Source organism: Hylobates moloch, unplaced genomic scaffold (genome assembly GCF_009828535.3).
Source record: "Hylobates moloch isolate HMO894 unplaced genomic scaffold, HMol_V3 SCAFFOLD_6, whole genome shotgun sequence".
NCBI lineage: Eukaryota > Metazoa > Chordata > Mammalia > Primates > Hylobatidae > Hylobates > Hylobates moloch.
The window spans coordinates 32,710,844-32,832,169 of NW_026652281.1; the positions used below are offsets into that span (position 1 = coordinate 32,710,844).

Sequence of the window (121,326 nt, forward strand, 5' to 3'; positions counted from 1 at the left end):
TCTCAGGTTTGCTCACTCATATACTACGCATTCATAAGCTTTCCAGCTTCAAAAATTTTGTAGCTATTATCACCTGTCTGATTCTTTTTGTCCATTTGGGTCTATGTCATTTAACACAAATTCTTTACTGTCAGTTTAGTGTGGTTTGAAAAAGCACAAATGTGAATGTGTTTAATAATGTACATTCAACCAGAAGTTTATGCCTTGTTACTTTTCAAAATATCAGAAAGTTTAAAAGCTAATATACCTTATTGTGTATTGCCCATGAATAAACATTGTGAGAGATGGACAATAGGAATATTAAAGAGCTCACTCTCCCTCTTGCCCATTTTGCTATTGGCTCCTTGCTGTTTCTCAAACGTCCCAAGCACGCCCCTGCCTCTGGGCCCTGCCATCTGCTAGTTGCTATGTGGATTTACTCTTGCTCCACAATTTCCCATGATGCCTTCCTTACCTCCTTCAGGTTTTTGTTCAAATGTTACTTCATCAGAGATGCCTCCTCCTACCTATTCTATAAATCATAGCAACAGCCCAGCTCCTACCCCCTAACCCTACTACTCCCTATCTTTTACCCAGGTTTACTTTTATCCATAGCACTTATCACCTCCTGACATATCATATATTTATTGTTTCACCCCACATGAATTTATGTTCCAGCAGAATCTAGTTTGTTCCCTGCTCTATCCTAGTACCCAGAACAATGCCTGGCACATAGCTAATGCTAAGTATTTGCTGCAGGAAAGAAAAGAGGGAGAGAGAGGAGATGAGAGAATGGAAGGGGAGGAAGGATGGTTGGTTATTGGGGCATTGTATTTGATAGAATATAATGGGAGATAAAACACACTTTTGACTGTTTCTTGAAGTTAAAGTACGGTCGGGCCCAGAGGTTTCCCTAATTTTGGCATATCCTAACCAAATCAACACTCAACCTTCCCATAATTTGTTTCCCCAAAAACAAAGAGAAAAGGAAAAGGGTGGGGTGGTGGTGAGGGGAGGGGGTACTGCTAGGCACTCTGTGTTACTGATATTGCTCCATAAAGACACGGATGGCCGGGCGCGGTGGCTCACGCCTGTAATCCCAGCACTTTGGGAGGCTGAAGCAGGCGGATCACAAGGTCAGGAGATCAAGACCATCCTGGCTAACATGGTGGAACCCCATCTCTACTAAAAATACAAAAAATTAGCTGGGCGTGGTGGTGTGTGCCTGTAGTCCCAGCTACTCAGGAGGCTGAGGCAGGAAAATGGCATGAACCCAGGAGGCAGAGCTTGCAGTGAGCCGAGATTGCGCTGCGCACTGCACTCCAGCCTGGGCGACACAGCGAGACTCCATCTCAAAAAAAAAAAAAAAAAAAAAAGACAGGGACTTGGGGGCGCACAGTAAACACTTATTAAACATTGTCAAATGACTAAAGACCAGGAACCTCCTGAAATGCTCTACTTTGCATAACCTTTCTCTAGGACTTTTTCTCATCTCTGAGCTGATGGAAATCCCAATAATCACAGATTAAATTTCCTGCTACCCTAACACGCTGGAGAGCTTAGAGACAGACTAATTTTATTTAGAAAAAAATAAAGTAACTTTTCTTATATCTTAGGGTTGTTGGAGTAAAATTCATACATGTTGCAAGTCTATGGAAGTGTTTCAAAGAGAACATTTGAGGAAGGAGAACTAGAACTGTAAGGAAAACCTTAGTCTAACTGGAAAAGTAACCTCACTCACAGTTCATGGAAGACCAAATAAAATGTAGGCCAATTATAAGAAACTAGAATATGTGAGTGTTAGGACTTAACATTAGTTTAACTTTAGGATGAAACAGACAAGTACAGCCCCAAGGGTTTTTGTATTCAAAATCAATTAGGTATTTGCTGAAATTATTTTTTACCATCTGGGCAAGAAGGAACAAGAGGCAAGGCTTAAAGCTATTTGTATAAAAAAGATTTTACATTTTCTCAATAACATTTTAGAAAGATTGTCGCCCCCCACTCCAGATCTCATCTTGCGCAATATGCCTAAGATACACTGCTCTTGATTTGTGAAATAATTGAGTTTCAGAATAATTTGCTGAGTTTCTGAATATTAAGAACATGAGTATAAAATAAATCGACATTAACAGCTGCTTAATAGTGATAAAATATACTTTTATTTACTTTGTTGAGTCAGAGGGTTGTAAAAAAAATTATTGCTAAAGTAGGTATCAGGCAAACAGAAAGGTGCTTTAGAAGTCCATTTACCTTGGAGTTTATTTAAACTAAGAGAAAAAAGTCATAATGTTTTCATGCAATACATACTTGGTTCTTTAAATAACAATTGTGTGACAAATAGCAGAAGGAATTAAGGAATGCTGCACTTGTGATCCATACAAAACACCAACATTTTAGGTTGTACATAATTAGAGAAATATCTGAAACACTTTTTAAAACACCATAGTAGCCAATACATAGAGGCATGCCGTAGGTGGGCACAGGAAGGCAGTTTAGAAAAGAAAAAAAAAATCACACAGGACTACTCAATTTCTTTAAAATCACTGAGCAAGAAAAGCAACATTGAACTTTCATACTGATTTTACACAACTTCTATACAGTACCTTGACTTAAATCCAAGAGCAAAAGTTAAGACTCTCCTCCTCTATTTTTGGTAAACAACTGCATGGTAAACTTAGATGACTCTTCCCCCTGGATTTTACCTGGGAGTGGCCTTTTTACATTTTTATTTAAAAGAGGGCAGGTTTGGCACTTTTATACTGATGTCACCAATGTTAATATTTCTTGGGATCTCAGGAAGATTCATATTCTTTACAGCTGATACAGCACGGGCTGGAGCTCCCGCTAAGCCAGCCTGTATACAGAAGCAAATAAAAGAAAAAGAAAATGTACAACTCAGGTGTAGCTCATCATAAAACACTTACAATGGAAGACAATGATAAAAGATTTTCATATAACAAGCTTAGGGACCAGATGGTAGTTTGAATTTGTATGGAATGGTTACTTTGAAATACTAATCTATAAAGAGAAAACAGTGACACATTAAAAAATACAGTGAACACATGCGATGATAACAATGTAAAGATTTAAATACAAATTAATGTGCACTACCACTACCACATAATATTCACATAAAACCTAAATCTTCACCTATATCTTGATTTAACTGACATATAGCATGAAGCATGATTTACATTAGTTTCCTTATTAAATATCTCTTGCAATGATTGTGATAGATTTTCTTTTGCTTTTAAAATGGCATTTATTATCAATATGTGCTGTGAAATAAAAATTGTAAGTAATAGATCACGCTTGTTTAATTTCTTTACTTTGGGATAAACCCTTAAAACATTTTAAAACAATAAAATTAGTTTTTTAAATTGTGAGGGCTCTTTTAAACTTTTCTAAGAAAGTTCTAGAACATTAAAAAAATAGGCTTTTAAGTAAAGCCTCAATCCAAAGAATATAGTTCTGCCTAAAGATGAAACTACATGAAGAGGATCATTCCAACCCTTTGATGCATTAGTAAAAATATAATGATTAAAAATGTTTTGTCATATAGCATAGATTCAGGAACATATATTCAGCTTACAGTTTACAAATTTAGAGAAAGAAAAGCATAAATGCAAGAGGTAGTAAATATAAATAAATGAATTCTAAAATTTCCAGTAAGTACCACTACTGCATAATATTTGGCTTTCCTATTAGTAGGAACATTTGTAATTTGTGAAATAATTTTAAAAGAAAATATGCTTACAAATAAAAGAAAAATGCATATATATCATTTTTCTCACCTACATTAACAGCCTTCATATTCGAGGTTTAATTTATATACCAATTACATTTCATTACTTTTTATTCAGGCTATGTAATAAAGCAAAGTCAACAAAGACATCTGAGTTCAGTGGCATCATTTTGTACAAAAATAGACGACAAAAACGAATCTTCCACTTTGATTAGATTATATAAGGCAATGTCCATAAAATTAGAAACACTAGCTTTAAGGTCCCTTTTCATAATTTTAGTTTTCTTTTCTTATGTAATCCTACCTTTGTTAATTAAAATAAAAATAATAATAAAGCTGTTACCTGAGAAAAATCTTGACTGATACAAAATAGGCCAGTGTAAACTATTTGCTAAATAAAGGATACAAACATTGTTAAGCAATGAAATAAAAGCCATGGATTATCAATTCAGAATTGGAAATAATAGAAAAATTAGTAGAATAGTATTAATAATAAGTATATTCTACACAGGCAATGAAAAGGGTGATACAAATGAATAACTCCATACCCAATTAAATATTGAATAGGGCTGGAGAATTTTTATAATTTAATGGATATTAGTTATTTTTGATGTACAACTAAAAATGTGATTGACCTCTATACTTATACCTACCTGAAGCAATGAAGTTTTTGTTCTCCCCCCTTCCTTCCTGCTCCCCCAGAGATGTTGGAGATACAACTAAATAATAATAAAGGCAGCATGTATAATATCTGAAAGGGTCTTTAATTTGATCATTTCAAGTTAAAGGTCTAGCTACGAAAATTTACAGTGGGTTGGGATCAAAGAAGAATCCAATTCAAAGAGGTTTATCATCTTTTGGCTTTCTTTTACCAGGAAGTATGTTGTCTACTAAGGAAGAAAAATTTACAAAATTGCAGACATCCTGGAGGTAGTATCATTTTTTAGACAGGAGGATTTTGTAATTTTTCCAGTTAAAAGACCAATTGGCCACTATTTTTACTTTGGAATTTCCATAAAGAAGACAAATGAAAAACTGACTATAGAAAAGTATTGACAAAATATTTGAGTATAAATATTTTAAAGGCGTGAATTATTAAGGGATTTTATTGCGAGAGAAACTGTATGTGCGTGTGTGTGTATCTGCGTATTTTATTGGACACTATGGTTTACACTTATAAATAGTAAACATAATGTTTTCAGTATTAAATGTACATGAAGCTCTCTTTTCCATAATATCCTGTACCATGAACAGCTAAACTAGAGCAAAAAATAAAAAAATAAAAAAAATTTAAAAACGCATCCTGTTAAATTTCATTAGATTGAGTTGTATCTTTGTGACCAAAGATGGTGTCGACTGTTGGCTGCTAACGAGAATACATAAAGTCAATATAGCAAATGATTTAAATAGCATATTTGTGCTTAATATGTAAAACCAAAAGAAGTTTCTAAGTACAACAAACTACAATTCTTCTAAACATAAGCAGCAAGCCATAGACATGCAAAAGATGGGAACTATTCAGAACACGCAAATGAATTAGGAGAATCAAATTATTTCTCAAGCATGTTCAATACTTTTGTGTAGTATGCCATGAATTTAAATGGTAGGAAAATTTAAAATTGTAATATGTACTTTAAGTTTTAATTAAACTAACGTTTTAAAAAGAAATCATATTATGCAAAATATAAAATGTGAGAAAATATGATAAGGACAATTGATCAATAGATGTTTAAACCAGCTAGCAATGTTTATAAATAAAGATTTAGGGCTAAAAAAAAAAGACTTTATGTCACTCAGTCAACACCAGAACGGCTATAAAACAAATTTCATTTTCAGACATTCATGAAAGTGATGCCTGAAACATTTTTATTAAAACATAAAATGCAAAGTAACTTTCCATTAGGGAATCAGTTTGCTGACACGGAGGTATGAAGTAATTTTCATCTTGGTTAAGATTTTTTTTTCCAGTAAGATACATTCAAAGCAACAAAATAACTTTTACTAACACTTAACTTTTCAATGCTAAAACTTACAGAAATTGTTTACTTGACTTGTTAGCAGTACAGTAGTCCCCCCTTACCTGCAATTTCGCTTTCCACGGTTTTATTTACCCGTGGTTAACTGTAGTCTGAAAATAGGTGTGTACAGTACAATACTGTGATAGAGAAAGGCCTCAATCACATAACCCCTCCCCCCTCCCTTTTTTTTTTTTTTTTTTTTTTTTGAGACAGGGTCTCACTCTGTCACCCAGGGTGGAGTGAGTGATGCAATCATGGCTCACTGCAGCCTCGAACTCCTGGGCTCAAGTGATCTTCCCATCTGTCTCCTGAATAGTTAGAACTACAGGTGTGTCCCACCATGCCTAGCTAATGTAAAAAATATACACTTGTAGAGACGGGGTCTCACTGTGTTGCCCAGACTGGCTCAAATTCCTGGCCTCAAGTGAGTCTTCTGCCTTGGCCTCTCAAAGTGTTGGTATTATAGGTGTGAGCCAGTGCGCATGGCCTCACATGGCTTTTATTGCATTATACTGTTATAACTGTTCTCTTTTATTATTAGTTGTTAATCTCTTACTGTGCCTATTTTATAAATTAATTTTTATCGTATGTATATATGTATAGGAAAAAACATAGCATATATAAGGTTCAGTAGTATCCACAGTTTCAGGCATCCACTGGGGGTTTTGGAATGTACCCAACACAGGTAAGGGGGGATTACTGTAAATACATTTTTAAACGTAAAAGTAAGATATTTCTGACAGTAAAACATAGTTCTTGAAGATTTAAGATTATATAGTTGACACATAGCAGAAATAAAAAGAATGAAATTCTACTGGAGAAATAACTTGTTTCCATCTATGTTATACTTGAGCACCACCATGGCAGGTAAAACTGCAGCGACTACACCAATAAAAGCAAATATATGAATCCAAAGCAGTTAAGAATATGAACTGGATGAAAGAATGAAGTACAGTATATAAAAGAATGATCATGTTTTCTCTCCCATGAGATTAAATAAATTAACAGAATTAAGAGAAAGAAAACAAAATGAAGTCTGCAAGTATACCAAAATGAGGCCAAACAGATAAAGACTTATACAGACATACTCTTGGAAATTTCAAGCACTTGAATCACAAAGATAGTAATGGATGGATATGATTTGTTTTTGATTTTGTTTTTAAATTGCCAGACCCAAAAATAAACAAAATATGTGCAAGCAAAACTGAAAAAGCAGCATTACTAAAATATATTTCAAAAACCCTGAAAGCTCCCTTTTCCTCATGCAATAAACAATCAACTTTCTTGAAGGGAAAAGGAAAGTAATATAGTAATCTTGTTATTTATTTCATCTAAGACATAAAATACCATCCTACCATCTTAAAATATCTTTTTTTTTTCAAGTTTGAAATACAGCATAATAAGATGGTAGTTGGAACAATTTGTACATATTAAAACCTTTACCCACCCTTCCTGCTGGAAGTTGCTATATGCACATTCATAATTTTGACCTAACAGCAATGTGAAAGAACACCAACATTAATAAACACAATATTAAATGGTTTCAGACTCAAAATCATTAACAAAATAATGGCAGATTTTGAAAGCATGTTTTTGAGCAAAAAAGAAAATGTCAATAGTTTAAAAAATTTCTCAATATGAGGTAGAATAACTTTTAATCTAGGGGTATATAATAGGCTTGTTCTTTGTTTTAATGGCAGTGCTTTAATACTGCAATTATAAACATTTAGATAAGCTCATGACAATTCTCTAGTGAGCAATAACTATGGTGTTTTACAGTTTTAACAAAATTAGAATGTTCAAAAATTTAAAAAACCTTCCAAATTATTAGTCATTTTGTACGGATTATCTTCAATTATAGCTTTAATTTCAAACATAGGACTTGCCTGCATGAAAAAAAGAGAGCAGACTAATGACTTTCATGGATTTATTATTACTAGTTTTGACCATTACAAGTGACCTCAAGGGTTCTCACCATAATTTTGTAGAAGTACAAGACAAATGTGTACGTCAAGGTAGAGAGGCAGAACCAACTCATGAGCTGACCTTCCAACATCAGTATCTTAGAGCCACTTTTCTTATTCTCTCCTCTTTGAAAACAGAAACTTGAAACTGGCAATAATTTTGACCAATGGTGAGTATGAGACTACTATGTATTCTCTACACTAGGGACAAAATAACATGGATAGAGGGACCAGAAATGGTACCCCAGTTTTGTGATATAGCCCACAATCTCAAAATAAGATACTATAAAGCCACCTGTATGCTGTTACTTCTCAAATACATGCAGAGAGTAAGTAAAAATTTAGTGGCTAAAAGGCAATGCTTTGTGATATCATCACAATCATCAATTCTCAGTGATGTTTTTCTAATTAGTAAGTGCATAATCTAACTTCATAAGTTTACACATTTTTTCCTCCATAGGACTCAATAAATTACTTTTATTTTGAATTTTTTTCTTTTTTTTTGAGACAGAGTCTCGCTCTGTCGCCCAGGCTGGAGTGCAGTAGCGCGATCTCGGCACACTGCAAGCTCCGCCTCCCAGGTTCACGCCATTCTCCTGCCTCAGCCTCTCCGAGTAGCTGGGACTACAGGCGCCCGTCACCACGCCCGGCTAATTTTTTTTGTATTTTTAGTAGAGACGGGGTTTCACCGTGGTCTCGATCTCCTGACCTCGTGATCCGCCCACCTCGGCCTCCCAAAGTGCTGGGATTACAAGCGTGAGCCACCGCGCCCGGCCGTATTTTGAAGTTTTCAATCAGAGACCTTATAAACATTTCTTTTGCTTACATGGTTTTACACAAAAGAGTTAGTTGCTCATCACCACGTACATGGAACTTTTAAAAAAGTAATTCACATAGTTAATTTATGGTGTGAAAAAACGTACAGGAAATATCAGAAGAAAAATTAGTTTTGTAAAACTAGAGGTCTATTAAAAACATTTCCAATATATGCCAATACGCTTTGCAAAAATATTCAGGGTTTTTTATTCAATACTAAAACATTAATATATTTTTATTGATTCTGATTATGACATGTTTGGATGTCAGAAGGTTTGCTACAATGAAAACCCATTGTATTTTGGTCAATATATTTAATTCCATTTTTTGAGCATTCAAGTTTGAAATACAGTCAAGTTTTATAAGATTTCTGATCTTATTTTCTGATCTAATATGCACCTGCAGGTCAAAACTGTAAAAGCAATTCTGTTAAGACTTTGGAACTGAAAACCATTTGAGGGGAAAAAGTACTATTTAACAGTCACTATTCTAAGCCTTCACTGCTTCCCATTTTGTATGCAAAACTCTGAAGGTTCAGCTTTTGGTTTTTAAATTCACAGCTTCCAAAACCCAGCAGGCAATTTTATGTTAGAATCCTAATTTAGAGATGGAAAAAAAAACAAATCTGTGAGAGTTAAATTAAGATTGGTTCTGCTATATAATGCTCAAAATAAATTTTACATTTTTATATACAAAGTAAATTGTCATTTCTGCAAATGCAATTTGTCAGTTAGATGACAATGTTTAAAAAAAATTTAAACTTTCCTTTTACAATGCAGGCAGACAAAACAGAACAAACATGACATCAATGATATACTAGTAAAATACACTAAGTCCAATAAAAGATGAAGAAACTACAAGGAGAAACTAGAATGGAAAATAGGCTACAGGGACTATATGGGTTTATTAACACAAAGAATTTTTGAGTCTGGCCTAAATAATTAATTGCCTTTGACATCATTTTGCTTTCCCTTTGTTATAGTACATATTTCTCAAAGTCAGCAATACCTTGTCTACCTGTCCTGTCTGGGAGACTGAAAGATAAAGGTCTGTAAGAGAGAAGAATGGAAAGAGCTAGAAAGATCAGGATGTTCGGAAAAAAAAGAGGACTGACTTTCAAAAAGTAGTGACTAAATTCAGACCCATTTACCCATCTTAAGAATAACATGAAATACATAAAAGCTAACAGATCTCCCCAACCCCACCCCTCTACCTCCACCCCCAGGGAGTCCTTTTATCCTTAGGCAGGTTCCTGAGTGCCTCTCATACTTCCCCCGAATCCCATCAACCTCCCAGCTTAAACCCTCCTCTCCCAATATTCCAATGTTATAGTAAACCATTTTTCTATCAAAACAGAATAGATGGAAATACATTCAGAGTATATCTTTGCTTCTCTCTTTCAGGATCTGGGAGAGCTTTGCTTCTACCTGTCTAGGTATTGGGAATTAAACTGGTTCACTTTTTTCCATTACCAGAAATGTACTAACTTTAGACCAACACAATAAAAGCTTTGATTTCTGACAAAGGCCCCTAGATAAATGCATGTTATGTTTAAAAAGCTGTGTCTTAATTATACCCAGACTGATTTTTAAATATAAATGATGTTCCTAAGATATTACTTAAATGATTTTTTTTTTTTGAGACGGAGTCTCGCTCTGCCACCCAGGCTGGAGTGCAGTGGCGCAATCTCAGCTCACTGCAAGCTCCGCCTCCCGGGTTCACGCCATTCTCCTGCCTCAGCCTCTCCGAGTAGCTGGGACTACAGGCGCCCGCCACCACGCCCGGCTAATTTTTTTTTTTTTGTATTTTTAGTAGAGACGGGGTTTCACCGTGGTCTCGATCTCCTGACCTCGTGATCCGCCCGCCTCGGCCTCCCAAAGTGCTGGGATTACAAGCGTGAGCCACCGTGCCCAGCCACTTAAATGATTTTTAAAAATACTGATAACCAGTTCTTTTCATCAATCATGACATTCTCGATTTTAAACAAGTCTTTTTTTGTGTGTTTGTTTTTGAGACGGAGTCTTACTCTGTCACCCAGGCTGGAGCGCAGTGGTGCAATCTTGGCTCACTGCAACCTCCGCCTCCCAGATTCAGGCGATTCTTGCGCCTCAGGCTCCAGAGCAACTAGGATTACAGGCAAGTGCCACCATGCCTGGATAATTTTTTTGTATTTTTAGTAGAGACGGTATTTCACCGTATTTGCCAGGCTGGTCTCAAACTCCTGACCAAAGGTGAGCAGATCACCTGGGTGATCCCAAAGTGCTGGGATTACAGGCATGAGCCACTGCGCCCAGCCAAACAAGTCTTTAAGTTTGTGCTTATATAATAAATTTTAACTGAAATTTAGTAAGAAGATTAGTAAAAGTTTATACTTTGCTTTCAAGTAATTTTGTTTCATTCTGCAGAGTAGTATCTCCGGTAAATTTAACCAACTGAAGTAACATGGACACGAAACATATGAAAGCTTTTGACATTTCAATGTGTCTGGAATAAAGCTAGAAGCGTTTCAAACATACTTAAAATATACAAAAGCTATGAAAAATTAGTCTTCATAATTTTCAGTGCTGTTTTAAAAAGATGATCAGGACTAAATGGCCTCACTTTGACTTGAAATCCGATTTCATAACTAAAATATTAGCAGATGTTACATGTATAGAAAATATATAATTTTGTAGTTTATCCCCAATCAGACTTAAAACATACTTTCTTGTAAAAGACAAAAAAAGAGAAACTAATTTGGTACCAGATAACAATTATGTATGATGCAAGATGATCAGGGAATGAATAATAGAAGTAATCACCAGTATTCTAAACTATTTTAAATAGCATTATTTCTGTGAATAGATTTTAAGTTATAGTATTCTTATAACTATTTCCATTGAAATGTAAATTATGCATTTTGCTGCTCTTTATAGATAAGAAAAAATTGCCTCATTAACGAAGTTTTATTCAACAATCAAAAAGCAAATACCCATTATGCAATAATTACAGGTCCTTCATGACTTTTGTCAATATAGCACATTAACCCATTTATGCCGGAGGTTGTCAACTTTTTTTTGTGAAAAATCAGACCTTGGGGATGACCTTGAGCAGTAGGATATAAATAACTCCCACAAGCTTAGCATTCCAATAATGGAACACCAGGCATAAATGTGTTAAGTTGCAGAAGAAAAAGAAGGACCACCACCAATGAAAAGGACTTAACTACCTGGAAAGGTGAAAATTCCAGACAACTGGTCAATATTTTTTACAGATGATTATACAGAATTCACAAATTACTAGATATTCATTATACCAGTTATTAAAGGACTGCATCACTGTTTGTCCCTTGGCATTTAAAATCTATAACCATACAGTTTTGCAAAGCAATGTTTAACAAATGACACACATTTTAAGTTCTTTTAAAACTTTAAAAGCAATAGCTCAGGGTTTATAATAATCTTTTCTTTACTAAATAATATACTGCAAGTCAGTTATATTAAATTAAATTATGAGTCTTTTTCCTTGTCCTAAAACAAAGTTTTGTGTATTAACCTAATTTATGTTTTCTACTTTCAAAAGCCAATATTTTAAAAATTGGCTATAGGACAAACAAAACATATAGTTAGTCAAGATAATCTTAGCTCTAAATCACCATTATAAACTTCTCCTTTGGGAAACCAACAGGAATGGGAAATTGACATAAAGAAAAATGCAAGACTATTTTAAATTTAAAACAGAACATTGGAAAATGTTTTATAAGCTTCAACTGTTTCTAGATTTGAGGTTTATTCTTCATCCTGTGTTTTCTTCAATTAAAATGGACACAGAATTGAGTTAAACTGATCCTTTAAAATGCCAACAAGGTAAAATTTTTCAGAACTCACCTGTTGTAAATTAATGCCAGTGTATTTTTAATACCTTGATGCTTTCATAGTAATATTTACTTTAAATCAACGAAACATCTGAGCTTAACACTAATAATTATAAAAATAAAGTTTGTTTTTTCCAATCTGAGTTATGACTGCAAATACCAAATGTAAGAGTATCCTCAAACAAGTTGGGTGGTGAATGAGATATTAAAATTATTGATCTTTCTTTTTTTTTTTTTTTTGAGATGAAGTTTTACTCTGTTGCCCAGGAGTGCAGTGACGTGATCTCAGCTCACTGCAACCTCCGCCTCTGGGGTTCAAGTGATTCTTGTGCCTCAGCCTCCCGAGTAGCTGGGATTACAGGTGCGCTCTACGTGCCCAGCTAATTTATTTATTTTTATTTTTATGTTTTTAGTACAGACGGGGTTTCACCATGTTAGCCAGGCTAGTCTCGAACTCCTGACCTCAAGTGATAAAACTATTGATCTTTCTAAACCTCTGCTAGGGTAATAACCAAAATAATGTGAACCCGTGTGGCTCAGCTATAGCACATGCTACTGATATTCAGACTCGTGCTTGAGGGAAGAGACACTAAAATTCTGAAGTAGGGTTTTATACAATGCTAAAGTGCTGGTTGTTCCTCATTTATCCAATCTAAGGTTGAATCTAACAGCAGAAAGCTAGCTAAGTATAACAAACCGATCTTATAGAATACAATAAAGACCATGGATATATATGTACTAATGTCTAAAATATGTGACTTAACTAACTTGTCAGTGAAATCTTAGGGAAAGATCTAGAATTAAAAGATTAAGGTATTGAATTTCTTTTTTGAATGTGAACTCAAACATGCTAGGCATTTATTAGTAACTTGAAACATTACTTACTTCCTTGTAAGAATTCCATTTCCTGTCCTTTCCCTTTCCAGAAGTAGTTTTGTAAAACAAAATTTATATATCTTTAAAATATTAGATTTCCTTGATAATTACTGACTGAAGTTTTACAAAGCAAATATTAGATTCCATTATTCAGATAATTCTTTTAAGCAATAAGATTTGGAATTGTGCTTATTACCCAAGGCAGCTATGACCGTGGCTAAAAGAAGAATACACGAAGCTGTTTGGTAGATAATAGTCACAGAACCTTTAGCATACTAACATGTGTATATTCCATTTTTTAAAAACTGAATAAGCATAACGGCTGAACCTAAAGGGTGATACTGAAGGACAAACAGTGAAAACTACAAATCATGCGTAATCTGTCATCATGCTTAGAACCTTCCTTAACTACAGCATTTTCCATTCTTACCTCAGATTTTTCCAGCTTATTTTGTGCATCAATTTGTGTAACAATCTCATTCATATTTGTCTCCAATACCATTCCCCCCATCACCATTTCTGCAAGAATATTGTGAACCTAAAGGGAATAAAAGAATATATACCCATAAAGAAAATTCACTAAAAAGAAGTTTCATGATCCACTTTTTGTTTCAAATACCACTTTGTCTATGTTAAAAGTATGAGCGGTAAAAACAACTTGGAGTAAGGGCTCATAATCCACTTTCATCACTACTGTGAAGCCCTAGGCAGTTATATAACCTCCTTAAGTCTGAGCTGAATGGGCTATAAAACAAAAACAATAGTACTACCTTCATAGGATGGTTGAAAGGAATAAACAAGGTAATCCAACGCAGTACTCAAAACAAAGTAAATGATTAGTAAACATTAACTACCATTATTATTATTATGTGAAGTTTAATACTAAAATATGATTTATAAGGGCCTTTTATGCCAGATTCTTAGCCAACAATAATTAAGTTGTTATTTTACACTCATGGTACTTAATGAAGCAATGTAGTACAGTACTTCTAACAGGCTCTAGATTGGAAAAAGGTAGAATTTTTTAAATTGTGGGTACTTTAACAGTGCTTTTACCCCCAAATCCTCTACACATGTAATATTCAGATTTCTTCTAATAAATACATCTTACAATGACTAAAAATGATTTCTTCCATTGGGGAGTAAAAATGTAACTTCATGTCTTTTCATAAGGTATTACTGGATCAAAAAATCAACAGTTCAGAGCTGAATTACATTTCACAGAGGAATCTACTCTGCTATAATTTTTTTAAAATAATGTGGTAAGGTTAGAAACGGAGACTCCAAAATTAGATAAGTATGAATACTGACTCTACCACTTATTACTTGTAGCCCTTGAGCAGTTACTTCAGCTCTCTGAGTCTGTTACCTTATTTACGAGAGACAGAAATAATATAGGCACCTCCTAGGATTACCATAACAATTAAACAAATAACTTATGTTAAGTGCTTAGCATAGAACCACTAGGTATTATAAGGTAATTTTTTTTCAAGAAACTCTTTTTAGGAGTTAAATATATATTACTCAATTTAAATTTCTTTGTAAGATTTCATGCAAATTTATTCATAATTTTAAAAACATCCCTGGAGGCTGGGTATGGTGGCTCACACCTGTAATCCCAACACTTTGGGAGGACGAAGTGGACAGATCACTGGCAATATGGCAAAACCCTGTCTTTACAAAAAATGCAGAAAATTAGCCAGGCATAGTGCCTCACGTCTGTACTTCCAGCTACTCGGGAGGCTGACCCAGGAGGACTGCCTGAGCCCGGGAAGTGGAGGGTGCAGTGAGCTGAAATCACACTACTGCACTTTAGCCTGGGCAACAAACTGAGACCCTGTCTCAAAAAAAAAAAAAAAAAAAAAAAGAGTCATCATTATTTACTGTTTTTCACTTTGGAAACATGGACACCTCATGCACAAATTTGGAAGACAAAATTTATATAAATTAATTTTCCTAGCCAACCAAACCAAACCAGACAGCACAGTGTTTTGAAAACTACCGTAACTTAAAAAAAAAAAAAAATAGAAGATAGGCAAATGACTAAAAGTTCATACAGAAACTTATGTATGAACAATAGTCCCTATCACACTCTGCATCTGTTATTAGGTCCCTTTATCCAAAGCTAATCAGCCAGCTGTATCTTAGGTATCCTAGAAAACTTGCTGTGCACATACTTGTTATACGTGTGTATATGCATGTCTAATTTACATAGATGAGAATATATTATATACATTAATTTTTGCAGTTCTGCAAGAAAATAAAAGAATTGAAAGAGGCAGGAAAGAATAAAAAATTAAGTTAGGAAAACCATAAAAGAGACTGGTGCCTGATATACATCTGACAGTGATAAATGAAACTGTGTTGGTAAGAGCAAACAAACAAAAATATAAAAATTTAAAACAGTGAATCAACATTAATTATTAGACACATATTTTTATAATGCGATCTCTCACTGATCTCTGTCAGAGAAGCAAGTTGCAAATATGGAAAACGAGAAAGCCAGAAGAAATTCTGTAGTATTGTACTAGATTCTGAGGTATTAAGAAGTGGTCAATGATTTTTAATATACATATCAAGATCTAGAAACAGCTGTGTGTGTATACATACATCTATTTCCCAGCTCAGTTCACTAAGAACCAGGAGTCATGTCACCCCCCAGTAACAATGAGCAAACACAGTGCCCAAATCGCCATTTCTAAACATCATTCTCTACTGAAAGAAGCCAGGGTTCCTTGGAGAAATGGCTGACTTGAGGGCTGGAGCAGAAAATATACAAGATTCTCTCTTCATTGAAAAGGCCAAGAAACAGTGAGCAACTTCATAATTATGAGCACCTCTAGACTGTGGTTACTATATACCATCGTCAACAAAAAGGAATCAGGGCTCCTAGAAAAGAACGGTTGACAACATGTCTGGGACAGGAAATGAATAAAATGAGTTGGGAACATCTAGCTGGACCACAACACAAGACAGCTACCAAAGCCTATGACAGGGGGTGGGTCACGTCAAATGAACTAGCAAAGATAATCTGAAGGGGTTCCCACTGGCCAAAGATGGGCAACTTGAACATAAAAGAAAATAATGTCTGCAACTGATTAAAACAAATCAAATATATTAAAAATTTTACGTCATAGGATACTAAAAAACTTAAATGATCTTTTTTGGTGGATATTAGAAAAGCAACCAGTTATGAAAATTGGTAACTATAAAGAAAAATACTCTAGAATTTATCTGGCCTTTCCTATATAAACTGTGCCTTTTATTTAAACCCATCTTTGCCTTCAGTGAATTATTTCATTCAATGCACTTTTAGTGTATTGAATATTATTTCTACCTTTAATTATACTTTCTCTTTTCTCCCAATATTTGTAAGTTTGATCTAATTTTATTACACTATTCTCTTCCTTTTAAATATGAGACTCTACTGTGCTTATTCTTCCCAATAATAAATATCTCTCCCTCTTAAATGACTTTATTATTATTTATAAAACAAATATCAAGTCTTTCTAGACCACTGAGAGACCTTGTTTTCCTACTAAAATACTTTAATTATTCCTCATTCTTTTTTCTCTCAATTGGATAAGACCCTCCAAGTACTTGTATAATACATGTTAAACGTGTCCTTCAAAATCTCTTATCTTCTTCTTCATGTTTTCTATCTTTCAGTCTTATGCTTTGGGATTATTTCCTACACTTGATCTTCTACCTTTAATTCAAGCCTCAATTGTGACCACCTTCTTTAAACGTTTTCAGTCTGAAAAACTCTTTTCAAGCCCAAGAAGACTTTTCCAAATCTTAAGTACTTTTAAAATCATTTTAAAATTTCAAGTGAGGCCAGGTGGTGGCACACACCTATAATCCCAATGCTTTGGGAGGCCAAGGCAGGAGGATCACTTGAGGCCTGGAGTTCAAGACCAGCCTGGGCAACACAGCAAGACCCCAGCCATACCAAAATAAATAAATTTTAAAATTATAAAATTTCAAGTGTTACTCTATCTTCTCCAGTAGTTCTTTTCCATGGAGTGTAATTTCTGATTGTTCAATCTGTTCATCTCTCTTGTTCAGATGGCAGTGCTTTTTTTCTATTGGCTTACTGTGCTCAGGGCTGGCTTCCAAGATGTTATTAATGGCTAGCTCCTTTATTTGGTGAAACTAAAAGGAGTCTCTCATTCTGTGCCTGTGGTTAAAGACCAGGCTATCCAAATCCTCAAGAGGGACCAGGTTGGAGGAAACCACTCTGCTCTTAAGTCTTCATTCTGTCAGCCTCAAGGGTAGGGAAGACACCTGGGCCTCCAATCAGATCTCTACCCTAATCACTTGTGGAGGCAAGCGGTGGAACGCAGAGAGGAGAACAGAGTATATTAATAGCTGTCATTATCAAAGTCATACATTCTCCAAACCAAGCCCTGCACAGAATCTTTAGCTCTCTCATTTTGCCCTGGATTTTGATGCTTTGTTCCAATAAGGGCAACAACACGGGGCCACCCAATTGGAGCCACACTATACAGGAAATGGGCAGATAACTCAGCAGCTCTCCCAGTAAATCCACAATATAGTGTAAGTAAGAAACAAACTGAATGATTCACATTTTAGGATTTTAGGGGTAATAACCACAGCATACCTTAGCTGTAAGTGACAAAGGGTCTGACTCCATTTTTGATGTTTGTCTGCTCACAGCCTTCAAGTTCTACTAGTCCCCATTTCTCTTCTGCCCCATATCTGGACAAGCTGTTAAGAAGGTCTGGATGCTCCTTCCTTTACACTAGTGGAAAGTTCAGACTACCTAAGACCTGGCCCACATGCAGAAATCCTCACACCCCATCCCCACCACCAAACCACCATAAAACCTAAGCCCCGTGTTGTTCTCTGCTTTCTCCAGAAAGCCTCATTATGTGAGTAATAAACCTTTTCGTATCCTCTTGGGGCACCTGTGACATTGTTAGTCTCTACATCCAAACCAACTGTGAGTAGGGGCGGGTCTGTCCCACTACTTCAGGGTGACTACACTAGCCTATGTGATTGACACAGTTACTAGCACGTAAAGATTTATAAAAAGAAACTGGTAACAACCACAATAAAAGAAAATGTGTGAGAGTGGTTTACAAGTTGGGTAGCTGGCCACATAGAAACTGTTATACTGGAGGCTGGAAAGTTACTGATCCAAGTTTGTAGTGGCAAAATATTTGGTACAATTATCATCTGTGATACCCTGAAAAGCAGATAAATTTACCCAATGAAAACTTTTTTTCTCTCTGACATAGAAACTAACAATGTTCTGGATAGTGGCAGCTTTGTTACCACGGATCCCAAAATGACAGCATGTGGAATACGATAAACACACTGTGTGAATGGGAAATAACCCTTTTTTGTTTTAAGGGGCTAACATTTTCATGTTCACTACTGCAGCATAAATTAGCTCATCCTGACTGATAACAAAAGGGGTATTCTCTACAACTTTCTCTTTTCATCTACTCAGTTGTGACCCAGAAGCAGTCTGAGGGTGGTGTGCAAACCTCCCTATGTCTTGCCTTTAAGAAAATGTGAGCTGTGGCCGGGCATGGTAGCTCACACCTGTAATCCCAGCACTCTGGGAGGCTGAGGCAGGCGGATCACAAGGTCAGGAGATCGAGACCATCCTGGCTAACACCATGAAATCACATCTCTACTAAAAAAATACAAAAAAATTAGCCAAGCGTGGTGGCGGGTGCCTGTAGTCCCAGCTACTGGGGAGGCAGAGGCAGGAGAATGGAGTGAACCTGGGAGCTGGAGCTTGCATTAAGCCACCAAGATCACCACTACACTCCAGCCTGGACAACAGAGCGAGACTCCATCTCAAAAAAAACAAAAAAAAAAACCTGAGCTGAGCCAGTCAGAAGATCCCTACTGCTGGAAGGTCCGGAGCTGCTTAAAAGTTGAAATTTTAAAAATATATATATTTTTTAAGTTGAAAATAATTTTCATCAAAGGGCTGACAGCAAAGTTAGCATTGTCTTGGAGAATAGAAAGGAAACACTTATTTGATCTCTGACTCTTGGTATCCTAAAACTTTTGTCTCCTTGCCTTGAAAAAATAAAACAAGATCTTAGCCCAGAGAAAAGAGAGACAGCTAATTTTGGCAGGTTCTAAAATAGTGATATAGTGTTGTGTAAAATGAACAGGCTAACACAAAATACATATTGTATGATCCCATCTTTATTGTTTTAAAGATGTATTTGTTTAAAGATTATTTGTTTTAAAGATGTAAAATCAAGAACTATACATATTCTAAAATGTTAACACTAGGCAATCTCTAGGATAGGGATGATTTTCACTTATTTTTCTCATCTGTATTTTCTGATTTTTCTAAAATGAATGCATACTAATGAGAAATAGAAGTTTTAAAAACATTTTGTGTCATGTATGGAAGTTGCAGATGAGTACAGCTTAATTTCCTTAAAAACTTTTATTCTCTTTCTCTAGTAAAAAAATATAAGAACCTTACTCTTACCATCACATTTCACAAGAGAGTCCTCAGTTTTCTTAAAAGATGGTAAATGTATTTACATAAGCTAATGGTGACCTCTCAGCAGTCATTTTAAAACACAGCTTTCTAAAAATTTTAATCATGTACCAAAACATAAATTTTTTTCTTTTTTGATACAGGGTCTCACTCTGTCACCCAGGCTGAAGTTCGGTGGCACAATCATTGGCTCACTACGGTCTCAGCCTCCCCAGGCTCAGGTGATCCCCTCTCCTCAGCCTCCCAACCAACTACGACTACAGATGCATAACACCACACCTGGCCAATTTTTGTATTTTTTGTAGAGACCAGGTTTTGCCATGTTGCCCAGGATGGCCTCAAACTCCTGGGCTCAAGCAATCCTCCAGCCTCAGCCTCCCAAAGTGCTGGGATTACAGACATGAGCACCTGCACCTGGTCTTCAAACATAATTTTGAATACTGTGAACCCTAATGACTAAAAATAACAAGCGCCTTTGTAAGTGTGAAAAAGCATTAGACATAGCAATTAGAGAAAAACAGCAGAACACTAAAAACAGACTCATAAAAATATGCTTAAGTACTCTGTCCAAAATGAATTAATTTATAAAATCAAACCACTTGGTAAATGAGAGATATGATCTAGAATATTGGCCAAAGAGAAAAGTATTTTTTTGACATTCACAAATAATGAAATGCATTCCTTGTACTTTGATTGTGATGCTGGTTACATATACTATACACAGTAGATGAAACCTAGTTTTGTAAGCTTAAAACTGTTGACTTTTAACACCTGTAAATTATGCCTCAATAAAGCCAATTTTTAAAAATCACACTGGATTTTCTTTGCTAAAATTTTCAGACTTTTACTCAATAGTTGAATCACTCATAAAGAATCTCTTAGATTATACAAACTTAATACAAAAAAAAATCCGCACATAGTGAAAGTGGAATCTCTTCCTCCTGGGTTCCATATCACAAATATCTACTAATACTGGTAGAAATCTGTCATTCTTTCTCTCACCGTCAGCTTTCAATAAGCCATCAAATCCTATCAATTCTACCTTCTTCCAAACCTAATCTTAGTGTTTTTCCTTCTTTCAAACCTCATCGTGGTGTCTTAGTCATTTCTTTCTGGACTGCTGCAATAAACTCTTAATTGATTTCCGTGTGTTTAATTTCCCAGCCTATCAATCCAATCTCCATAACACAAGAAAAAATCATTCTATCAAAAAAATATACCAACAAAGCAATAATAATGTCAGTAAAAACTTGTTTAAAAACATTAAATTGCCTCACAATAAAGTTCAAAGTCATGGCATTAATGGTTCTTTTAAATTAGGCCTGTTGATCAGTATCAGTCCCTCCTCACAAAAAGGCCTATATTTTATATCTCTGCCAGTAGGACCATCCTCTCCTTTTCTATGTATGAAATACCTACTAATCCCTTAAAAATCCAGTTTAAATGTAATTTCCTCCATTCACAGTCTCCTAGGCAGAGGTAAGTGGTTCAGCTGTGTCCCCATTAACATGCTATACACACTATTATTATTTGTTAATGCCATTGTTTCCACCCTTAGATGTGAACTCCTCTAAGGCAGGATCTGAATCTTCTCCACCAAGCACAAAGCCTGGCTCACAGTAAAATCAGTTTATGAATTGAATAACAAAAGAATAAAAATAGAATTATTGATTAAAGCCATTTTTGCTAGGACAATTATAAGTTAACGTTTTTCTTAAAAAGCTTAGATGTGACAATAGAAATAGTACCTTGTCTACATGGAAAATCAAATCCAGTTCACAGACATTTTCAAAACATTTGTCTAACGTTTCCACAAATACCTATGGAAAAAGAAAAAAGGTTTTGAGAACTGTTTAAATTTATTCAAACCTATTATCTATAAGGAAGGCAATTCTTAATTATGAACTAAAATTTTGTATTATACATTTATCTTTTTCAAACTAAAAATTGTATTAATGCAAAAAAAGTAAAAAAAGAAGAGAGTCCTACCAAGTTTAACTACAGATAAACTACTTTTCAATACGTTAAGTATAGAAAACAAAATAAACTTTTTTTGGAAATGACTAAAACTAGAAAGTCTTAGCACCATTTCTTACAAAAACACTTAAAAATACTCAACTAAGACTCCTTATTTTGATGTGAGGGGGAAGAAAGCTCATTAGGAAATATCTATCAAGAGAGGTGAGGCACAGTCCAAGTCCCTACTGTATCTAATGTAGCCAGTAATTTTTAATTATCAAATCAGCATAAAAGACCACTAAAAACTACTTATGGAAAAAGCACAGACTTTGGAATCAGACTTACCTGGGTTCAAACTCTAAACTGAATAACTTGTATGACCTCGGGTGGAAGAGTCACCTCAGCAGGCTTGTGTTGTTCAAACTCTGCACATTCCCATAAATGGACTGTTTTCAGGACTAGCCCTTGGCCAGCTCCTGAGAACTAAGCTCTGACCTTTCAGAAAGTTGTCTGATTAGAGTGTTTTCATATGCTGGAGGTCTTGGGCCATGCTGTACCAATTTGAGCAGGTACTTCATGTTAATAATGTGATTTATAGTGAATGCCTGCTTTTTCTCCGAGGATCTGAAGCTTAAGTAGCCAAGGTCAGTCATGCAGGCATGACATACCTATGTGACTCACCCCCAGGGTAAACATCCCTGGTTGGGAATACTCTGTACACATTATCACATATTTTGGGGGAAATTAAGCATGTCCTGTGTAACTCCAGGAGAAAGGAACACCTGACAGCTTGCAACTGGAGTCTTCCAGACTTCATCCCATGTGCCTCTGCTGATTTTACTCTGTATCCTTTTCACTATAATAAACCATAGCATGAATATAGGAACTTCTGAGTCCAGTGCATCCTAGTAAATCATTGAGATGATCTTGATGATCCCTGATGCAAACCTTCAAAAATCAATCTCTTAAATTCCACCTTGCATAGTTGTCACTGACTATTCTATTCCCATTTCTATTCTCACCACCCCTTTCAGTGGTAACTTAAGATAAAGGGACCATATAATTTATCATCTGAAATGGGGTAGTATTAAAAGTAAAAAGGAACAGCTATTAATAATAAATTATATAATAGTATGCAACATTATTATAATGTAATAACAGCCTGGAACAACAGCTATAAACCAGGACTATCCCTAGTTTATTGAAATGAATAGTCATCCCACTATTCACAGGTGATCCTATGGGGAAAGGGGTAAAATGTATACAAGAAGCTTCTTGCTATAGTTGCTCCTATGTAGGGCACGTTTCTACATATCCACAATCCAAGGTTCCTTCCCGGCATCAATGTTAGATGGCTAAGTGGACATGTAACTACAGTTCATTCTTGAACAACGTAAGGTTAGGGACTCCAACCCTCCAGGCAGTTGAAAATCCATGCCTAACTTTGACTTCCCCAAATCTACTAATAGTTTACTGTTGATGGAAGTCTTACCAATGACATTAACACATATTTCATATTTCACAAAAAAAGGTGAAATAACGTTTTCATGCCTGCTGGGGTACGACTTCATGAAATTTCCTAAAAATTTCCTTTTCTTGTACAACGGTCTATATGTTGGATCCACTTATCTTGAAGTGGAAAGCAACCACAGCTGCAGATTTCAATCTAAGGTACATATCAAGTGATTCAACTTTTGCTGGTAATATCATGACACTCTCTGCTTCTTGGGGGCACTTCCACCATCACTAGTGGCACTTGGTATAGGAGTTACCGTGGTGTTATTCAAGGATTACGATATTGAGTAAACATGATGAAAAATACACAAGAACCAGAAGATATTACTTTTTGCTCATTGGGAAATTATTAGCAGGACATAGCAATTTAAGCAGATACTCAAAACACTTGACCTCACCACAAGGAGGTGACAACAAAATTATTATACTTAATATATACAGTTAATTTTGTCTAGCTATAATTTAATTTCTGTGGGTATACAATAGGTATATGTATCTGTGGGGTACATGAGATGTTTTGATACAAGCATGCAATGCACAATAATCACTTCAAGGAAAATGGGGTATCCATCCCCTCAAGCATTTATCCTTTGTGTTACAAACAATCCAATTATACATTTTTACTTATTTTTGAATGTACAATTCAATGATTGACTATAATCACCCTATTGAGCTATCAAATAGTAGGTCTTATTCATTCTATTTTTTGTATCCATTAACCATCTCCACAACTATCTCCACCTTTCTCCAACCCCCCACTACCCTTCCAAGTCTCTAGTAACCATCCTTCTACTCTCTATGTCCATGAGTTCAACTGTTTTGATTTTTAGATCCTAAAATTAAGGAGAACATATGATATTTGTCTTTCTGTGTCTGGCTTCTTTCACTTAACATAATGATCTCCAGTTCTATCCATCCATGTTGCTGCAAATGACAATATCATTCTTTTTACTAGTACTCCATTGTGTATATGTACCACATTTTCTTTATCCATTATTCACCTGCTGATGAACACTTAGGTTGCTTCCAAATCTTAGATATTCTAAACAGTGCTGCAACAAATATGGGAGTGCAGGTATCTCTTTGATACACTGATTTCTTTTCTTTTGAATATATACCCAGCAGTGAGCTGGATCCTATGGTAGCTCTATTTCTAGTTTTTTGAGGAACCTCCAAACTGCTCCCCATCGTGGTTGTGCTAATTTATGTTCTCACCAAGTGTACAAGGGTTCCCTTTTCTCCGCATCCTTGCCAGCATTTATTATTGCCTGACTTTGCATATAAGCCATTTTAACTGGGATGAGATGATATCTCACTGCAGTTTTGCTTTACATTTCTCTGATGATCAATGATGTTGAGCACCTTTTCATATGCCTGTTTGGCATTTGTATGTCTTCTTTTGAGAAATGTCTATTCAAATCTTTTGCCCATTTTTTGGTTGAATTATTAGGGCACATGAAAGTCTGAAATCCAGTGGGGGAGTCAAATCTTAAAGCTCCAAAATGATCTCCTTTGACTCCATATCTCACATCCAAGTCACGCTGATGCAAGAGGTGGGCTCCCACAGCCTTGGACAGCTCCAACCCTGTGGCTTTGCAGAGTACAGCGCCTCCCTCCTGGCTGCTTTCACAGGCTGGTGTTGAGCATCTGTGGCTTTTCCAGGAATACAGTGCAAGCTGTCAGTGGATCTATCATTCTGGGGTCTGGAGGATGACGGCCCTCTTCTCATAGCTCCACGAGGCAGTGCCCCAGTACGGACTCTGTGTGGGGGCTCTGACCCCACATTTCCCTTCCACACTGCCCTAGTAGAGGTTCTCCATGAGGGTCCCACCCATCTGTATCCTTTGTAATATTCTTTATAATAAGTGGGTAAATGTGTTCCCCTGAGTTCTGTAAAGTGCTCTGGGAAATTAATCAAACTGAGGAGGGGGGTCATAAGAATCCCAATTTACCATCACTCAATCAAAAGTACAGGTCACAAACTACTACTTGCAACTGGCATCTGAAGTGGGGGTAGCCTTGTGGGACTGTGTCATGGGATCTGATACTATCCCCACGTAGATACTGTCAGCACTGAATTACAGGACACCCAGCAGGAGAACTGCTTGGTGTGTGGGGGACAAACTCCCACACATCTGGTGTCAGATGTATTGTACTGAGTGACTGTGGAAGTAGAGGCAAAAAAAATCTTGTATTTTCCTTTTACAACAGGTCAGCCACAAGTGAGATTTTAGTTTAATTTCTTGGTAGGTAAAACATTAGTATCATTTAGTATCCACCCAAACTTCCAACTTTATCTATTTCTCCTCAAGGCCCTGGTGACATGGTGCCTGAAATGACTTTACTCATTCTATTTCTAACTAATTCAGATACATTTTTCCTCTTTGATACAACAGACTCCTGTTGTGAGGACTGAATGCGGTAATGCCGCTTGAACACAGAGTAAGCAATTAACAAATATTAACTTTTTGGAGCGACTAATAATAGGAGTGAAAAGAGGAAAATTTTCACTGTTAACAGGGCAGCCCTGATGAAATAGCTGGGAAAGTTCTTCTCCTTACTGTTTTGCTTTAGACCCCTATTAATAGGCACATCTGCTTAAAGAAACTAGACAGCCTGGGATGATACCAGAGCTCTGGAAACAACTCAAGTTACTGGCGACATTTCCATTGAGAAAGAAGAAAATATTTACTTTGAAAATAGTCTTTAACTTAGAAATCATTTGAATACTTATTTAGAAAATCATAGTTAAAAGTTATGGAAAATAAAGCCATTTAAGTTCCACCCCCACTTAAGTATTTACTTAAGTGTAACATACACATAGAAAAGTACAAAAATCATAACATGCAACATAAATTTTCTGCATAATCAACACTCAAATCATGTTTTAATGTTACCAGCATTATAGAAGCCTTCACAGAGTCTATCAGTCACTTATCGACCATCAGAGGTAACCAATATCCTACTTCCTAACACTATGAATACATTTTATCTATGGCTGAACCATATTAAAATGAGATCATAGGATATATGCTCTTTTGTGAGTGGCTTCTTCTACTCATTGTTATTTTTTTGTGAGATTTATTTAGGTTATTACATAATACAACGGCTAATCATTCTTAGTTGTGCAGTATGCCATTGAATTAGAATATCACAGTGTGTCCATTCTACTGGTGACATAAATTTGTGTTGTTTCCAGTATGGTACCATTACAATTAGTACTGTTAAGAACATTTCTTACACGTCTTTTAGTGAACATATATATATGTATACACATATCTACTGATTGTATACTTGGAGTAGAACTTGCTAGGTCAAAGAGTCATGTAGGTTAAGCTTTAGTATACAGTGCCAAATAGACTTTCAAAACAATTATACACACTTAGACTTTAAATAGCAGTATATGAGAGTTTCTGTAGTTCTATAGCCTTGTCACCACCTTATGTTATCCATCTTTCAACTTTAACCATACTCAAGGGTGTGTGGTGGTATATGATAGTATTAATTTGTACTTCTCTGATACAAGACTGTGTACCATTTCATCTGTATTACCCATTTAGATATCCATTTTCATAATGCCTGTTCAAGATTTCTGCTCATTTTCTATTGGTCTTTTTATCATTTTTTTTTTTTTTAAGACATGGTTTCACTATGTTGCCCAGGCTGGTCTCAAACTCCTGGGCTCAAGCAATCCTTCCACCTCAGACACCTGAGTAGCTGGGATTACAAGGGTCTATATTTTCTTATTGATGTATAGGAATTCTTTATATAGTCTAGCTACAGTCTTTCGTCATACGTATTACAAATATCTTTGCCAGTTCTGTGGCTTGCCTTTTCATTCTCCTAATAGTGTCCTTGGAAGAACAGAATTTTTCCATTCCAATAAAATCCAATTTTTCAGTTTTCTTCTTTATAGTTAACATTGTTTTATGTCCACTTTAAGGAATCTTGGCTTACAGCAAGGTCAGGAAAGAGATTCACTCAGAAGAAAACAAAACCTTTATTATTTTACTCTTCATGTTTGGACCAAATTTATCTGAAATTGATTTCTATGTATGACGTGGAGTGGTCTTACTTGATTTTAAATCATTAGATTTACTAATCAGAATACAATTTCCAGTATGACTTTATTTTTTCTTTCTTAATTTTTCTAGTTCCATTGATTACCTATATGTTGCAGTCATATTTTTTTAACCATTAGAAGACCATCTTGGTAAAAATGCTGTCTAAATAGTTCCCCTTCACTTACATGTATTTATAAAAGATCAGCAGAACCTACTAAATGTGCAGATTATATTGGGCAAAAAAGAAAAAAAAGTTGGTGATAGCATTAAGTGTGCCTCTGGTAAACTATGGAGTGGTAAAAAATATGGGTTGCCTATAGAGGCAGTACAGTACTGTGTTGAGGATACATGCTTTGAAACCAGGAAGACATACATGGCTTCAAATCCCTGCTCTGTGGCCTCAAGTATCATTTAACTCCTTTAAATCTCAGAACTATAAGATAGAGATAAAACTACCTACTTTTCTGGATTATCATAAAAATTGAGTTAAACAATTTAGATAGACTGCCCAGCATAGTTCCCAAGACCCATTTAATAAATGGCAGCCAGAATTATTTATCTGGCTGTTCAAAATACATGATAATTATAAAATTAAAATAGAAATAGAAAATTATAATTCTGCTGATAAATACTGATATAAAAGGAAGATAACTACATGCCACAACTGCCAAGACACTGTGATTTGTTAACTTAGGAAGAAAAAAGTGCTGCCCACATTTAATCCAGAACAGTATAACATGTAAAAAAATGTGAATACTATAAAAAAAGTACCTGCAGCAAAATGTCGTTATAACTGCATGTTCTTAATTTATGAAAAAAATTCTTAAAATTTAAAGCACTCAGATACTACGTTCAGTTTTAAAAAAATCAAAAAACCTTCTTCAAAAGACTTTCTAATTTTCTTTTGATTTAGCAAAAACTATTTAATATAATCAGAAATCTAGAGCCGTAAGGTCCATTACACACTGATGATCTGTTACATGGACAAGGCCAACAAAAAACAAATAATCGACAATCTGAAGCGAAGAAATTAAGGGAGAAAAATTAGAGTCTTGATGGTTCTAACCATAACAACAATAAAAAAATTGCTGTTGCATTATTATTTCACAAGGAGAAAGTTAAAAGGAGCTAAGACCTAGAAGTGTCATAGTAAATAGCACCCTCTTGTGCTTCAACTTTAAAATGATATAAAGTTTAAAGCCAATTTCAATATAACAGGTATCTAACTACTACTGAGTAGCTACTCAGGTGCCAGGGATATAAAACCAAAGACCTAAACTCTGTCCTCAAGGAATTCAAAAGCTGGTGGGAGAAAAATTACTTCTAATTTACAAAAAGAAGAATATTTTAAATTGTCCTGCATTTTAATTACCTAGTATTCAAAAAATAAATATAAAAATTAAATAGATTCCAAAAAATGCCTCCTCCAAATATAAAGAGTCCTCCTTTCCCATGCTATTCTAGTTATAAAACATGCTTGTGTTTTCTTTATCTTTACATCCAAGCCACAAAGAGTAACCTATATATCCAGGCCACAAAGAGTAACAGGTATCTATTATGTGACAGCTTAGTAGTTAGCACTCAAGAGCACAAACTTTAGCATGTGTATACTCAAATTCTAGCTTTGCCTCTAACTCTGAGATCCAGGGCAAGTTATTTAACACTAAGCCTCAGTTTCTTATCTAGGCATAATAATGGTAACCATATCATAGAGTTGTTTTAGTGATTAAATGAATAAATATAAAAGGCTTAAAACAATGTCTCACAAAAGAAAACACTCAATATACATTAGCTAGTATTATAATACCAAACATACGGAGAAATAAAAATGTACACAAAATAAAATAAAAATACCACAAATTACCCTTAAACAATACCACTTATTTGGCAGACCCCCTTTTGAGTTTCTAAGTCAAAAAAAAATTGGTTTCTGGGTTTAGAAATTTCTGTTAAAATTCAGGAGAAACAGATCCTGCTGTTTTGAATCTACAATAACAAATGAAATAAAAAAGGGTTACACTGACATGTTATAAGATAGGGAAAGTCTTTAGTGTCAAAATAGGAGGCATAAATTTAAGGATACTAATATGCTGAAGCCAAAACATTTTTTTTCATCACCAGCAAGATGTTCTAGAGAGAAACATCTTGGTTTAACTCAAACCAGTAACTAAAAAATACCATTACAAATATTGAATGTACCAACAGAGCTAGGGAAGACAAACTGAACTTAAAATCAGATCATTTACTTTTGAAGAACTATGAATGTAGCCTAGGTACACTCTCCAATATGTACCACTGCATGTACCATTAAGAATCTTTAAAGTATGGTGTTTAAGATATGTAAATAGCACTTGACTCAACATATGACTGCATTCTGGAATGAATTTCTATTAAACCTCACTTGGACACTCACATGCCAGAGATGACAATGTTAGCAAAAACAGTCATTTATTGTGCATTTACTAGGTACCATGCACTTAACACATAATGAACTCTTAATGTCAATATAGAGAAATTAAGAGCTGAAGAAAGGACCATCTATCTTCTATATCATGTCATAATAATTCTGAAAGAGTTTACATTAATGATTCTCTGTGATTTATAGAAAGTTAATGATAATAACAGCTAGCATTTAATTGGTACAGTTGATCTTTGAACAACAGTGGGGTTGGGATGCTGACTCTCCACACAGTTGAAAATCGGCGTACAACTTCTGACTCACTAAAAACCTAACTACTAATGGCCTGCTGATGACCAGAGGCCTTACCGATAACATAAACAGTTGACTAGTACACATTTTTTGTTATATGTATTATATACTGTAATCTTACAATAAAACGAGCTGGAGAAAAAATGTTATTAAGAAAATCATAAGGAAGAGAACATATATTTACTACTCATTTAGTGGAAATGGTTCATCATAAAGATCTTTATCTTTGTCTTCACATTGAGTAGACTAAGGAAGATGAGGCGTTGGTTTTGCTGTCTCAGGGGTGGCAGAGGTGAAGAAGTGGAGGAGGTGGAATGGGAGGCACGAGAGGCAGGTACACTCAGTGTAATCTTTATCTTAAAAAATCTGTGTATAAGTTGACCCACACAGTTCAAACCTGTGTTGTTCAAGAGTCAACTCTACATAGTATTGTGGCATTACCACTGTTCCGACGGCTTTAAGTATATTATTTTATTTGAGCCTTCACAGTAATCCCATAAGGCAACTACTTTTATCATCAACCATTTGCAGAAGAGTAATCTAAAGCAAAAGGTTAACCACTAACACTTAATGGTAGAGTCCTAATTGAAATCTCAAAAATCTAATTCCAGAACCCACATCAACAACAAATAATATATTATTTCTAATGTAGTAAGAAGTGATCATTTAGAAAATATGGAAAACACAGAAAAGTATAAAGCAAAAATTTGAACTGTCCATACTTACAGCACCCACAAAAATCTACTGTTAACAGTTAAAATCTCATTCATAACATCCTTTTAAGTGAAGAAACAGAAAAAGAACTAACTACAAACACAGGCTTTTCACACCATTCTTTAAAGTATTTCATCCGCCTAAATCAAATGATAAAATTTAAGGAGAACAAAATAAATTAACAAAAGTATTCAACACAGTGATGGTTAATATTAGCTGTTAACTTGAGTGAAGGATGCCTAGATAGCTGGTAAAGTATTGTTTCTGGGCGTGTCTTTGAGGGTGTTGCCAGAGGAGACTGACATTTGAGTCAGTGGACTGGGAGAGGAAAACCCGCCCTCTATGTGGGTGGGCACCATCCATCTAGCCATGCCAGCGTGGCTAGAACAAAGCAGGCAAAAGAAGGTTAAATAACCTTGCTTGCTGAGTCTTCTGGCTTTCATCTGTGTCCTAAACTGATTACTTCCTTTGGTTCCTCCTGCCCTAAAACATCAGACTCCAGGTTCTTCAGCCTTTGGACTCTTGGATTTTCACCAGTGGTTTGCCAGGAGACTCTCTGGCCTTTGGCCACAGACTGAAGGCTGCACTGTTGGCTTCCCTGTTTTTGAGGCTTTTGGAATTGGACTGAGCCACTTACTGGCTTCTTTCTTCCCCAGCTTGCAGACGGCCTATTGTAGGACTTTGCCTTGTGATTGTGTGAGCCAATTCTCCCTAATAAACTAACTCCTCTTCATATATACATATATCCTATCAGTTCTGTCTCTCTGGGGAACATTGACTAATACAAATGGAAAGTCATTAATGTGTCTTTGGAACCAGGAGGAAGACACTGAAATATCTCAAGAAAGCAGAAGAAATGGAAATACAACTAACGTAGTAAATTACGTTGGCCATAATGTTAGTGCAGACTTCTGGAAGTAGAAAGAAGTAATAATAGTTAAGTTCATAATATTAAGTCATATGGCTATGATTTCAACCTAGGAAGAACTCTGAGATCAACCATTTTTCTATGTGATAGAATGTCTGTATCAGTGTTCCTATCAGTGTGTTGCAAAGAATCAATCTTGAGATCAGGCCAGGGCCTCTCAACTCAACATATAATAACCTCAGAAACTAGGAAAAAAAAATGGTTGCCTTACTAGTTAAGTGATTTTTTAACCCAGAAAAATTTAAAGTAACAGAAATTATGATGTGAACCTATAATATCAATATTTTCATGTTAAGTTTAGAAAGAATCAGTATAGTTGATATTTAAATACTTAAGCCTTAAAAGATGTGGTATTGTAAGAATACTTAACAGACTAGGCTTTTATAAATCTATGTAAACCTGAATATCCAATTGGAATGGGATTTTTGTTGTTGTTGTTGTTGTTGGAGACGAGGTGTCACCCTGTCGCCCAGGCTGGAGCTCACGGCAACTTCCACTCCCCTCCCCACCTGGGGTTCAAGTGATTCTCCTGCCTCAGCCTCCCAAGTAGCTGGGATTACAGGTGCGCACCATCAAGCCCGGCTAATTTTTTGTATCTTTAGTAGAGACGGGCTTTCACCATTTTGGCCAGGCTGGTCTCAAACTCCTGACCTCGTGATCTGCCTGCCTTTTTAAGCTGAAAAGTAAAGGAAAATTTGCCTACACTGATTAATGTATTAGAATATTTAAGATAACTTAAGAGTCACCATAATATATGAACTTCTAAAAATTAATTTGAGATATTTAAAAATTTGAGAAAGTTTGCCAAAATATGAGCATAAAAATAAAACATATTAAATATATAAATTCAGTTTAAAATACAGGCACTCCTTGCTTTATACAGTACCACGTTAACAGATCTCAGCAACCACTGAACCATGCAAAGTGATAAACATGGTTCCTATAAACATGAATTGTTACCATGGTAATCTGCAAAGCGAGGACTGCTTGTACTATAGGAAATTTAATTCTGTTTCAGTCCCTCCATTTAAGTGACTTAGTTTGATTTGTATGTTGAATTTAGAATTCTAAGAAAGAACCGGGTTTATGAATTTGTAAGGTTAATTAAGTATTATTAAAACTGAAAGTAACCTCTGAATAATTTCTTTCTGTGTACAAAACTACTCCTGAGAACATTTTTTAAAGCTCATATTGATATAAATTGTCAAAACTATATTTAAACCCCCAAGGAAAAGCTGATTTTTAAAATGGTATTTGGCCTAAAAATACATTCTTCTACCTATAGTTGAATATGGTATGATTGATATTTTGAGCAGTGACTTAAAAAGAATAAAAATATTACAAAGGAGGTGGCTGGCAAGATGGCCGAATAGGAACAGATCCGGTCTGCAGTTCCCAGCGAGGTCAACGCAGAAGGCAGGTGATTTCTGCATTTCCAACCGAGGTACCCGGCTCATCTCACTGGGACTGGTGAGACAGTGAGTGTAGCCCACAAAGGGTGAGCAGAAGCAGGGTGGGGGCATCATCTCACCTGGGAAGAGTAAGGGGTTGGGGGAACTCCCTCCTGTAGCCAAGGGAAGCTGTGAGAGACTGTGCTGTGAGGGACGGTGCCACGCGGCCCAGATACTACGCTTTTCCTATGGTCTTTGCAACCTGCAGAACAGGAGATTCCCTCGGGTGCCTACACCACCAGGTCCCTGGGTTTCCAGCACAAAACTGGGCGGCCGTTTGGGCAGACACCGACCTAGCTGCAGGAGTTTTCTGTCATAGCTCAGAGGCACCTGGAACACCAGCAAGACAGAACCGTTCACTCCCCTGGAAAGGGGGCTGAAGCCAGGGAGCCAAGTGGTCTAGCTCGCTCAGTGGATCCCACCCCCATGGAGCCCAGCAAGCTAAGGTCCACTGGCTTAAATATTTGCTGCCAGCACAGCAGTCTGAAGTCAACCTGGGATGCTGGAGCTTAGTCGGGGCAGAGGCGTCTGCCATTACTGAGTCTTGGGTAGGCGGTTTACCCCTCACAGTGTAAACAAAGCCACCTGGAAGTTCAAACTGGGCGGAGCCCACCACAACATGGCAAAGCCACTGTGGCCACACTGCCTCTCTAGATTACTCCTCTCTGAGCAGGGCATCTCTGAAAGAAAGGCAACAGCCCCAGTCAGGGGCTTATACATAAAACTCCCATCTCCCTGGGACAGAGCACCTGGGAGAAGGGGTGGCTGTAGGCGCAGCTTCAGCAGACTTAAACGTTCATGCCTGCCAGCTCTGAAGAGAGCAGTGGATCTCCCAGCATAGTGCTTGAGCTCTCATAGGGACAGACTGCCTCCTCAAGTGGGTCCCCGAACCCGTGCTTCCTGACTGGGAGACACCTCCCAGCACAGGTCAACAGACATCTCACACAGGAGAGCTCTGGCTGGCATCTGGTGGGTGCCCCTCTGGGATGAACCTTCCAGAGGAAGGAACAGGCAGCAATCTTTGCTGTTCTGCAGCCTCCTCTGCTGATACCCAGGCAAACAGGGTCTGGAGTAGACCTCTAGCAAGCTCCAGAAGACCTGCAGCAGAGGGGCCTGTTAGAAAGAAAACTAACAATCAGAAAGGAATAGCATCAACAAGGACAATAAGGATGTCCACACAAAAACCCAATCTGAAGGTCACCAACATCAAAGGCCAAAGGTAGATAAATCCACAAAGATGAGGAAAAACCAGTGCAAAAAGTCTGAAAATTCCAAAAACCAGAATGCCTCTTCTCCTCCAAAGGACCACAATTCCTCAACAGCAAGGGAACAAAACTGGAAGGAGAATGAGTTTGATGAATTGACAGAAGTAGGCTTCAGATGGTGGGTAATAACAAACTCCTCTGAGCTAAAGGAGCATGTTCTAACCCAATGCAAGGAAGCTAAGAACGCTGAAAAAAGGTTAGAGGAATTGCTAACTAGAATAACCAGTTTAGAGAGGAACATAAATGACCTGATGGAGCTGAAAAACACAGCACGAGAACTTCATGAAGCACACACAAGTATCAATAGCCGAATCAATCAAGCAGAGATCAAAGCTCAACTTAATGAAATAAAGCTTGAAGACAAGATTAGAGAAAAAAGAATGAAAAGGAACAAACAATGCCTCCAAGAAATATGACACTACGTGAAAAGACCAAATCTACGTTTGATTGGTGTACCTGAAAGTGACAGAGAGAATGGAGCCAAGCTAGAAAACATTCTTCAGGATATTATCCAGGAGAAATTCCCCAACCTAGCAAGGCAGGCCAACATTCAAATTCAGGAAATACAGAGAACACAAAGCTACTCCTCAATAAAAGCAACCCCAAGACACATAATCGTCAGATTCACCAAGGTTGAAATGAAGGAAAAAATGTTAAGGGTAGCCAGAGAGAAAGGCTTGGTTACCCACAAAGGGAAGCCCATCAGACTAAGAGCAGATCTCTCTGTAGAAACCCTTCTGGCTTGTAAGCCAGAAGACAGTGGAGGCCAAAATTCAACATTCTTAAAGAATTTTCAACCCAGCATTTCATATCCAGCCAAGCTAAGCTTCATAAGTGAAGGAGAAATAAAACCCTTTATAGACAAGCAAATGCTGAGGGATCTTGTCACCACCAGGCCTGCCTTACAAGAGCTCCTGAAGGAAGCACTAAATATGGAAAACAAAAACCGGTACCAGCCATTGCAAAAACATACTAAATTGTAAAGACCATCGACACTATGAAGAAACTGAGTCAACTAACGGGCAAAATAACCAGCTAGCACCATAATGACAGGATCAAATTCACACAAAACAATATTAACCTTAAAAGGCTAAATACCCTAATTAAAAGACACAGACGGGCAAACTGGATAAACGGTCAAGACCCATCAGTGTGCTGTATTCAGAAGACCCTTTCACGTGCAAAGACACACACAGGCTCAAAATAATGGGATGGAGGAATATTTACCAAGAAAATGGAAAGCAAAAAAAAAAAAAAAAAGCAGGGGTTGCAAACCTTGTCTCCGATATAACAGACTTTAAACCAACAAAGATCCAAAAACACGAAGAAGGGCATTACATAATGGTAAATCAACGCAACAAGAAGAGCTAGCTTTCCTAAATATATATGCAGCCAATACAGGAGCACCCAGATTCATAAAGCAAGTTCTTAGAAACATAAAGAGATTTAGACTCCCACATAATAATAGTGGGAGACTTTAACACCCCACTGTCAATATTAGATTAACAAGACAGAAAATTAACAAGGATATTCAGGACTTGAACTCAGCTGTGGACCAAGTGGACCTAATAGACATCTACAGAATTCTCCACCCCAAATCAACAGAATATACATTCTTCCCGGCACCATATCGCACTTATTCTAAAATTGACCACATAATTGGAAGTAAATTACTCCCCAGCAAATACAAAAGAACAGAAATCATAATGAACAGACTCTCAGACCACAATGCTATCAAATTAGAACTCAGGATTAAGAAACTCACTCAAAACCGTACAACTACATGGAAACTGAACAACCTGCTCCAGAGTGACTACTGGGTAAATAACGAAATTAAGGTAGAAATAAATGAGTTCTTTGAAACCAATGAGAACAAAGATACAATGTACCAGAATCTCTGGGAGACAGCTAAAGCAGTGTTTCAGTGGAAATTTATAGCACTAAAATCCCCACAGGAGAAAGCGGGAAAGATCTAAAATTGACTCCCTAACATCATAATTAAAAGAACTAGAGAAGCAACAGCAAACAAATTCAAAAGCTAGCAGAAGACAAGAAATAACTAAGATCAGAGCAGAACTGAAGGAGACAGAGACACAAAAAACCCTTCAAAAAAATCACTGACTCCAGGAGGTGGTTTTTTGAAAAGACTAACAAAATAGATAGACCACTAGCCAGACTAATAAAGAAGAAAAGAGAGTAATCAAATAGACACAATAAAAAATTATAAAGGGGATACCACTACTGATCCCACAGAAATACAAACTGCCATCAGATAATACTATAAACACCTCTATGCAAATAAACTAGAAAATCTAGAAGAAATGGACAGATTCCTGAACACACACACCCTCCCAAGACTTAAACCAGGAAGAAGTCGAATCTCTGAACCAGACCAATAACAAGTTCTGAAATTGAGGCAGTAATTAATAGCCTACCAACCAAAAAAAGCCCAGGACCAGACAGATTGACAGCCGAATTCTACCAGAGGTACAAAGAGGAGATGGTATCATTCCTTCTGAAACTATTCCGATCAATGGAAAAAGAGGGACTCCTCCCTAACTGACTTTCTGAGGCCATCATCATCCTGATATGATACCAGAGCCTGACAGACACACAAGAAAAAAAGAGAATTTTAGGCCAATATTCCTGATGAACATTGATGCGAAAATCCTCAATAAAATACTGGCAAACCAAATCCAGCAGCACATCAAAAAGCTTATCCACCACAATCAAGTCGGCTTCATCCCTGGGATGCAAGGCTGGTTTAACATACGCAAATCAGTAAACGTAATCCATCACATAAACAGAACCAGTGACAAAAACCACGATTATTTCAACAGATGCAGAAAAGGCCTTTGATAAAATTCAACACCCCTTCATACTAAAAACTCTCAATAAACTACGTATAGATGGAACATATCTCAAAATAATAAGAGCTATTTATGACAAAACCACAGCCAATATCATACTGAATGGGCAAAAGCTGGAAACATTCCGTTTGAAAACCGGCACAAGACAAGGATGCCCTCTCTCACCACTCCTACTCAACACAGTATTGGAAGTTCTGGCCAGGGCAATCAGGCAGGAGAAAGAAATAAAGGGTATTCAAATAGGAAGAGAGAAAGTCAAACTGTCTCTGTTTGCAGATGACATGATTGTATATTTAGAAAACCCCATAGTCTCAGCCCAAAATCTCCTGAAGCTGATAAGTAACTTCAGCAAAGTCTCAGGATACAAAACCAATGTGCAAAAGTCACAAGCATTCCTATACACCAATAACAGACAAACAGAGCCAAATCATGAGTGAACTCCCATTCACAATTGCTACAAAGAGAATCAAATACCTAAGAATACAACTTACAAGGGATGTGAAGGGCCTCTTCAAGGAGAATTACAAACTACTGCTGAAGGAAATAAGAGAGAACACAAACAAATGGAAAAACATTCCATGCTCATGGAAAGGAAGAATCAATATCGTGAAAATGGCCATACTGTTCAACGTAATTTGTAGATTCAATGCTATCCCCATCAAGCTACCATTGACTTTCTTCACAGAATTAGAAAAAAGTACTTTAAACTTCAGATGGAACCAAAAAAGAGCCTGTAGAGCCAAGACAATCCTAAACAAAAAGAATAAAGCTGGAGGCATCATGATACCTGACTTCAAACTATACTATAAGGCTAGAGTAACCCAAACAGCATGGTACTGGTGCCAAAACTGGTGCCATACACACCAATGGAACAGGACAGAGGCCTCAGAAATAATGCCACACATCTACAACCATCTGATCTTTGGCAAATCTGACAAAAACAAGAAATGGCAAAAAGATCCCTGTTTAATAAATGGTGTTGGGAAAACTGGCTAGCCCTATGCAAAAAACTGAAACTGGACCCCTTCCTTACGCCTCATACAAAAATTAACTCAAGATGGATTAAAGAGTTAAACGTAAGACCCAAAACCATAAAAACCCTAGAAGAAAACCTAGGCAATACCATTCAGGACACAGGCACGGGCAAAGACTTCATGACTAAAACACCAAAAGCAATGGCAACAAAAGCCAAAATTGACAAATGGGATCTAATTAAACTAAAGAGTTTCTGCACAGCAAAAGAAACTATCATCAGAGTAAACAGAGAACCTACAGAATGGGAGAAAACTTCTGCAATCTATCCATCTGACAAAGGGCTAATATCCAGAATCTACAAGGAACTTAAACAAATTTACAAGGTAAAAGCAAACAATCCCAACAAAAAGTGGGCAAAGGATATAAACAGAAACTTCTCAAAAGAAGACATTTATGTGGTCAACACATATGAAGAAAACCTCATTATCACTGGTCATTATAGAAATGCAAATCAAAACCACAATGAGACACCATCTCACTCCAGTCAGAATGGCGATCATTAAAAAGGAAACAACAGATGCTGGCGAGGATGTGAAGAAATAGGAACGCTTTTACACTGTTGGTGGGAGTGTAAATTAGTTCAACCACTGTGGAAGACAGTGTGGTGATTCCTCAAGGATCTAGAACCAGAAATACCATTTGACCTAGCAATCCCATTACTGGGTATAAGTCATTCTAAAGGATTATAAATCATTCTACTATAAAGACACATGCACACATATGTTTACTGCAGGACTGTTCACAATAGCAAAGACTTGGAACCAACCTAAATGCCCATCAATGATAGAGTGGATAAAGAAAATGTGGCACACATACACCACGGAATACTATGCAGCCATAAAAAGGATGAGTTCATGTCCTTTACAGGGACATGGATGAAGCTGGAAACCATCATTCTCAGCAAACGAACACAGGAACAGAAAACCAAACACTGCATGTTCTCATTCATAAGTGGGAGCTGCACAATGAAAACACATGGACACAGGGAGGGGAACATCACACACCGGGACTTGTCAGAGGGTGGAGGGCTAGGGGAGGGATAGCATTAGAAGATAATGCTATCCTACATCTACCTAATGTAGATGACGGGTTGATGGGTGCAGCAAACCACCATGGCACGTGTATACCTATGTAACAAACCTGCACCTTCTACACATGTATCCCAGAACTTAAAGTATAAAAAAAAAAAAAAAAATATATATATATATATATATATATATTACAAAGCTTTTCCTCACAGGAGAATTTCAACTATTAAATATTGAAGGCATGATAGAAAAAAACCCCACCATTTGGTAAACACCACAAATATTAATAATTCTTTTAGGTAAGAATGATCAATAGATATTAAGATGAATTAACAAATATATGATTAGAAAAAGTATATTTATATAGTCTCAAATATTCCCCATAAAATACTAGCACCATGGGAAAATGAAACTTTATGTGCATAAACCTGTTGGACTCGACCTTAACCAAGTGATCATCACAAATATCACAAGTAGTGGAACAAATGGACATCATATACCTCTTGATATGATGCACTATGGACATAACATCATTTCTGTGGTATTCTTGCCAAAAATGCACAATCTAAATCATTAAGAAGTATCCAACAACCCAAATTGGGGAATAGCAAAATAACTGGCTAGTACTCGTCAAAAGGATCAGTATATGAAAGACATGAATGAAAGACAAAGTTAATGAATTGTTACACAGTAAAGGAGATTAAGAAGACATGACAGCTAAATGGAAAGTGTGAATTACATCCAGAATGAGAAAAAGGACATTAATGGGACAAGTGGCAAATTGTAAACAGGCCTACAGATTATATAGTAATGTATCAATGTTAATTTCTTGGGTTAATAGCTGTACTGTGGTTAATGTTAAATTTGGGGAGTCTCTCCACCATGTCCAATTCCTTCCTGAAAACCAATCATTCTACATTAGGACATGATGAATTTACCTTAAATCAAAGAAAAAGACCAACATAACCTGAGTTTTTCTCTTAAACCTACATTGAAGGGAAGAAAATAAATTTTAAGTCACTTCCAGCTCCAAAATTCTGACTTTAATCACTTGAGTTCTAAACTACTTCCTTCACTACTGTGAAGTAACTAAGAAAAGCGTGTCTACTATATTCTAGACCATTTGCTGGTCGTGTTTATATAAATTACTTCTAATTCTTACAACAATGCTGGTGAGATAAGTATGAATATCAGCACTTAAAAAAAGAAAACTGGCGACAGATGAGGTTAAGCAATTGCCTAAAGTTGTGTAACTGTTAGGTGACAGAGCCAAGATTCAAATCCATACTACCTGACTCTAACACCCTGACACTCTAAACTTGACACCATGATGCCTCCTAAAAGAAGTGCTAAGACATCAATGAAACATGTAAATTAGAAAAGCAGTTATCATCAAATCTGATACCAGGATTTGTCAAAAATAAATAGCAATGTAAATAACTGAGAATTATTGTATTTGCAATTGCTGGAAATTAGACTTCTCAAGTATGAAAATAACACAGGAAAATAATTTTAGGAATCCTGCACAACCCTAACAATCTGACCCAAACTATTTTTTAAAAAACTGGGGGTTGCCCAAAAATACATGAGAAACAAATCCTATTGAAAACAGAAAGTTTTAAATAACCTGGTAATACAGTATAATGTAGGAGGCAGAATTTTCCTAAAATGATCCTGGGCATTCACTTGAGTGCCTGGAAAATAAGCTCACTAAGCCAGGGATCCCTCTTGCTCCAGCAGGAGGAACTGAACCAGAAACTCATCTTCCTCTGGGACCAGGAGTTAGTTCATCTCCAACAGGAGAGTTGCAAATTCCCACAATTTCCAACTGCTGGACAGTTGGTTTTCCCAGGCAATTTTAAAAAACAGGTGGTACCCAAAACTGCATAGCCCAAGGCTTAAACAGTGTATCTGTCACCCCACCACCAAGTGTGCTTTCAGGCCTACCATCATGATAGATGAGAACGATAATTGGGTGGGCCTTCATCCGCACACCACTGTATATTCAGTTGGTCAGCAGTACCTACCTTACCATCATTTGCTAGGTGATGCTGGGAAGATCAGAGACCTTTCTTCACTTAAGTATTCTTGGCTTATAAATTTCCCTAATGAAGACTATTTCTTATCACATAAATGTGTCGTATAAAATTCATTCTGAGCCATCAAACAACATATAGGATAAAAAGATTCACAAATGCTTCTAACAATGAGAAAGTCAGATTAAAAAAAACATACTTACTTAATTCAGTTTGTGTACTAACAAAATAATATTTTATATGCCTTTCTTACAAATACATGCTTTAATGATGTTAGCTAAAAACCACTGACATGTTAACATGATTAACATTTAGTCATGGGTTTCACATGAAATATCTTTTTTTAATGCTCACACCTACTCTGTGAAATGGTGTTATTATTATTATCCCTGCTTTGTGGATGAGGAAAGTTAGGGTCAAAGAGGTTACAAAACTTGCCCAAAATTACATAACTAGTATATGGCAGAGCTAAATGGTTTTAACCACTACAAGATAATAGATAGCTTTAATTCACAGGTCTTTCTAACAACCTCACGTCTGTAGGCAACATGTTGAAATAAGCATACTTTACAGTTAAAAAAAAAATTAAGGTCTATAAAGAATAAATAACTTGCTCAATATCATACTAAATTAGCATTCACAGCCACGAAAAAAACAATTCCTCAAAAGGTAGTTTAACAGTACTGTGATAATAACAAATACTATATATGGAGCTCCAGTTTAAATATACATTCTAACAACATGGTCAGAATGTATCTTTCTAAACCTAAAGAAAAGTTTAGCTGTTAGTTCTCAATTTTGTTGTTTTTTTATCTAGCTACAACTGAATAAGACAGATGCTCTGATTACTGTTACATGTGGTACAGAAAACTGTAACAGAAATTTGGAATTATCCAGTGAATTTATATGCCTCCATTATCAGCTTCGCATAATAAACTAATTAAGGACAATACGACTGCTTATAAATAACTTAACCCAACATTAATATTTAATAAACTTCTATTCTCATCCTGTAAATATTTTAACACTTCCAATAATAATTTGCTACAACAGAAAGGACTCCTTAAAAAGCTAGCTATTAACTCTAGCATATATGGCATACATAGCACTTAATATCACACTAAAATGGTATATATCAATAAAAAAAAGTCCACCCCTTTTTTCCAAACTTACAAGGAATTTTTAAAAAGAAACAAAAGAAAACAAAAACTGATCATTCGTTTGGGTAGCTGGCGTAAATTCTGTGGACTACTGATGTAAATTCAGTACTGGTGGAATAGTGGTGTAAATTCCCTACCGAATTTACTAATAATGCCTTCTCCCAGATTTTATACAAGACACAAAATCATATTTGGGACAACATACGCATACCTTAGAGACACTAACTCTCTGCATTAAAATATATGCTTCCAGTTGTATGGATGGTATCACTGTAATATTTAAAATATCAAAATTATAAGCATAGGTTTAATAGTTACATGTTGAGTTTTCTTGATCTGTTCTCTAAAAGAATATGCAAGACCAAGAGGTTTTGATGTAAACTCTCTTGGTTTATAATTTTCCACTTCTAGTTTTTACATTAAAATTGCCTTTCTCAAAACTAGAGGATGAACAAATTAAGAAAATCAGTTCTCTCTGAATAGCTATTTGATGAAAGAGAAGCAGGAACAATAAGCTACGCACTTCCATCTTTGTTTACTCAACTGATGTTTTTAAAGCGACTGACTCATGTATGCTCAGTACAGTCCCTCTTCAGTATTTGATGAACTGTGGTAACTGAAGGGGAAAGATCACAACCACAGAACTTCCAACATGTTCCTGGTAGTGACAGACATAGTACCTATAAGTACAGAAATCTTCTTTTTTGTGACACAATACATCAGCATGTGGTAACTCAGGGGTATTGTAAAAACAGCTCTAGCCTACTTTAGTAATCGGAAAATGACAAAGTCCTCCTGAAATCCTTTCTTCTGTATGTTATCTAATATCAAAACAAATAATCAACGTGCGAAGCATGGATAAAAAATTTTGCAAAACACAAAAGATAGTTTCCACTTTCCATGAGTACATGACAGAATTTACTTTGGATATGATATATTAATAGCATGTTTGTTCTTTGAAAACTCCCTATCTAATCCCCTTTGGAGATAGAACTACTTTCTCATAAGAAGATCAACAACAGCATCGAAATAATAATCAATGGTGATGACTTAATCTCAGGACGCAAGCATAAAATACTTCTGATTTACCTCTAGGAAAAGACACATTTGCTTTGGTCTTTCTTAATAGCAGTATTTCTCTTCAGTAAGAGACTATATTTGAAATGGTATACTTTCTCCTGTTTTTCTTCCTATAATTCTAGTGGCTAGGCTCAGGTAAATAAAAACAGTGTTTTGGAACATAGTGTGCATGTCTACCACTCTCTTCAGTCATGGGTAACAGAGAAATAGAAAGCACAGTTCTATATTAATTTTTTTTCTGTAAAAATATAATGCTCTCTTGACATAATGATAAAATGAATTAACTACTCCCCTAGGTAGGATAAACCAAGGAATGTAAGAATAAACAAAGTTACAAGGCAATGCAATATATAGTCCTGATCAACCCTTCAATGTCATCAAAAGTAAGATTTGGCTTCTTTTTCTTTACTAGAAAAGCCTTGAGAAAGCAAAACATAACTTAGCAGTGTTTCTCAAGTAGGCCCCAGGAGGAAAGTGAACATATACCCAACGGATCTCGGGGCACCTTTACCTCAAGCTCAAAATTTCTTTCAAGTCTCCACTTAGAGCTTTAAATATCATGAAAAATTTGTATTCTACCTCATAATATATACATGTTTACGTTCATTTCCTCACTGCCGCCAATCTTCAAAACAAAGAAAAAACATATACCAGGAATATGTGCCATGATTACCTTGTGGTTTCATTTAACTTCGACACCCAGCTCCTCCCAAAAACCCAGTTTAAGAATTACAGATTTAAGAGTAGCATGGCATACAAATAGATCAAATTATCATTTATCTCCTTTTTAATTTTATTAACAATGTTTTTATTTCTATTTTTTTGAGACACAGTCTCACTCTGTTACCTGGGCTGGAGTGAGCGGCACAATCTCAGCTCACTACAAGCCATCCTCCCTGGCTCCCGCCTCAGCCTCCCGAGTGATTGGGACTACAGGTGCAGAACAGCATACCTGGCTAATTTTTGTAGAGATGGGGTTGCCCAGGCTGGTCTCGAACTCCTGGGCTCAAGTGATCTGCTCAGCTCAGCCTTCCAAGTGCTAGGATTACAGGTGTGAACTACCACAGCTGGCCACAATGTTTTTATTTTTAAAGCCTTAGCCACAGTACTGAGAATTTGTTACCTAAGTTGTCTGCTTGGGTTAATTTCTTGTCTATTCTGTAACACCAACTAGAGCTCAAACCATGCCACCTTCTTGCTAACTTCAAAAGCCAATTTTATCTGTGCACTGGGAAGCAAGGTGCTAGAAGTGCTAGATATTTTAGGAGAGAGGAGACTGTATGAGTAGTCATCTAGAGGTATGGGAGAGTAAATGGACCGGGGAAACAGACAATGATTCTTGGGTAGCATAAAGGACTCACTGAGCTAAGGGATCATTAATTTAAAGTGAGACTGGTAAATATAGTTTTTTTTTTTTTTTCCTCTAGGTATGTTCAGATGTATGGGTGTGGGCAAGGAGTTCAGTGTACACAAGGCTATATCACTATCATGACTATGAAATTTAAGCTGGATAAGGAAAGTAAGACATCAGTAAAATCAGAGTGAAAAAAATGATACATTTCTAAAACTGAGGGTTACAATAGGTCTAAAGACTTCAAAACTGTGAAATTGAGATTATGGAGGGGTTACAGTTTAGACAAGGATAAAATCTAGAAATGGGTACATAGTGAGAGGGAGTGGAGGGGAAAATTTATTGGAAGAGAGGAGTTTCAGACTTTGAAGACACCAGGGTATTGGGAGAATTATACATATGAACAATGGAATCACCAAGAATTACAAAACAAGCAGTACTGGAATGAATGCCAGTGAACCAAGAACCAAAATCTATTAGGAGACAATTTTACATGGATCTTGTGTTTCCACACATATTGTGAGCAGAGGTATTGACTGTCTTTGTTCTGGGCTTTTTAAGCATGCTTGTATATCAAACAGCCCTGGAAAATAGACAGTGTCTTCTTCCACAGCAAAGGATAGGTTTCCTTACACTCTTGGAAGAGACAGTCTCTTCCTTCCAAACAAGGGCAGACATGCTTAGTATCCATTATAAAAGATTCCAGTTCCCTAAGCTTGGCGTTCCTCATCTGTCATTTAACCCACTGTGTGTGCAGGTATCATCTGGACCTCTTCATATCACCCCTTGGGAATTAGAAAATTCGTGCAAGCAAATGCTGTCACTTTAGCTAATGTTTTTGCTATTAGTAATAAGGTCCTTTGTCTCTGGCCCAGAAATCTCCTGCCTTCTGCCAGCATCCATGAAATTATGGCAGGTTAACTTCTTAGTTTGCAAGTAGAGCAAATCTCGGACCCTTCACAATTCTGAACAAAATCTCCAATGAATGACAGATGGAGATGAGTGATGACTATAACTAAATGGATAGAAGGTGGTATAGTCTGATAAGATAAAATTTGGAGGTGTTTGAGAAGAAAGAATGGTCTGGAAAATGCAATGAGAAGCTAAGAGTATACCTCCAGGCTCAAAGACAGAAAACAAGCAGGAGAGAAAATGGCCACTACTTGAAAGGGTTGCAGGTAGTATCATCAGGGAAGCAAGATTTAATTTAGAGCAAAATGTAAAGTAATATTAACAGAAGAGGCTGAAGATAAAAAGAAATTTGCTGATGACTGACCTTGAGTTCCAGGGACATTATGAAAGATTTTCAGGAGACAGGGAGAGGTGGGTTTTAGGGTTAGTTTTGGATACGTGTGTTAAGAAACCCATGAGTCTTGAGCTCCTTGTTGTAACTTACATGAGCAAGATAAAACGTCATGATTAAACTAGTTATGACAGTTTTAATCAGATCAAATGTTTGCTTGTTTCTATGTCCTCTGACCTCTTTAACCAACACAGTATCTATCATGAAATGCTTTATTTCTTACTAACATCATTTTAGAAAATTTAGAATATATGTTTTTAAAAACTTAAGTGTCAAACTGTTATTTAAGATAGTAAGAAGCAAGTGTTAACTTACTTGAATTAGATCTAAAATGCCAAGTTCGCTTTCTGAAGAGTCCACACAGAAGACAAAATATAACGTTGCGTAATGTCTATAAATCAGTTTGTTGTCAGATCCTCCAATTAATCTAAATGACAAAAAAATTGTAATGTTATTGGAAACAAAATGCAAATCATTTTCATTAGCTCAAGCAAACTGATAATTTGTTTAAAAACCACTTGTCAAACGAAAGGTGACATTCGATGGCAAAGCATTTAAGTGAACTTATTCAGAGACTAGGTAAACTAAGATGGCTGTTTTCTTCAGAAATATCAAGTAAAAGAAGCCAGTGCTTAATTTCAGTTCATTCATTCATTCATTAAACTGTTCTCTGAGTAACTACTATGTGCCAAGCACTGGTAGTGGGGAAGGAGCAACAAACACACACATCAGAACATCATCAGATAGTGGCAAGTGTTACACTGAGAATCAAAATACAATGATGATATATTGATGGGTTCCCTACTTCAGGCTGAATATTAAGCAAGAGTGGCATTTAAGCTGAGATCTAATGATAAGGAGTTGGCTTGGAAAAAATTTAGAAAAGAGCATTTCAGGCTAAGGTAGTAAGTAATAAAAGGCCATTTCATCAAGAACAAAGTATGTATGTTCAGGGAAGAGAAAAAAGGCCAGTAGATAAGAAAGGATTAGTAAATGATAAAGTCAGAGAAGTAGGCAGAAATTAGATCATGGGGCATTTGTAAGTGCTTACTAGATTTAACTCCATACGTCACAGTAAGTTACACAGCTTAAGACTGATTATCAACCAGAAAAAAAAGAAGAACGACACTTCTTAAGTTTTGGATAGGTTTACCATCAAGATCTCTTCCAAAATTACATTGTTTTGAAATATAAATGCAAGAAAACTGAGCTAAGATACTAAACTCTTTCATGAAATACTCTTATTTATAATGACTGGAATTTTAGTATTTTAAAAATAGTAATTTAGGAATCATTCCAAACATCTTATATTTTTCTAAATATAGTTTAGCTATTTCATAGTTAAGTTTACAATAATGAATTCACCTTCTTAAAAGACCCCTAAACACTTACATAATTTACAATCAAGGCTATATGTAACCAAAATTAAATTAACATCCATCCCAACAGAATATAGGAAAATGGCATCTTTCCCTCCCTCCCTCCCTCCCTTCCTTCCTTCCTTCGTTCCTTCCTTCGTTCCTTCCTTCCCTCTCTCCCTCCCTTCTCTTTCTCTCTTTCTCTGTCTCTCTGTGTCTCTCTCTCTGTCTCTCTCTTTCTTTCTTTCTGAGACAGAGTTTCACTCTGTCACCCAGGGTGGAGTGCAGTGGTGCTATGTCAGCTCACTGCAGCCTCTGCCTCCTGGCTTCAAGCAATTCTCCTGCCTCAGCCACCAAAGTAGCTGGGATTACAGGTGCACACCACCACACCTGGCTGATTTTTGTACTTTTAGTAGAGATGGGGTTTCACCATGTTGCTCAGGCTGGTCTCGAACTCCTGAGCTCAGGAGATCTGCACGCCTAGGCCTCCCAAAATGCTAGGATTACAGGCGTGAGCCACCGCACCTGGCCAGCATCTATTTCTTACACAGTAAAAATAATACTAAACTTATAAGTTCTGTAGAAACAGCTTCTCAAGGTATATACTACTTCTATGTCTTCTAATAGCAAAAGGAGAAATGATCTTTGACAAGAATAAAAATTTCGTATATGCTAGATACTCTTCTAGAGAAGATGTTTAATTTAAAAATATCTACATGCAATTTAAAGATTCTGAGAGTGTATTTATAGACTATGACTGCAATTGTTCCTTGAAAGAGGCAAAAAGAACACAAATTGGAGGCTTTACTTCATTCTGAATCAGCGATTTAGTGATTATCTTAAAACTTTTGCTTTATTTAAAAGGAAAGCAAACTTCTGAAGAATATAAGTTTCAAAAAGGCCAATAATGCTATTAAAAGCAAGCAAAATATTAATGCGGCAAGTACATACTTTGCCTTTAAAATATAATCTTGGCCGGGCGCGGTGGCTCACGCTTGTAATCCCAGCACTTTGGGAGGCCGAGGCGGGCGGATCACGAGGTCAGGAGATCGAGACCACGACGAAACCCTGTCTCTACTAAAAATAAGAGCCAAGTCACTGCATTCACCTGGTGACAGACACTGTCCCCCCAAAAAAAAAAAAAAAAAATATATATATATATATATAAAAAATAGCTATAGTATAATACTGATAAAAATTCCTGTACAGAATGTAATACATCATATAAAACCACAGGATTGAGAAATCCTGTTAGTCCAAATAACTCATTTTATAGAGGAGAAAACTGAGGCCTGAGAATTTAAGTAACTTGTCCAAGGAAATCAGCTGGTTAGTGACAAAACGAGGATTAAACTAGATGCGAGGTCTCCTCTCTGCTGCGATATTTGCTTTCTATTTTTTGTAAAGTTAAAAAAGAACAGTCACAATTTCAAGCCACAATTTCTAATTCAAATAGCACCCTAGTTAGATGAATCAGGTTCTTCCATGCAGTGCACTGTGCTGGGTGGTAAGTTTCCTAGGAGATAAGAAATCAAGACGCTAGGATGAGAGGAAATGATAGTAATGTCAAAGACAACTAAAGTGAAACACGCACAAGTAAAATTCAAAAACAGAATCAGGTACACTTATCTCAATTATTAAATTAGAAGCCTTGAGTTAACAGCAAAATTTGTAAGTATGTATTGGACATTTAAGGACAGCATGATATAAGCTTTCAGGAAACCCAAGTTAAGTGTTCCACGTGATAAAAAGTAACTTATGACCATAGATTCCCTGTTATCCAGAGTATTTCTCATCCATCATACACAGTAAAATACAGAAAATTCTAAGTTTCTCTGACTGATTTATGTTTGAGAACAAACTGTTTTCATGGAAGCTATTAGTTTAAAAGTATTTATTTGTAATATTTGGCAATATTCTTATTCACTTTAAAAATAGAAAAATTGATTAGCTGAATTAGGTATATTGGAAAAACAGACTTCAGTCTTGTAATAGTAAAATAAAGAATGTAGTCTAATTTTTATGAACATTCACACAAAGGAATACTCTGTAGTCACTAAAAAGAATAAGCTTGTCCTAGATGTGTTTATATGCAAAGCTTTTGAAAATACTGAGAACCAGCAACATGCAAATGAGCATTCCAAGTGTGATCTCATAAATAAAAATTTTAAGGTTGTATGTTAGTCAACACATAAAACATACTTTATATGTTAGTCAATACAAACAATTTTCTAGAAGGATACACAAGAAATTGGGTAGAAGGACTAAGGTTGAGAGATTCTTACTTTACATTTTATACTTCCCTGTAATGTTGGAATTTTTATGATTTAATATATTACCTTTATATAAAATTCCCTTCCGAAATTTTTAAGAGGAAAAAAGATTGCATATCTTTAAAAAATAATTCTTTAAGTTAGATTTATAGCTAACATAGGTGGCAATTAATTCACCTAATCCAATTAATCAAAATTAGAAAACTTTTGCCATAAACTGATTAAACAGTATATATTTTAATCACATAGTCAAAGCTTAGAAATGTCTATGAAATGCTTTACTTACAATCCTCCTTCTAGGAAATTACAAACATTTTCATCTCTCTTAGATACCAAATGGAAAGTCTCCCTGATGATTTGCTGTTGTGTATCTTCACTCTGAGGAAGAATAATTCATATATATTAGGATGGAGTGTAAAGGTTTAATAGCATTTTAAGAATTTTAAAAATCAAAGGTAGTAATATCTGTCTGGGAAATCCATCTAAAAGAGGGGTCCTTGGAGAAGTGACTTAAATTACACCTTACAGAAGCAAAACCCAATATTTTTTGATGAAAAAGAAAAAAAAACCCAATTATTTATATTTACCACTATAATAAAAGTAACATATTTCTAAGTTTCAAAAACCAACAAGAAAAAATATTAGATGAATTACATACACTGGTAAAAGGGAAACTAGATATTAACTAGTCAAAGCTGGTTATCTTACAAATGAGTAAACTGAATCAGAAAGGTAAAGTTATAAATAGTGTAGCTAATCTATATTTGAATGGAGGAAAGAAATAGAACTATGGAGCTTCCAATTAAGTTTAACCTTTACTAAATATAGACTGAGGTAAGAGTCCATCCATCTTACTCATCTTTATATAAGCTGATCTAAAGCCAAGGATTGGGTCAACAAATATTTATTAACCTGGACCAAGCAATTCATATTCCAGTAAGAGTCAGCATCCTGGCTGGGCACAGTGGCTCACGCCTGTAATCCCAGCACTTTGAGAGGCCGAGGCGGGCGGATCACAAGGTCAGGAGATGGAGACCATCCTGGCCAACACGGTGAAACTCCGTCTCTACTAAAAATACAAAAATAGCTGGGTGTGGTGGCGCGTGCCTGTAATCCCAACTACTCGGGAGGCTGAAGCAGGAGAATAGCTTGAACCCAGGAAGCAGAGATTACAGTAAGCTGAGATCGCACCACTGCACTCCAGCCTGGCGACAGAGTGAGATTCCATCTCAAACAAAACAAAACAAGAGTAAGCTTCCTAAACACTGCAATAGAAAACTGAGCAAAATCATGAACACCAGTTTCACGGGAAAGGATGTGAATGGTCCACAAAGAAATGAAAAGATACTAAACCTCAGTAGTAATTAAGTGAAATACAAATTAAAACAACGAGATAGCTCCACATGTACCATATCAGCAAAAGTATAAAAATATGATAGTATAAAATGTTGACAAAGATGTAGAGCCAAAGAAACTCTCATCTCACCATTGGGAGGGTAAACATATAATCACTTGGGGAAATAGTTTTATTAACCAGCACTTTCTCTCCTAGATACTATTCTAAACCATATGAAACCAGTTTTTGAAGATCAAAAACAATTGAGCATTGGCAATTACATAGACAGGTGACCCTTGAACCATGTAGTGGTTAGGGATGCTGATCCCTCATGCATTTGGAAATCTATGTATAAGTTTTGACTCCCCAGAAATGTAACTCCACTACACTTTTTCTCTTAACAATTCTTAAAGTAAGCTAGAGAAAAGAAAATGTTATTAAGAAAATCATAAGAGAAAATATATTTACTATTCATTGAGTGGAAATAGATAATCACAAAGGCTTCCTCTTTGTCTTCATGTTAAGTAGGCTGAAGAAGCGGAGGGCGAGAGGTGTTTGTTTTGTTGTCTTAAGTATGGCAAAGGCAGAAAAGGTGGAGGTAGTGGATGGGGAAGCTGGAGAGGCAGGCACACATGATGTAACTTTATGGAAATACACAGTAATTTCTGTCTGCCGTTTTGCTTTTTCATTTCTCTGAAAATGTTTCTATACAGTACTAATCCTTGTTCCACTGTCTGCTTTAGTTTTAGCATCCATATTACAGAAGGGTCCATGTCATTAAAAGAAGTCAAAGTAGTCTCAAATAACTGGAACTCTTCTGCCAGATTGTCTAATGTCAATTTGTTTTCTGGCGCTGCTTCTTCTAAGTCTTCTTCCTTATCATCTGGCATTGTTAAGAAGCACTCATCTCCATCAAATGTGTTCTGCTAATTACTCTGTTGTGCTAATGCACTCTTAGATTTCTCTGAAACCCTTATCTTGAAACCTTTCATTCTCCCACCTTTTTTGCTACATTCACAATCTCTTCCATGTTTCTTTGATTAGCTCTGTCATAAATCCTGTGAAGTCATGCTCCACATGTAGACACGGTTTTCTTCAGCAGGAATGCACTGTTTCAGGCCTCATGGCCTTCACAGCTTTTTCTCTAACAATGATGACATCTTTAATGATGTAATCGTTCCAGACTTGCATGATATTCTATCAAGATTCTCTTCCACAGTGTTGAAAATCCTTTCCATAAATACCAAGTGTAATGAGCCCTAAAGGTCCTTATGACCCCGATGTTTAGGCTGAATTACAAACTTTGTGACTGGGGGCAAGTTGACCACTTTAATGCCTTTGGTGTTGAACTCATGGGGTTCTTGGATGCCAGGGGGATTGTCCAATATCAAAAAAACTTTAAAAGGCAGTCACTTACTGGCAAGGAATTTCCTAACTTCAGGAACAAAGTATCTATGGACTCAATCCAGAAAACGGGTTCTCATCCACTCCTTCTTATAGAACCAAGAGACTAGCAGCTGGTGTTTATCTTTTCCCTTCAAGGCTCAGGGATTAGCAGCTTTATAAAGACAGTCCTCATCATAAACCTGAGTGCATTTGCACAAAACAGTAGAGTTAGCCTATCCCTTCCAACTTTAAATCCTGGTGCTTGTTCCTCTTCCTTACTAAAAAATATCTTTTGTGGTAGATTTTTTTTTTTTTCCAGAATAAGGCACTTTCATCTGCATTAAAAACCTGTTCAGGCAGACATCTTTTCTCTGCAATGGTTTTCTTAATGGTGCCTGGGAACTCGTCTGCTACCTCTTGGTCAGCAACAGCTGGCTTCTCCTGTCATCTTGACATTTTTAAAGTCAAACCTCTTTCTATAAGCATCAAGCCATCCTTTGCTGGCATTAAATTTTCTAGCTTTAGATCCTTTACCTTCCTTATGCTTTATGTTATCATATAATGACTTCACTTTTCTCAAATCATATTCTATAGGTATGCCTTTCTCACAGCATTCCTGTGCCCACATAAGAGCTGGATTTTCAATACGACATAAAAAGGGATTTTGCAAAAGGTGCAAAGTTTTCTCACACACTGGCATAGCTATAGCTACAGATTGATGAATTTTCTTTTTCTTTCTTTTTTTTTTTTTGAAATGGAGTCTCCCTCTGTTGCCCAGGCTGGAGTGCAGCAGTGCAATCTTGGCTCACTGCAACCCACCTCCAGGGTTCAAGCAATTCTCCTGCCTCAGCCTCCCGAGTAGATGGGATTACAGGTTCCCAACACCATGCCCAGCTAATTTTTGTATTTTTATTTTTATTTTTTCGAGACAGAGTTTTTGCTCTGTTGCCCAGGCTGTAGTGCAATGGCATGATCTCGCTCACTGCAACCTCCGCCTCCTGGGTTCAAGCGATTCTCCTGTCTCAGCCTCCCAAGTAGCTGGGATTACAGGCGCCCACCACCATGCCCAGCTAATTTTTGTATTTTTAGTAGAGATGAGGTTTCACTATGTTGGCCAGGCTGGTCTTGAACTCGACCTCAGGTGATCCACCCGCCTCTGTCTCCCAAAGTGCTAGGATTACAGATGTGAGCCACCACACCCAGCCATAACTTTTGTATTTGTAGTAGAAATGGGGTTTTGCCATGTTGGCCAGGCTGGTCTCGAACTCCTGACCTCAAGTGATCCGCCTGCCTTGGCCTCCCAAAGTGCTGGGATTACAGGCATGAGCCACCGTGCCTGACCATGAATTTTATTTTCTTTACAATAGTACTTTTGCTGGATTCATTTATCTTGAATACTGGGCAACCATAGCCACAGACCTATATCTAAGGTATATATCAAGCAATTCAACTTTTTCTTGTAGTGTCATGATATTTGTCTGCTGCTTGGGAGCACTTCCAACATCACTAGTAGCACTTCATATGACTCCCATAGTGTTACTCAAGGTTTATGATATTACAACAAACATGATAACAAATTACACAGGAATTGGGAGAAAGCACTTTTTACTGTGAGGTGCAATTTACTAGAGAGACAAATTGCTCACCAGGAGATGATTAGCATCACACAGCATTTTAAGCAGATTCTCAAAACACCTGAATTTACCACAATAGCAACAGAATGTTGGAATTATTACAGTAGTACAGTATGTATGTCTGGAAGTGAGGATAAAGAGATTACTGTAAAATAAGGACTAAAAGTTTGTTTAAAAAGCAGAAGGATCACTAAATTCCCACTACCATCCCCAACAAAAGTTCTTAATTTTATTACTAGGAATAGATCAAAGCGAGGGTATTCGGAGAGCAAGGGGTACTGTGGTAGCCAGAAAAATGGCCCACCAAAAAATGACAACACCCTAATCCCTGGAACCTGTAAATACGTGCGGTTAACATGACAAATGCCTTTGCAGATGTGATTAAGGACTCTGAGATGAAGATATTATCCCAGATTATATAGGTGGGGCTAATTGCATCGCACCGTACTTTAAAATCTACTTCCCATGACCTTTTTCTCAAGAAATTACTGAAGGGTATTACTGGCTCCACCATGGCAGGATAATAAGCAAAGAAATGAAGCAATAGGAAGTCCAACACAGGAAACAAGCAAAAGGAATCCCCTAAAATAATAAAGATCCCAGCATGACTGCCATACAACTAGTCTGGATTGGTCCTAGTCAAAAGGCTCCAGAAGAGATTTATTTGAGAACATAAAACTGAGAAAAGATGTGCATGATTTAGACAACTGGCAAAGATGTAAACTAGTGATAAGTGCATTAAAAACTACATCAAATGAAAAGGTAATTACAACCTTTAAAGAAAATAGTCAGGAAAGAAAAAACAGTACAGTTTACAACATGGCTCAGCTGAAGATAGTGTTTACATAATAAATTAACGTAAACATTAAACACCGATCTAACCAAAATTATGAAATAACTATGAGGGGACTGGGAATTAGTTGTGGAGGAGAGGACAGCCAAATAATCATTTTTAATAGCAGAATAAATCATGTCTACAAGTAACAAATCAGGCAGTAAAACAAGTACATTATTTAACCACATGTACATAAACACTGAAATCAGCAGCTAAAGGTAGTTACTTGTGGAAAGGGAGAAATGAAGAAATGTTATTTTTCATAACAAACCTTATGAAACTATTAGATTCTTTAACCAATATGTATGTATAACTTGAAGAAACAAGCTAAAAGAAGGAAAGGAGGAGAGTAAATAATCTGCAACCAGATATATGGGTTTATTCCTGGATGTACTCTTTGTTAACTCTGTGACATTGAGCAAGTTACTTATCCTCTTTGTGCCTGAGTTTTCCTCATTTGTAGCACGGAGAAAGCAACAGTAGCTACCTCATGGTGGTGTTGTGAGAACTGAGTTCATACACTTACTTTATACATACATCTACATACTTGTAGAATGATATCTGGCATATAATAAGCATGCATTAACACCAACTTATTTTTAAGTACTACCTCTGGGCCTTATCTGAAAAGTCAGCTCTAGAATTCTAAGGAAAATAAAATCTTATAGGAAGTTTTCTTTTAAGAAATGTTATCTTTCTGCATTATGTTACTGCTTATCAAGGAAGAGGTTAACTGTGCTAACCATTAACTATGTTTCACTACATTGACAGTGAAAGAATTTCTCATAGGAACTTCAACTGCTGCCACTTGGAATCTTAGAATGCTGGCAATACTCAACTAAGAAAATCAGCACTGGTGGTTACCAGGGGCTGGTGGTGGGAATAAAAGGAGGAATGGGGAAAGCAAAAATGTTGATCAAAGGTACAAAGCTTCAGTTAGACTGCAGGAATAAGTTTTTGTGCTCTACTGAACTACATGGTGACCACAGTTAATAATAATGTATATTTTAAAACTTCCAAAAGAATGTATTTTTAACATTCTCCCCACAAAGAAATAAGTTGGTGAGATGACAGATACGTTGCTGGGTGCAGTGGCTCACGTTTGTAATCCTAGCACTTTGGGGGGGCGAGGCCGGAGGATTGCTTTAAGCCAGGAATTTCATACCAGCCTGGGCTACAAAGTGAGATCCCATCTAAACAACAACAACAAAAATGTTTTAAAAACTTAGTTGAGCACGGTGGTGGGCACCTGTAGTCCTGGCTACCAAGGAGGGTGAGCCAAAAGGATCCCTTGAGGCCCTTGAGCCCTGGAGGTTGAGGCTGCAGTGAGCTAATGATCACACCACTGCCCATCAGCCTGGGCATCAGGGCATTCCAGCCTGGGCATCAGGGCATTCCAGCCTGGGAGACAGGGCAAGATGCTATCTCTAGAAAAAAAAAAAAAAGATGCTGGATATATTAACTAGCTTGATTGAACCCTTTTACAATGTATACATAGATCAAAACATAACACTGTACCCCATAAATATGCACAGTTATTATGTCAATTAAAAATGAAGAAAAAAAGAAAACAATATAGGATAGAATGCCTTAAAATTTTAATCAAACATCCAAAGGCTAAGCTAAAATTAAGTAAGTATCTGCTGACATAAAACTATTTTCCTTATTTAACTTAACAGCTTTCATTAAAGAGCCTAGAACTTGCTTCAGGCTGATCAGATTTCCTAACAGTATAGTTTCACAACAGAAGTCAAAAAAGCTATATTTCAGTTGGTCACAACTCCTAAATTACATCAGTCTAAAGACAACTACAGTTACAAAAAGGCAAAAACTTTTATTATTTTAATATTTCTTAATGCAGTAATGAAAAACAAAAATAAACTTTAAAAAAACAGAAACCCACTAACAATATTTTCTCTTTTCCTATGTTTCCCTCCTGTCCTTATGCATATATCACACAGGCAACTTTAAAACTTCCCTCTAATCATAGTCAATGTCATCCCCCATCCTCATCATTCTTTTAAAAATTTAGGAAAGTATTTTCTTAAAATGCATTCATTCACTCTGGTAAATGTTAAAATATAGAGGATTACTAAGATCAAAGACAAATAGATCCTTTTCTCAAACAGCTTATGATCTAATACAAGAAGTAAAATACAGGTATCATTATTTTGAATTTATAGTTTTGTATTTTGCCTTTTTTATATTTCAAAAAAAGAAACAGAATTCCTTATAATCAACTGGGTGCAGTGGCTCAAGCCTGTAATCCCAGCACTTTGGGAGGCCAAGGTGGGAGGATCACTTGAGGCCAGGAGTTCCAGACAAGCCTGGGCAACACGGTGAAACCCCAACTCTACAAAAAATACAAAAATTAGCTGGGCATGGTGATGCATGCCTGTAGTCCTAGTTACTCAGGAGTCTGAGGTTGGAGGATCACCTGAGCCCAGGGAGATCAAGGCTGCAGTGAGCCATGATATACCACTGGACTCCAGCCTAGGTGGCAGAGCAAGGCCCTGGTTGAATAAAAATATTAAAATAGGACTGGGCGCGGTGGCTCAAGCCTGTAATCCCAGCACTCTGGGAGGCCAAGGCAGGCAGATCATTTGAGGTCAGGAGTTCAAGACCAGCCTGATCAACATGGCGAAACCCCGTCTCCACTAAAAATACAAAAAAAGTGGTCAGGCATGGTGGCGTATGCCTGTAGTCCCAGCTACTCAGGAGGCTGAGGCAGGAGAAGCGCTTGAACCCAGGAGGTGGAGGTTGCAGTGAGCCGAGATTGCACCACTGCACTCCAGCCTGTGTGACAGAGAGATATATATATAAATATAAAATATATATATTATATATAAATATAGAAAAAATATATATAATATATATAAATATGGAAAACATATATACACACACACATATATAAGCATACATATATAGAAAATAACTTTATAATAAAAGGTAGAGGGTGATTTGACATAAGAGTAGTACAAATAACATACTGTAAGAAGTCAAGAGGAACAATGATTTTGAGCAGCAAGATAGTCATCTTCAAAGAAAAGTGACAAATACAGAGGAAGGGCATTAAAAAATAGGTAGAATTCAAAAATATAGAGAATGGGGAGTATGAAGTTACATGAAGGGCAGAAGTAAAACGTGGACAAAATCACAGAATCAAGAAAATATATGAAGAATAATAATAGTTTATGTTGCACTTAAAAAAGAAAAAAAAAAAAGAGATGTCTGAGGACAAAGCCTCAGAGCACTACAAACATTTAGGAATCATGAAAAAGAGAAGACCCTAGCAAAGAAAATTCAGTTAGTGTGTTTTCTGCCAAGGTCTCTCCTAAGAAGTCTGGCTGGAGACTCTGTGTACATGGACAGGCCTAACTTCAGCTACAGTGTGCAAAGAACCAGCAATCAGGATAGCAGTGTCCTTAAATCCCAAACTAGAAGAGACTAGGGCACCTACAATAGTAACTTAATTAGAACTCTCCAAGATATCTCATTAAATTTCTTTAGAGAAGAATTCTCTCCTATTTTCTCTTACAATGTATAAAAAATGCTTAGCATGCACAAAAAAGTACTCAATAAATGGCAGGTATACTTAACGCCCTAAACCACCATCAACCATTCTGCTTTGGTTTGAATGTATCCCCCAAAGTTCAAGTGTTGGAAATTTAATCTCCAACGCAACAGTGTTAAAAGGTAAGACCTTGAAAAGGTGATAAAGTGATGAGGGCTCTGCAGTGGGTTTGTTATCAAAGCGAGTTTTCTCCCACACTTGCCCACATGTGCATACCATGTGATGCCTTTCACCATGTTATGATGCAGCAGGAAGGCCCTCACCACACATGGCTCCTTGACCTTGGACTTCCCAGCCTCCAGAACCATGAACCAAATAAATTTCTGTTCACTATAAATTACCCAGTCTCAAGTATTCTGTTACAGAAGCACAAAATGAACTAAGACACATATTAAAATATTTCCCAATTTCAGTGGCAAACACTCTATTACTGAAATAACAAAAAGCTGAGAAGGTGACAGACTGAGTTTGAAATATTTAGAGAGTCAACCATGGTGGCAGCTGGAAGGTCTAAGAACTCCAAGAACAAGATAAAATTTGGGAGGAAAACTTGGAGTAAAGTACCAAGGCAATTCAATAGAGAAAGAATAATCAACAAATGGTGCTCAAACAACAAAATATCCACATGTAAAAGAATAAAACTTGATCCCCACCTCACACCATACACAAAACTAACTTGAAATGGACCACAGACCTAGGTATAAGAATTAAGGCTACTAAACTCTTGAAAGGAAACATAGTTACAAGATTTTTACCTTGGAGTGGGCAAAGATTTTTTAGATAGGATACCAAAAGCTCAAGGGAAGAAAAAAAGAGATAAACTAGATGATATCAAAATTCAAAACCACTGTGCTACAAGTGATAGCGGCAAGAAAGTAAAAAGACAACCTGTGGAATGGGAGGAGATACGTGCACATCATATACCTGATAAAGGATTTGCACTTAGAGTATATTAAGAACTCTTACAAGTCAATAATAAAAAGACAACTCAACTTAAAAACAGGCAAAGGATTTGAATATATATTTCTTTCAAAAAGATATGTAAATGGATGATAATCACATGAAGAGAAGTTCAACATCATCAGTCAACAGGAAAATGTAAGTGAAAACCACAATGAGATACTACTTGACACCTGTCAGGACAGCTAGAATAAAAATAACCAACAATAACAAGAGTTGGTTACGATATGAAGAAACTGGAGCTCTCAGACATTGTTGGTGGGAATGTAAAATGGTACAGTCACTTTAGAATATAGTCTGGCATTTCTTCAAATAATTAAACATATTCTTACCATATGATTTGGCAATTTTACTCCCAGTTATATACCCAACAGAAATGAGAAGATATGGTCACAGAAAAATTCGTACATGAATGTTCACAGCACCATTATTCATAGTAACCCAAAAGTGAAAACAACCCAAATGTCCATCAATTGATAAATGGACAAACAAGATACAGTGTGTATATATCTCTCCATACTAAAATATTATTTAGCTATACAAAGTAATGAAATATCAATATATGCTACAACATAGGCAAATCCTGAAAGCACCATGTTAAGTAAAAGAAGCCAATCACAAGACTGTAATATTTCAGGATTCCATTTATATAGAATGTTCAGAATAGAAAAATCTACAGAAACAAAACAGATTAGTGGTTGCCAGGAACAGTGGGGAGTGGGGATTGAAGAGTGACTGCTAGTAGGTACTAAATTTCATTTAGTTTGATAAAAATGTTCTAAATTTAGATTGTGGTGATGGTTGCACAACCATGATATAATTCTAGAAGCCACTGTATTATATACTTTAAATGGGTGAATCTTATAGCATGTGAGAGCTATATTTTAATTAAGATTTTTTTTAAAAGGTTAGCTAATTTCACAGAGAAAATGAAAGAAGCTGGGGCAACTTTTATAGCCATACTTTCTCCTATAAAAGTCTTCTTACAGAACTTTTCTGTGGAAGAGTGTTTGAGGACTTTCCATTTTATAATAAGCAGCAAGTTCATTCCAAAACAGGGCCCACATACTCTGGTTTCTCTTCAGATCTTATAAACCTTTTGCCTTTTACCAAAACAGGGCCCATATAATTTAAACACTGGGGTTTTTGGAAAAAAATAAAATAAAAGAGATAATTCATTCTGAGAAAATACAAAGAGTATTTGAGAACAATCTCTGTTGTGTTCTGTAGTCCTATGACTGACTACATGATCTCCCAATTAGAAGTAGGAAGTAACAAGCAGTAATAAAAGTAATCATTATTATTTACACAACAATTACTAAGTCTTTATATGTCAAGTTCCACAACCATTCTCTTATTTAATCTCATCAAAAAACCTTACTCAAAATTGAAGTCCACATTGATTGGTTAAATTATAGTATACTATACAATGAACTATTATATAGTAATTAAAAAATATTTTCTGGGTATGATACCAAAAGCAAGCAGAAGCAACAACAACAACAAAAAAAACGTAAGTTAAATCTCATTAAACAGTTGTGTGTATCAAAGGACACTATCAACAGAGTAAAAAGGCAATCACAGAATCAGAGAAAATATTTGCAAATCATATATACAAGAGGAGACTGATATCTAGAATATATTTTTAAAACTCCTACAACTTAACAACAAAAACAAACAACTGAATATTAAAATGGGCAAAAGACTCAAATAGATATTTTTCGAAGACATACAAATGGTCAATAAAAACATGAAAAGATCTGCAACAGCACTAGTCACTAAAGAAATGCAAATCAAAACCTTAATGAGACACCACTTCATAAACATTAGGATGGCTATTTTCAAAAAACAAAAAATAACGTGGATGTAGAGAAACTAGAACCTTTGTGCATTGCTGGTGGGAATGTAAAATGGCTCAGCCAGCTTCCCCAGAAAAAAACAAAACATAAAATTACTATTTAATCTAACAATTCCACTTCTGGGTATGTATCTATAAAAAGTAAAAGCAGGCACTCAAACAGATATTGGTACATCTATGTTCACAGCATTATTCATAATAGGCAAAGGATGGAAGCAACCCAAGTTTCCACTGACAAACGGATAAACAAAATACGGCATTGAGAAAGAAACATTTATCTGAGGAATGCAGGTCCTTTTAAATGATCTGGCCCAGAAAGGCATTAAAATGTGACAGCAATCACATCCTACTTCTCTTTTGAGCTATGATAAATATTTATCTATTGAAACTGCTTTATACTGCCACAAGTAACTAGAAAATAACCTAATAATACTACACCACACACTATAAACAATTCCCTGTATCTCAACAATGTTAGTCAATCATTAACCAAAGTTATTTCTATAAACTAGTGAGAATTCCTGACAGACAACTTAGTATCAGCCCACTCCACGTCCCCTTTATTTAATGCCTTCACAAACCTGCTTGTTAACAATGGCCAAGGGGAGCTCATATCCAAGGATACTTGAGTCTGAGTCTCCCAGGCAACTGTTCTCATTTTGGCTCAGGTAAACTCTATGAATCCTATTTTGTGCTTCAGCCTCTTCCTTTTAGGTCGATGGTATGTACATACATACAATGAAATATTATTCCGCCTTAACAATTAAAGAAATTTTGATACATGCTACACAACATGAGTGAACTTCGAAGACATGCTAAAAGAAAAGCCAGTTTCAAAAAGACAAAAACTCCATGATTCCTCCTACATGAGGTTCTTACAGCAGTCAAATTCATAGCGACACAAAGTAGAATGGTGTTTGCCAGGTACTAGGAGAAGGGGAGAATAGGAAGTTAGTGTTTAATGTGTAAGGAGTTTCTGCCGGGAAAGACTAAGTTCTACAGATGGATGGTGGTGATGGTGACACAATAATGTGAATATACTTCATGCCACAAAACTGTACACTTGCAACTGTTAAAATGATAAATTTTATGTTATATATTTTTTACTACAATAAAATTTATTTTATAACCCTTTCATATCACACTAAGATATATTAATGATAGGAAATAGGATATGTATGCAGTAGAATCAACTGGTACTCTTCCTCAGTAAGCACAAGGTAATCAAAACAATTCAGTGGGTCTGGAATATTAAAAGATAGCCCTTTCCTCCTGAGTTAACAAAGAGAACTGTGACTGACACCAAGTGATTCTTGTAGTTACATCAGGCTTGCAAGACTGGAAAAATGTAAATGCTTTTCAGCACAATAGAGGTGGGTCTAGTGGGCTTCACATAAACTCTATTGACATATAATTAAGACAACAAGCTAAGAAAAAAATGGTTTTCTTCTTGAGTTGTGTTACTTCACAGGTGACTTAGGAAAGCGTGATCACAGGTCTCATTGATAAAGAGGCTGTACAGAACTGGAGCACTCGTGTTTTTTGTTTCCTTTGTTTTTGTTTTTTTTTTTAGGAGACAGGGGTCATGCTATGGTTGCCTAGCATGGCCTCAACTCCCGGGCTCAGGCAATCCTCCTACCTTACCCTCCCAGGTAGCTGGGACTATAGGCACACACCATGCCTGGTTTTGATGCACTGACTTTTACCTTCATTCACTGGCCTAGCAACCCCATCTTTCCAGAGCCTAACAATAACTGAGTAGAGAAGAAAGTAACTAATCAGAGGAGAGCCTCACTGCCCCTTCTGCAGAGGCACTGTTTAAATGGCAAAATGCAAGTATGATTCAAAGAGGAGTTGCTCCTCTTGTGGAGAACATGCTGGGCATGATGTCATCAAACTGAATTATGTCAAGGGGCATGGTGTGGCATACAGGCATGATCTGTCCCCATCGTTCTCTTTAGCTTCATCTCCTGCCTCTCTTCCCTGTGATTTCTCAGCTTGCCTTCTTGCTATTCCTGAACACATCAAGTGTGGTCCCATTTGAGGGACACTGCACCTCTTTCTGCCTGAAACATTCTTTTCTTTGCTGTTCTCATATTCTTCCTCTCTTATCTCATTCAGTTTTCCTCTCAAATGTCAGGTCATCAGAGGTATTCCCAATGACCCTATCTAATATAGGCTCTCCTCCATCAAGCTTTATTCCCTTATATGGTTTCATTTGTCTTCAGGCTAACTGCAATCTTAAATAATTTATTGCCTATCTCCTATCACCAGAATGTAAACCCATAGGGCAAGCGTGACATCTGTCTTACTCATCACTGTACTACTAGTGCTTAGAATAGGGCCATACAAACAACAAATAAATACTTGAAAGAATATGGACAGGAAAAGAGAAAGAGTGTAATGGAGAGACAGATCAGGAAGTATCCAGAAAGCCCACCCCTCTTCCCAGAGGCCTATCTCTAGAAGGCCTAGTCAGAGGCCTAACTCTACAAGGCCTTCCTCCACTTGGAGTCTTAAGAAAACAGTTGTTAGCTAGAATTCTCCTTTATTCACCTCAATATCCTTCTAAGAGTTGCCTGATTCTTTAGCAAAGAAAGCTGTTTTAACTATATTGTAGTTCAAAGGATTTGATGAGAGGAAAGCTGAAAAGGCAGATGGGTGAGGAAAGAATGTGTTTAGTTAGCCTAATGTGACAGTTTTATACAACAAGAAGTTGGAAGGGGACTGGGCCCTCTAGATGGTAACAACTCAGAATCACCTTGAATTATAAACAGCAGTGACAAAATCCATAATCCATAGGTACAAAAAAGACTCTAAGTGCTAAAGGCAAGAATGAACTCTTGACTTTCAAACAAAAATTAGCAAAGATTTCCCTTTAGAATGAAAAAGACAAGGACACTGATAACCTCAGGTTACATAGGTAAGTTTAATTTTATACAAAAGAAAGATATATACACATTTCTTAAAACATGCAAATTATTAATCTGCTATTAACATATACTGTCTTTTTTTAATTTTAACGAGAGTGGCTGAACATTAACATATTCAGTTATCTTAAAGCCACAATGTTTAATAAATCCATCATCAACTTCAAAGCATGTATTTGTGTTATTAATGTCTAAAAGGTATGTCCTATTCACTGGGACATTTTGAAAGGAAAAATAAAGACCAGGGGAAACACACTAAGTGTTAATAATTATCTGTGTGTGATAAAACCAAGAATGACCTTAGTGGCCTTAATACTTAATCTTCCACAGTCACAAAAAAAGAAACTTACTTAAAATTGAAAATGACTTTGCCAAAGAATATAATATAGGTACGTTATGTAAGGCCTTCTTTTAGAAAAGCCATGAAATGACCTACAACATTGTCCTATTTATAACACTTACCTCATAACCAAAAATCATTTTAACTTTGAAGACTTTATTTCCTCCTTTACAATTAAATATTCAAAAGGTTTAATCTTAATTTTTAAAAAGCAAGTTTCCCAGCATACTCCACATAAAAACTGTGAACGTATCAGCATTTGGGTTTTTCGAGGATACTTTGATATAAGGAAAACCTGAAATTAAGATCTATTGTGACACATGTTCAGTATTGCATATTACAAGGAACTATTGCTGATATTAACAACCTCAGAACCAATCTAAAGTTACAGAAAACTAATATATATTAAAAGCTAATAAAGAGGGAATAGTGGTGATAGATATGTTAGTTAGCTTGATTTACCCATTTCACAATACATACATATACGAAAATAGCATGTACACTGTAAATATATGAAATTATTTTTGTCATCTATACCTCAATAAAAATATATATATTTTTAAATTTGTTGAGACAGGGTCTCCCCTGTCACCCAGGCTGGAGTGCAATGGCGCAATCTCAGCTCACTGCAGCCTCGATCTCTGGAGCTCAAGTGATCCTCTCACCTCAGCCACCTAAGCAGCTAGGACTATAGGCGTGTGCTAACATGCCTCGCTAAATTTTGTATTTTTTTGCATACAGACAGGGTTTTGCCACGTTGCCCAGGCTCATCTTGAACTCCTGGGCTCAAACAATCCTCCCATCTAGGCCTCCCAACGTGCTGGGATTACAGGCATGAGCCACTGTGCCTGGCCATAAAAACAAAAATTTTTTTTAAAGTTTAGAAGAAGAAATAGCAGACCTTTGTTTGCCTACCCACCATCCACTCCTTTCTTTCATCTTTCCAACAGAATATCCATTTTATTCCCGTTTTCACTCTCATCTTCAGCTCCAATCCAAAGTTGGATCTTGATTAGGGTAAGCTATTAATATTATCAGTCTTGGGTGGGTCTAACCAGAATGAAGGGAAAGACACAGTACAGGACTGCAGAAACAGATAGTTGTCTCTTTCTGAATTGAACTGATTACCAAAGGAGAAAAACAGCCTTTGGATAATAGTAATTTTGTGATGAGTAAAGCAGAGAAAGAGAAACAAATTGGACCTACAATAAAGTCATTGATTTGCTGAACCAAATACTTTTGGAATTGGTCTAATACTCTGCACTTCCTATAATGTACCTAACATAGTTCTTTCTAAGCACTTGAGTCAGGCTACATAAAACTCAATTTATGTAGACAAATGCATTATAACTAATATGGAAGGAAAGCAAATCGTATGGAATTTTCTTCTTAACAAAAAGCTGAAATGCCGTGTGTTAGTATGTGTTAACACCCTCATACTCAGGAGTGTTGATAATTCTATCTTGATCACAGACATAAGTTTAATTATCCCATCTGCCACAATGTCTTAATAGTCACTAAAAAAAGACTATATAGTTCACTACTATCCATCCAGTGAACATGGATGGATCTTTTTAAGGGATATTTTTAAAAGAAAAAAGAAGTTATCTATATTTTCACCACTTTGTATTTTTATGTTAAGATTAAAAAAAAATGAGAAAGAAGAATCTTAGAGTTCCTCCTAAGGCTTGCATTTGGTTGACAATTTAATTACATACAGTTTATTAAAAAAATTGAGGCAACTCATATAGGTTAATTTGAAAATTTTCCTGCTTGCACTTCATATGTGTGTGGTGTGTACGCACACATGCATACATACACACAGTATTTTACAACTGCAGAAACAACTAAGATAATTCACACAAAAGAAAGACATTTCCACTTTATAAAAGTAATTCACAGGCCAGGCATGATGGCTCAGATCTGTTATCCCAGCAGTTTGGGAAGCCAAAGTTGGAGGACTGTTTGAGGCCATGAGGTTAAGACCAGCCTGAGCAACATAGTGAGATCTTTTCTCTATAAAAAAAGAAAAATTTTTTAAAAGTAATTCACCAGAGGATACACTATGGAATCATAACCCAAGGGATTTTTTTTGTTTGATAGCTATGTAAAAATATATTTGGTTTAGAAAATATGTCTCATTAGTTATTTACAGTAACGCACAAATACTGTCAGGCAAGTATTAAAAGACTAAAGGTTACTGTTGCCAAGTCGCTGAAGCTAAGCATCAACTTAAAAAGACAAACCAAGCAAAACATTTGAATTTGTGCAGTCATAGACCAAGGATATAGAAGGCAAAAACAAAAAGGGATGCATTTGGAGTCCAGACTTGAATTTTTTTTTTTTTTTTTTGAGATGGAGTCTCACTCTGTCACCCAGGCTGGAATGCAGTGGCATGATCTCAGCTCACTGCAGTCTCCACCTCCCCAGGTTCAAGCAATTCTCCTACCTCAGCCTCGAAGCGAGTAGCTGCACTTACAGGTGTGCGCTACCATGCCTGGCTAATTCTTGTATTTTTAGTAGAGATGAGGTTTCAGCATGTTGGCCAGACTGGTCTCGAACTCCTGACCTCAGGTGATCCGCCTGCCTCGGCCTCCCAAAGTGCTGAGATTACAGGCAAGAGCCATGGCACCCAGCCCACACTTGAATTCCTAATGTCTGACTCTAGCAGAAGGAACCAAAACTTCCGTTTAGCAAAACAGGTGTGTAACTTCATATTTCTCACATATAACAGCTTGGAGCCACAATCGAATCTAACAATCTATTACAGCATGAAATGGAAATGTGCACTGTTAAAGGGCAGAGATGAATATGTAAGTTGTTATATTTGAGGGAGATAAATGAGGAATGCAAATGCAGTGCAGTAGGATAAACTTGTTGGCAAATGGTTAAACATTTTTTAAACTGCCCAGTGTTAAACGATTACTGTTGGACTCAAACCGCAGCATCCTGCCAGCACATGGAATCGTTAGCTCAGTCACACCTCTAGATATTGATATTGTTTAATAAATTAAACTCAATATTTACTTTTTATTCATATTGGACATATACTTCTAAGAGACCTCTTAAAACATAAACAGCTGAGTAACAGATATTCCATCATTACTTTTATGCTAAAGGCAGAGATTCTTAAAACCTCTAGTTAGTGAAGGACTACATTTTAAGAGATAGAAGGAAACTCAGCAAGTCAACAAATCCCAACTGTATCCCAAGCTAGGAGATTATAAATAAATGCATTTAGCAAAGAGTTAGAGAGTTTTCTATGTTCAAGACTCAGTGTTGACTGCTAAGAATGACAAAAATATACCTAAAATCTGATAAGTTCCTTCAGGTATTCTATAGGATGGCTGCCACGAGGAATTATAGGCTGTGAACGAGAATACTGTGTCATAACAAAGATAAAAAATAAAATCCTAAAAACCAAGAGAAGCCTTTGAGCAAGATCAAAGGCTTCACGGAATGTTTAAGTGATGTTTGTGCTGGGCCTAGAACAAGGGGTTGAATTTGTACACGTGGCCATGGAAAGGAAGGACATTCCAGGCAGCAAGAATAGAATGACGCCCTACACAAACAGACACTTCCAACTAATGTTCCCTTACACAGTGTGCTCCTGCTACGTAGAAGTTCCTGGGATTCTTCAAACAGGCACTCTCCTCAGGGTTTTTGCATTTGCTGCTCCTTCTACCTGGGATGCTCTTCCCCCAGATACCTGCAGGGCTGCCTTTCTTACCTCCTTCAAGTCTTTGCTCAAATGCCACCTTCTCAGTGAGAACTTACCAGACTACCCTATTTTAAACTGTCATCCTCTCACTCTCTAAGACGCTTACCTGCTTTATTTTTTTTCCACAGCACTTAATACTATCTGGCATGCTATAATATAGCCTACTCCTTAATAGCGCTATGTTTCTCACACAAGAGCGAAAGTTATCTGTTTATCTTCAGATTTTAAAACAGTGCCTGCACATGGTAGGCATAAATTAAATATCCGTTGACAAACTGATGGAATGAATGAATGAAAAAAAATAACTGCCCTCAAAAAGGTTATGGTCTAGTGGAGGAGGCAAATATATAAATAAATAATCTTAAATTATTCCTGAAAGACAAAAAAAAAAAACACTCGGCAAAACCCAACTTATAGAAACTTAATACATAGAAACAACTTCTCATACTCCACTTATACATGGCCAGTGGCCACCAGATTCTTCTTTTTATATCTTCTAGCTCTGTGCCCTCAGTGGCACTGTCACTCATACAATGGACAAAAATGCCACCAGAGCTGCCGCTCCTGCCAAAACTGCCTCTTCCCACATTAACCGTCACTGCTACCTAGTAAGTACTTCTGTTCCCACTTTTGGACAAGGGAAAGACAGATTCCCGAGTTTCTAAATTAAATGCATTTTTCAGTAGATGGTTAAATTATACACTGTACGAGTAGTATACACCGATTATATGGATTAGCCAGGAAACCCAGTATTTTGAATATTGCTTAAGTTTAGATGTGGAAAAATAATTTTTTGAATTGTTTTACTATTGCAACATACCTTTTTTACACTGCAAATGGATGACACTGGCAAAATGGTTATGACAAAGACTCCTTCAATAAAGGCTGGTACTATATTTTAACAAACAGGTAAAGTTAATGGCATTTTTTTCCATTCGGGAGGATCAATTACAATTTAATCTGGATTAAAGAATGATGTAGAATTTTTAAACAGACCATTAGTATTCAAGTTATACTAAATTAAAACCACACACGAGTAGCAGAAAATATTCTTTATAGCTAGCAAAAGCAAAACAAATGAAAAAAATGAAGAATAAGCTCAAGATTTCTCACTTCAACTAACACCTCCAGACTGCATTATCATTTTAGGCAAACTGACATTTTCACATTTACTTTGTAATGGCAAGATTGATTTCCATCTGGGACTTATCTGCATAAAAGTGTTACCCTTGGCACAATTTCAAAATTGAATTGAAAGCTCATTTCTTGCTATAAGCAAAGTGCCACAATACCACACAACAGTTATACCTCACATTAATCCTACCACTGGGAGTCCAATTTTATGTGTTTCAGCTAGTGAATTTTGCCCTCAGATAAGCACATAACTCTGTAAAACACTTCCTTGATCATCAACAAATCTCTACTACCTTATCTCTACTACCTTAATGCCTCCTGCACTTGTCCATACTAAACAGTATTTACACGTCTAAAAGAGAAGTTCTGCAAATGCTACTATTCTTCATAAATAGAAAAAAACTATAAATGAGGGCAAATTCCCATACGTGGAAAAATGCCAAACCAGAAGCTGAAATCATAACTTTTAGGTATAGAACCACAGTTCCAATCAGTCAACTACAAACGTCGCCGGTTACTTGAGGGTAAATAATTTGCAGCCAGCTGGTAAAAAGCCTGATAAAAATATTAGGTCCTCACATATCTTCCTTTTTAATAACGAGACACCTGAAAGTCACACTGGGCAGTCTGTCACGTATCGAAACATACAGAAGAGACACTGTACAGAACATGCAGTTATCAAACGCAGGAAGCCAAAGTTCCTGCGCTATGAGAGGATTACAGTGAAAACCAGTAGCCCATCTGTTCAAAGAACAGAAAGAAGTCCACCTGGAAAAGCTAGGAGTCGGGGGAGGGGGGCGAGGAGAACGAGTTCCGCGCCGTCTTCCTCCTCCCGGGCCAACTGCAGCCGCGGGAGGCAGGAAAGCAGTCGCGTGGGGTGTGCTCTTGGGGCCGGGGCGCAGGGCTCTGGGACGCGGGTGGGCTGCAGCTGCCCGATAGGCGAGGGCCGGGCACCGGTAAATCTCCAGGGCCTCGCCCGCGCAGCCGGGAAAGCACGCAGCCCACCGACGGGCGGAGGAACCGCCCGGGCAAAGCCACGTCGGTGGCTGACCGCGCGGCAGGGAGGTGGGCACCCCGTCCACACCCACCGAGAGGCTGACAGCTGGTGAGGGCCAGGCGGCCGGGACGCGAGAAGGGCCGCAGCGCGCCGGAGGGGGTCGCTCTGAGAAAGCCGCGCTGGGCGCTGCCCGTCGCCAACGAGTCCCCCTCGCCCGGATCAGCGGCAGCTGGATACTCACGTAGGGCTGGTAGAACTTGGAGAGCCGCGGCTTCCCGTGGTTGTTGAAGATTAGGATCGCCTTGATCATGGCTGTGCCGGGCCGACCAGGTGGGCACTGGGGGCCAGGGCGGGGGCGGGCACGCGAGCCTCGCCTCGTAATCTCGCCTGCGATTCTTCCCCACCCGCCCCCTCCGGCACGCGCCCGCGCGCGCTCCCGAGCCGCCGGGCGGGGCCCACGGGGCGGGGAGGGGCCTGGGCGGGGCAGGCACTGAGGACAGCGGAAACATTTCTAGGTCCGAGCCAGCGGCCTAAGGGGAGTGTGCGCATTCGACCGAGCACGGACACGTTGCCCACCGCTCCTCTCCCGAGGTCTGTAGTCGCGGAGAAACACATGTTGCGTTATTAACGTTCAGAGGTCTGCGACAGCTTCGATTTGAGTGACTAGCCGGGAACACCAAGTTTCACTGTGGAATTGCGTCCTCCTACTCTGGCTCCTCCTTTGCGACGCTCCCTGGAGAAAAGCACGCCCACTGCACGCGCTCGGTCGCTACTTCCGCTATCGTGTCTCTCCAAGCAAGATGGCGGAGGAGCCGCAGTCCGTGTTGCAGCTTCCTCCCTCAAGTGCTGCTGGAGGGGAAGGACTTACGGAGGTCTCCCCAGAAACAACCACCCCGGAGCCCCCGTCTTCCGCTGCAGTTTCCCCGGGAACAGAGGAACCTGCTGGCGACACCAAGAAAAAAAGTAACTGAATTTTATTTCCGGGCAGAGAGGCGGGAGGTTCAGATTGCATCTGACTAGGGTTGGCGGCCAGTAAAGAAGCAAAATTTGGAGGAGCTCCTGTCTTAGACCTGCATTTTGACCAGTCATCAGAAGAAAAGAAGTGTACTTTTTTTATTTTTAAGGCCTTTAAGTTGAGTGTTAAAATACCATCTCTGTCTATCGGTGTAGGGCCTGATACTTGACTGCCACACTTCTTTTTATACTGTATTTTTTGAGCTGGCCAGACTGCGAGCTCTTTGAAGGAGGGAGGGAGCTGAGTGGGGGGTCTCGGTAATTCCAGGTACTCAACACAAGAGCTAATTATTTGAGTAATGTTTTAAGGTGGTAGGGATGGTCATTGGCAAAGCCTGGATTAGAATTCACGCCTTCCAATTTAACTCGCTTTTGCTTTTTTCCGCCTCCCACTTGGTTGTGAATTCACTCCTTAAACCAAAAACCAAATTCTTACGCAAAATGAAGACTGCTAAGGGAAAACCAAAGGCATAGATGTTACCTTTTTAAGAAACACATTTTGGAACCTTTGTGAGTTATTTCATTGCTTGAGCCAGCAATCCTCAACCCTTTATTGCTTGAGAATGTTTCCCTTAGTAAAAGAGATTGCTAAGGTTACGTGTACTAAAGCACTCTGTGTAGAGTTAGAGTTGCCTATGAGAAAGGCAGCATAAAAGCATCCTCGATTCAGAGAGGCTGATTTTGTCCTTAGGCAAGTTTTCCCCATTCTGTCTTAAGATGACAGTGGTGTCTGGCCGGGCGCGGTGGCTCACGCTTGTAATCCTAACATTTTGGGAGGCTGAGGCGGGTGGATCACCTGAGGTCAAGAGTGCGAGACCAGCCTGGCCAACATGGTGAGACTCCATCTCTACTAAAAATATAAAAGTTGGCTGGGCGTGGTGGCGCGCGCCTGTAATCCCAGCTTCTCGGGAGGCTGAGGCAGGAGAATCGCTTGAACCCGCGAGGCGGAGGTGGCAGTGAGCGGAGGTCGCGCCATTGCACTCCAGCCTGGACAACAAGAGCGAAACTTCGCCTCGAAAAAAAAAAAAAACAAAAAACACATTGGTCTCATTGCCTTTTCTTCAACTTCTGCTGCTGTGGAGGATAATTCTCTCCCAAGACTGCCCCCCTTCCCCCTTTAAATCAGACTCCCATTTCCACTTGATGCACTATGAGTATTTCCATGGATAGCCACTAGAATCTTTCTTCAAAAGAATTCCGCAGGTTTTACAGTTTTTTGTTGCATTTTTTTCTTCGAATTTACTATAGGCAAGAGCGGACTTTCAGAGATTCGTTTTAAGGTCTAACAGTCTTAGTCAAAACTTGTTACTTGACCCTGATGATAGCTGTGTAAAACAAAAGCTAAAAAAACAATGGCTTACAATCTAAATATTGCCCGAGGGCATATTTTCTTGGTCTGGACAGTATTTTTTTGCAAATTGAACTGTCATTTAAGGATGAGATTTTTATTTTCTGGCTCTTGTTAGCATTTGAGTTTGCCTCTCCAGTATAAAACTTAGTTTCTAACTATTCCTACCTTGAGGTTGTCATCATTTGTTGAGGATAATATGATGAAAGCAGCTTAGCTGTTTTGTATCCTCAGCCTTTGTTTTAATCTACAGAAGAAAGATTGTTGAAACAGACCAAGGTTTTGGCACTGGCGGTATGTTAGGTTTCCTGGGGAGTAAGTGTTTCCCTAGTTGATTCTAATGTGTATCCGGGTTCAGAACTACAAGCAAATCACCTTTAAAATTAAAAAGAGAGGGCAGCTGTAATTAAATTATTTTCCTTCTCTAGTTTCTCATTGTCTTACACTTCTTCCTTGGTAGCATAACTCATGATATTTTCTGCTTCACTTTCTGGAAATGTTTAATTGCATTAATCGATTTATTGATAGCCCCAGGGGATTTGAGGGAGCAGTGAAGGGAGATATGAAAGATAGGCTAACTAAAATCCCACGTTATCTCCAAATTCATTCCTATTCCCAAGATAACTGGACCTAGGATAATTAAGTAGTTCTTTACTAGGAAGATAAAGTGTGCATGCATCATGTGTTCTAGATGCCTTCATTCCAGCGGTAAACTTGAATAAAATGACCTCTGATCTTTTGGCCCCAACATTTAATACCAAAAGAATGGAGCAAGAAGGGTGTAATAGAATAGAGTTAACTTTAGGGGGCAGCAATACACTATTTTGCTTTCAATGTGTCTTGCTTTTTGACTAGATTTTTTTTTTTTTTTTTGAGAGGATGTCTCAGTCTGTCACCCAGGCTGGAGTGCAGTGGGGCAATCTCGGCTCACTGCAACCTCCGCGTCCAGGTTCAAGCGATTCCCCTGTCTTAGCCTCCCAAGTAGCTGAGATTACAGGCATGCACCACCACGCCTGGCTAATTTTTTGTATTTTTAGTAGAGACGGGGTTTCACCATGTTGGCCAGGGTGATCTTGAACAAGAAGTTGGAAGGGGACTGGGCCCTCTTGGACTCCTGACCTCAAGTGATCCTACTGCCTTGGCCTGTCAAAGTGCTGAGATGACTGGCGTGAGCCACCACGCCCGGCCAGATGTATGTTTGTTTTGTTTTAGCAAATAACTTTATGTCTGAGAGACAGATTCATAGGGTTTGGGTTTGCATATCTGTGTTTTGGATCGTTGAAACCTTAAGATTTCTCTTTCTGCAACTTCATTTTGGCCTTTGGTTGTTCTGTTATTGTTAATAACTTATTGCTTTCCTTTATTAAGTTTATTACAGAAAATTTGGTAGTTACAGACAGCATAAGTAAAACCAAGTAATCATTGCCTACAGTGTCACTACTGAGAAATAACATTTTGGTGCATATTCTTCCATGTTTATGTGAATGTGTTTGTGATGGTTTTTAATGAATTTGAGATATTATACATGCTGTTGGAGAGATTAAATATCCACATATATACCCAGCAAGTGGCAGAGCCAGGATTCGAACCCCAGGTAGTTTAAAGTGTATGCTGCTTACTACATTCTATTTAATCAGTCACCTGCAAATGCCCTTTTTGGATATTTAGGTTTACCAGTGTTTCATATAAAAATAAATGCTTAAATAGAGGTGAAATCTTTTTAAGTAAATTTTTACACATCTCATTTTCTTACACTAGATTCCTAGAAGTATTATTGAATCAAAGTATACCTTTATTGGGATCTGTATTACCATATTGCATTCTACAAACGGTATACCATTTTACATTCTCAAAAGTAGTATCATCTACACTGGTAATTATTCTAATTTTAACTAGTTTGGTGGGTGGAAAGGGACATGACATTATTTTACTTTGCTTCTTGTGAACTTAAATATTGTTTGTGTATTGATCATTTGTATTTCCTCTCTTTGGAATTGCCTGTTAAGATAAAATGTATTTTAAAAAGTAGTCCTGTTGGGAGAACTTCGTAGGATCAAGAAAAAAAATGATGGAAAAGAATCTAACGTTTTTACACCTCTCACATATCTTCAGTATCATAAATACATCAGATGGATGTAGATTAAATATTTCTGGTTTCTAAGTCTTTTATATTCCATTCTCTTTAGATGTTTCAGTGTAATTGTGAGTGAATTTTATTCGTCTTTTACAGTTGACATTTTGCTAAAGGCTGTGGGAGATACTCCTATTATGAAAACAAAGAAGTGGGCAGTAGAGCGAACACGAACCATCCAAGGACTCATTGACTTCATCAAAAAGTTTCTTAAACTCATGGCCTCAGAACAGTTGGTATGAAACCAATGGTAAAGTTTTCCTACAAAAATTTGCAGTAGTTCCTAGGCAATAGTGAATTAACTGTTGTTTGTAGAAATGCATGTGGAGCCACATATGTTGCTTTTGTTATGCGCTTTTATCCCTTTTTTTTTATTCTTTTTTTTTTTTTTTTTTTTTTGAGACAGTCTCACTGTGTTGCCCAGGCTGGAGTGCAATGACTCACTGCAACCTTCTCCTCCTGGTTCAAGCGATTCGCCTGCGTCAGCCACCTTAGTAGCCAGGATTACAGGAGTGCACCACCAAGCCTAGCTAATTTTTGTGTTTTTAGTAGAGACGGGGCCACCTCAGAAGTGCTAGAATTACATGAGTGTGCCACTGTGCCCTGCCTTATCTCTTGTTAGTGGAGTTTATGTACTTTATCAAAGGATTCTCTGGGGAATTCTGAAATGATATGTTTTAGATTTGTTTTACAATGTGAACCAGTTTATTTATTTTTTGCCTCCTATATTGTTTTCCTCAGAAAGTCACTGAATACCCATGCAGAAAAATCTATCATAGAGCATTGCAATATCTGTACATTACTACAGAAGTTTTGGATTTTTTCAGTTTGTTTTGATAGCAGTTACTTTTTTCCTATTTTTCTTGAGGTAAGCAATGTATCTTTGCCATATATTGTGAAAGAACGAAAATATTTCATGTTACAGTACACGTTAAGCACTTCACAATGGCAGTTGTAGTAAAGGTTAATTCTTTAAATGCCACTGCATTTTAATTTGGCATTTGACTACAGAAATTTAAATGTCTACATGTATTTGGCACATTAAGTGTTTTATGTATATACATAATTATATATATGTCAGACACCTTTATCTGCAAGTAGATCACAATCTTGGATAGTGTTAACTGAGATAGCATGAGTGGATAGGTAGTTGAAGAATCGCTAAGTATTTTTTAAATAAAATCAGGAATTTTTGTGTAGGGGCGCTAGGGGGAAATATTTGCTTCTGAACAGGTGTGTGCGTGGGTAAAACAAGTGAACTATCATTAAAGCAGGACATGTTGGAATTTCTTTTTGTCAGGGAGGAGCAAAAACTGACTCTGATCTAAGAGTTTGGCTGCAAGTGCTTTCACAAAAGTGAAGCTAAATGGAAAAGTCAGGGGAATGAGGACATACACTTGAGAGAAATGAGCAGAGGCTGTATCTTTGCTAAAGACGCAACATGAAGAGTTGGTAAAATAAGAGTACTGAGTAATTTAATGCATTAGTTTAGAAATACATGGAGATTTAAGAAAAATGAAATGATACTGTGTTCTATGTTAAGAGTCTTGAAATTTTGTATTGCCTGTATTCATTCAGTAACCTGAAAGGACTTGATTGATACCAATATATAGTAGGTTGAACCATATAAAATTGCCATCATTCAACCATTTTACCCTATGAAAACAATTTCATAAGGGTTAAATTAAAGCCTCTGTAATGAATATGATTATCCTTTCCCATTTAAGCAATAGGAAACATAAGAATTATTTTGTCATTTTCCTAGATTAAACTAAAACTGATATCTCCTGAATTTTATCTAGCAAAATGGACGTTAAAGGAAAAAAAGTAATGCTAGGAATTCTGGGAAGATAGTGGTATCAGAAGGTATACGTGAATCTCTCTGAATTCTCACAAAACTTAGTCAACTAGATAGCAAAACCAAAAACCCCTGATTAGTATTTGTAACAAAACTAGGTGATAAGGTATCCCCATGAGCCCCAAAACACATGTTGGTGGGGACAAACCACCAGCAACCATAGGACCTGCATGGTATCAGCATCTGTGCTGAAAGAAGCAGTAAGAAACAGGGTTGGCATCTGATAGCACTGAGAAAAGAAGAACCTCAAAAGCGCTAATAGATCCTGACTGGGAAGCAAAGTGAGCCAATTTAAGAATAGAAGCTGACTAAGGAGTTTTGCCCTCTCCTGTAGCACGTGATGACATTACATTTGCACTAACGACTTGGAAGGGCTCAAGCAATCCCAAAATGGACCCAGGAGGGCTCCAGGACCCCATACTGAGGAGAAATTTCAGGAAGTGAAATGAAAATTGAAAAGGGTAGGGATGTGAGAAAGGAAGGAAAGAGAAAGACCAGATCAAAATGGAGGGGAACAGAGCCTGGAAAGCTCAAAGCCAGGCCTCCCTCGTTTTGAATAGTATACAAAAAACAACGGGGAGCTCTGTGAAGTTAGAAAAACTACCCTAATTCACCTCATTCTAAAAGTTGAGGAAAACTGATTTCACATAAAAACAATAACAGGAATAACAAGGTCAAATTCCTTACAGTGTTACAAGAAAAAAGAGATGTGGAAAAGAACAACATCCCTAGAGACGACAAAATCCAGCCAGAGAAATACACCTATAAGACAAGTCGAAAACTGTAACCTTGTGTTTCAAAATGAGCTAAAAACAAGAAAATGGTATAAGACATGAAGAATAACAATCAGCATTAGTAAAACTAAGAAATGAAGCTCAGGAAAAGAATTAGAAATAAAAGAAAATTATTTCAGAAATGGAGACTAAAGTAGGAGGAACATAAACAACGGATAATGTGTTAAGAAAAATAGAAGATGAAAAATATTTAAAAAGTGAGTCAACCTTTGGGCAAGAGTCTGTGAAGAAGAAAACCAGAGCAAGGGAACAGAAGAAATACTGTAAAAATGTCATTTAAGATAAGAGATTTGAAACTACATATTGAAAAAACATCCCAAGTACCTGAGAGTATCAACCCAGGATAATGAACACCAGGATGCATTCGGTTAAAATTACTGGACTTGAAATCATTTGGAAATGTAGGGGATGGGAAAGAGGGCATGACTTAGAAAATTAGGCTGTCATCAAACTTTGACAGCAAAGATGCTTAAGGAAAAAGTGTGAAATAAGGCTTTCATATCCTGCATAACTGACTTAATCGGGGCACAGACTATTAGCAGAAAATGCTATTCCAAGGAACCATGAGGAATCCACTAGACAGAGAGCTTTATAACCAGAATAACTAGACATCAATTTTAAGACTGCTGATTTAAAAGCAAAAAGAAACAAAAGCTGATTTAAAGGCAAAGTAATAAAACTAATTTTGTCTGCCCAAGTTCTTTTAGTTTGGAAATAATACTTTCATGGAATTTTACTTTCACAAACCTGGAGTAACTACATCTACTTTAAAGTAACAAATTATAAGCCACTCAGCGATTCTACGGTGGAATTGATGATGTTAACCTGTCACTTATATAGAGCTTTATAGTATACAAACAGATTTATGGCTTTCTCTCTTTTAAACTAACTGAATTGTTTTTTAAAATTTCTATTTAACACCTGTTACAAAATCACATTGAATTCCTTTGGTTGGTTCTCTGCTCCGTCTAGTCTGCTGTTTTCTGTGAACACAACACCATCTTACTCTTTGTCTCCTTTGCCTACAAAGTCCTAATTACTGCTTTCTTCACCTGGTTAAATCCTGCTTATTTCTTATTTCCCACAAAGCCATCATTGACCCTTTTGCTAGGCTAGGCTAGTGTACATTTCTGTACGCTACATACTTCATTAGATATACTTTTCTCACCTGTATTTATTCATGTGTCTGCCTCTCCTATAGATTATAAGCTCATTGAGGGAAGAGATCACATTAATCTTCATAGTTCCATGTACAATTCTCAGCACATCATAGACACTGATAAAATAAACTAAGCTGTTATTGAGAGCCCGTCCCCTCATTTATAATGTACAAGAGTAAAATCTGGATTTGCTCAAATTGTCAGGCACTGAACACAAATTATATCTGTATTACAAAAAATTCACATTATAATGCACATTGTTTTCTGTTACAGTTCTGAAATTTTTGTGCCAAAACTCAGCCGTAACCACGAATTGATATTTCAGCATGAACTATTTAAAGATAATTTAACAATAACGTCTATTGAATACATATACCAGGCACTGAAACTTAGTGTATTATTTCATTTTGTCTTTCCTAACAGACCCAAGAGGTATAGGTCCTATTATTTTCCATATCTTACAAATAAAGAGGATAAGAGATTATTTGTATTTAAAGCCAGGATTCAAACCCAGATGTATCTCAGAGCCTATACACTTAATCACCACACTATATTGGCTAAGAGAGATGAAAGCAATATTGATGGTTCATGGTTGGTGATCAAAATAGTATCTGTCAACCAACTATTCTGATACTTTTTTTTTTTTTAAATACTAAGTTTAATCCAGGACATTTTAGTCCCAAATTTGGATATTAAAGGGAAACTAAATACGTTACCTGCAAATAAAGTTTTGTTTTCCAAAAAGAAAATTATTAGAAGGCACCTCGACATTGTGACTTTAAGTACTAGAAATATTTTAGTAAAAACAAACTAAACTGAAACATTGAGCAGTGAATCTTTTAAAGAGGAAGGTTATAAGGTTTTAATTATGTTACTTTTTTTCCTGCTTCATTTGCCTGTAAGTGACTTTATTAAAAAACCTAAGTATATATGTCATACATTTACCCAAGGAAAGTGCACAAACTACCTTGAATATTAGACATACTGATTTTTGGCTGTGTGCGTGTGTAATTATCTTAGGAGAAATTCTTTGTGGGTAAGTGGGGACATTTTTACGATAATGTAATTTCTTGAATAGCCAGCTCTTTAAAAGCTATTCGTAAAAAATGTTTAAAAGTTTCTTAGTTGTAAAAAGTTAGGAACCACTGTTCTAGGAACTGGAATTGTGTTCTTTTTATCCTCTGGAGGAAAAATGAGATCTTCATAAAGATCTCTTTAAAATGACTATTTAGAAAAGTTAGGAGTTCAGAGAAGCTTTCTTCAATTGTGAAAACAATACAAAATAGCTAGCTGATTGGAACGCAGAAAAATGCAGATTAGGATACCATTAAACATCTCTGTTTTTCCTTCCTTCCTTGTAGTTTATTTATGTGAATCAGTCCTTTGCTCCTTCCCCAGACCAAGAAGTTGGAACTCTCTATGAGGTAAAAAAAAAAAAAAAAAAAAAAAAAAATTACTGCTTTTTTTCCTTAATGGAGTATGCACATCTGTATAATATGTGTATTGCGTAGTATTGTTAATTCACATTTTTATTTCAAGAGACGGCATGCCATTCTTAATTCTGTGGGGTAGAAAAGATGACTTTCTTGTTCTGTTATCTAACATCTTGATCATGTAAGATATTAATAAATTATACAACGATTGAAGAACCAAGGAATAAATTACATTTCAAAGTCATCTTCGTAATTCTCAGAAAGTAAGGCTTTTTCTTTATCTACATTTGATTTCTTCTACGTTGTTCTTATAATCTGTTATCCAAATCTGCCTACCAGAAATTGAAAAAGCAGCATACGAATGACTTTGTTAAACATCTTACAGGGTCATTGCAATAGTCATTAGAGTACACATACTAGCACCACTACTAGAAAACAGCTGAAATTACATACATTATGGTTGGACATGTAGAGAAAGGACAAGATTAAAATACATAAGCTCATTCATGCCTAAGATGCTTAAAGGAGAGATTTTATTAAACACTTGGGATTATTATGTGTCTGATAGAAACAGGCATCCTTTGAAAGAGATAGCCTGTAACATAGGTAACTTAATGTATGTGTGTGGATATTTCTGATACATGTGGCATTTATTTTCTTAGTTTCATCTAAGAATAATAAAGATTGAGTTTGATTTATTGCCTTTTTTTTTTTTTTGTAGTGTTTTGGCAGTGATGGTAAACTGGTTTTACATTACTGCAAGTCTCAGGCATGGGGATGAACCACAAAGAAAATCAACTTGCTACATAAAATGGATTTTCACAGAAGAGACAGCTCTGAAAAGTTTTGATGCTTGTGGCAAGAGACTTAACAGATGTGATCTATTCAGTATGTGTCTACTCTATGTTTATGCATAAGAAAACATCCATAGCATGAATGGACTCAGAAAAATGTGGTTTGTATTAATACACCAGTCATCATAAAAGATGGTCATTATAGTACATCCATTGCTCCTACTTGTTACTATTATTGCTGCAGATCTGCCTCCAAGGTTGAAAAGGAGACTAAGACTGTATAAACATCTTCATTGCCAGTTCTCAAAATGACTGAAATGGTTTTCATGGTAAAAGTTAGTATACTAAAGGGTTCCTTTTTTTTTAATGTTTACATTTATGTCTGTGTTTACCTTCTTAGTCACATTGACCTGCTGGCTGAATACCTCAAATAGTCCAGTAGGAGGGCAGCCCACCAGGCAGAAAAGGTTAGGCACTTTGGTTTCACATCTTTGCTGGGGAATAATAGGGGAAATGGCTGTTTTTGCTAATTTTTAGCTAATATCTAGCCAGGAGAGCAAGCACATTGGACAGACTGAAAGACTGTAATTTTACACAATACACATGGCTTATTTTATTGGGATACAGAAAAATATAAATTCTGGACAAATAAGTCTATACCTGTTTTCAGTCCTATCATTTAAGGATTCTTGAGTCCCAATCACATAACTGTGGTGTTACTCTGTCATTTATATAGTGTCAAAAGCACTTGATGAGTAAACCCAGTAACATCTTTTTGAGTGTTTCATAATGCATTTTCCAACTTGAAAACACTCAATAATTGAAAAATAGCCTTATTGTGTATTTTATGCCATGACTAAAAGTGCCATTTTTACTGATGCAATTAGACTGATAATTTCTTGAAGTGAGATTTAACCTTTTTTTTTCTCTTCAGTATTATATTTATAATGCCATATTTTTAGAAAGCATTCCAGATCAGACATGGTGGCTTACACCTGTAATCCCAGCACTTTGGAAGGCCGAGGTGTGGGGATTGCGTGAAGCCACAAGTGTGAGACCAGCCCTTTTTTTTTTTTTTTTAAGAGACAGAGTTTCGGTCTTGTTGCCCAGGCTGGACTGTAATGGCGCAATCTTGGCTCATTGCAACCTCTGCCTCCCGGCTTCAAGTGATTCTCCTGCCTCAGCCTCCTGAGTAGCTGGGATTACAGGCACCTGCCACCACGCCCGCCTAATTTTTTGTTATTTTTAGTGGAAACAGGGTTTCATCATTTTGGCCAGGCTGGTCTTGAACTCCTGACTGACCTCAGGTGATCCACCCACCTTGGCCTCCCAAAGTGCTGGGATTATAGGTATGAGCCACCGTGCCGGGCCTGGACTTTGTACTTTTTCAAATCATATTTAATTATTTCTTGGTCTTTACTCAAAGAATCATTGTGCACTAAATTTGCAACATTAAACAATAATTAAGCCTGGATCTGATAAGTTATTGGGTGACTAGAACCTACAACACAATTTATTTTTAATTTAAACTCTCAAATCTGATTAAACTTGGGGGAAAAACTGAACATTCAGGTGATATTTTAAATTTTCTTTGTGACTAAATAGATGTCAATAATGTCATGCCTCATCTTACTGTGCATAGATGACCCATGGCACACAAAGTATATGTATAATATTACAATATTATACTTCCATCTTTAGAAATATGCCAAAGACTTCATAATGAATTCACCATATTTAAGGAATAAGGCAAATTAATGTTTTATCGGAAATCAAAATGAGATTGGATAATTCCTGGAATCTGATTTCTGTAAGTTTCTGTCCTAAAGGGACCTTAAATATCTATAGAAGTACAGTGTATTTCTCAGATTACATGACATTAGTCAACCAATTTAGTTGTAACACAAAGTGGGAAAGCCTTAGGTGTTGAAGGAGTGTGAAAATAAAAATCTCTTTTCATGCAGTTTCTGCTTCATTTGCCAAGGATTATAATATGCTGAGTAAACTTTTGGCAATAAGGAAGCCAGCTACAGGCCACATAATGAAAACTATTCAGAAAACAGTTCAGCAAATATTACTATTTGAATACAGTTCAAATTGTATTTATATAAATACTGTTTGCCTACATTATTTAACCCAAACTGGATTATTCACTATTCTTTGAAGATGCCTTGTGTTTTCTGTTTTCTACTTCTGCTCTTGCAGTTTACTTACACCTTCACCCTTTCAAATCCTAACTCTTCTTCAAGTCCTGATTCAGATAACTTTTTAAAGGCTGTCTGAATCATTCAAGCAGAAGATACCCTTTCTCTCATAAAAACACTTAGAGCAAACTACTACTATTACAGCACTTACTGCATACTTCCTGAGCCATGTGTCTAGTTATTCTGGTTTTTATCTGGTACCCACACACACATAATACTTAGTACATCTACTTATACATAAATAATTAGTAATGTAACACATCGAGTGAATGAAATTGTGATTAGCAAAGTATGACAGCTAAAAACAAAGGACATTTTATATAGTTTAAGTTTTTGGCCGGGCGCTGTGGCTCACGCTTGTAATCCCAGCACTTTGGGAGGCCGAGGCGGGCGGATCACAAGGTCAGGAGATCGAGACCACGGTGAAACCCCGTCTCTACTAAAAATACAAAAAATTAGCTGGGCGTGGTGGCGGGTGCCTGTAGTCCCAGCTACTCGGAGAGGCTGAGGCAGGAGAATGGCGTGAACCCGGGAGGCGGAGCTTGCAGTGAGCCGAAATCGCGCCACTGCGCTCCAGCCTGGGTGCCTGGGTGACAGAGCGAGACTCCGTCTCAAAAAAAAAAAAAGTTTTTGTACAGCAGAAGGTAATGGAAAATATTTGCAACATATGACAGTGTTCTTATGTCTTAAATATATGAAGAATTCATTTCAATTGGTAAGAAAAGACCAACTGAAAAATAGGAAAAACATACCAAATTTCGATTCACAAAAAGATACAAATGGCCAATAAAACATGAAACACCTTGAACCCCATTGGTTACAAAAAGTACAAATAAAAACAATGCTGATTAACAATAAAAATAATGTACATCTTGCTATTAGCAGAGTTGTGGGGAAATCCTGTCATATTTTGGTGAATAGAATATGAGTTGGTATATCACCTTTAGGGGGCCATTTGGCAATATCAAAAACCTTGAAACGTAAATATAAACTTCAATTTGTTCGTATAACCTTTCATTCACATATTGAGTGCCTACTATGTCCTAAATATTGGAACAACACTAATAAAGCTCATAAGAGATTAATAAAGTCCCTGTTCTTGGAGTCACTTTAATGTTGACTCAAGGGGATAGGACAGATTTTCAGATTTGAATTTAAATCTCGAAGTTTTTAAAATTGAATTTTTAGAAATAATGGAAAGTAAAAATATTTGATACCTGATATTAGCTACTATACCCATGTTTTCATATTTAATATTAATGAAAGATAAAACATTATGTGAGTAAAATCTTTAGAGGAATCCTTCTAAATCAACTCCCATTGTTCCTTCTGTCGTCATAGCTGATATACGTGAATCTAGGTTGATTACTTCTAGTGATAGACAACAAGGATGTCTTGTCCATTTTGAGATGGCTCTATTTGTTTCATAACTGCCTTTCTTACAACATGGCAAAATCTGCCTCCTTGCTTCCTGCAAGTATTTGTTCCCAGTTCTGTTATCTACATCTACAAAACATACCTTTCCCCCTTTCCTGCCCCACTTTTCCCAAGTCTTAAGAATGATAAATCCATCCCTCTAGTTGCTTAGAATCTTGACTCTATTCCAACCCAGTTTCATTCCATCAGCTTTACTACCAAAAGCAATCTACAGATTCAATGCAATTGCTACCAAAATACCAATGACATTTTTCAATGACATAGGGAAAAAAAAATCTAAAATTTGTATGGAACCACAAAAGACCCAGAACAGCCAAAGCCATCCTGAGCAAAAGTGGCAAACCTAGAGGCATCACATTACTGGGCCTCAAGTTATATACTACAAAGCTATAGTAACCAAAACAGCATGATAGAAGCATAAAAACAAGACACAGGCCAATGGAACAGAATAGAGAACCTAGAAGTAAATCAATGTATTTACTTACAGTCAACTCTTGACAAAGACACTAAGAACATACACTGGGGAAAGGACAATGTCTTCTATAATAAATGGTGCAGGCAAAACTGAGTATCCAAATGCAGGAGAATGAAATTAGATGCCTCTCTCTCACCATACACAAAAATCAGAATAGATTAAAGACTTAAATGTAAGACCTGAAATTATTAAGAGAAAATTGAGGAAACCAAAAGTTTAAGCTGGGCAAAGATCTCTTGTAAGACCTCAAAAACACAACCAATGTGAAAATGAGCAAATGAGATCATATCAAGCTAAAAAGCTTCTGCACAGTAAAGGAAACAAAGTGAAGAAATATACTACAGAATGGACAAAAATATTTGCAAACTACTCATCTGACAAGGAATTAAAAACTATAAAGAGCTTAATAGCAAAAACCAATTAAAAATAGGCAAAAGATCTGAATAGATGTTTCTTAAGATATCAAAATGGGCAACAGGTATATGAAAAAATGCTCAACATCACTAATCACCAGGGAAATGCAAATCTAAATGAGGTATCACACCCTAGTTTAAATGACTTATCCAAAAGACAGGCAATAATGGATGCTGGTGAGGATGTGGAGAAAGGAAAATACTTGTACACTGTTGGTGGGAATGTAAATTACTAAAGCCACTAAGGAGAAGAGTATGAAGTTTCCTCAAAAAATGAAGAATAGAAATACTGTGTAATCCAGTATTCTCACTGCTGGTTGTAAACCCAAAGGTAAGGAGATGAGTATATTGAGATACCTGCACTGCAGCAGTATTCACAATAGCTGAGATATATAATCAACCTGAGAGTCCATGCATGGATGAATGGGTAGAGAAAGTGTACATGATGGCATCTTCAGCCCTAAAAAAGAATGAAATCCTGTTATTTGCAACATGGAACTGGAGGATATTGTGATGTTAAGTGAAACAAGCCAGGCACAGAAAGACAAATAGCACATACTGTCATAATGTGGGAGCCTAAAAAAAAAAAAATGCTTTTAGGATTGGCTGGCAAGATGGCCGAATAGGAACAGCTCCAGTCTGCAGCTCCCAGTGAGACGAACGCAGAAGTGGGTAATTTCTGCATTTCCAACTGAGGTATCCTGTTCACCTCATTGGGACTGGGCGGGCAGTGGGTGTAGCCCACAGAGGGTGAGCCGAAGCAGGGTGAGGTGTCGCCTCATGCAGGAAGTGGAAGGAACAGGGGAGCCTACCTTTCCCAGCCAAAGGAGGCTGTGAGGGACTGTGTTACCTGGCCCAGATACCACACTTTTCTCCTGGTTTTAGAAATCCGCAGACCAAGAGATTCCCTCATGTGCCTACAGCACCAGGGCTCTGGGTTTCAAACACAAAACTGAGCAGCTGTTCAGGCAGACACCGAGCTAACTGCAGGAGTTCTTTTCACACATCCATAGCTGAATTGATCAGTGGAAGAAAGGATATCAGAGATTGAAGATCAACTTACTGAAATGAGGCGTGAAGAAAAGATTGAGAAAAAAGATTGAAACGGAATGAACAAAGCCTCCAAGAAATACGGGACTATGTGAAAACACCAAACCTACGATTGACTGGGGTCCCTGAAAGTGATGGGGAGAATGTAACCAAGTTGGAAAACACTCTTCAGGATATCCAGGAGAACTTCCCCAACCTAGCAAGACAGGCCAACATTCAAATTCAGGAAATACAGAGACTACCACAAAGATACTCTGAGAAGAGCAACCCCAAGACACATAATTGTCAGAGTCTCCAAAGTTGAAATGAAGGAAAAATGTTAAGGACAACAGAGAGAAAGGTCAGGTAACCTACAAAGGGAAGCCATCAGACTAACAGTGGATCTCTGCAGAAACCCTATAAGCCCGAAGAGAGTGGAAGCCAATATTCAACACAGTTAAAGAATTTTCAACCCAGAGTTTCATATACAGCCAAACTTACTTTCATAAGTGAAGGATAAATAAAATCCTTTACAGACAAGCAAATGCTGAGGGATTTTTGTCACCACCAGGCCTGCCTTACAAGAGCTCCTGAAGGAAGCACAAAATATGGAAAGGAAAAACTAGTACCAGCCACTGCAAAAACCTGCCAAAATATAAAGACCAATGACACTATGAAGAAATTGCATCAACTAATGTGCAAAATAACCAGCTAGCATCATGATGACAGGATCAAATTCACACGTAACAATATTAACCTTAAATGTAAATGGGCTAAATGCCCCAATTAAAAGACACACACTGGCAATTTGGATAAAGAGTCAAGACCCATCAGTGTGCAGTATTCAGGAGACCCATCTCCTGTGCAAAGACACACGTAGGCTCAAAATAATGAGATGGAGGAATATTTACCAGGCAAATGGAAAACAACAACAACAACAAAAAAGCAGGGATTGCAATCCTAGTCTCTGATAAACAGACTTTAAACCAACAAAGTTCAAAAAAGACAAGGGCATTATATCATGGTAAAGGGATCAATGCAACAAGAAGAGCTAACTATCCTAAATATATATGCACCCAATACAGGTGCACCCAGATTCATAAAACAAGTTCTTAGAGACGTACAAAGTTACTTACCTCACACACAATAATAATGGGAGATTTTAACACACCACTGTCAATATTAGATCAAAGAGACAGAAAATTAACAAGGATATTCAGGACTGGAACTCAACGTGCAAAAATCACAAGCATTCCTATACACCAATAAAGACAAGCAGATAGCCAAATTATGAGTCAACTCCCATTCAGAATTGCTACAAAGAAAATAAAATACCTGGCCGGGCACGGTGGCTCATTCCTGTAATCCCAACACTTTGGGAGGCCGAGGCGGGCAGATCACGAGGTCAGGAGATCAAAACCATCCTGGCTAACATGGTGAAACCCCATTTCTACTAAAAATAAAAAAATAAAAGTAGTCGGGTGTGGTGGTGGGCACCTGTAGTCCCAGCTACTCGGGAGGCTGAGGCAGGAGAATGGCGTGAACCCAGGAGGCAGAGCTTGCAGTGTGAGCCGAGGTCGCGCCACTGCACTCCAGCCTGGGCAACAGAGCGAGACTCCGTCTCAAAAAAAAAGAAAATACCTAGGAATACAACTTACAAGGGACATGAAGGGCCTTCAAGGCCCACTGCTCAAGGAGATAAGAGAGGACACAAATTGAAAACACTTCCATGCTCATGGATAGGAAGAATCCATATCATGAAAATGGCCATATTACCCAAAGTAATTTATAGATTCAATGCTATTCCCATCAAGCTACCATTGATTTTCTTCACATAACTAGAAAAAAACTACTTTAAATTTCATATGGACCCAAAAAAGAGCCCGTATAGCCAAGACAATCCTAAGCAAAAAGAACAAACCTGGAGGCATCACACTACCTGATGTCAAACTATACTACAAAGCTACAGTAACCAAAACAGCATGGTACTGGTACCAAAACAGATATATACACCAATGGAACAGAACAGAAGCCTCAGAAATAACACCACACATCTACAACCATCCGATCTTCAACAAACCTGACAAAAGGAAGCAATGGGGAAAGGACTCCCTATTTAATAAATGGTAATGGTACTGGGAAAAATGGCTAGCCATATTTAGAAAACAGAAACTGGCCCCCTTCCTTACACCTTATACAAAAATTAACTCAAGGTGGATTAAAGACTAAAATGTTAAACCTAAAACTATAAAAACCCTTAAAAAACCTAGGCAATACCATTCAGGACATAAGCATGGGCAAAGACTTCATGACCAAAACACCAAAAGCAATTGCAACAAAATCCAAAATTGACAAATGGGATCTAATTAAAGAGCTTCTGCTCAGCAAAAGAAACTATCATCAGAGTGAACAGGCAACCTACAGAATGGGAGAAAATTTTTCCAATCCATCCATTTGACAAAGGTCCAATATCCAGAATCTACAAGGAACTTAAGTTTACAAGAAAAATGAAACAACCCCATCAAAAAGTGGGCAAAGGATATGAACAGATACTTCTCAAAAGACGATATTTATGCAGCCAGGAAACATGAAAAAGAGCTCATCATCACCGGTCAATTGGAGAAATGCAAATCAGAACCACAATGAGATAGCATCTCACACAAGTTAGAATGGCAATCATTAAAAAAACCTGGAAACAACAGATGCTGGTGAGGATGCGGAGAAATAGGAACACTTTTACACTGTTGGTAGGAGTGTAAATTAGTTCAACCATTGTGGAAGACAGTGTGGTGATTCCTCAAGGATCTAGAACCAGAAATACCATTTGACCCAGCAATCTAATTACCGGGTATATACCCAAAGGATTATAAATCATTCTGCTATAAAGACACACGCACACTTATGTTTATTGCAGCACTGTTCACAATACCAAAGACTTGGAACCAACCCAAGTGCCCATCAATGATAGACTGAATAAAGAAAATTTGGCACATATACAGCATAGAATACTATGCAGCCATAAAAAAGAATAAGTTTATGTCCTTTGCAGGGACATGGATGAAGCTGGAAACCATCATCCTCGGCAAACACTGTAACGGAAAGCCAAACACCTCATGTTCTCACTCATAAGTGGGAGGTGAACAATAAGAACACATGGACACAGGGAGGGGAACATCACACACTGGGGCCTGTGGGTGGGTTGGGGGCAAGGGGAGGGAGAGCATTAGGACAAATACCTAATGCGTGTGGAGGTTAAAACCTAGATGATGGGTTGATAGGTGTAGCAAACCACTATGGCACATGTATACCTATTTAACAAACCTGCATGTTCAGCACATCTATCACAGAACTTAAAATGAAATTGCTTTTATGGAAATAGAGTGTAGATGATGGTTACCAGAGGCTGGGAAGGGTAGTAGAAAAAAGGGAATAATAAAGGGTTGGTTAACGAGTAAAAAAAATATAGTTAGAAGGAAAAAGATCTAGTGTTGGGTAGCACAATTGGGTGACTAGTTAATAATATATATTTCAAAAAATAACTAGAAAAGTGGAGTTGGAATGTTCATAACACAAAGGATGAGAAATGCTTGAGGTGATGGATATTTCAGTTACCCTTATTTGATCATTACATATTGTATGCTTGTATCAAAATTTCACATGTACCCCATATATATGTACATTTATGTATCCATAAAAATTTAAAAGCCTGACTGATTTACCTGCAAAACATGTTCAGAGTCCAGCCATTTCTTATCTGCTACCACTGTGGACAGAGCCACTATCATATTTTTTTTTCACTCAAGTTGTCACAGCTAACTCGTTGGTTCCTCTGTATCTACTCTCTCCTCCCCTAGAATCCCCAGTGGCTTTCTATATTGGTGTAAAAGCTGAAGTCTTTACCTTGGCCTATGTGATACGTAGTCATCACTTCCCCACACTCTGCCACCCAAATGCTGTTACTCAAACACTAAGCTTTCTCCAATCCCAGGGCTGTTGCACTTACTGGTTCTTCTACCTGGAAACTTGCCCTAGACAAATGTCTTGCTAATATCCTTCAGTCCTTGCTCAAATACCACCTCAAGGAAATGTTCCCGTGAACTCCCTCTAAAACAGCAACTTGCCACTCTACATACCCAACTTCCCCTGTTTTATTTTTCTCCATTGTACATTTTATAAAGTATTTGTATGTCCATTTCTCCATGTATGCTGCATACAATATTTGTTCATGTGCTCCTCCTACCAACCCAACCCCATTAAAATGTAAGCCCCTCTGAGGGCAGTGGCTTAGTTTTGTTAGCAGTGCCTGGCATATAGTACATGCTTTTTAAAATATGTTGGATAGTTCCCTTCTCTTTATATCTACCACCATGTCAATGTTTGTCTGAAAATGTGAGTCATTGATTGCCCTAGGCAATTCAGAGTACAGTAGAGCTACCTCTCTGGATCTAGGTATTCTATTTATGTTAATAGAGTCTATAATGTCAACTTTTTTAAATGACTATAGTTAGGTTACAATATGCAACATTGTTGGGAAGAATTCAGATGCCCTTTGCAAAGAACCTGAAAAAAGTCTTTCCTGGATTTGAAATCACAACCCTAGGATCCTTAAAGAGGAGTGAGGAGCTAGATGAATTACTTTAGCCAATATGCTTTTACTAACTTCATTTATGCATGCACTTAAGAAATATTTCTATTTGTGCCTAACCTGCACAAAATACTGTGTGCTAGGCACTGATGGTGATATAAAAATAAAATGTAAGAGGAGCCTGTCGTAAAGGTTCTCACTGTCAAAGTGATCCACGTAAGTAATTGCAATACATGCTGAGAAATGGTAAGTGCCTTAAGAAAGATAGTGATTGTTCCGTTGTTCAGGAGGAGGAGAGATGGCTCATTTGACAGGAAAGTAAAAGCTGGATCTTAAAATAAGATTGGGACATGTTGAAATGGCTGGCTAGGATTTAAGCAGAAGGAAAAGCTTAAGCAAAAGAATGGATTTGGTAAGCACATTCAATTTGGCTGAAAGATAATATTCATAAAGAAAAATAATAAAAGGCGAAATATCAAGAAAGGTAGTTTACAGCCAAAATATGAAAAAAAAAATTAATGCCAGGCTGATAAGACCTATTGTATAGGAAAGTTAGAGTTATTGGAAGAATGTGACCAGGAAACAACATCATCAGTTCTGTGCTTTAGGCTAATTAATCAAGCGATTGTGAATAAAGGATACATATGGGAGAAAGCTGGAACCAAGGAATCCAGTTCAGAGTCCAGTGCCATAATCCAGCCAAAATCGAATAGAGGTTTGAATAGTGGAACAGCAATAAGAATACAAAGTAGAGAAAATGATAAGGAGATACAAAACTTGGCAATTGGTTGAATGGGCTCTGGATAATGATGCAAGGAAGGAGTAGGCAGCACTGGATGAGGTTTTTGAGCTTGGGTGCCTCATTGCAGAAATAGAACCTTTAGGAGCTTGGAAGAGCATTCTTGAGAGGAGTTTCACACATACTGCATCTGAGGTGCCAAAAGGTGTTGGAGATTGCAGTCTGCATGTAAAACAGGGAATGTGGGAGGCATCCACACACAGATGATCAATGAAATCCTGAGTGTGGGGGGAGGAAGTTGAGAGAAGAAACAATAAAAATGTGTCAATGTCACTACATTAAGAAAGTTCCTTGAGGTTTTTGAAGGTCAAGAGGGGGAGTCAGATGGACATAAAGATGGCAACAATAGACACTGGGGACAACTAGAGGGAGGATGGAGGAGAGCAAGGGTTGAAACTGTTGGATACTATGCTCAGTACCTAGGCGAAAATAACATTTTTACCAGAAACCTCAGCATCACACAATATAACCAGGTAACCTGCACATGTAACCCCTGAATCTAAAATGTTGAAAAGAGGGTAGGCACAGTAGCTCACGCCTATAATCTCAACACTTCAGGAGGCTGAGGTAGGAAGATCACTTAAGCTAAGTAGTTCAAGCCCAGCCTGTGCAATATAACAAGACCACATCTCTACAAAAAAATTAAAAATTAGCCAAGTGTGGTGGTGCACACCTGTAGTCCCTGCTACTCAGGAGGTGTAGGCAGTAGGCTTGCCTGAGCTCAGGTATTGAAAGCTGCAGTGAGCCAATGGCTCCACTGCACTCCAGCCTCAGTGACACAGCAAGACCTTTGTCCAAAAAAACAAACAAACAAAAGAAAAGTCACAGACTGGGAGAAAATATATACAAATCACACGTCTGATTTGTTTCTTGATTGTATAATAAACTCTTAAAACTCAACAATAAGAAAAGATAATTAAGTTTTTAAAAGGACAAAATACTTGGATATTTCACCAAAAATTATTTACAAACAACTAATCATATAAAAATAAGCTCAACATCATTACTCATTATGAGAGACAGGACTAGCTGGATTTCCTAGGCCGACTAAGAATTCCTAAGCCTAGCTGGGAAAGGTGACTGCAACTACCTTTAAACACGGGGCTTGTAACTCAGCTCACACCCAGTCAATCAGGTAGTAAAGAGGGCTCACTGAAATACAAATTAGGCTAAAGCAGGAGGTAAAGAAAGAGTCAAATCATATATCGCCTGAGAGCATGGGGGAGGGACAATGATCCGGATATAAACCCAGGCATTAAAGCAGGGAGTGGCAACTCTCTTTGGGTGCCCTCCCATTGTATGGGAGATGTGTTTTCACTCTATTAAATCTAGCACCTGCACACTCGTCTATGTTTGTTATGGCTCGAGCTGAGCTTTCGCTCGCTTTTCACCAGTGCTGTTTGCCACTGTCACCGACCTGCCACTGACTTCCACCCCTCCAGATCCGGCAGGGTGTCTGCTGCTTTTCTGATCCAGCGAGGCGCCCATTGCTGCTCCCGATTGGGCTAAAGGCTCGCCATTGTTCCTGCATGGCTAAGTGCCCGGGTTCGTCCTAGAACACTAGTAGCTGGGTTCCACGGTTCTCTTCTGTGACCCACGGTTTCTAATAGAGCTATAACATTCACCGCATGGCCCAAGGTTCCATTCCTTGGAATCCATGAGGCCCCCCAGTTCAGAGAACAAAAGGCTTGCTGCCGTCCTGGGAGCGGTGACCACCATCTTGGGAGCTCTAAGAACAAAGACCTGCCCGTAATAATTAGGGATATAGAAAATGAACAACACAATGCAATATCAGCACACCTCTATTTGGCCAAAATCGATAAAACTGACAATACCTGGTGAGGATGCGGGGCAACTAGAACTCATACATTGATGTTGAGAATGCGAAATGGCACAGACCCTTTGCAAATTAGTCAATTTCTTGCAAAGTTAAACATGCACTGACTAAATGGTCCAGCAATCTCACTCCTAGGTGTTTACTCAGGTGAAATGAAAATTTGTATTCACAATTTGTTGAATAAATTAATGAATGAATAATAAACGAGTGGAGCTATCATAATGTAAGATGACTAGATAATATCTAAAATTGCTGAAACAAAAAAATATATAAGCCTATTTTTGGAAAAACGAAGTAACTACCACAAGGAATAGTTAGAAGAGTTAAGAGACTGACTCTTTAAGCACAGGACAGATGGTCGGGAATGGTTAAAAGGGTCTGCTGCTTTTCATTGACCTTCCAGTACTATTGATTTTTTTTTTAACTATGTGAATATATTGCTTTCATAAAAATGTAAAAAGAGAAAGAGGAGTCAGAGAAAGAAAATGAATTGTCAGAAAAATTTGAAGTTTTATCAACTGAAATGCAGAAAAGATAAATTGTGCTTGCATTTTATTTTTGTTGTTCATTCCAAATATTTATGGATTAGACTAGCTGAAAGGAAGTAATTAAGAGACTCAATAGAAAACATTGCCAAGAATAAAAAATAATTTGAGTAAACAACGAAAAGTTTACAGGTTACTCTGTCACAAAATACTTTGTTAATTCACTACCCCACAGCAACACGCATCACCAAGGCTGGCTTCCGGAATGCTTTCTACCTGTAGCCGTTTTTGAACAATAGGTGATTGAGCTTTTAACAACACTGTTAGAATATAATGTAGTAGCGAGTTTTACCAGAGATGTTTAAGACTACCTGGCACAAGTCAATTTCATTGTATACATGTATATACACGAGGGAGGGCGATCTTACTCTAGAAAAAAACAGGTCTTCAGAAGTCTAGAACTTTAATAACCTTAAATCCAAATTATTCCCTAGGTCCATCTATAATGAGAAGGAAGAAATCTACACTTGCATTTCTTCCATCTTTGACATCTTTCTCATTTAAATCCTACTGTTCTTGATTTGTGTTGTTACCAACGTACTAGGTGCTGTGCATGACATAGAAACGTGTTTCCTTATATGTATGTACCAGCAGGCTCCTTCAAAAAATATGTGTGTGTATACTTAAATATATATATTATATAATATATTAAATATATTATATATAACATTTATATATAATATTTATAATATATATATTTATATAATATATAATATAAAGTCTTGGACTTATTTTCACCTAGCCTGGGGCATATTGTGGATAGTTTCAATCGACAAAACAGGCACTCTCTGGCCTAGGAGTGGAATCCATCCTCAATCTTCGCAGGCTCCTCACAATTCTACATTTGGAAGAAGTGTCCCTCTCCTTCCCTTTTCTTTTCCTTCTTTACTCAGCGTCAGCCCCCGCAGCCATCTCCTCCGACCCTTTTTGTCTACGTCCCAGCGTCGCGAACCACAGCGGCGGAGGTGGAGTGGGGAGAGGCGTTAGGCCGGGCGGCTAAAACGCGCCTTTAAAGTGGGGGAGAGATTGCGCGGAGCCCACGCGAGCCCTGGGACGCCGGAGACAACGAGGCTCTTGGGAAGGCGCGGAGCCCCGGGGAGCAGGGGATGTGCGCGTGGGCCGTCCCCGCAGGGTCTCCCCGCCTCCGCCACCTTTCTTGGGTGGCTCTCCGCCTCGTCCACCCTCCGAGGGCCGTTGGTACATTCCTAGTGACTCCAAGCGCTTAAAAGGGGCCCGGGAGGGTGACCCTCACAGATCTGAACCTGATTTGTGTGCGCGCCGCGTCTCTAACGAGCCCGGATCCACTGCGCTGCCAGGGGCGTGGGGGTGGGTCTCTTGCTGTCTCTGCGACGACATCCTTACGTTTTGGCATTCGAATGCTGGGTTTGTGCGTGTGCGTCTGCTTAGCGGTCTAGAGGGCTGTTAGGCTCCCTCGCCCCCAGCTCCTTGGCTCGCTCAGCTCCTCCACCGCAGCCCAGCAGTGAGACGCGCGCGCCGCCAGCTCCGCACGAGATGGAGCAGACCGAAGTGCTGAAGCCACGGACCCTGGCGGATCTGATCCGCATCCTGCACCAGCTCTTCGCTGGCAATGAGGTCAGTGTAGAGGAGGTGCAGGCCATCATGGAAGCCTACGAGAGCGACCCCACCGAGTGGGCAATGTACGCCAAGTTCGACCAGTACAGGTGAGCGCGGTGCAGCTTCAATGCCAGGCGGCGCCCACTCGCCCAGTCTGAGGAGGAATGGACGTGGGGGTCGCAACCCAAGGTGACTGGTTCGGGAAGCTCGGGCCGCGCAGCGTCCGCCGCTCGCCCACTCGCTGGCGAGCCGCGGGGCTGGCACGACTCGCTTGGGAATCCGCGGCCACAGCGCAGGCGGAAGGTGGATCCTACTGGCCTTGCTGGCCTCCGGCCGGGGACGGCGGGCAGGCGCCGGGAAGGGAGGCCACCGCGCGTCTGCGAGATTTTCTGTTCTCTTCTCTCCCGCAAACCGCTTTGCTTCTAAATCACCGGTACTCCTGCCCCTGGCCTCGGGAGCAGTGCCCACACTCCCAAGCCATCGTTAACCCCGGGCGCGGAGATGGGGAGAGACCGCACTCAGGTTCGGGCCTGCCTGGCACCTTAAGGAGCCGTCTGGCCGGACTAGCAGAGGGTGCTCCCAGGAGAGCACTACATCAGCCATCGGGAGAAGTGGGTGATGTTGAAGAAGACAAGTCACCCGCGTCAGTTCTCCATCACTGCGCCTTTGGTCGTCTGCAACCGGGCACTTTATAGCAGGCATTTTTACTCATGTGAAATAGCGTCTTGTGGCCGTCAGCTGCCACTACGCAATTTCTGCTGTTCCCTTTCCCAAACCAATTCAACTAACTTCCCCGACTGCGGGTTTATTCAAATCCACTGCCAGGTTTCGCAAATTAAATATTCGACCGTCTTTTTTTTCAGCCCCCAAATGATCTGATTTCTCTCATCTTTGATTCTGAGGATCTGTAATGTAAATTAAAGACCCCTACTTCCCAGATGTACTTGAGTGAGGTGCCCTGGTAAGCCGGCTTTTTTGCAGCCCCGGCTTGGTGATTAAGTCGAATCTCTCTACCAGTCCTCCGGGGCCAGAGGTAAAATTTAATCACCCCGAAGTGTGAGAGGTTCTACTTTTTCTGAGCAGGCAGTGCGTCAGTCTTTACGGTTTTTTGGGTTTAGGGTTAGGAGAAAGGGGTAAGTGAAAGAAAAGAATAAGGAAAGAGTAAGTTTGTTTTTCTTGGGAGCAGGTTCTTTTAGTCACTCTTTAAAATGTAGGATGTTTGGTAAAGTTTTGTTGGCATGGGCGGTTTCAACTGTATTTTAGGATTTGAAATAGAAAAAGTGAAGACCACTAAGGATCCCATTTTTCATACACAAGTGACTTGAGGAAATTCCTTTGGCTCCTGTCAGCTTAGTTCATGGTAGAGCCCTTCTGTAGCCGTGAAAGCTACCAGAGAGTCTAGCTTTTAAATTTTCTTGCGTTTGCTTCAGGTAATTGAAGACTTGTTATGGGACAGGTACTCTTCCAGACACTTGACACATATGAGGAATGGTAGGCAATGAAGGTGAGGAATGGTAGGCAATGAAGGTGAGGAATGGTAGGCAATGAAGGTGAGGAATGGTAGGCAAATGAAGAGGTTGAATGACTTGCACTAGGTCTTCTATGGAGTAGCGGCTCCAGGCTCCGGGGTTAGCATTATTGTTCAGAGCCTACACTCTAAACCACCATTAAACCAGGATAGGTTGTGACAGTTTTTAATCTTTAATCTTTAAAACAAGCGTATTTTCAAGGACCTTGAATTAGTCTTGACTGACAAACTCTAAGCCTTTTGAAGTGCAACAAGTTGGGTTGATTGGTCTCTTCACAGATATCTGAGGTACAGCTCATTAACATAATGGATGTAGTCCTGAGGGGGCAGTTGGGGGAAGACAGGAGATGGGAGAGAATTCAATTCTACAGTATTTTTTTGCATTAAATAGGTGCCTAGCACTGTGAAGGATTCTGTTCTCTGACTTTGGGAGGGCCAGTGCAGAAAAATCAAGACAGAATATGCTCCAGTGCGGGCCAGGCTGTGAATTCTTTGAAAGAAGCTGCAGAGAAGCAAGCAAGATTATCCTAAGACTTCTGGAGGAAGAATTAGGATCCTTCTGCAGGAACTCAGTTTACTGTGAATTGAAGGTTGTGTGCACAGCTTCTTGTTAGGTCATAAAGGCTACAAAGTAGGGAAAACAGAGGCTAAAAAGCACTTACTAAGTAACTCCCTCAAGGATCATGCTCTTCAGGCACCTCGGGGTGGGGAGGAATGGGACAGGATGGAAGGGGCATGCTGGACAAGAGTTAACTGATGACCAAGGGGGAAAAAAAAACTCCCGAAAAATGGAGTAAAGACCCCTTTTCTTTAACATGACAGTCTAAATGAATGTCATAATTATGAAACTTTGCTAACTAGATGCTGACAACAGTACACCTTGGACCAATAGAAACTTTGACGTTGATTTTGCTTTTTTCATGGTCGTGGTCGTGGTTTGCAGTTTGTTGTTGGTGGTGGCAGTGGTGGTGGTTGGTTGTGGTGTGTGTGTCTGTGTGTATGTGTTTGCCAGTTACTGGTTTCTCCTAATTGTAAGAGGTTTAGAGGGTTCTTTACTTCAGTAATGTAGTCTTCTTTGTTCTGGTACTTAGATCAACCCCCACGGTATTTGTGGAAGACTTTTCATTATAAGGGCTTTTGAATGTGGTTTGTGTCTAGGCTTTAGTAAAACTAAGAATTCTAGAACAGCTATTTAATGAAACCTTGTTTCTCAAGTCCTGATTTAGCTACAGGCAGAAAATAGAAACAAAACAAAACAAAACAAACCAAACAAACAAACAAACAAACAAAAACGATAGCAACATTCTTGCCTGAACCAGTAATGCACTTTGGAAATACTTCTCTGAGAAACTTACTCCATCAGTTTGAGGCTGTCACATTGAGAAACATGCAATTTCGGTTTTTTTTCCTGTTATTTTTCCCGTGCCATTAATTAAAACTGAGCAGCTACCTCTGTAAATGCAGCAGTTCAAAATGAACTGAGAAAAAGGATTTTTCATTTGTGTTGGATTTCTAATTAGAAAACTGCATTCAAAGTTGCTTAGAGGTAGAAATGTTAACATTTGTGAATAAATGGTACTTGGTGACACACTTAGTTTTTCCAGTGCTTGTTTCAGCAACCAAATTAAAACTTCTGAGTATATTGGTTTTTTTTTTTTTTTTAGGTATACCCGAAATCTTGTGGATCAAGGAAATGGAAAATTTAATCTGATGATTCTCTGTTGGGGTGAAGGACATGGCAGGTAAAATAACTATTCATTCACAGGTATTTATTAGAGCATGTTTTCTAGCATATGAAAAATATAGTACCAGGCTAGCCACAGCCACAGTAACAAATCTCTTTTTTTTTTTTTTTTTTTTTTTTTTGAGATGGCGGTTTGCTCTTGTTGCCCAGGCTGGAGTGCAATGGCATGATCTCAGCTCACTGCAACCTCCGCCTCCCGGGTTCAAGTGATTCTCCTGCCTTAGCCTCCTGAGTAGCTGGGATTACAGCCATGCACCACCATGCCTGGCTAATTTTGTATTTTTAGTAGAAATGGGGTTTCACCATGTTGCTTAGGCTGGTCTCGAACTCCTGACCTCAGGTGATCCACTCACCTCGGCATCCCAAAGTGCTGGGATTACAGGTATGAGCCACCACTCCCAGCCCTCATTTTCTAATTACTTGTTCACAATGTTCCCTTATCCCAACAAAAATTATCAATGGAATTAGCACAGGGCATTCAGGCATACACCACATATATTAAAACCAGCCCCCAAAATGAATAGTAAATCAAAGAAGGTAAGTAACCCCCTTAAGTTAACCATACTCTGTTTTCTGTGCAGTTAACTTTTATGTGAAATTGTGTTTACACTTGACATTTGTGGTGTTTGAGGTGTGTAAACAATCGTGGGACCAAAGACCAAAGGATGGAGATTTGAAGCTAGAAAAGCATTGCAAATTCAGAAAATTTCTTTCTACTTCAAGTTAATTCTTTAGTTTCTTTACTGAAAACGCAACTTATACTGATTCTTTGAAACTTAGCTCTTTAATTTGTCTTTAGTTTCATGTTTGACAGTCTTATTATCAACTAAGTATTACTATCTTTTGAAACATATCTTTCTCAGTCTATTGAGAATGGTAAAAGCAATAATTTAGATCCATCTTTATGAAAGGAAACATGAATTTGTCAGTGTTTAGAAAGTTAGGTCTGTAGAGTGCATTTATTTACTCGTATGGAATGAAGTGTTTCCATTCATTCTCTCAATATTTTTGAAAGCACATTATGTCCGGAGTGGGACTAGGCTCTGTGGATTTAGGAAACAAATTCTTTTTATGGTACATATATAGATTAATACAATTCAATATATGAAATGAATACCCAAAATGTATATAGATACATATATTTTAATTAACCCTGTAACCAAGACTGCTTCATATACTTAAATACTATTTACTCCGAGATTGCATAAATAAATCCTTTGTTTCCTCAAATCCAATTAACTTTTTCCCACCAATGTTGGAAGGTAATCACAGGTAGAGCACTCTAAATTGACAGAATGTTAACATTTTATATACAGTGTAACTTTAGGATGGTAATACACATATAGATACCTTCTCTCCCACAGCTCCCCAAAGGAAGGAGAAAAGACGAAAGCCTTGGGGAAAAAACATTAAATGTTAAGTGGATCTTCTCAGTGTGGTACAATTACTATGGATGATTGTCTTAATCCTTTCTAAAATTTCTCTAATGTGCTTTCATAATCAAATTCTAGCCCAGTTTAAGTGAGTTATATGTATTTGGGGGAAGATAAAATGTTACTGATTTTGTGTTTCTGTTATCAAAGTAGTATAACAAAGTTTAAAAAAACTGTTCTTTAGTAGGGGTATGCATCAAAATTGTACCTTTTATATGAATTGATATAGATGAGATATTATTACTTCACCCTGAACATTGTTGAACTGTAAATTGATAACATTTAAAAAATTCAGCTGAAATGGATTTTGGCTGGGGAGATGGCTTATTGACAGTGTGCCGGTGTCGGTTCTGGGAAGACTGTTACTGCAGGTCTGGATACTAGACCATCTACTGAGTTCGGTTGTCATTTTGTGTACATATAGCAGTATTCATGATCATACCAACTCCCACTGCTTTCTGAAGATGCTACAGGGAAATCTAAAGGAGACATTATTTGCCTGGCCTGACAAAAAATCCAATGAGATGGTCAAGAAGTCTGAAAGAGTCTTGAGGGAAAACCAGTGTGCCTACATCAATGGTAACATCTTACTCTTTTTCTAAGGGCAAGTGGGAAGAACCATGACTTTTCGTCTGAAATATTGACACTTTTTATGCAGTAGAACCTGGATCATGAGTCATGATTTAAAATACTTGGGAAATGACTTAAACATAGCAGGTTTTGTTTTTTAAGCCTTTGCATCTTGGTTGGAATCACTTATTGAAAAGATATGCATGCAGATAGTATCCACTGAAAAGTCATTTACTTGCCAAGACTTAAGACAGTTAAAATAAAATATGAATTTACTTCAGTGGAGTCTTTCAACGAAAGAGATCAAGTTGGAAACATTAGCCTTGTGTTAGAAAATAGAACAAAATGTTCTGTAACTAATTAAGAATGCTAGCTAGTGTCTGTTTTTCTAAAATACATATAGCATACCTAAAAAGTATCCTCCAGGGAAATTTTACAAAGCACGTTGTTGGCCAGTGATTTATACATATCTTACCAAGAATTCATTATCTTTTCTAAATGGGATATGGGATAGCCAGATACTTTTCAAGAGAGGCAGTGATTAACTTCCATATTCCTAAAAGGAATAGTAACTTTCCAAAAAGCTCACTAAAATGTACATGAGACAGATAGTTTTTTATTCCCATTTACATAGGAGGTTGCCAACACATAGGAAGATTAAACAATTTGTCCAAGGTCACTCAGCTTTTAAGTGGCAGCCAGAATTTGAACCTAAGCAATTTGATTCAAAAACCTATGCTCTTCATCAGCATGTACCCCACCTATATAAAGTATTATAGAGCTTTGGGGGATTTTTTTTTTGTCAAAGCAAGTTTTTCTTCTTCATAATCTTACTGGGCTCGATATTTGGCCTATATGCAAGTCACTTGCAAAGATCAGATGGTGTGGGAAGTTGTCCCTCATTCACATAACAGAAGGATGCTAGTTTCCTATGTGGCAGGAAGCTCTGGATCATTTACCCAAATAATGTGAGGGTTGCTATCTGTAAGGCACACCAGATTTCCAAGAAAATTCTGTTGTCTATACATTCACACTAAAGCCACATACCTTTCAGAATAATTACTTTCAGCTGGAGTCAGAGTGCTTGTGAAAATAGATCAGATCTTTAAGAATAGGTAAGCTTTTTCAAGGGTCTTCAATGCAAAAGCCTATAGAATCCCAACAGATAAGGAAGTGGTATACATCAGGGATAAAGCTGTGGTGAGGCCTGGTATGAACTGGAGTATACAAGCCTCATATTAAGGTGACAGCAGTGGCCATCCAGCTCCAGTGAGATCAACCTGGTTTCTTTTTCCATAGAAGTTGGAAATTCTGGGTTTTATATGAAATTTTGCCAATTAGTAAAATATTGGGTGGAGTATGTTAATTATTTCTGTAGACTAATTACCCAAATAACTTAAAAGCCACAAATTTTCAACTTCTGATTCTTACAGATGCAGGAGTAGGGGTGGAGATGGATAGTGATCAGGGGGAAAGGATGTTGCAAGTACAAGGAAGAGCACAAGTGAAGGTACAATTGTTGTAAAAAATGGAAACTCTTCAAGCATTGGGGGAAGGAAAGAAAGAATGATTTTGGTCAGTGGATTAGCAGGAGAGTAAAGTGAGCTCAGGGTATGGGCCTGCAAGACCAGCTAAAAGTAAGGACTTTCTTTGGTCAGCAGAGTTGTAATTGGGAATATCTTGATCGATTTGGTAGCAGCATGCAACATAGGGTGGAGGAGAAGGGAGGACTGGGGCCAGGAGACCAAGTTGCCTATTGTAATGAGCAAAAGGTCGACAGGGCCTGACCTAACTGTCCTTCATAAATATCCCCAAGAAAAGTCCAGTATTACTGTGACAGAGGGTACACCATGACCATAAAGGAAAAAGAAGTCAATATCAAAATATAATAATAATGCCTGGATTATTAATAGGAGCTTCTCTAAAGGATGGGTGACTTGTTTTTGCAGGGTCTTTGCTTGCAGGATTGTCAGCATGCATTAGATGATGCATGGACCTGCAGTGTTGAATATTTGTTCAAAACTGTGCTTTAGCCAGTATATTATGAACGGAACAAGCTACAGGATCAAAGAATTTGCAGATCTCAGAATTAGGCACCAGTTTTAGAAATAAGGAAAATGAAAGATCCTAGAAGGTGTGACTTGTTCAAAGATAGCTTCGCTAATTACCTAGAAGTAGAACTTAAGTCTTCTGGTTCTATGCTTCATTCTTCTTTATGATGTGCACTCATGGAGCTAGATTATAAAGAAGAAAGCACAAAGCCACATGGGGTGCCTACATTAGTTATGCTAAATTCATTACTTGATTAATCCCTGAAACTTTCTTGTAACTGTGTAAGTTTATTAACATTTTTTAATTGAGTATTTCATCTTGTTTTTTTGTTGTGTGTGTGTGTGTGTGTGTGTATGTGTTTTTTTTTTTTTTTTTTTAATCTTCTTGAAGATCTCTCTCCCAGGGCCTCTTGACTGCTTCAGCACAGATTCGTTGATCTCTAGGCCAGGGGTGAGCTGTGATCCTGAGATTCCTTACAATGTAAGGCTTACATTCTCTCAAGCTTTTCCTTTGCTATTTCCTGTGGCTGGATCCCCTCTTTACTGATCTCATGATTTTTTTTTCATTCTTGGCTTATGCCCTTGTTTTGGTGGAGCATATGCTCCAATGGCTCTACAAGAAAGGATTCATGGAAGGTAAATTTTTCAGATGCTATATATTTAAAAATCTCTATATTCAACTCTTACAACTTGATTGATAATTTAGCTAGGTTATGGATTATCACCTGATAAACATCTTCCCTCAGAACCATGAGGGTAATTCCTTTGTCTTTTAGTTTCTAGTGTTCTTATCAAAAGCCTAGGGCTGGCCGGGTCACCACCTGTAATGCCAGCACTTTGGGAGGCTAAGATGGAAGAATTGCTTGAGCCCAGGAGTTCAAGAACAGCCTGGACAACATGTTGAAACCCCATCTCCACCAAAAACACAAAAATTAGCTGGGCATGGTGGCAGGTGCCTGTAGTCCCAGGTACTTGGGAAGCTGAGTGGGAGGATCACTTGAGCCCGGGAGGTGGAGGCTGTAATGAGCCAAGATCCCACTGCTATACTTCAGCCTGGACAGCAGAATGAGACCCTGTTTTTTTTTTTTTTAAAAAAAACCTGGGCCCATTCTGATTTTTGAATCTTTCTATTTTCTTTCTAGAAACTTTTGGGATCTTCTCTTTTGGTGCCTTCTCTCTATCCTCAGTATTCTGAAATTTCACAGTGATATATCTTGTTTGATGACTCATTCTTTGTGCTGGGTACTCAGTGGGTTTTTAAATCTGGGAATTCGTGTCCTTCAACTCAGGAAAACATTGACAGATTATTTCTTTGGATTTTTTTTTTAATTCTGTTTCTGAAACTCCTATTTAGATATTAAATCTCTTGAACTGTTCCTCTTTTTTTTCTCTTTCTTTTCTATTTTCCGTCTTTGTCCTTTTGTTCTTTGAGTCTTCCTCAGCATTTCCTGCCAGCCCTTTTCTGGTTTCTGTTTCTTCAACCTCTTTTTGTTTTATGGTCCCTTTCATGGTATTTTCTCTTATTTCTGGACAAACATTAATGATAGGTTTTCGAACACTTCCCCTGAGTAGTCTCTGTTGCAGCCTGCTTTTTTGTTTGCTCTGACCTCTGTCTTTCATACTAGAGGCCTTGCTCAAATGTCTGATGACCTTGGCAATCTGCTAATATTTACAAACCAAGAACAAAAAATTTAACTGGTAACCTTGAACATGAGTGGCGCTTGTCAACTGGATTTCACTTTTTGATAGTCTGGCAGAGCCTTTTTCTTCAGGAACTTCCAGTGACAGTATCTTTAAAGCTTTTTTCTTGAGCCAATCGGATTCTCTGAGAAGCTGCTTCCTATCTTCTGCCTGGAAAGAAAAATCTTGTCTGGCAGCATTCTCGCACCTAGGTGATGACTAAAGCAGGGATTTTTACCATTCAGTATGGAAGCTTTTGTTTAATTCACCTGTTTTTCACCTGATTTCCATCAGTCCCAAGTTGATCTCTTACACTCTTTCTAGAGACTAAACCTTAGTCTGCTGCTGAAAAAAAAGAAGAGAGAGAATTGGTAAAAGGGTTGTGAGACTCTACTTCTTAAACAGGCTTTAAACCAGTTCTTATATTTAGAGCCCTATCTTTACCCTCATTTCCAGAAGTACCTGGTGCTGTCAATTCCTGTGCTATTTGGAGTTTCAAGATATAAATCAGATTATTTCTTGGTTTTCCCCATGGGTAGCTTAGGATTTAGCTTTCTCTGCTCTGTAAAGCTATCCGTCTTACTTTCTAAGCTTTCAAATTTTTGTTAGTGTTTTCTCTTTCCCTATTTTGTCTTTGTATATTGATGTCTTTTTTATTTTTTTACTGCCATTGGAGAGGGTTTTCAGGAAGGAGCAGAGGCTAATGCATGTGTGTCACTTACTATCTTTAACTGCAAGTTCAATTCTAGTTAATATCTATTCCGTTTGCATCACAATTGATTCATGATCTCAGATGACTCACAGAGATTTTACCTACAGCTGTTGTCTAGGTTTATCTATTTTTCCTTCTCGGATATTGTTTAGATTCCATTGGCTTACATCGAGTAGAGAACATCAGCCATACGGAACCTGCCGTGAGCCTTCACTTGTACAGTCCACCTTTTGATACGTGCCATGCCTTTGATCAAAGAACAGGACATAAAAACAAAGTCACAATGACATTCCATAGTAAATTTGGAATCAGAACTCCAAATGTGAGTATAATTTCTTCTAGGTTTAAATGCTGTGTAGGTTGGCACTGTTACACCGCATGTATGCAAAGAATGAGATGAGTCTTAATTCATGGATAAGGCCCAATATATCTTGATTGTTTTATTTAACTTTAGAGACTATCTTTTCAATTTATTTTTAAAAACTTATTATGTTAGATCCAAAGATTATTTGAGAAACTTCAAAATGTCTGCTTGTTTTTAAAGAAAATGTTTTCATTTACTTGGGAAATAAGAGTGAAAACTATTATTTGATATAACTGTTACTGCCATGACTTACTATTCATAGGTCTAATTTGCTGGGCCAACAGGAATAAGTTGCACAGTTAAAGTTTGTAAAGGTTATTCTGATAATATAACTAAAGAAAATTGTCTGTTTCGTTTGCCAAGGTTGCTTATTCTTAGAGTTGTTATGCCATGTATACCACAAATAAGAATAGACTATACTAACATGTTCCTCCTTGAGAAACAAGCATTTCCTACTAAAAATAAAAAGGCAACCAACACTAATACAGCAGGGCAGTCTTCTACCTCTGAAATAAGTTTGTCATTTAGAGGAATAGTCTTTATTTAATTATCAGAATATCCAGAAATAGACAATGTGTGAAATTGGAGACCAAAACAATCTTTATGAGTCTTAATGAAAGCACAGCCTCTGAGGGAAGCCAGGGCAGAATTTTCTCATTATTGCCCCACTTTGTCTTTATCATCCACATTCCAAACCCTAAGAGATATTCTTATTGCAGGAAAAACAACAAGGCTCCCTTGCCCTTGCTGAGTTTTCATACACTGCTACAAAAGCAGAAGTATTTAGAATGAGTCAAAATGTCTTTTGTAAAGATTCTTACACAGCTTTCTTTTTTTCCCTTTTTTACAGGCAACTTCGGGCTCGCTGGAGAACAACTAAGGAGCACCAAACCCTCTGAGGTTTTACTTTAAGGCTCGCTGTATGTTTGCCTTGGACAAAAAGGCTACCTACCACGTGCTATCCAGTAATATACTTAAATAAGCCAATACTTAGATCTACTGTAAGGCAGATGCTAATTATAAGGCATTAAGTAAGCAAATAGTGCCCTCGGCTACTGCAGAAGAAAAGTCCCACTGAGGAAAAGAAAGTCCTGTGATTTTTAAAGGCAAGTTGTCAAGTGCTCTCATAGTTCTATCCTCTAATTCCATTAAATCCATACTAGGAGCATCAGTGAGGGTTTTCATAGCTTTTGGAAATACTTTGGTCTCTGAACTGTAATTAGCAAGAAGTAAAAACAGAAACGTCAAACATCAAATGTTTGCTTTGTTACCTGGAGGACTAAATGTAGATGTCTTTAGTATACTTTGTATGTTCTTAATATTGCAAGATAATTTTGTGAATCTGTAGATTTTATTTTTTCAGTCTTACCTTACAAATTTCTTTTCTATGAATAATAGAGGAACTTACGGCACTCTGCCGTTTGGTAATGAAAGGAAGTGCAGAGGATTTAGAAAAGTACATGCTCCCCAGACCACAACAAACCAAAACGTAAACTCATGTCTGCATCCCATGGTCGTAGTCAAAGATTTTATATTGCTAAAATTGCCAAATAATTTTAATAAAGTGGATTTGAACACAATTTGAAGTTGTGTTTCTGATTAACATGATACAAACTTCACATAAATCAATTTCTTAGATCTAGATATACGAAAGCACCATGACAAATTTTTTTTTTTTTTTTTTTGAGACGAAGTCTCGCTCTTTCGCCTAAGCCAGAGTGCAGTGGCGCTATCTCGGCTCACTGCAAGCTCCGCCTCCCGGGTTCACGCCATTTTCCTCCCTCAGCCTCCTGAGTAGCTGGGACTACAGGCACCTGCCACCGCGCCCAGCTAATTTTTTGTATTTTTAGTAGAGACGGGGTTTCACCGTGTTAGCCAGGCTGGTCTTGATCTCCTGACCTCGTGATCCGCCCGCCTTGGTCTCCCAAAGTGCTGGGATTACAGGCATGAGCCACTGCACCCAGCCGACAAATGCTTTTATGATGTAAGAATATGAGAGAGCCAAAAAACATTCAAAAACAACTTAACCTTTTTGGACTTAATTAATATCTTCACTAATTGGTCAGAGACACCAACCTGAGAGCTTCTGGCTGTAGTGTGGCTCGGATATGGTGAGTTTTGCCTGAAAATTGTGTGTCTATATCTGTATGTGTTTAAATGTGGATTGGTTTTCAACATTTAAAAACTGGAGATTTCATAGAAGTTGAGGGATTCTAGCCGCTCAAAATTTGAATTATCTAGAACACTTGGTCTGCACTGTGTTTTTATTGGTATTAGTTGGCTAGGCTAGGGTTTGCCTCTTAAATGGGCCGGCCCTCCAATCTGCTGCAGTCCCAAACTCACCTGTTTCCATTATTTGTTACCTGTAAAGCCTGTATATGCATTCGAGTTTGGGCTTCCTGCTCTAAGCACCTTTTTAAGGAATATCGATCATAATCTTAGAGCTTATTAATTCTGGGAATTTAGTTAGCAAAGTCCTTTAAAAATAGTTTCTGTGTAGCTCATTGGTTATATTGTTTATATATCTCATATTAGTATTAACGTGTTAGCTTCCTCTCTCATCCTTTGGAAAGATATTAACACTTATTGAATGCTTACTATGTATTAGGTATTGTTATAAGTTGTTTGAGCCTACTAATAATTCTGAAAAGTAACCTTAATGAATTGGTATATTTCTGCTGCTGTATGTAGCACATTATCACAAACTTAGAGGGTTAAAGCAATGCAGATGTATTATTCTATAGCCCTGCAGGTCAGAAGTCTGTTTCACAGCACTAGAATCAGTATTGTAAGGGCTACACTCTTTCTGTAGGCTGCACAGTATCTGTTTTCTTGTTTTGTGGGTTTCTTTTTCCCTCAGCTCCTAAAGACTGTCCAGTATCCCTTGACTAGAACATCCTTCCTGCATCTTCAAAGCCAGCAATGGCGGATTTAGTCCTTCTTCTACATCTCATTTACTTCCTTTTTCTACTTTGAGGAACTAGACAATGTCTCCATCTCAACATTGTGTCCTTGGTCACATCTGAGAAGTTGTTTTGTTTTTGGCCACATGAAATAACATTTCTAGGTTCTGAGTATTAGATATGAGTGCCTTTGGAAGGCCTTTCTCCTGATCACAGAGTTACATCCCATTACAATATCAACTGAGAAGTCCAGAACCCTTATCCATATATCATTATCTAAATTAGGTATGAGAGAGGCTCTTTTTACCATCCATCCTAGGACACAGTTCCTCTCTATATATACACATATTCAGCATGGTTGAGAAACTCGCCAAAAGGTATCTAGCCAAAATATTACAGTGCTAGCATTGAAGCCAAGATTTGATCTCAAGCAATCATCCTCTAAAACTCATTCTCTTTATATTTAGGCCTTTCGAGGTAAAAGAAGGCTGGGCCACTTCTTATTTTTTTTGTATCCCATTATAACAAAAAGCAAAATTATGGTATAGTTACATGTTTTATACATATACATAAGTGCTTAATAAATAGCACCGTTAACACACATAAATGATGTAGTACCCTATGTATGACAGTGATGGTCAAATGTAAATGTGAAGAACTTTGTGCATGTGAAGCTCAATCTAGATGGCCTCACCACCCTCCCTGCCTCCGTGATTGGCCTGCTCCCTCCAGCCTATAACAACATTTATGCAGGAGCCAACTTACTGCTTCTCCCAGAGCTTACTGTTTGCTTGGGTCACTGGGATGTTTGCACATAAGCAAGGCAGTGATGGCATCAAGGGCTCAAGAGCACTTTGTAGGAGTGAGAAGGAATATTGAGGGCTGGAATCATACTGTTTGCTAAAGTGTAGGAGGGATGTAAAAGGGAGTGGAGTCCTGAGGGTAGAAGAGGAGTAGCCCTAAAGTGAGGAGACAGGTGGCCAATCACCCCATAGTACTCAGTGCCTCCAATCTTACCTGCAGCAGGAGCTTGGCACTGTGGCTCCCTCTGCCTAGAATGTCCTTTATGTGGCTGGCTCATTCTTGCCCATCAGGTTTCAGTTCAGATGCCATCTTCTCAGAGAGGAATTTCCCAATCGCACTATGTAACAGTGAAATCTCTAAGCACTCTCTGAAGCACTTACGGTTATCTGAAAGTGTCATTTCTTTTTTCTCTCCTTTATTGTCTAAATCCTAGTAATAGGATGCAAGCCCCCATAAGAGGAGAGACATTGTGTTATTTGCTACTTTATATCCTGAGTGTTTGGACTATACCTGACACATAGTAAGTGTTCAATATTTATGAAAGGAATGAAAAAATCCTCAATCTCCTTACATGATAATCTTGTACTAACACACGGATGCTTTGGTGTTTTCTGTGTGCCACCAAATCAAATGTGCCATGTTATTTTTATTAAGGATGGAAATTCTAAGGATCATTTTCTTAAGCCACAGACTTCTTTTGTAAAGCTGATTCAGAGACTTATCTTGGTGTGGATTCATGAATCATGTACTCACACAATCTTTTTGATGAACAAAGCGTTTTTACATCTGTTCCAAGGAAGGGGACAGAATTAATTACCCTATTTAACAATGGTACTTAGCCTTTTTAAAAATTATTATTATGGATCACTTTGAAAATCTCTGAATGCTAAAGAACTTATCTCCTAAAAGGGGACACGCAACAAATTTGCATGCAATTTCAGAAAAGATTCATGGAGTCTCTGAAGGCCTCTAGGGCCCCTCTTGAAAAAGCTCTGCCATATATGAGCCAAGGTTTGTGGGAAATGGTGGCTATTTGACTTCATTTTCTGAGATTAGCTGGGCAACTAGTTAACCTTTTAAAGGTTACAATGAGTTATCTAAGGTTTCCGGGAAACACCGGGCATGAGCTACCTTGTCCAAGGCACGTCAGCACATTTCACAAGATCTGTTCTCTTTTTTCTAAAGACATGAAGGACATTTCAAACTTTCACAATTTTATTTATCCAGCTGATAGATGTTTTCTTTAGAAAACAAAAGTGTGTGGGAGAATGGCATAAGCCAGACAAAGAACAAATATTTTATGATTCCATTTGTACAAGGTACCTAGAATAGGCAAATTCATCAGAAGTAGAACAGAGGTTACCAAGGGCCTGGAGGGAGGGAGAATGGGGAGTTATTGTTTAATGGCTAAAGAGCTTTTGGTGGGAATACTAAAAATTTGGTGGGTATAGATAGTGGTGATGGGTACACAGCACTCTGAATCTATTTAATGCCACTGAATTGCACATTTACAAATGATTAACTGTATTTTCCCATGATAAAAAATTATTTCTGTAAAAAGTATATATGGGAAAAAAGTGTGTTCATGTGTGTATGTGTTGGTATAGGTAAGACACACCGATCATAGCAAAGTCTAAAATGCTAAAATGTGAGAAACCATTTTATGAAAAACATAATGTGAGAAGTCTCCTTCCTAACCCCAAGCACTTCATTTCCCTCCCTAAAAGTAGCCAATATTATCACTTCCTTGTGTTTCCTCATTTATTTTTTCCCATTTTTTATACACAGGGTAGCATTCTGAAGTCAATGTTGAGAACGTACAAGGAGATCTTTCCATATCAAGATACAAACAGCTTCTTTATTCTTTTGTACTGATGGCTGTATGCTAGCCCATTGGATGAATGTACCATAGTTCCATTAACTAGCCCTCTACTGATGGACTTTTCAGTAATTTCCAGCCTTTTATAGTTGCAAGCAATTCTGCAATGAATAACCGTGTGCATAATGTCATTTCACAAATGTCAGTTGACATATTTCTTTATTGCAAAACAAGCAAGATAACAGGGCCCAGGAAATGAGGTAACAGCAGAAAGTCACAGCCAACTACCCTGCTTGAAGGCTTCCCTTTAGTGCACAGTCTGCAGCTCCATGTCTTGGCTCTTCAATTCAGCCATTTCCACTCTGTTCACTGGCCTACTGTATTCACGTGAAGCTCCAAAGCTATCAGAAGTTTGACACTCATAGACAGAGTATATACCACAACCAAGAAAGCTCTAGGGCCCCTGTTAGTAAGAAAAGTCACAATCTAGTCATGATCAATTTAGGATTCAGCCCCACTATAGGAGAGTTGAGGCATTCCTGATGTTTGTTTTTGTTTTTTATGATTGTGCTTTCTGTGCAGTTGAAGGAGTTGTAATAGCTTTCTGGGCTGTTTGAAAATATGCCTCACCTGTTGCTTACTGAGGGGCATTTGGTGAATTTTTTGAATAATTCACACAGAGACATCAACTGTGAGAGACTGACTCTCCCTCAGTAATCTGAGGGACATTCTTATATGAGCTCAAGGAAGTGGTTATCTACTTAAAATATCTGTATCTAAATATCCACATACTAGGGTACTCTGTGTAATGTTTGCCTAAAAGCATCGCCAGACCAGTTCCTTGCTCATGAGGGATAGATATATTACAGAACTAGAAAGCAAATTAATGCAAATAAAGATGGATTAGCCTTTAATGCCAAGATCCCTGCTAGGCATGTCATAGAATAAAGAAAAAGTGTCATTACAACAGTAGATGACTGCAAGGCACCTTGCAGTGAAAGCTGTATGATTATAATTAGTGAAACAAGTGTTTTGATAAGTGAAGAAACTAAAGCAGAGGAGCTAACCAATGGATCTGAGCAACCTTGTGCTGGTATAGACTCATACAGCCCAATTAGAGCTGATATTCGGGAATTTTGCAAGCAAATTGGTAGGTTGAAATTGACTATAATGATGGAATTTCTACTGCGGAAATTAGTCAACGCTACAAATTAGGGTATTTTTATTCCCTCAGAGAAGCTTTTGTTAAACATGTGCCAGCACATTGTTATAGCTAAGGTTATTCAACCAATTCAGAGTAAAAACAAGATTTGCTTGAGCAACTTAAATATACATTTTTAGGTTGGGCGAGGCGGCTTACGTCTGTAATACCAGCACTTTGGGAGGCCAAGATGGGTGGATCACCTGAGGTCAGGAGTTCGAGAGCAGACCAGCCTCGAGATGGCGAAACCCCGTCTCTACTAAAAATACAAAAATTAGCCGAGTGTGGTGGCATACGCCTGTAATCTCAGTTACTCAGGAGGCTGAGGCAGGAGAATCACTTGAACCCAGGAGACAAAGGTTGCACTGAGCCCAGATTGTGCCTGACACTGCCCTCCAGCCTGGGCAACAGAGTGAGGCTCCAACTCAAAAAAAAAAAAATTATGTATATACTTTTTTTATGCTTTCATTTGTACTGGACTTCTAAATTTTAAAATATCTTTTGCATATATATTTGTTATTGTCACTTCAGAGAAATAGATCCTTTAAGGAAAGATCTATTTCTTAAGTAGATATTATTTCTCCCTGCTCCATTTCAGCAGTGAGAACACTCAGCCACACATACATGAAATGTTTTGCCCAAGGACACACAGCTTCATAATGGAAAAAACAAAATAGACATCAATTCTGCCCAGGACTTTGGACCTTTGACAAAAAAGAAAAACTATTAAGCAGGGACAGAAAGTAAACAATGTGGCCAACGCAATTCTGATTATGATTTTCCTGTTTGATACCTGTCGACTGGTTTCTGACTTCACAGTTTACAAAATATATTTATGAGATACTCAGGCCCAGTGGAATAGATAGTAGTTTTCTTTTTCCTGAATAGATCCAACTAATGATTGCGTCATAGCAGAGGCTGAGACTGGGCTTTGCTTATTCCTACTTATTTGACAGGGCATAGGTGATCAACTTTGGGGACCATGTTCTGGCTATATTCCGTTGCACCAGACCAGTATTCCAGTTGTTTCAGTTAGGGCTTGCTCAGTTGCAAGTGACAAAATGTGACCCAAACTGACCTGAACAAAGCAAGCTCATGTTACCGTAAAGTTCAAGCGTAAGTAATCAGGCAAGCATGTGCCAAGGAGTTCAAACAGCTTATTAGGACTCTTTCATGCTCTCCATATTTCCTGATCCTAAAGTCTACCTGTGTGTGTTAAGATGACTCCCCAAACCTGCAGGTTTATGACGCAAACTCTCTATTTCAATTTTGGCAAGATAAGGGGTCATTTATTCAGACTCTTTCCATAGGTGTTGAAAGGAATTTAGCTTTATGGGTGCTGAGTGCATCAATGACTATCCCCGACCCATTCACTATGGCCAACAGGGTGTGATCTCTGGAGTCGAAGATGGAACCAATTCCGCCAAATCATATTTGTTGAATGTATGAATAAAAGGATAAAATGAAGAATTATAGCAACCAAATGGCCATCACCTTTTTACCCTTGATAGCACTATTTTTTTTTTGAGACAGGCTCTCACTCTTTCTCACTCTTTTGCCCAGGCTGGAGTGCAGTGACAGGATCACAGCTCACTGAAGCCTCACCCTCCCAGGCTCAAGCAATCCTCCTGCTTCAGCTTCCAGCGTAGCTGGGATCACATGCCACCAGGCCTGGCTATTTTTTTTTTTTTAAAGGTCATGTCTCACCATGTTGCCCAGGCTTGTTTTGAACTCCTGGGCAAAAGCCATCCTCCTGCCTGGGCCTCCCAAAGTACTGGGATTATAGGCATGAACCAACGCACCTGGCCATATGACACTACTTTTAAAACTGCAAGACTAGGTTGTTTCTTTGTCTTCTTTTACTGATGAAACTTACAAAAACATTCTCATCGCTCCAAAGACAAAGTACTTTACAGATAGACTCATGAGTGAACTCAAGGGAAAGCTCCAAAGTCTCGACATCCTCCATCAATCCCAACCCATGTCAAAACTCTTCCGTCAGAATTACTGCTCTGTGTAACAGGAGACAGGTGGGATTTTTTCAATGTCCTGAAATCTAGCTAAGGCCTGAGGCCAAACCCAAAAGGTATCAAGTACCCTCACATTACAAAGAAAAGTGACAAAAGTCACTAAGAGCTTGGGGTCAGGCATTTTCCCTTGAGGACTTATTAGGTGTTGGTGGAGCCTGCTCTCCCAGCAGCACCCCTACACCTTCACCATCTTTGCATTGCCATGGTGAGTTAATGAAATACCTCTCTTAATGTTTATTTCTAAGCCTGTATGCATTGAGTCTGTTACAATCATATTCTAGCTTCTGCTGTGATTTCACCCCACATAGCTCTAGCCCTGACCCTCAATCTACTTCCCCCTTCTCCTGCCCAATAGAGCCAGGTTTGCACTTAGATCTTAGCACCCCTCAATCCCCCACAAACACACACAGCTTCCCCACCCCGTACTCTAGACAAATAGCACTTTGCTACCTCACTGGTTCTGCTCTGCCTCCTCCTTCGGTCTAAAATGCACTCTGCCCCAGTTCCCTGCCCTCTGGGTACATAGCAGCTCCTTTCCAAGGCCCAGCTCAAATATCAATTATTTCAGAAGTTGCCCCAGTGGGAGGCAATCTCTCTACCTTTGGGCTCCCATAGAATTTTATTTTCACTTTCTTATAGCACTTGCCACATTCTGCTCTGTTACAGGAATTAGTTTGTGTTTGCTCTGGTATGAGTTAAGAAGTTCCCAAGGTACCAATTCTTGCATTGAGTTGTAGCAGGACAATTTTTAAAATTAATTTCATTTTTTTAAAATTAACGAGTAATAATCATACATGCTCTTAAGGTACGTGGTAATATTTTGATACATATCATGTATGGTGATCAGATCAAGGTAATTAGCATATCCATCATCTCAAACATCATTTCTTTGTGTTAGGAACATCAATATCCTCCTTCTAGTTATTTGAAACTATTACTGTTAACTATAATCATCCTACAGTGTTGTAGAACACTAGAACTTATCCCTCCTACTTTGCTTTTATTTTGTATCCTGCTTTTTGAAAATAATTAATTAATTTATTTATTTTTGAGACAAGGTCCTGCTCTGTCACTCAGGCTGGCATGCAGTGGTGCAATCACAGCTCACTATAGCCTCAAACTCCTGGGATCAAGTGATCTTCCCACCTTAGCCTCCCAAGTAGCTGGGGCTACAGGTGCGTACCACTGTACCTGGCTATTTTTTCTTTTTAATTTTTTTTTAGTGATGGAGGTCTTGCTATGTTCCCAGGCTGGTCTTAAACTCCTGGGCTCCAACAATCCTCCTGCCTCAGCTCCCCAGAGTGCTGAGATTACAGGTGTGAGCCATCACACTTGGCCTTACCTAAGGTATTTTCAAAAGTCAAAAACCAAGTAACAGCAGTTACGGGGGATGGTATACAGCTGACACATTCTGTTAAGTGCTAGCCTATCCTGCTTTGGTGTGGAGGCCACTGTTGGTGGGGACAGAGTATGCCATTGTCAAGTGTAAGAAACCACTAGGGGAGTTCCTAAAAATGCAGTTTCCTGGACTCACCTCCAGAGAGTCCAAGTCTGTGGGTCTAGGGTGAAGACCAGAAATACACACTTTTAACAACGGTCCCCAGAAATCTGGGGGATTCTGATGCTGAAGGTCTACAGAGAACACTTGAAGAAATATCATGCTCATTACTATTATTGGGAGTTTATTCTACTATAATTCATATGCCTAAATTATTTCTTAGTGACTTTTTGGAATTTTAGTCTATTTCTCCTTTGACTTTGTTTCCTAGCCTGCGCCAAACCTCTACAAGGAGAGAAAGAACACTCAGCCAAGAGTCCTGAATTCTAACCTTGCTCTGTCATTAACTTGTACTGGACTATTGGGGCTTCTAGCTTCTTTGGGCCTCAGTTTCCTTATCATTCAATTAAAGGATTAAAAACAAAAACTGAGCTCCATAGAACCCTAGGATTCCCTAGATTTGCCCCAGACCCAAACATTAAGTGAGGGGTGAAGGACAGACTAAGTGGTCTTGGATTAGGGCCTCCCAACTCTCTAACTCCTCTAGCAACCAAACCAGCCAGGCTTTGAAATTTTACTGTACGCCTTGGGATTTCAATAATGGTTTTGCCTGCCTAATTACTTCTTTTTTTAATCGACAGGATTTAAAGAGATTTTAAAGAATCCCTTTGATCTCTGCTGTCTCTAATTTCAGAAACTCTGGCACATGTCTTTTTTGTGGGATTTTTCCACTCCACCATTCACTTAACCTTTGGTAGCCAATTTTATTAGTCTGGGGAGGAAAGATTCCCTTCTGGGAAGCATGTTGTATTAAAAGCCAGGAGTGTGAGTGGGTAACATGGGCAGTGTGACAATCAGTGCTACTGGGGAATCCACTCAAGAATCATTTAAGCCTAATTGCCAGAGAAGGACAGTGCTCCATCTGTTTTTTTCTCAGTCTCCACCACAGTAACCACTTCCCCACCATTTCACTCCCATTAACAGTGATGTTCCTGATAAATAACTTCATAGTTGTGGTGTGGACAGAGACAACAGACTGTTCAGAGAACACAGAGAGTATTTAAAAGGTAGATTTCTACTCTGAGAGGCAACACAACATCTTAGGACAAGATAATCCCTCTAAGTTATTTCTCTCTGTTCAAGATCAATGTGTTATCACCCTAGCAGGAAACCCCTTGGGCTGGGCAGCCACAATCAGCAAATAAGGGAGAGAGACATCCACCCAGATTGGGCAGTGGTGGCTATGTGCAGGCACAGTTGTCACTTGTTAACAGGAAAGGGTGACGCACCTGCTTCTTGGTGGGAACAGACAAAGTTCTTCCTTTTGCCAGAGGTTGAGGTACTGAAAGGATTCATGATTCCCATTAATTTAAGAATCAGGGGACACCCTTTCATGTGTATAAATAAGGAAAGTGCAGTACAAAGAAACACCTGCTATCTCTGGACATGTTGGAAGACACAAATGGTACCTGCCCCAGATTGCCAGCATCATCATGTGCTGGGAAGCAGTCTGTCCCCCTTGTCAAACTCCTTCTCTACAAAACACAGCCTAGCAGCCAAGAGCATTTATCTGACCCTGGTCTAACTTGTCCCCACAGCCATCTTAATCATTTCTTGGCCAATAGGACATATATTATTATCACAGGCACCCCCTAAGTTGGCTGTCAGATTGTCACCAACAGAAAAATAAATACCTACAGCTCATATATATATATATATATGCACACACACATATATATAACTTGCTGATATATAATTAAAATGTTTTTATCCATAATACAATAAAATTTGCCAAATGTCAGAGAACTCTATTAGCAAACTAAGCTTTGGAGTTAAATAAGTTGATGAAAGTCTGCTTTGGGTGAAATCAATTCAATAAATAAAATAATGTATTTATTCCACAGACATCTGTTAGTCCCTCTGAGGTGCTAGACCTTGTGCAAGGAGTTGTAGCAAATCTAAATAGAACAAGCCTCCATCCTGAAAAGGAGTATAACACTAACACACACACACACACACACACACACACACACACACACACACACGATAAGTACCAAACCAAAAAGAATAATGACAAATGTCATGAAAGATACATGAACTGAGGACTATGGGACCTGAGAATGGGGAGCTTTTCTGCCTAAAGGATGGGTTGGATCTTTACACATAGACCTGAGGGACAGGGTATTGTAGGGAGATGGAAAGTCTTAAGGTGGCCAAGGCTCACATACTTCTACGTCTCATCCACTTAAGGAGGCTTTACTAGTTTGGAAAGTTGTGAATCCAATTTTACTAGAGGGCATAGTGGGAGTGGAAGGCTGAGTGGAAAAGCAGTGGGCAAAGGCTGAAGACTTTGCGTTTCATTCTGTAAACAGTGAAGAGAGATCCAGACATAATAGTGATGTGATCAGAGCTGGGCATTAGGAAATTTTACCTGGTTCTTTGTGTAAGTTTGTTGGAAGGAGAGAACTGAATACATGAAAGTCATTTCAGAGGTCCCTGCAGGAGCTTTGACAGGAAGATCTGGACTAGGAGTTGGCAGTGGAAATTGACAGAAAACAAGGGAACAGAGGAGCCATGGCAGAGGCAGGATTCACAGGACCTGATTGTGGATTGGCTGAAGAGAGAAAGCGATCAAAGATTATTGTGAAATCTCCACCAGGCTCCAAGAAGAAAGGATCTTATACATTGGACCCAGATAAGTCAGGAAGGAACATATCTTGGGAAGATAAAGTGAAGTTTGATTTTGGGCAGTGTCACAGGGACGTAGAATTTATGAACTGGTCTGATTTATACTAATTCTCTTATCAAACTCAATTGTGTTGTTACCCATAGCATATGACCAGAAGGGACATGTGAGTGAGAAGGGGCAAGAAAAATAAATGCAGGCAATGACAGGATCCAAGATGCTTTATAGGGACAGCCTATTCTGCATGAATGTCTCAGATAACAAAATACAGAATCACTAATTTGCTTGGATAAATAGATTGTTATGAAGCAAATACAGCAGTCTTCTTAGCAACATTGTGAGAGGAATTGTTATGTTTTTTTGTTTCAGAAAGAAGAATCCTCATGGAAATCATTAAATGTAGTTTTAATGCTTCATGAAAATCCAGTTATGCTTATTTTGTTATACTTTATCTTTCTCCAAGATACAAATATACCTGCATATGTGAATTCAGCTCTTGTTTGCAAGAATATAGAATTCTTTCCATCTACAATATTTTAAGATAGACGCAGTTAATCTGAGTTGTTAACTATGTTTGAGTCTGATGCATCTTTCCGTACTCGTATCAGATAACAGCAGGAAACTGACGTAGTCCCAACTGGAAAAAAATTGTTTTTAATATATAGGTATCAATTTTAGTCTGGGGAAGTCAAACTCAACCTCATTTCTTTTAACTTCAAAATCCAAAATGCTTGGAATCAGAACTCTGTTACTTAACAAAGTAATTTTCACATATTTCTTTCAGAATAGCCATGAAATTTTCTCTTTTTACCTCTTTCACCGTGTCTTCACTCCACAAAATGTAAAGAAATCGATGAACAAATTTATTTAAAGATATTTCAATGATTCAAATAAACAATGGTCCAAATAGCCAGTCTAGGTGGGAGGTGAGATTTTAGAATGATCTTGGGTCATCTCAGCATGACAGAGTGGCTTTGAAATTGCACAGCAAAGTCACATAGGGAAGAACTAATATGGGGTCAGGATGCTGAAACAAAAGCCTCTGGCTCACCAGCTGAGCCCGACCTGGTCCTCTGGGCCTCAGAGTATCTGAACAGGCTAGGGTAAGAAATAATAAATAGTAATAAACACATCATTAGAGTAATAATAAAATAAAAATGACTATTGTAGCACAGCGACTTGTGCTAGGCACTGCACTGCATATTCACATATTATTTTACTTGATCTTCTCAACAATCTGTGAGGGAGTTGCTTTTATCCACATTTTACAGATAAGGACAATGAAAGACTCAGAGCAAGCTGCAAAGTGGCAGATTTCCAATTGGGACCAAGTTCTATCTGATTCCAAAGTTTGTGCTCCATGCAGTCTGCTGCTTTGCCTCTCTAGCAGGCTTTTTCTCACAAATTTGATCAGGAGACCAGTGAAGCATCCTGATTTCAGTCTGTGAAATTCAGATGCTAAGAGCCAGGAAACTGAGCTCTTAGGCATTAAACTTCCAGAGGCTCTTCCTGAATTCCCCTGGCTAGTGACTTATTTTAGAAGTTCGCACTTTTCCATCCCACTGGAGGTCATTTTCTAATTTCTCATAGTCCTAATAAATATTTTCTACTATTGAATAAAAACAAGATGCCGAAAGGTTCTATTGCCCTCTGCTCATTCTTACCATGTTTTTGCTTCTTCAGTCACTAAATAAGAGCTTTCGAATGCTAAGCTTCCCTTACCTCCCACATTCCTCCAATTCCTATTTGCTGAGATACTTTGGTATTTTTAGTTCTACACTACTATTAGATTTTTCTCTCATACGTCTCCAATTTTAAGACTTTATTTGGCATTGACGTAAAAAAATTCCTTATCTCTGTAGAACTATTTATTTATATTTAACCAACAATATAATTGTGCATCACTCTTGCATCTTCTTTTGAGCTTCCCTGAGCTTGAGGTCTCCTTTCTTAGCATTTGCCTCAGCTAAGATATGTGTGGAAGTATATTATATAACTCATAATATATTCACCAATATGTTGCTTTTTATTCTGAGAGGCTAATGGCATCTTGGGTGAGAGTAGGCTTCTTAGACTGTGCTCCTTTGATTCAACATCCTGTAGATATTATTCCACCATCCTCTGGCTTCCATCACTGCATTTGAGTAGTCTGATGCCAATCTGAGATTTTGTCTTTTGTCTGGAAGCATGTAAGATTTTCTCTTTATCCTTGCCATTCAGAAACTTAATAGGCTGTATCTAGATATTGACATACGACTTATTTTTCTAATCCTGCTTGAAATTTAGCAAACCTTTTCAAGGTGGTGACTTC

The 121,326-nt window shown here is 37.9% G+C and overlaps 3 protein-coding genes across 9 annotated transcripts; 2 read left to right on the forward strand and 1 right to left on the reverse strand.

Annotated features, from left to right (window-relative positions):
- Nucleotides 1-2,122: 2,122 nt before the first annotated feature.
- On the reverse strand, nt 2,123-93,582 carry AP3S1 (adaptor related protein complex 3 subunit sigma 1). 6 transcript variants are annotated; one of them, XM_058440588.1, is made up of 7 exons: nt 93,453-93,582; nt 50,143-50,234; nt 46,541-46,652; nt 21,505-21,576; nt 13,685-13,792; nt 4,381-4,446; nt 2,123-2,836 (listed from the first exon to the last, which is right to left on the reverse strand). In XM_058440588.1, the coding sequence occupies exons 1-7, from the start codon at nt 93,564-93,566 to the stop codon at nt 2,708-2,710; spliced, it is 693 nt and encodes a 230-aa protein (XP_058296571.1). In that variant the 5' UTR covers nt 93,567-93,582; the 3' UTR covers nt 2,123-2,707. The 6 variants fall into 6 exon arrangements, with proteins under 6 accessions (XP_058296571.1, XP_032012506.1, XP_032012502.1 ...); XM_032156615.2 differs by lacking the exons at nt 4,381-4,446; nt 93,453-93,582 and adding exons at nt 4,071-4,118; nt 70,803-70,991; XM_032156611.2 differs by lacking the exon at nt 93,453-93,582 and adding an exon at nt 70,803-70,991.
- ATG12 (autophagy related 12) lies at nt 71,304-83,056 on the forward strand. 2 transcript variants are annotated; one of them, XM_058440596.1, is made up of 4 exons: nt 71,304-71,524; nt 75,154-75,304; nt 80,228-80,290; nt 81,021-83,056. In XM_058440596.1, the coding sequence occupies exons 1-2, from the start codon at nt 71,362-71,364 to the stop codon at nt 75,294-75,296; spliced, it is 306 nt and encodes a 101-aa protein (XP_058296579.1). In that variant the 5' UTR covers nt 71,304-71,361; the 3' UTR covers nt 75,297-75,304; nt 80,228-80,290; nt 81,021-83,056. The 2 variants fall into 2 exon arrangements, with proteins under 2 accessions (XP_058296579.1, XP_032012510.1); XM_032156619.2 differs by lacking the exons at nt 75,154-75,304; nt 81,021-83,056 and having other exon boundaries at nt 80,228-80,289.
- A 2,064-nt stretch (nt 93,583-95,646) lies between the features above and the next one.
- Nucleotides 95,647-107,654, forward strand: CDO1 (cysteine dioxygenase type 1). The gene is made up of 5 exons (XM_032156616.2): nt 95,647-96,099; nt 99,185-99,262; nt 101,122-101,276; nt 105,863-106,032; nt 106,925-107,654. The coding sequence occupies exons 1-5, from the start codon at nt 95,930-95,932 to the stop codon at nt 106,952-106,954; spliced, it is 603 nt and encodes a 200-aa protein (XP_032012507.1). The 5' UTR covers nt 95,647-95,929; the 3' UTR covers nt 106,955-107,654.
- Nucleotides 107,655-121,326: the final 13,672 nt, after the last annotated feature.

Excerpts from the sequence above, each read along its gene's own strand:
- ATG12 (XM_058440596.1), top strand. The coding sequence starts at position 71,362 with ATGGCGGAGGAGCCGCAGTCCGTGTTGCAGCTTCCTCCCTCAAGTGCT. Across the intron at positions 71,525-75,153 it reads TGGCGACACCAAGAAAAAAA|TTGACATTTTGCTAAAGGCT; the intron begins GTAACTGAATTT and ends CGTCTTTTACAG.
- AP3S1 (XM_058440588.1), bottom strand. The coding sequence starts at position 93,566 with ATGCAGGAACAATGGCGAGCCTTTAGCCCAATCGGGAGCAGCAATGGG. Across the intron at positions 50,235-93,452 it reads GGGGTGGAAGTCAGTGGCAG|AGTGAAGATACACAACAGCA; the intron begins GTCGGTGACAGT and ends ATTCTTCCTCAG. Across the intron at positions 13,793-21,504 it reads TGATTTTCCATGTAGACAAG|GTTCACAATATTCTTGCAGA; the intron begins GTACTATTTCTA and ends TATTCCCTTTAG.
- CDO1 (XM_032156616.2), top strand. The coding sequence starts at position 95,930 with ATGGAGCAGACCGAAGTGCTGAAGCCACGGACCCTGGCGGATCTGATC. Across the intron at positions 101,277-105,862 it reads CCAGTGTGCCTACATCAATG|ATTCCATTGGCTTACATCGA; the intron begins GTAACATCTTAC and ends GATATTGTTTAG. Across the intron at positions 106,033-106,924 it reads TTGGAATCAGAACTCCAAAT|GCAACTTCGGGCTCGCTGGA; the intron begins GTGAGTATAATT and ends CCTTTTTTACAG.